This window comes from Rutilus rutilus, assembly GCF_951802725.1.
Source record: "Rutilus rutilus genome assembly, chromosome: 11".
Taxonomy (NCBI): Eukaryota; Metazoa; Chordata; class Actinopteri; order Cypriniformes; family Leuciscidae; genus Rutilus; species Rutilus rutilus.
In genome coordinates this window covers 27,958,218-28,102,396 of record NC_140216.1, presented here as the reverse complement: position 1 = coordinate 28,102,396, position 144,179 = coordinate 27,958,218, and the positions used below count along the sequence as shown (strand labels likewise).

At 37.6% G+C, this 144,179-nt stretch overlaps 7 protein-coding genes across 8 annotated transcripts; 1 reads left to right on the top strand and 6 right to left on the bottom strand.

Moving 5' to 3' along the window:
• Positions 1–50,103: 50,103 nt before the first annotated feature.
• On the bottom strand, positions 50,104–59,368 carry cndp2 (carnosine dipeptidase 2). The gene is made up of 12 exons (XM_084423214.1): positions 59,284–59,368; positions 58,783–58,884; positions 58,388–58,531; positions 56,217–56,379; positions 55,199–55,287; positions 54,232–54,432; positions 52,526–52,610; positions 52,086–52,246; positions 51,380–51,544; positions 51,123–51,264; positions 50,447–50,594; positions 50,104–50,260 (listed from the first exon to the last, which is right to left on the bottom strand). The coding sequence occupies exons 2-12, from the start codon at positions 58,840–58,842 to the stop codon at positions 50,194–50,196; spliced, it is 1,425 nt and encodes a 474-aa protein (XP_084279340.1). The 5' UTR covers positions 58,843–58,884; positions 59,284–59,368; the 3' UTR covers positions 50,104–50,193.
• A 1,453-nt stretch (positions 59,369–60,821) lies between these two features.
• On the bottom strand, positions 60,822–65,082 carry txnl4a (thioredoxin-like 4A). Its single transcript, XM_084422824.1, has 4 exons — positions 64,914–65,082; positions 64,504–64,679; positions 64,274–64,377; positions 60,822–61,216 (listed from the first exon to the last, which is right to left on the bottom strand). The coding sequence occupies exons 2-4, from the start codon at positions 64,654–64,656 to the stop codon at positions 61,045–61,047; spliced, it is 429 nt and encodes a 142-aa protein (XP_084278950.1). The 5' UTR covers positions 64,657–64,679; positions 64,914–65,082; the 3' UTR covers positions 60,822–61,044.
• An 898-nt stretch (positions 65,083–65,980) lies between these two features.
• Positions 65,981–73,220, bottom strand: adnp2b (ADNP homeobox 2b). The gene is made up of 4 exons (XM_084422651.1): positions 72,949–73,220; positions 70,823–70,940; positions 70,581–70,673; positions 65,981–69,439 (listed from the first exon to the last, which is right to left on the bottom strand). Exons 2-4 carry the CDS (start codon positions 70,928–70,930, stop codon positions 66,788–66,790), a joined length of 2,853 nt encoding a protein of 950 aa, XP_084278777.1. The 5' UTR covers positions 70,931–70,940; positions 72,949–73,220; the 3' UTR covers positions 65,981–66,787.
• Positions 73,221–74,808: 1,588 nt separating this feature from the next.
• Positions 74,809–77,895, bottom strand: nutf2l (nuclear transport factor 2, like). The gene is made up of 5 exons (XM_084422534.1): positions 77,791–77,895; positions 77,507–77,668; positions 77,250–77,321; positions 77,077–77,175; positions 74,809–75,160 (listed from the first exon to the last, which is right to left on the bottom strand). The coding sequence occupies exons 2-5, from the start codon at positions 77,603–77,605 to the stop codon at positions 75,044–75,046; spliced, it is 387 nt and encodes a 128-aa protein (XP_084278660.1). The 5' UTR covers positions 77,606–77,668; positions 77,791–77,895; the 3' UTR covers positions 74,809–75,043.
• A 1,295-nt stretch (positions 77,896–79,190) lies between these two features.
• Positions 79,191–86,134, top strand: ngly1 (N-glycanase 1). Its single transcript, XM_084424744.1, has 11 exons — positions 79,191–79,383; positions 79,636–79,750; positions 79,838–80,080; positions 81,005–81,167; positions 81,579–81,798; positions 82,717–82,838; positions 83,347–83,603; positions 83,707–83,883; positions 84,027–84,215; positions 85,026–85,203; positions 85,345–86,134. Exons 1-11 carry the CDS (start codon positions 79,283–79,285, stop codon positions 85,518–85,520), a joined length of 1,941 nt encoding a protein of 646 aa, XP_084280870.1. The 5' UTR covers positions 79,191–79,282; the 3' UTR covers positions 85,521–86,134.
• Positions 86,135–86,903: 769 nt separating this feature from the next.
• On the bottom strand, positions 86,904–103,280 carry kat2b (K(lysine) acetyltransferase 2B). 2 transcript variants are annotated; one of them, XM_084424742.1, is made up of 18 exons: positions 102,948–103,280; positions 98,223–98,361; positions 97,820–97,965; positions 97,056–97,142; positions 95,917–96,098; positions 95,265–95,456; positions 94,582–94,679; positions 94,368–94,493; positions 93,189–93,352; positions 92,886–93,094; positions 91,061–91,187; positions 90,845–90,955; positions 90,377–90,520; positions 90,136–90,250; positions 89,615–89,645; positions 89,454–89,517; positions 89,278–89,362; positions 86,904–88,402 (listed from the first exon to the last, which is right to left on the bottom strand). In XM_084424742.1, the coding sequence occupies exons 1-18, from the start codon at positions 103,146–103,148 to the stop codon at positions 88,200–88,202; spliced, it is 2,424 nt and encodes an 807-aa protein (XP_084280868.1). In that variant the 5' UTR covers positions 103,149–103,280; the 3' UTR covers positions 86,904–88,199. The 2 variants fall into 2 exon arrangements, with proteins under 2 accessions (XP_084280868.1, XP_084280869.1); XM_084424743.1 differs by having other exon boundaries at positions 93,189–93,328.
• A 1,266-nt stretch (positions 103,281–104,546) lies between these two features.
• rab5aa (RAB5A, member RAS oncogene family, a) lies at positions 104,547–112,321 on the bottom strand. Its single transcript, XM_084424382.1, has 6 exons — positions 112,032–112,321; positions 109,512–109,744; positions 109,284–109,435; positions 107,169–107,291; positions 106,984–107,077; positions 104,547–105,956 (listed from the first exon to the last, which is right to left on the bottom strand). Exons 2-6 carry the CDS (start codon positions 109,675–109,677, stop codon positions 105,841–105,843), a joined length of 651 nt encoding a protein of 216 aa, XP_084280508.1. The 5' UTR covers positions 109,678–109,744; positions 112,032–112,321; the 3' UTR covers positions 104,547–105,840.
• Between the last annotated feature and the right edge of the window lie 31,858 nt (positions 112,322–144,179).

The window sequence follows — 144,179 nt, the reverse complement described above, 5'->3', positions numbered from 1 at the left end:
GAAAGAAAGGGTCAGCATCTACTCCCCCCCCCCCCCCCCCCCCCACCCCCACAGCTCCTCTCTTTTCAGCAATTTATTGCCATCTCACTTTTCCTGAAATCATGCACAAATCTAAAAGCTTTCATATAGAAATGCCTTATACTGTATTGGCAGAGATGTACAATAATTAGAGAAATGTATTTATTAGGATTAACCCCTTGAGATGAACCATCTCATTTTCAAGGGGGTCCCATTGTCAGTTATTTATGTGTGTGTGCCTACCCATGAGAAGGAGGAACTCCCAGAGCTGAGGACAAGAAGCCCAATGCTGAGAAGCCCAGAGCTTAGGACAAGAAACAACAAGCTGAGGACAAGAAATCCAGAGCTGAGGACAAGAAGCCCAGAGCTGAGGACAAAAAACCCAGAGCTGAAGACAAGAAGCCCAGAGCTGAGGACAAAAAACCCAGAGCTGAAGACAAGAAGCCCAGAGCTGAGGACAAAAAGCCCAGAGCTGAAGACAAGAAGCCCAGAGCTGAGGACAAGAAGCCCAGAGCTGAGGACAAGAAGCCCAGAGCTGAGGACAAGAAGCCCAGAGCTGAAGACAAGAAGCCCAGAGCTGAGGACAAGAAGCCCAGAGCTGAGGACAAGAAGGCCAGAGCTGAAGACAAGAAGCCCAGAGCTGAGGACAAGAAGCCCAGAGCTGAGGACAAGAAACACAACAATGTACACAACGCAATATATATATAAAACGTATATAATCAAAATTAAAATATAAAATATATATAAAACGTGACAAAAAAATGTATTTCATGAGCACCAAATCAGCATAATAGAATGATTTCTGAAGGATCATGTGACACTGAAGACTGGAGTAACGATGTTAAAAATTCAGCTTTGCCATCACAGGAATAAAAAAAAAAAAAAACAGATAGGACAGCGGAGATTGACAGGAAAGCACTGGGTGGAGAGAGGGGAACAGGGTCGGCAAAGGACCTTGAATCGGATTCGAACCCAGGTTGGCTGGAGGCACAGTTGCTCCATATGTCAGTGCACTAACCACTAGGCTATCAGCACCTACAATAAATTACTTTTTTAAAATATATTCAAATTTAACAATATTTCTGATTTTAAACAGTGTGTATACAAATATCCAGAAAAGTCAAATTTATGACATTTCAAAAAAATTATATTTACATTTACGTAGGCTCATTTAGAACCATTGTACACCACAAGTGTGATTTCATAACAAAGCATCAATATGATGGCAGATGTAGTGCTGAAAGCACAAATCCTCCCTCAAACCTTCTATATGAACTGCGTACGTTTAAAGTTAATTTTTGTAAATTCCCAACAACTCCTATTAGGCGTCCTTTTATTCAAGCTTTACAGTTTGAACGTAAATACGTTGGTATCAGCTCACACCAAATGAACGCAGATGAAAGCCTGAACTGAGAGTCTGAACTTTCATGTCTCCGCTGAGGCTCAGAGGCTCTATTTGCAGGCATTCTCAGATGGGGTTTACTGTGGTTTGTTTATAGGGGTTGAAGGGTAGCCATGGCAGGCAGTGACTGGAAGCCCTCACTCGGGACAGGAGAAAAGTCAAATCCACTCAGACCCGCACTGATTCGATTAAACAACCACTGAGGTCCGCTGCTCAGGTTCGCTATCCACATCCAGGGCCGCAGAGGGCCACAGAGACCAAGGCCCCAGCAGGGGCCGTCTGTCCATTCAAAAGAGAGAGAGAGGAGAAAAAACATAATTTATTTAGAGTGTTTACTGTTTACTGTTTCTACCGGGCCTTAGAGAGGAAATTAATTTTTTACAATTTTCCCCCAAGTATAAAAGAGCAGGCGAACTCTGGGGTATTCAGCTTCCAAAATGATGAACAGAATGAGTCTCTTTGATTCTCATCACCTTTATCAATGACAGATATGATTTTCCTCTCCTCTCCCAGTGTTTTGAATATTTCACCATGAAGGGCCTGTCCATTTAGCCTACTGTAGGGTGACAGAAGCTAAATGTAGATAGAAGGGTCAGTCAATTCTCTCTGTCTGTTTAATAAGATCACACATATCAAAGACTAGCTGATAAAAAAAGGTTTGTCAAAATACACATATGTTTTTAAAAGGTAACAATGCCTGATTTTTTTTGTAGAAAATGGGGGGGGGGGGGCTACGTATTCATAGGGCGTATACGTTTGTGTAGCCTAAAGAATGGTCTTGGACTTTTCAATGCAGTACAACGTATATTAAAGAATAAAGCTACTATTTATATATATATTTTTAGATATTTATAGATATTGTAGGGTCTGTTCAATAATAATAATTTTTTTTTTTTTTTTTTTTTATGTTTTAGTCACATTCAGTGTGCTTACAATTTGGTTAATATTTCATTGTGCCATTGTCATTAATTTTAGACCATTTTACTCTGCCTGAAGTGGCATTTAGTTTTAGTAAATTAAATTGCCATTTGATTTGATGCTAATGTGCAAAGTATGAAAATGAGTGTCAGACCAATATTTAACCAAATTTGCAAAGCTGTATTAAGATATTTAAAAACAAAGACATATCTACATTACAAAAAGTTCTGCTGCTTATTAAACTGTACATATTATCATGTGTAATGATTATACTTTATACATAAGTATGTACTGTATGTACTGTATTCATTTTAGATCTACAAGTATGATCTAAATTTTAGAAGTTGCTGTCGTGTCACTTAATCAGAAATCATTCTAAAATTGTATGCTGATTTGCTGCTCAAGAAACATTTCTTTTTAGAACAGTTGAAAACAGCTGCTTAATATATATATTTTTATTTTTTATTTTTTTGTGGAAACCATGATACAGATAAGATTCTTTGATAAAATAGTTTAAAATAACAGAATTTGAAATAGAAATCTTTTGTAGCATTATACATGGCTTTACTGTCACTTTTGATCAATTTAATGTGTCTGAATAAAATAATAAATTTCTTGTGAGCTAATAAGCCTGCCGGCAAAGCAATTCGGTATTGCTGGTTTTCACAGATCAATCTTCCATATGCTTTCCCTAAAGTTTGTTTATTTACTTTATATTTTTTACTTTTCTTCAACAAAGAAAAACTGTGTATAGTTAATATTTTATCCTACCAAACATCAACTCTTATAAGATAAAAAATGATGAACTAGCAAACATTTATTTTCTAATCCAAAGATTCCTATCACAAACAATCAGTTTTGACCACGTTACATTTAAAAAGTAGTGATCAACTCAATACTTTGACCATCTCATATGAACCAAAGATAGGGTCTAAAATGAGCCAGATACATCCAATCAAGGGTGCTTAAACTCAGCCTAATTTACCGCAGAGACCCCAAAGCGTTGTTTGATTTAAAATCGAACTCTTTGAGAGTCGTAAGAGGCCGTGAGAGCGCCGGCGCTTCTAAATGACAAGCTGACTATTACACCATAAAGCACCATCAATTTAAATTGCAAAACAGGTTGCCAGGTCTCTTCAGAAGCAATCTCTGTGAGCATTTCGCAAATGTACAAAATGAATATAAAAGGGAGGGATATGTAAATGAGGGTGACGGAGCACTACTTTGAGGCGAGTAGGTAATGCTGCAGCTATTCATCACGGTGGAGAAAGAAAGCACCCGCGTCCGTCCTTAGCATATTCTAATGAAGGCCATCATGCAAATGAGTGTGACCTTTTCTGGGCTTTTTTTTATTCAAGTTCACATTCAATGGAGAAATGTGTACATACGCTAGGCAAGCAAGCGGACGCAGACGCGCGCACGCCCGGAATTATATCGAGGCATAACAAATACTCTCCCCTTCTTCAGCCGGAACACCATAGTGACTAATTACAGCAATCAATGGGAGTACAAACAGAGCAAGCTACAGCTGTGAGAGAGGCAGGCCTGTCTGCTAGGACCGGGCCGAGTGTTTCAGTTCGTCAGAATTTCGGGAAGTATGTCGACAAGTCAGATATGACAGGGCTGTCTTTCTCAGGCCTTCTTTCCTCGGAAAACCCTTGGAAAGACTGTCAAACAAATAAATAAATAAACACACACACCCAACTGCCAGTAGACTGTAATTGACAGTGAGCGAACCGGCCAAGTTACATACCCTTACAATGACTTTGAACTTTTCTGCTTGTAAAGATTAGGCATAAATATTGAAATATTGAAATGAAAGATGCCCCGCTTACATAGATGAAGCAGCAAGATGGAGGAAGAGGTGGTGAGGGGGGGCGTGTTGGTTCGGTATCTCCTGTGCATCAGTAAGCAGACTGGGCCTCTTCTCTGCACAGACAGTTATGGATAGGAAACATTATCAGCCATGGTAATTAAAGGCAAAACTTATACATGCTGGGAGGGTGGAGGGGGGCGTCACACACACCCACCATTTATCACACACTCTGGCTCTGGCAGAGAGCAGATGAGGTGGACCGTTCCACCTCTACAAGCATTTACACGCTTGCGCTGGTCGAATGCTTAGGTTTTTGCCCCGTGATGTGATCCTGAGAAACAGAACTCAAGTTAGCATGAAAAACTAGCTGTAAATACAATTAAATGGCAATAGAGAGGAGAGAAAGCTTTTGGCTTTTGAAGAATTGCATAGCCTAGGAACAGGAAGGAAAAAGCACACATGAGATCTATTTAATAACTCAACTGTTTCTCCTAAGTAGCAAGGAGATTAAATTGAGAGGAAATGGAGATTTTTGCTTAAGTGCTTCGCAGATTTGTCTCCTAAGAAGAAAAAAAAATGGTAATCTCACATGTTTATCCTCTAGAGTTTATGAAGAGATCTTAATAATGTTGCAAACATTGAAAATATTTACCAAAATAGCAAAACCTAAAATCCAAAGTTATAGATTTGAATCAGGCATGGTTATAATTATCTTACAACCCACCCTAATTGTATATATGCAAAAGCCCACTTATCCACTGTATAGCTTTACTACATCACCTGCGAAACCTGCACGTTTATACTTTAAGCTGGGACTCTTATGCTACTCTATTCCCACATCTCCTGATCCTGCATGCATGAATACTTAACATTCTGTATTACAGAGCTTAGGCATGGTTTAATTCTGAAATATAATTCGTGTTTTACATCATATCTATTGTACTTTGCTTTAAAAACCCAGCCCGAACACATAAATTGAGCCTGGACCCACAATCTACAGTCATGGGAGCAGAGTAAAGCGTATCTGAGTATGACAAGGAAAAAAGGGCAACCAAGGATCATGATGCCCTGTGTGTATGTGTGTCAGCCTTGAGATGAAGCACCACTCTGGCACACTTCACGTCATGGAGAGCGACATCTCCAGCCTGCCAGGACCAGTCAGCACCAGCACTGTCACAAACACACACACTCACACATGCTCTCTGGGTTTCTCACTCGCTCGCTCACACACACGTCTACAGGCGTCCTGCAGATACCGACACTGTGCTGGAACAGCAGGAATCCAGCACATCACATTACCATCAAAACCTGCACTGCAGAGACAGGTCAGTGTCACATACACTTTGACATACACACAGGAAGAAAGGTAGGAAGAAGAAAGAAAGAAAGAAAGAAAGAAAGAAAGAAAGAAAGAAAGAAAGAAAGAAAGAAAGAAAGAAAGAAAGAAAGAAAGAAAGAAAGAAAGAAAGAAAGAAAGAAAGAAAGAAAGAAAGAAAAAGAAAGAAAGGTAGAAACAGGCAGACAGGATGAAAGGAAGGAAGAAACCCAGAAGGAACACAGATAGACAAACAGTAAGAAATAACTAGAAAAGGAAAGAAGGAATACAAGCAGACAGAAAGGAAGGAACACAGATATGATAGAAGACAGACAAAGAGAAAAGGGAGGGAGAAAGGAAGGAATATTAGATAGGAAGGAAAACAGAGAGGCAGAAAACGAAGGTAGGGACACAGACATACAGGATAAAAGGAAGGAAGAAAGAAAGATAAAAGGAAGAAAGGAAAGACGAAAGAACACAAAGGCAAAGAGCACAAATTGGGACAAATGAAAGGTAAAACAGAAAAACATCAGATTGAAAGAAAGAGAAGGAGACAGAAAAGGAACACAGACAGACAGGAAGAAAGAGCAAGAAATGAATGGACAAGCACACAGGAAGAAAGAATGGAACACAGACAGACAAGAAGGAAAGAAAACGGAAGGAAGGAAGGAAGGAAGGAAGGTAGGAAGGAAGGAAGGAAGGAAGGAAGGAAGGAAGGAAGGAAGGAAGGAAGGAAGGAAGGAAGGAAGGAAGGAAGGAAGGAAGGAAGGAAGGAAGGAAGGAAGGAAGGAAGGAAAGAAAATGGGAAGAAAGGCAGGAACAAAGACAGACAGACAGACAGACAGACAGAAAAGGAAAGATCACAGACCGATTTGAAGAAAGGAACACAGACAGGAAGGAAGACAGAAAGACAGGCAAGTAAGGAACACAAACAGACAGAAAGGAAGAATGCAAAAAGAATAGAAGGAAGACAGACAGAAAGGAAAGAATGACGCAATAAATTGCCAAACTGCCCATTTTTCTTTCCTATAATATTGTATTTTCATATTAAAACAGGAAGTTGGAGCGGAACTTTTTTTTTGGTATAGATCCATTAGAAAGTTCTGAATGTGCTAAACATAATTTTGTCCACTAGCATATTAATGACCTAAAAGCTTGGTTTGGTCTCTGATAATAGTCAACGAAAAGACAGGAAAACAGGAAGTGACAAGAACACTTTCCAGGCATTAAGGCCTTACAAGGACAGAAGCTGGCATGCAGAACGACATGCTGTTGATTGAAGACATCAATGATACCCTGCACATGATCTCACTACATAAAACTTTTACAAGTGAAGGGGCATTTGGGACCCATCACACACACATATGGAAAGTGAGATGGCCAGTACGGAGCGGTAGAAAGCAAACTGAAGCGAGAGAACGCGAGAGGAAGAGATGGAGAGACTGATAGGCGCTGATCTTCATGATAAGCACTCCTGACAACTTGTGAGCGGTTTGCTGGTAGGACACTAATTGCCAGTGAAAGGTGACCGGGAGAGAGGCAAAGCAGCTCAGTTGAGATAGGCCTCTCGCCTCGGTCCGACATGATACCCTACGACAGCACACATCCTCGTATCAAAAACCGAACACACACACTTGACACCAACCCATCACTCTCCGCAAAAACGGCGCACTGATACTCCCCTGGCACCCAGAGAAAAAAAGGGAGGGAGGGCGAGAGGCAAGGATACAAGGATGAGAGAGATGAATCGTATTGACAGGTAGCCCACGGTGGTGAGGTTGAAGTTGAAACTGCCTGGAAAGAAAAAGGAAGGTGAGACCCATGAACTGAGTGCCATTTAACTGGCCAAGACTGAACCTTTTCCACTCATCTACCCAATGACGTGCGGAAGACGAAGGCACACACTGCCTTCATGTGAGTTGTGAAAAAACTATGAGTAATAATGTGAAGAAAGACTCATTGTTAATTAGGGGTGCTTGCTAAGGCACTCTTGCACTGTAAGTCCTATAGTACAAAAGTATTTGAGACAGTAAAAAAAATACAGAAAACTGAGAATAAAGTCGTAATGTTTTGAGATTCACTTTATAATAAGCCTTTTCAGAGAATAATGTCAAAATTGCAAGAGTAGCTAATATCAATAAGTAACATTTTGAAAATAAAATCAGATTAACGAGATTAATATAGAAATATTTTGAGATTTAAGTCAAATTATGAGAATAAATTTAATTCTGACAGTTACTCTGACAACAAATTCAAAATTAGAATAAGAATAACGTTATAAATATTCTGAGAATGAAGTCAAAGCATTCTGAAATAACAGAAATATTACTACAGTACTACAGTAGAGTACTATATAGTCGGAAGGTCTCTTATTTGATCAGAAATACAGTCATTTTACGTTTTCTATTTTAATATATTTTCAAATGAAATTTATTTCTGTGTAGGCAAAGCTAAATTTTCAATCACATGACCTCTCAGAAACCATTCTAATATGTTGATTTGGTGCTCAAGAAACATTTCTTATTATCATTATGAAGAAAAATACACACTTATTATTTTAAATATATTTTTTGTAACAATGTAAAAGTCTTTACAGTCTTGAACTTTTTATTCTCAAAACAATACAACTGTAATGTGTAAATCTTAAAATAAACAAAATTAAATGTTGCCTTTTTTAACATGTTACTAAAACGTTGTTGTACTATAGATACTGGTGGCAGCAAGTATCTTAAGCAAACAGTACGCAACTTAAGCAAGTCAAGTCACCTTCATTTATTTAACGCCTTTTACAATACAGATTGTTCAAAGCAGCTTTACAGTGATAATAGGAAATTAATTCAACAAAGATTGTTTTGGCTATACAGCAGCTCTAGAATAAAGCCTGAGAAAGCAAACTTTGAAATAGGTTTCAAAGTGCAAGTTTTTGAAAACGAGTTTTGAAAACGATACCGTTGTCATCTCCATGCAAACTTCAAAAATGTGAATCTGTGAAAACAGTGACTTTTTTTTCATTCTGTCACCTGATGGAGTTTTGGTACCTTGCCACTGTCTCCTTTGTTCTTCTTTGGATTTTGGCTTGCTTAGTTGGGAACACTTAATATTCAACAATATTATTGATCTGCCTGCACTGACACCATTATGAGAACTGAACTGAGCTGGACAATGACATCACTGTTTTCTCCAGAGCGGCTATATATATATAAATGAACTAAATTAATAACTTTTTTACAACAAAAATTAACCATCACTGAACTGGACTATGACGTTATTTTCTTCTAGATTTGCTGTACAGCAAAAACAAAGCTGCTTTGAAACAATCTGTATTGTAAAAAGCGCTATATAAATAAAGGTGACACTTGACATGCATATTACATGTTTATTCTATAGGCATGCGCGTTTAAATGCATATGTGCGCGGGTGCGTATTCTTTCTTTACAAAATGCAAATTACATGTCTGGCATGCATAATACAGCATTTTTTGTCATTTCCGAGTACACGTGTGATCGGGAATCATTTTGATAACGTTTTTATTTGTACAGAAGAAAAAAGCAAACAATACACAAGCACCTAGAAATGCCCTTAGAAACACCTTAGAAACTGCATGGGAACACTTTGGCAACCACCTATATTCTTATTCTCTTCTGAAGATGTACATATCCGCTTGTGTTACACTTACAGCGGGCATATTAGTTTCGTGAAATTCATTAGGAATATTTGCAGTTTTGACTGGGTCTATTAACGTCTGAACGTGAATGAAACATTACGTCTGGCTGCGTTTTCCGATTCATCTCCCTGGGCTTGTGAAACAATGCTGTTGAACTGTACCACATATACTGAGCGACAGAGTGAGAGAACTGGCTGTAAAAATATTCCTGGCACCATACATCACCAGCGCAAATTCCATAAGGACAATTTGCAGCTTATGTGGAAAAATAGGTTAGTTATGGAGGTAAGAGAGGTGAAGACAGCAGAAAAGAGAGAGAGAGAGAGAAAGAGGGATGGAAGAGGTGAATTTATAACGACCGAAGAGTTTGGCAATAACTCCTGCCGAGAGGCAGCTGTCTGGATGGCGACAGGACTGCTAGTGGACAGTGGCCACAGGAGGATAGCGACGCGTGAAAACCAAAGTAATGGTTAGCCCGTGCTAGCGTGTGTCATAGGTAATCAATGCGGGAGGGAAGTACAGGGTTACAGGGAAAATAAAATGGCCTGGTAGAGTTGCATCAGAGCTGACAGCTCTCCAATAAGAAGATGCTTGCTCCTCCCCTCCAACTCATAATCACGGTCCGATCCCATCCAGACCTCCTGGCGCACAGAAAGTGTTAGGCCTTCACTTTCTGACCTTTTGACCTTCATTCATCATCTTTCCTTCTATTCCTTCCTTTTTCCTGACTTGTTTTCCTCTTCATTTTCTAGTCTAAATGGACTCTTTTCATATATGGTTCTCTGAAGCAGAAGTCTATAGTTGAACGGAAAATACAACAAATATATAACTTTTGCATTCACACTTGCGCCAACAGTATTGGTCAGAATATAGAGAAAAATATCACATTTGCCATCACTCTCTCAGCTGTTGTAATAGAAAGACTAGTTTTTTAGACTATTCTGTTATATAATGCCAAGGTAATATAACACAAAACATACACTGCAAAAGAAAAAAGAAAAATTGGTAGCACCTTATTTTACAGCCCTGTTCCCCCTGTACATACTATGTACTTATTAAAGTAATTTCAATAACTGGGTAATAACTAGGTACAATCCCTGAACCTAACTTTAACCCATGTATGTTATATTAACCAGTACTTTCTTAGGTGAGTACACTGTAAGTAAAAGTGCACGTACTGTAAAATAAAGTGCATCCAAAAAATGTTAATTACTTTAACGGATATAATGTAATATATACCTTACTGAAGTAGTAAGTAGCTCTTTTGTATACTTTTGTACCAAAAAGTCCAGGTGGTAATGAGAAAGCCACATGTAGAATTACAAGCAGCTTTTCCACAAGCTGAGGTAAATTTAAAAGAAAAACCATCAAATGTGTAGTGTCACACAGGGAATTCTGGGAATGTCAATTGACATTTTTTCATTGTAAATTATAAGATGACTTGGCGCGAGGGCGTGACAACCTGTCACTCACACGAGTTCAAACAATAGCAAACCACAACAATCCAATCAATTACCAATGGACAAAATCTTCTCATTCAAAAAGCCTTTTCACTCTGAAATACATCACAATAACTTCTGTTTCATGCTTACTTTATTCAATTTAACAGGTTTTTACTGTATCCTTTTTTGCAGTCTTTTACCGTTAAAATTATGATCATTTCTTACAGTGAAATGTACATAAAAAATCTGTAAAAAAGGTCAATTAACATGCTATTCTAATCTGTCCTGACAAGACATCATACTTCCCTATACTCCTAATGCACTGCAGGCCCTCAGGGCCATCCTTTGTGGCCTAATCCACCTGGCGCATATGCAACAAAGAATCTTACAGAAGTCTCTAGCTCTCTTCCCTCTCTCTCTATTGATCTGGCTGGTGTGTAGAAGCTGGATCTCTTTACAGTGTGGTGCCAGACTGTTGGAGCCAGAGCTCTGGACGTCTGCTCTCACTAGGACTGATGACGACACCCTGAGGATCCTCTCCACATGGACCTGAAATAATAAAACCCTGCTCGCGCCCTCCATCACACTCTCAGCTGTCGATACATGTGCTGCACACGCTGAAATATGCGAGGACATCATGCCCGCACATGAGGAGACTGTGATGGTATTTATGTCATGTGGCTGGAATACAAAAAGCCTGTTTGTGAATGTCAGTTGCAAAATTGCTTTTTTGATGCTTCAATTTATAAATGAAAACACGTAAGAAGGCCTGAGATCAGTCAGAGGTTGCTCTAACCGATCATGTTATTCATCCCAGAGGGCTAAAATAAATCTGACTGAACAGATGAGACAGCTAATGACTGCAAAAGGGTTTGCCTTTTTTTTTTTTTTTTATGTAAGAGTTTGCCATAATAATAAGATAATCAGTGTTGGGGAGTTAATAAAATACACTACTAATAACTATATTTTTTATAGTAGCTCAGAAGCAATTACATTTTATTTTAACAAGTTTTGTTCAGACAGTTCATTTCAGTGAATTGTCACAAAAAAGATCCATTTGAAGATCATTTCTCTGTTGTGTCTAATTTGTGAATATATATACAATTTATATACACACTCACAGGCCACTTTATTAGGTGCACCTTGCTAGTACCGGGTTTGACCCTCTTTTGCCTTCATAACTGCCTTAATTATTCGTGGCATACAGTAGATTCAACAAGGTGCTAGAATCATTCCTCCGAGACTTTGGTCCATATTGACATGATAGCATCACGCAGTTGCTGCAGATTTGTCAGCTGCACATTCATGATGCGAATCTCCCGTTCCATCACATCCCAAAGGTGCTCTATTAGATTGAGATCTGGTGACTGTGGAGGCTGGTTGAGTATAGTGAACTCATTGTCATGTTCAAGAAACCAGTTTGAGATGATTTGAGCTCTGTGACATGGTGTGTTATCCTGCTGGAAGTAGCCATCAGAAGATGCAGGGTACACAGTGGTCATAAAGGGATGGACATGGTCAGCTATAATACTCAGGTAAACTTTGGCATTTAAACAATGCTCAATTGGTACTAAGGGGCTCAAAGTGTGTCAAGAATACATCCCCCCTGAACCATTGATACAAGGCAGGATGGATAAAAGCGTTCATGTTGTTTACGCCAAAATCTTACCCGACCATCTGAATGTTGCAGCAGAAATCGAGACTCATCAGACCAGGCAACATTTTTACAATCTTCTATTGTCCAATTTTGGTGACGCCATGCGAGTTATAGCCTCAGTTTCCTGTTCTTAGCTGAAAGGAGTGGCTTCTAGTGTGGACTTCTGCTGCTGTAGTCCATCTGCTTCAAGGTTTGACGTATTCAGAGATGCTCTTCTGCAGACCACAGTTGTAACAAGTGGTTATTTGAGTTACAGTTGCCTTTCTATCAGCTAGAACCAGTCTTTGTGCTTGCTGTTTAATAATTATTTGAAACTTAGTAAACTGGCAGCTCCAGTAGTAAGATGAAAAGATTTATCTTGAACTCTGTCTTGGAAACTATGTATAAACCTTAATTAAACAATTTAATAATCAATTAAAAATGAATTCATACCTGTATGATATTACGCTGTAGCCACATTGGACCAACAGTTTGGAAAATGGATGGTTGGATCATTCAGCTGCGGGTGCCATCTTCTGGTCAGACGAGGGAATTAATTTTGCGCGCAATTCTCACAGTGCACAATGGGATTTCTAACCGCAAACACAAGTGTACAACCTATGTACATCGGTTGAACACTTGTTATTGCGGTGCATTGTGGGATTGAATGAGTGCACTAGATAACGTACACTATGGTTTCACACACCACTACAAATGGCTGTCCCCTCAAATAGTGCCCTGTTTAAGGGTATAGGGGGCAATATCAGACACAGCCCATGTCTACGTGCCTAAATGCATTGAGTTACTGCCATGTGATTTGCTGATCAGATATTTCCGTTAACGAGTTGAACAGGTCTACCTAATAAAGTGGCCAGTGAGTGTAAATAAAGGTTCTTTATTGGTATCTATGGTTCCATGAATATCAACATCCATGGAATCTTTCCATTGCACAACAGGTTCTTTATAGTGGAAAAAAGTTCTTTAGATTTTTTTTAAATGGTTATTTTAAGAACTGTACACTGAAAGGTTCTTTGGGGAACCAAAAATGGTTCTACTATGGCATCACTGCGCAAACCGCCTATTGGAACCTTTATTTTTAAGATTGCAAGCAACAACTTATATAGAAATCCTCACTTTACAGTGCCTAAAACTTTTCACAGTACTGTAGCTTTGCAGGAAGGTTTCTTCAAGCGTCTTGGAGACGTTGCATCAGTTCTTCTGCATTTAGTCTGTCTCAGTTTTTTCAGTTTCTTAATGTAATCCCAGACGGACCTCAATCCTTGTGCATGCAAAAATCTCATTGGATTATTATAATTAATGGCAAAAGGAATGTTTGTAAATGTAAACTGATATATCCTACTGACACGCTACAGTAAAGAATACGAATAACTGGCGTTTTGGGTGAAAATACTAGTGCCTCAGACTTTTGCACAGTACTGTTAAAATGCTTGAAGTATTGTTTTATAAAATACCTTACGTGATGTTTAGCTTCTAACTCGGCAAGCTACAACTTCAAAGTAGTTTTCCTAACACTGGAGATGTTTCATACTGCAAATTTTATCATGTCTAATTTTCATTCATCTGTGAAATGATGGATGAAAAGCCCAGCCATGTTCATATTTAGAGAAAAACTGAACTGCTATTTTCAAAAAAAATTCTGCTCGACCTTGTGAATAAAGCGCCACAGCTGATCAGTGGTAAACTGAAGCGCTTCCTTTCAGAAGTCCTCTCATGACCATATGTGTGCAGTCCCTTCAACAAACAAACAAAGAAACAAATGAAAGATCTGCACAGGGAACATTGCCATCTCTCTCCTCTTACGATGATGTAAAAGATCCTAAGGGATACTAGACCGTTGTCCGTTAACTACCTCTAGGCAATTCATTTCTAAGAGGAGCTAAATGGATTGTTTTTGAGCAAATAAATAAAACAGCTCCAAAACCTCACATTAAAATCAATTTCAAGGTACTTTATAAATTAATGCGCATTTCCTCGCTGACTTACAAAACTAAGAAAAAGAAAGAAAGAATATTTGATTCTTCAGTTTATGCAGAAAAACAGTTCAGAAGTGTCAAGTGTCAGAGTAATTAAAAAGAGAACTCTGGACCTCTCCTCGGGTGAGAATCGCTGAAGACATTAAGTTAACAAAAGCACGGGGCAAATAAGAGCCAAGGGAGAAGTGACAGTTATCTGCTAAATTCATAAATGTGGCTTTTTGTATAACGGTAATCATCATCCCTCATGCTGTCATTTTCCATTTTAATTGCTCGCCTCAGTGCTTTGGCTCAGGGAAGCCATTGGAACCCCACAGAGTGCAGTACAGAGCTAGAGAAAAGGAGAAAGAAAAAGAGAGAAAACATACAGGGCCCTGCAATCTGACTGCTCCAGTTTAGGTTACTGCCATGTGAGCGTCTGACAGGTTAATTTTTTGCAATTAGACTCTTCTGAGAGCAAGTGAAACAGGTGAGGTCTTCATCTATGCTTTTTTTTTTCCGAGCATTAAAACCAACGGCAAATTACACTAATGACAAATATTCTGAACGCAGGCTATAAAGTTTGCCCAACAGGCGAGCGGCAATATCCGACATATAAGCTTGCATCTTGGACCGCTTTTCTAAACTCATAGCTTTCCTGCCACAGAACATGGACTCCTGATTATAGAGAAAAATGGGTGGGAGGAAGAAGAGCGTAGCGAAATGTAAAAGCATAACAGGATAAAAATCAAGTCACGAGGCTAAGCTAACATCGTGAGCAGCCCTTCTCATAGTCGCCATGTCGTATATTTTATAAGACATCAAAAAGAAGCCAGCGAGACTTCTTTAGATTTCATCCTAATCTCATGCTGTTATCTCTTTCCTCTTCGTCCAAAACCAGCTCATATTTCACCCACGGTATCTTGTTATTTCTATAATCTTGTTCCTGCCCATGATAGATTTCTTAGAGCAAAGCATTTATCATGAGGTTTCAGAAATGAACTTAAGTTTTGCTGTGTCTTAAGTGCGAGTTTGTGGGCTGAATTTAAGGGACAGTAATGTCATTGAAAAGTATTGGTGAGTTTTAGAGGTTTCTGCACTGTTGTGTTTGGAGGAGATGGGCTGTTAAAAAAGAGGGAGAGAGTGGAGCTTCAAACTAGGATAAGAAAAACAACATTTCAACCGCTTGGTTCTTTGTGCCCAGTCTATCAATATTACACCATGTTTGAGGAGGCTATTTCCATTAAAGTGCCCCTATTGTGGTTTTTTGAATATTCCCTTTCATGCAGTGTTCAATATAGTTGTTTGTGAAAGTCGAAAGTGCACAATAAATAAAGTTATTGTTTCAAAACCGCCTAAACGGACCGTCTGTAATTCTAACCCCACTGCATTACGGTCACACGTCACTAGATAACACATTTGCATAATGTTCAACGTTGTGCGCTCGCGAACCATTTGACCCGACCCTCAATTCGCAAAATGCTTGCTCTTGAAAGATGGGCCAGTACCCAGTTTATTTGGACCAGCTTGCTCCTCAGAATCACAACCTCTAAGTATGATTAATTATTGATGTATATATTTTGTACTGGGTGTTCAAAATACGTAGTTTTGTGTTTTATATTGTGTAGGTCTCAGGCTAACCAGCTAGCTCACGTTATTATTAATCAGCTGTGGGCCCACTGTTACCTAAAACTGTCTATTAATGCAGATTGTCTGTCGTGCTTACTGCTTTGAGTAATGATGAAGGATTGAGCAAGATTTGTTTTACAAACTTTAACGTTACATTAATAAAGTTAATGTACATAGCATACACGTATCCGCCATTATTGATACAGATCCCGCATGTGCAACCACAATAAATTAGAAATATACACAACAATATACACTTGTTAATGCTGATGGTGAGGAATTACAGTTGCAACATCTCATAATGTATGTCAAGCTGAGTAGCGAATCACTGAGAAACATCCTGCTCAAGTCGTCCTTGCGATAGAGGTTTGGATCGAATAACTGTTCTTCCAGTGTTCGTCGGACTCGCGCTCGGATTGACATGGTAAAATCTACGCCGTCTTTACAGTGTGTACAATCGCTGAGCTTTAGGAAACCTCCGGAGCTGAAGTTCACTTATGGTGATGGGCATTTCGTTTCCGACACGCTCCGTAAATGGTAGACCAATCAGAACAGACTGGGTCATCTGGCCAATCAGAGAAGAGTAGGCTCGTGGAAAGGAGAGATTTAGAGAGACTGAATCATCTGACGAGTCATTCGTGTGTGCAATGTATATTATGAGAAAATGAAAGTGTTTTTTTACCTTTGATGCATGTAAACCTGTTGTAAGAACCTTTAAAATAGCATAAAATAGGGCACTTTAAAAAACCTTTTCCATATTAAATGTCCATGGACTTTTTTATCAACATCATGATGAATTTAAAAAAAGCATAGTGATTAAAACAGTGAAAATTCTCTGTGAAAAGTGAAAATAATTGGCTTTGGTAACTGAAAACTTTCATAACATAACAGTTATAAAAGAATGAGCAAATCGCTGTTTCAAACAGTTCGGTGTGAAGAAAAAATCATAAATATTCATTAGCCAAAGTAACATTTGCTCATTCGGTTAGATGAAAAGCTGCTAAACGGGGGCTAACCATATCAGGATTCTTTTGTACAGCATTTATTAATCTAGGTTAATTTATAAACATGCTATTGTTTATTGTTATTGTTATTATTAGTTAATGTTAATAATATATATATAAAACATTTATAAACACTACACACACATATATTTGTGTGTGTGTGTGTTTGTGTGCATGCGTGTGTGTGTTTACTTTTAACAAGAACACAGCGTGAGCTTAGAATTTTAAGGTTCTATCTCCACTTTTGGTCGAAATTGAGTTTTTGACAATCTGATCCATTAGGTGTTTATTAATGCCTGTGCGGTGTTATTTTTGTAAAAAAAATATTTTGTTAGTAGTTATTAATAAAATAAAAAGGTTCCATCTCTCCATTGCCAGCTGGGACGTAAAAACTTTGATGCTCAATATCTCAGAACTACCCTAAACGGAGATAGAACCTTATAATTCTAAGCTCACGACATTAAACTGATCAAATGTGAAAGTAAACATTTTTAATCTTACAAAAGATTTATTTCAAATAAATTAAGTTCTTCTGAACTTTCAATTTATCAAAGAATTGCAGTTTCCACAAAATAAATATTAAGCAGCACAAATGTTTTCAACATTGATAATAATAATAATAATCTTGAGCTCCAAATCAGCATATAAGAGGCATGTAAGAATGATTTCTGAAAGAGCATGTGACACTGAAGACTGGAGAAGGCTGATGCTGAAAATTCAGCTTTGCATCACAGGAATATTTTATTTTTATTTAGATAAATTTCACAATTTTACTGTTTTTACTGTATTTTTTATCAAACAAGTACAATTAATCATTGATAAATAATCAAAAAGGTGGCGTAGCCATTTACTTCCATAGTAGGAAAAAAATATGGAAGTCAATGGCTACCTTCACCTGTCTGGTTACCAAACATTCTTTAAAATATTTTCTTTTGTGTTTAACAGGAGAAAGAAAATCGTACAGGTTTGGAACAACTTTAGGGTTAGTGATGACAAAATTTTCGTTTCTATGTAAACTAACCCTATGTTAAAGTGTTTCCAACAAAGCCTAAAATATAATTATTATTGGCCAAAAAAATGCAATCTGTGCCTAAGTGTAGCATGTCACAACGCAGGACATCAACTTCCCAAAAGTATTTCAAAACTAAACTAATCTATCCAGCTTTATAACAGCAATCCCTGAATCTATACTTCATAAGTCAATGTGGGGCCAGTCTCTCTCTCTCTCTCTCTCTCTCTCTCTCTCTCTCTCTCTGCTGGAGTGTTTTTATCAGAGGGTCTGTTTTAAATGTTGCTGACAGCTTCTGCCTCCTTCTCAGTGTAATTATAGGCAGAGGAAGGCTGGGGCTGAGGCAGGGCTGGATGTAGCCAGGCCTGTGTAATGGGGATAATTAACTTACCCTCATCACCCCACTTCAAAGGCCTGCTACAGAGAGAGAGAGAGAGAGAGAGAGAGAGACAGAGACAGTTAGAGGTGGATTGTATCAGATGCTGCGAGTAGGGCTGGGGGTCTCCTGGCCCCCTGAAGCCCCCTGGTGTCTAGGAAAAACCGATATATTAGACAAATGAAGGTGCCGCCCATGAGCATACACAAAGTTGACACGGCAGTCAGCATATCCAAAGACACACAATAGCATGAAGGAACAAGTCCCTTCCCTTTTCTTCCTCCTAAGAGGCAGGTAATTGCTGTTGTTAACACCGTCTTTGCTTTTCCTACAGCTGTGTTTCTAGAGAGAAAAGACCTCTGACAGTGCCGACTTTAAATGCAAATACTTTCCTCGCACTTTCACCCTTACTTCATACATTTTTATATTGCTCAATCTATTACGAGCACAGATTAACATAAGGCTTTAGGTACCTCATGATTGATTCAATCTGATTTCGATTTAAGGAGTCAAGATTCGATTCCACAACGATTCTCGTTGCATCTCAGTTTCTCAGCACAAATCACTGGTGAGTTCAGGTTGCTCGTAGGATTGTGCATAAAAGCCAGAATTTAAAATGCCTTCAGTGACCCGCCAAATTAAATATAATAAGCAGGTATGATAATATCAGATATATAATATCCAGTGTTGTAATGTAACGGAGTACAAATACTTCGTTACTGTACTTAAGTAGAAATTTCACGTATCTGTACTTTACTTCGTTATTTAAATTTATGTCAACTTTCACTTTTACTCCACTACATTTCCTAGATAAAATGTATTCTTTTACTCCGCTATATTTCCACTAAGCATCTTCGTTACTCGTTACTACAAAATAAAATCAGAAGAAATGTGTGCGACAATAAGGGAGGTTTGGCGAATCACTGCTCCTAGATTGCAGTACGCACGCTCCGCACGGCGCGCGCTCTATTTCAGCGTAATGCTTGTTTGTTGCCATGCCAAAGGAGGAGGAAGCACAACTGAAACCGCCATGGAAGCATGAGCACCTGCTGGAGGACCTGGAGCACGTTTAACCAGAGCTGCCAACTCTCACGCATTCACCGTGAGACACACATTTACCTCAGGAAAGGCATTTAATAAACATAGGCAAGAAAAAAAAATAGCTATAGAGAGTATTTTGCTAAATATGTGTTCTATATTACATATTTATTATATTTTTACTTATATCATTAAAGTTTTTTTATTATAATAATAAAAAACGCATTATATTTAATTATTTTTAACCTTAAATAATAGCCTACTACCAGCTGATAGGGCTCTCTGTATGTTTACAGCATTAGGTTAGTTTTTTTTTTTTTTGAGAAAAATTAACGCCTATCTTGTGTAGCCTACCTAATATTTATACAAATGAGTCAAAATTAAATAAAATCACAATTGAATTGAAATAATAAAAAAGCGTAGCTTACCAGAAATTGTACCATGTAAACATTGTAACATGTCACTAAACCTAATAAAATTCAGTTTAATTACAAAAATGTTAGTGACAATCACAATACACTTATTGTGATGCAATTTTTTTTACAGCTAAAGGTACATGCAGTGGGAAATAAACGATAACACAAGTAGCCTACAGTACAGGCTACACAGTCCCTCCAGTTTTTCGCGTTTCCGTGATCACTGAATTCAACGCATAATCCCAAAAAAAATAAAAAAAAACTTTTACTTTTACTTCAATTACTTAAGTACATTAAATATCAGAAAATTACTTTTGATACTTAAGTACAGTATATATCAGATACTTTAAGACTTTTACTTAAGTAATATTCTAAAAGGTAACTTTCACTTCTACCAAAGTCTTTTTCTAGTACGATACTTGTACTTTTACTCAAGTATTGCTTTCTAGTACTTTATACAACACTGATAATATCTGTGCTGCATTGCAGCTTTTGTTCTGTGTAAGTGAAAAATCGCATTTGAGTGACCTGATGTCTTTGTGAATCCACTACCGTTCAAAAGTTTTGGGTCAGTATTTTTTTTTTTTTTAAATTGAAAGAAATTAATGCTTTTATTCAGCAAAGACACGTTAAATTGACAGTAAAGACTTTCACTTTTTAATAATCATTTCTATCTAAAATAAATGATGTTGTTGAACTAAGAATCTGAGAATCCTGCGTAAAATGTATCACGGTTTCTACTAAACAGCACAACTGTTTTCAACATTGATAGTAAGGAAGGAATGACTAAAAGTTTAGCTTTGCCATCACAGCAATAAATTACATTTTTAAATATATTACAATATAAAAACAGGTATTTAAAACTGAAAACTGGAACAATGGCTGTTGTTTCAACTTTACATTACAGGAATATTTTTTTACTGTTTTATTGTATTTTTATAATATAAATGTTTTCTTCTGAATGAAAGTGTACATTTATGTCCATCAAATATGCACATTGCATGGTATCTATTTTGTATTCATCGCATGCTTTTTTCCTCTGTGTGCTTTTTAATGCAATCATGTGCAAATAAAATGTTTGATTATGAATATTTGTCGATCTATTCAGAATCATTAGAGAAAGAATCGTAATGCATCGGAGAAACAATTCCCCCACCCCTAGTAAACATGCACCTGGTTTCTTCTAATATTAAATCAGCTGACATGCTTAAAAATAAATCACACCAACAATTTCTTTTTGTTGGAATATTCTATCATACAGTTCATGCACAGACCCGTAAATAAAAGCACCTATTTTCTGACACTAACTTAACACCTCTCTCTGAACATGCATGTTTGTGTGTGTAGTTACAAAACCCTGGGGGAATCAGAGGTGAAATGTAGACGCTTTGGGCATGAGTGCAATTCTGTACTCTTCGCCACATCTACTGCTCAGTGTAAGGAGAGAAGCAAATGTTCAGTGGAAAAAGAAATAAGAAACAAGGGGAAAAGCCCTCCACCAGGCTGGACTGAAAAATCAAAAGAGGCATCAGACACAAAACCGGAGCCTTGTGAAGGCCTTAATTGCCAGAGGAATAACACTGGCTGAAATGTTATTACAAGCCTGGTGTTGATTTAAGACCCCGGTTATTATGGGCCAGCCTGGGTGGAGGTCTGTGTCTCTGACCCCCCCGGTGCTTTCATATAATGTCACCATGCATTTAAACTGAAAGAACCATGAGACCTTGGTCCTTCCTTATTCTTCTGCACTAAATGAGAGGGGACCATCAATTTGCCACCCCTGTCATGCGACTAACCACCGTGCCACCATCGCCATGCCAACAGATGCTGATTATGACATCACACAAATAGCAGTGACACCAATGGGACTAGTGTCCCAATAGGTAAAACAAGCCAGATAGAGGCTACTTTGTCCAAACACATCTATTTTTTCACGAGTTCATCATGTCATTTGGCCGTAAAACACTTTTAAAGGTGCAGAGCCTTTTTCAAAGTTAAAAACATGACCAGCTGAATACTACTTTATTTTATTAACCCTGCTTAAGAAATGAAGAATGGCTGGCTGCAAATAACACAATCAACAGCAATGATAAAAGAAAACTGCATGCATGATATTAATAAATGAATGTCGTTTCAAATAGTTATAGAGAGATGCATAAGAACGAGAAGCACCTTATCAGTCTGGCTCATGAATATTAAGAACCTCATGTAAAATTCGTCACGCAATAGCCATTTTAGGATTATGGCTATTTTGTCGGGAGTTCTTCATGTCAATAGGGGCTTTCGCACCGGAGGAACCTTTTCATAGTTCCTATATTTATTGCCGAAAGTACCCGGATGTCGGCGCGTTTGCACCGCAGGAACTAGGAACGATTTTAGTTCTAGGAACTCTTGGAGGAACTAATTTAGCTCTTACTTCAGAGCAGGGTCTAAACCAGCACTATAGGAACTCTCCGTGACGTTAGTGTACGCGGATTGGCCGAAAGCACGCAAAACACCAGCACCCGCCACTTTTAAAAAAGCTATGTAAACACAAAGATTATAGCCTATATATTTACTCCAGAAACTAACTATATGAACATGGAAAACTGTGATAGATGGACCGCTTAACCTTAACGCTGAGGAGAAAATGCAACACTGCAGCAACACTGGACATCAACCACACGCCATACGCTAATAGCTTTTCATATACTGTCTAGTTTCTATGTTCAACAGTTTTATCTAATAACGTATTAGACAGCACTGTTAGACAGATCGTAAACTAATGAACACAGAGAATGCGAGCACTGTTTGTTTGCTCAGGCTCTTGCGTTCTCAGCGTCGTTAAAATAAAAGTCACAACAACGAGCGCAGCTTACGTCACTTCAGAGTTCCTACTGGCGGTGCGAACGCAACAGGAAAACATTCCTATGGGAACCATTAGTTCCTAGAACTAAGTTCCTAGAACTATCTGGTGCGAAAGCCCCTAATGCAGTTTGTTTGGTCATAAAACTGAAGTCTTTAAAGGTGCAGTCCATAATTTTTCAATTGTAAAACAAACAATAAGTAAGTGTATTCCACAAGAAAAGTGCACAAACTGACATAATATTGATTTACCCAATGGACCCTTTTCACATTTCCAAGGTTCTCAGAAGCGGAAGTTGTCATAGTTGGGTAAACTGGGTAAAAAGTAAATGGAAACTAGCACAAATATCATTTTGTGATCACTACAGTCTGTGAATTAGTGTGAGTTGGGGGCGGGGTTATCTGGCTTTCTGACCAATAGCAGACAGGGAAACTTGTTTAAAAACAATCATTAATTTTGAAAACTCGTTTGATGCCACTAGTGGCACAAAATAACATATTTTATTAATTAGATATTAAATATGTCTACAATTTTTGTATCCTTCTCTTAAGCCCCTTATATTTCCACTCAACTTAATCCCCGAAGAAGCACACAGAGCGGGAAAAGGGGTAGTTTGGCTTACAGAACGGAAATAGTTGAACAGAGAAGAGGGGTAGACGGAGAAAATAAGGATCAGAGGAAGGGGTAAAAGAGAATAGAGGGAGGGGTATTGCGGTACAGGAGCGGTGTGACGGTAGTGACACTCTGCAAATCGTGTTAGACAGGGCAGGGCTCGGCTGAGCTGCAGCAGTGTGACGTGGGCTGATGCACCATGCCTGCCTGCGTTACTCTCGCCAGTGTGCCTGCATCTGTGCACTCTTTACCACAATGCATCCAGCAGCCAATCACTTCTTCCACTCTAATTAACAGCCATGTAAATCCACACCCCGGCCGTCCGAGTGCACACCGACAGCCCGCTCAGGAGGGGTGCGGGAGAGGTCGAGGCATGGGGGCAGGGTGCCGTCCCAACCAAAACGCCATCTAATCCGAACCTGTGTTTGTATCGGGGCGAGACCTCGACCCTACGGCCCCCCGCCTCTTCCCGTTCTCCTCCCTCCAAAGAGTCTCTCACATTCAGTGTGCCACCAGCTCCAGCCTTCAGCTCCCATCATGCTCATTGCTCCGGAGAAGGTCAGTGGGGTGGCGTCTGATTGGCCGAGATTCAGATATCCATGGCATATGGGAAGCGTGACACACCTGAAGTGACAGGGCACGTCCTCTCGGCAGACACTGGGGCAGGAGGGATAAACAGATGAATGCATAAAAAGAGAGAAGAACAGAACACACCCATCAGCCCGATTGCACGTCAACCACTGTTGGGCGGAAACACAGCTGGCCAAGTCATGGTAAGTTGAAGAAACGTTGTCTCAACGCATCTTACCACACCTTCACTCCTCACACAGAACTTATGTGCCACATGTCAACTCTCTGGAGGCTTAAGCCCCTCTGAATGCTTCGGTGTGTGTGTGTGTGTGTGTGTGTGTGTGCACACCAGAGGAGGGGTAAAGGAGAAGAGCGGAAAACACTTTTGAACAGATGCTTGAGATTTGTTTTTATATTTAAAGTAATGTTAGTACCATTCAAAAGTTTGGGGTCAGTAAGATTTTAATAATAAAAAATAATAAAAAAAGACATTTGTATTTTATTCAGCAAGAACACAAACTAAATAAAAGCGACTTTTTAAATTGTTAAAAAAATAAATTTTAAATAAATGCTGTTCTTCTGAAACTTTCTATTCATCAAAGAATCCCGAAAAAAAGTATCAAATTTTCCACAAAATAATTAAGTTTAGCTCTTAATTAAACTCTTTTCAACATTGATAATAACAAAAAATGATTCTTGAGCACCAAATCATCATGTGACACTGAAGACTGAGTAATAGCTGCTGAAAATTCAGCTTTGCCACAGGAAAATCACAGGGGGGAAAATACATTTTAAAATATATGTTAAAAAATTACTTTTAATCAAATAAAAGCACATTTGGAGACCATATGAAACTTCTTTCAAATTTTTTATTTTATTTCATATTTCTTATAGACCCCAAACTTTTTAATGGTAGTGAATAGGGGTGTAACGATACCCTCATGTCACGATTCGATATATATCAAATATTGGACTCCCAATACGATATTATTGCGATTCTTCAAGACATATGGTAAAAGGTTAACAAAAAGTTTACTGTTGATTAAAATGCTAAATTTGGTATTACATTGAATAGGCTTGGACTTGGTGCTGGTAACCCAATGCACAGGACAATAGTGACACTAGAATAAAAACATTCATGATTCCGAAGCTGAAAATACTGAATTATTTAAGACAAATATGCTTGCACTCTGTCACTGACTAGATATATTTAAAATAATGCCACTTATTACTGGTAACATAAGATATTTGGCATTATCAGGACCCACAAATATTCCCCCAGTGTATTATTATACATTAAACTACTACATGTAAAGTTGAATATAATGTAAAGTAGTACTGACACTAAAACTCTGTGAACTTGAATTTTTACAGAGTTCACCAATACAGATCGTCACTATCCAGGATACATATTGTTGCATTTTGTATTGCGATATAGTGTGACATGATATATTGTTACACCCCTATTAGTATATATAAAGGGATGTCTACTATGATTTGTGAATCAGAATAGAAATACACTACCATTCAAATGTTTGGACACCACTGACTGAATTTATGCTTATCTTCAAAATTTCAGGCTTATGCAAAAAAAAGTCTCATTTCATAATTTTTCATAACAAATTCTATTATCAGCACAATAATTAGAATGAAATTTTGAACTGAAGAATTGACATGAATTTCCAAAAATCTTAGTATATTGTTTTGCAGCAGAACTCAAATGCTGAGTATCACAAATGTGCTTACATTTAATTAGTATACTACATATGTTTTATCATTTAAATAATTTGTCATTTGAAATATTTGTTAAATATATATATATATATATATATATATATATATTAAAAAATATGAAATATCTTAATGTTACATACATTTTGTTTAAAATGTTTAAAAATCCTACAACTTTTTCAAAGTTTATTTCCAGATTTAAGTGGAATTTTACAAAGAAAAAGGAAAAGAAAGTAGCCTTAATTAATTACATTTGCTAAATGACTAAATGTAAATTATTTGGCTGTTGTTGTTTTTTTTCATTAACAGCTGCAAACAATGCTAATCACTGGTAGCATACAAACTCTGTAGCTAATGTGAAATTTATTGTGAGACTTCTGGGATACAGCACATAGCATAAACAGTGTTTTCAATAACCATAAACAATGTAACAAATGCCCCAAATGTGCCGAATTGCTTTGACACGTTCAGTCTTTGGTCATTCAGTCCATGAAGCTGATGTCTTGTTTGTTGTGATGAGGTCTTAAATCGCATGGCAACTAATTTGTACACACTGTTGTTATTTCGGTCATAATGAATCAGAACTTGCACTTGTACAGTTCCCTGTGCTACAAACCATGAACTGCTTTCTTTCATTCCCTCTCATGGACAGATTCGAAACTAAGGGATAGTATTACTAATAAAATCAGTTATTTTAGACCTCTTACTGGTTTATGGGCTTATCATTGTGCCAGAATTAACAACAGTTTTTGAATGTGTGCTAAAATCAACCTCAAGCATATTACAAGCCTGACATGCCAGTCCATCAAACCAACTGCATATCGATCTAAACTTATACGAGAGTGGGGTAAGTTGGGTCAATTCATATATTCGGAATATTAAACTAATTCATGAAAATGCAAGTAATGTGGATCAAAATAAGACTTTAGAACAGAACTGTGCAGGAATAAATAGTTTTCAATGTACAAAGTAAATTGTTCACATAATGACCCAATTTACCCTCTTGACATGACACAGCTTACCCTTAAAGTGGGGATCTTTTGATCACATTTCCACACCCCCTTGTTTCAGACTCTTTTTTTTATAATTTCCAGACAACTTCAACGAAAGAGGCATAGTATACGAACAAAAAAAAGACAGCATCCAGGCAGCAAGTGTGAAGTTAAATGCGAAGAGGAAGCCACAGTCACACAGAATGACAGCACCAGCCCTTGAGTTGGAAAACCTGTTCCTGCGCTTTAGATCAAACCAAATCCATCATTTTTCCACAAGAGGAGCGCACAGCATCCGCTCACCCCCCTGCTATGACACACCAGCCACCAGGCAGCTCTATCAGTCCCTGATGTGGACAGACAGCCACAGAAAAAGGCCCTGAAAACACCCCTAGCACACTGTCACTTCTCCCAGCCTCATGTGTTCAACTAGAGCGATATGACGCCTTCTGTCCCTCTGTCTGCTCTTCTTCTCTACTCGTTGTTTTCTCTTTTTCCTTTTCCCTTCACTCAGGCTTCTGGGGTCAACTAGTTCTGCTTTTGCTTCAGGTTTTATTGTATTGATCGAGCCACCAGTGAACAATGACTGAAGTAAGAGGAGTGTAACTATGTTGGTCTAAAAGATGTTGCTTTAATGTTTAAAGTGTTGTCATTCAAAGACATTTGGGTCATTCTACAAAACGGATGCCATTTGAGACCCTCATTTGCATATGCAAATTGAACAAAGAATAGATTGTGTCAGCTACTACTGTGTGTGAATATAGACATTTAAATATAAAAAACACATAAAAAAAATAAAAAAGATATTTTATTGTTTTTTATTCTTGCTATATTAGCAAATGTGCCACATTTTCATACATAAAACACTGAAAACATATACAGTATATGTATAACTAATTATTTAAGTGATTATATATATATAATGCTAAATTGCAACAATTATTACAAAATAAATTAAAACAGTAATTTATCAAATATTATATAAATATTCATTCATTCATTCATTAAATAGGCTATTTAGCTTTATATTTCTATAATAATTATAATAAACAATAAAATCCTAGCTGGCGTGATTATTATGTAATATTTAAATATTAAAACCTTAATCTAAAAAAATAAACTACCTTGCAATGTCAAATTAAACTGCAAAACTGTTAACTCTGTTACTTTTCTAAAGCCCTAATTATATCCAAAATATTTTCAAATGAATTAATTTAGCCTCATGTGGCACAATGAATTTATTAACACTTTAGCAAAATCAGTCTGAAATAATACACAGAAATGTACTTTACAAACAATTTATCAATCGAGACAAGGCAGTTTCCCATAATGCACTATTTGTGAGTGTGCTCTTTTGTGTTGTTATTTCATTTATTCTTTGACACAAGGGTTCAAGCACCAAATCATGTAAAACAACACAAAACAAAACATTTGGTTTCAACACACTGATGCTAGTTTTAAAACCCCACACAGAGCAAAGAACAGGTGAATGCAGAACAAAAAGAAGCAAATTGTCACATTATTTTAAGTGAGTGTAAAAATGTTGTGCAGCCTGCAACCAATACAGATTCATCACTGACGGCGTGAAAAAATACTCTCTTCAGCACATTTTAGGGCACGTGGCATAAAGTGTGTTAAAACAGAAAACTACGCTTGGAAATGCTTGAAAGCGTATTGGATCACTGGCTTCCATTATTACCGTGACTTGCAGAAGTGGCACAAGCAGCTGAAATAAGCTACTTCAATTCTTTCACAAACTCTCTCTCTCTCTTTCTTTAGCTTCAGAGATAATAACATTGTTGGAGACAGAAGGAGAAAACTAGGCTACAAAACTCTAAACGAAAGTGTAACAGCATTATCAAAGCACAATCCCATAAAAAAAATCTAAGCGAAAGGAGAGAAAAAAAACTGTCACGCGTCACGTGTAATCATTTTCAAACAGAACACAAAATTGTTCTCATCTTTTTCCCGAAGCGCTGAATGAACGTCACCTAAAACGCAGCAAAAATCACGAAGTGCAAAATATAAAGACCAATTATGAATAATTACGTCTTTTCATTTCCAGCGTGATGAAATAAGTTGATTGCTTTTCAGACAGGGCTGGTCTAGCTCAAAAGAGACAGCACGTCTGCGGCCAGTTAGCACGGCGTACGACAGCGCCGCATCCCTCACAGTGACGGAATCGGAGCTGTTGGCCATAAATCACGTTACCGTCATATTGGGAGGAAATGACAATATGGCGGGGAAAACAACCATTCGGTGTGACCCACATTAGAGAGATAAAATAAAATCATGACTACCACTCTCGGCACAAGCATGTTACATACTGTCTGGCGTAAGACTGATTAAAATGGATAGAGTGGCCAGTCACGCGAAAAGCTTTGCAAAAAAAATATCTTGCAATTGCAATACAAAGGTATAATATGATAACTTCAACCAACCTGGACTGTTTTCTGGAGAAACATAGGACCCTGACAATCAAAATTGACTCTACAGTTTGGCATTCGCCACATTCTCATCCACCTGACAAAAGAAACCACAGTTTTTTTCTGCTGTCAGGTCAGCCATTATAGGGTATGACAAGGGCAACTGGTCCAGATTGGGCCGATTGGACCTCTGAGAATGTGTGTGGGTGTCTGGTTAAAGTCACAGCCATCTGGGAATAATCTCAGGTATGTGACACACTATGTTTGTGACACACAGTGAACCATTTTAATCACATGATAATGATAATGGATTTGATTAACAGAAGCCATTAGAAAATGTATAACATGTTCATTTATTTGCATAATCTGGTTATTATCCTGCATATTATGTTATTAAATATGGGAATGTATTTCATAATAATGGCAGCAACAGGGACATAAAAATTCAAAAAAGTACATTTGCATTTAAGTGCAATTGCATTGAGGTATTAGTCTCACGCAGTCAGATTTTAGACTACGGAAAAAGCCTGATACATTTTTGACCAACAATTCCTCATTTAGACAGAAAAACAAAGTGCTCATTATGTCTCATACCTTGTAAACACAAATTTATTTCCAGAACTGATTATAAAAAAAATTGCACCTGTGTGCAATATCAAGGGTTGGGGTCAGTAAGAGGGTGCCAGAGGTAAAAAAAAAAGTTATTCAATTTTTTTATATAAGTAATAATAAATCACGTGTCACATGATCCTTCAGAAATCCCTCTAATGTGTTGATTTGGTGCTCAAGAAACATGTCTTCTTATTATCAATGTTGAAAACAGTTGTGCTGCCTAATTTTATAGAAACCAAGATATATATATTTGATGATCCTTTGATGAATAGAAAGTTTAAACATAACAGTTATAAAACAATTAGCAAAACACTGTTTCAAACAGTTCGGTGTGAAGAAAAAATCATGAATATTCATTAGCTAAAGTAACATTTGCTCATTCGGTTAGATGAAAAGCAGCTAAACGGGGGCTAACCACATTAGGATTATCGAACAATATTTTTTACAGCATTTATTAATCTAGGTTTATTGTTATTATTAATTCATGTAAGAAATATATATATATATTACTGACCTCAAACTTCATAAACAACATGCCTTCATAATATCACACTTACTATTTGTAAATCAGCATTTAAAAAGTCTTAAAATATATGCTGACTTTATATTTCAAGATCGTCATATTTGGGGGACATACAGTAGGTATCAAAACGCTGTCAAAAAGTCAGTGGACTGTGAGCAGCTATCCCGGAATAAATGTAGTGTGTAATATTTGTAATGTCCCGAATTCAATGACTATGACTTTACTATAGAGGCACTACAGCTCTTGAATATGGCCATACTACTGCTGTTATAAAGTAAACACAACAGACAAACCAGATTTGGATCTGTGAGTTGAGATCATCCCTACAATTAATCAGCAGCACCGCAGCGTCGCTCAGTTCTCTGTGTTCTGTCTGTAAACACACTCACTTACGTTCTCACTTGAGGCATGTAGTGTGATGACATAAACACACACGGTAGTCGGCCCGCACCATCAAACAGCGGGGGAAAGAGCCACAGGACGCAGAGCAAAAAAAAACAGAAAAACAGGTCAGGCACCCCTCTCACACTGGCAATCATAACAAGAGGCCCTCCACGGTCTCTCAGCATCTGTCTGTCTCCGGCCGCCTCCCCGCAAATGTAGACGTTACAACTAAACTACAGTTCCAATTCACCTGCCTGTTTGATGCTCCGCTCTCACACATGACAACACATTGATTTTACTTCTGCCGCCGCGCCGACGTCCGCCTGAAGAAATCCATTAGGCCGACACTTCTCGTTTCCCGTGACTGACAGGGTGACAGGCCAATGCTTTCCACCCGTGTACATTTGACGGACAGCTCGACACTTAAACAAGCCCTCAAGTTGCTATAATAGTTTAAAACACTTTCAATTACCTGAGTCAAACAAATTCAGCCGGCCATGCGCTTGGCTGCATCTCTGCAGGCTCACCGGTCCCGGAGCCATTCAGAACCTGAGTGAAGAGATATAAAGGGTTGAGCGGGGCCGTACCCACCGGCAGCAGCTATATTTACCGCATGAAAATACATATCATACACTGGGAAATGTTGTTTTACATTTTTATAAACTTTACAGTGCCGCACATTCGTCCTGCACTGGTTATTGTGGGGAGTTTATTGATTCAGGATTGTTGTTGTAACTGTATTATACTTTAAAACAATCAAACCATCATACTTTAATGCAAAAGAGGCTGCTTTTGCAGTCTAGGCCGGAGCGAGAGAGAGAGAGAATTGCTTACATTACACCAAAGCAGTGCGAAAATTAAGGTCAGAGACATAAACAGCTCATAATAGTAATGCCACCAAATAATGATGTGCTGCATAATTTAGCCAACAACAAACGATTCCTCTCAAGGAGGCACTTCATATTTTTCTGTTTTCTGTCATTTCATTTCTAAACAAAACTGTGAATGTCCTTAATGACCAAGGTCATCTCCCTGTAGGAATACCGGAGACAGGTTTTTAAGCTGGGTTGCTGGGCTTTCCTGTGTATTTTTATCCTGGCAGAAACTGGTGAAAACGCAGCCTTGTCATAATCATTTAGCCAACAGCTAGCATACTAATAAAACCCTGCGAGGAAATGAATTAAAATAAGTACTTGATTAAGGGGACGTGCGTAGCTGAGGGTTTTTATATTTGGATGCGCAAATATTCATGGATGTGATGGCCGTCCTCTATTTCTTTGACAAAAAGGGTCACCGTCGACTGTCTTGAAGTTGCGTATTTGTACTTTTTTAGACGTACTCTCAGAAATAGATTTAAATAGAAAAAAAAAAAGGTAAAGGAAACCAACTAGCGACGTAATGGAATGTGAATCATTTCTTCAAAAACTTTTTGAGGAACTGCACTCGCAGTCTAATACAAAACAAAACAAACCCAGTTTTTCTTGAACAAAACCATTAGTTCATGCCGTCTACACAATTATACGGGAAATATATTTGCGCTGGACGTAAACAAACTGAATTACGTATTTTCCAAAAAAGATCAAACTAAACTGAAAATGTTCCCTGTGCGACTTGCAGACTCTCTCTCTCTGAACATCTACATCCCTTCATTTAAAAAGAAAAAAGAAAAAAAAAAGAGCGATAGCTTGAGGGAAATGAAGCAGTGAATGTTATAGTGTGCTATGGGCCCTGATGGCCTCAGTAAATGACATGGGCTGCTCAGTGGTGTGTGTTCTCCTCTCCCATCCCTGATGTAATGACCCGTCCACACTAATGCCTCCACAGGGCACTATGAGTACCTCCATCCCCCACCTGCACCTCTATAACTACCCCCCACCTACTGTGTGCAGGAGCGGCTCCCACCGTCTCTACCGCTGGATGATTTCATTATGAGCAACTTTGAAATTCAGTGCTGAGTGTTTCTCCATAAATTCAAATTATCCCCATTGAAATTATTTGGGGAAAGTTACACTTCTGAATGCAAATATTCCGTTTTATGTTCTCCTTGTCCTCAGGTAAGTGGCATACTGATTTATATACTGTTTCCCGCAAAAAAAAAAAACACAAGTAACAAGAATGTACAAGTTAGATTGGTGACAAAAAGTGTACTGCTGCTGTATTTGATTTCATTTTGGTCTGTTAATGTAATATATGCGAATGTTGATGTACGATAAGAACAACATGAACTTTTAAAAACGCAGCCGTCTTGTTTTTCTGGCCTCTTATTAATATTCATTAACTTTTATTTATACTTCGTAGCCTAACTGTTTACAACCTAAGCACGCAAAATAGGTATGGGGATCAAAAACCAAATCAGAATCAGATGCCAGTGTAACATTGGCACATATTTTCCCTCACTTTTAAGAGGTCGTCCACCAATAGCTGTCAGCCTGTTCGCCCAGAAATATTAGACGCCAATTATCAAAACAGTGATGTCACACTCTCTTTCATCCTTGACGTTTTCAAGCCGAGGAAAAAGGAATATATGAGTGCAGGGGATGTGAAAGAGGGCCAAGGGCTGTAAAAACCAGGGGAAAACATCTTCCAGAGTCCATGTTTCTCACACTCTTTCCCTTCAACTTGCGTGGTACCGTGGCGTAACACTGCACAGATATACAATTATCATTACATTTCATTATATCATTGTGAACATTTTGAAATTTGAGGAGGAAGAGCAATGGCAGGTATAGAGATATATACCAGATCCACTTTCACACATAAGCTGCTTCTTCCCTCATACACACAAACACACACTTTGGCTAAAAGACAACCAATAAGATATGTTACAAAACTCTTTTACTATATATGTGCCTATATATATAATATCACTGAAAAAAAAAATGTCCTGCTTAGTGAGTCAGTCAATAACTGTGTGGTGGATTCAGAAAAGTATTCTTAAGACTGATTCAAACCATTAACTTGTCTTTTTGAATGATTTGTTAAAAGAACCGGCTCATACAAGTCATTTGTTAGGGAATCAGACCTCAGTGGTTGTGCTGTATGTCATTTGCTAAAAAAAGCTAAAAAGCATTTTTAAAAATCGTACCAACCCCAAACTTTTGAATGTTAATATAAATATAGAATATTTTTGTGTAATATATATATATATATATATATATATATATATATATATATATATATATATATATATATATATATATATATATATATATATATATATATATATATATATATACACACACACACTCACAAACACACACAACAAGGGAACTGAAGTTGGTGATATTTTGTTGTGGTGGACGGATTTAATTTGTTTTCTTAATTCTGAATTAAATCAAGGTTTGCTTGTAATATTGTCGGGGAAAAAATAGTCAAAATGAGACTAATGCACAAAGCACTTTTAATAATTACAACTCCAGTGATAAACAGAGAAGTACTTTAACAAGATTCATTGGTCTCTGTGAAACACCAATTGTGATCAGTATGCACAGTGATAGTGTCATTCTCTTCTCGGCTTGGTCAATATTGCGGGCGCCACACACACACACACTCGGAGCAAGGTAGAGTAATGTGACTCGCTCACTCCAGGACCGTGTGGGTCACATCCTACAACAACATTGATTTTCCTGATGAGGATCTCGTCTCTGTTTAACCCGACCATGTCAACTTGCCCCTGAACATATCCACACCACCACTGCCATTGATTCTTGCTCTCTGGCTCCTCAGCATTTAGGAGTTACATTTTGTTTGGGTGGGCCTTTTACATTTGGACGTCTCTCGTGTGCTGGCTTCAAGCGCGTCACCGCTGGCCAAATCACTCGTCTGGGACTGTCGGATGAATTTCCAAATTCATCTGTCGAGAGATTTTAATACATTTCCCTGCTTGTTAAATCACACTTATTATTTATGCTTTGAGCCTAGTGTGTGTTTGGAAAATGAAAATCAAATTAACTAATGTAAATTCTCATATCACACATCAATCAATGAGCATTTGCTCTCGAGAGGATTTATTATTCGACAAAATTAAATACGTTTTATGTGGTGTGATGACATGGAAAAATGTAAAATGTACAAAACTGAAAGACTGCATTAAGAAAACTATCCCTGCAGAATCACAGCCGGCCGTCCCCTCGAGTCCAGATTTGTGACAGAATCCAGATAAAAACTGCACCCTCTGCTGTTGTGTACATTGCAACTTCACTCTATTCTCCAACAATAAATATGAAGATTAAAGATGTAATAACAGACACGGTTTTAGATCATCTCTATATCACAGGTTGTTTTTTATTAGTACTGTTATTTATTTATTTAATTTTTTATTCTGCCAATAATGGACTGTTTTATGAAACATTGTAAGGTCGGTCGTGTGGTTCAATGTGACCTTGCTTTATTCTACCGTGACAACACAGGACACCAGATGAAAAATAAAAGGAACAATTATAAATTCCTTCCCCTAAATCTGTCTCTGGATTAAGAGATGAATGAGGAGGAATAATTATGCTTTAATTATTCACATTTCTCCAAGGCATTTTTCAGACATCCTAAAGCACAAGCTCTTCCATACAAAAGCATATCGATGCTGATAACATTCTTCTTTAGAATCTTAAAAATCACATCAGGCTGACCAAGTTTGATTTAAAAAATAAATAAATAAATAGTGTCCGCACAATCCTTCTCCCTTTCCCTCTCTTCAGTTCTCGTTCACTGTACCTCGGCCATTTCTTACAGCCCCAGACATTCCCCTTAAATACTACCATATGCAAATCGTGCGCATGCAATTTGCATATTTAAGTATTTAACTCCGCATATTTATTGGATTTGGAAGCCTGGCTGATCATTGATTTATCCGCCGCTGGCAATCATATTTCCATATTTGTACGATTTTAATGACGGTGATAATTCAAGGATGCACAGAGTATATGTTTTGAACGATATGTTTAATTATGTCCTCAAAGCATCATCACTTTGGCTGGCTGATGACGGAGAAGGGAGAACTGAAGCAAAGAGGGAGAAGTTATCAGAAATATGAATCCCTGAAAAACAGCCATTCCCGTCGCCCGCCTCAACTCCATCCAGAGGAAAGACAGCAGATAGAAAAGGCGAGATGGCTGTAATTGCTCTGCGGCCACAAGCTCCTAATCACGAAAAATTAAGGTCAAAAACGGAAATAATTTATAGCAATAAAGCTTTGAGATGAAAGAACGTAGGGAGAGATGGAGAGAGAAGCGGAGATAGAAAGCCTGCTAACCTTTGTACATAAGCATGTGATTAAGTGTGACACTCCTTCACGACAAATTCAATCACGCTTTGAGAGAGAGGCAGAACCTGGCCCTCTCCTCTCCAACGGGGAAACTTTCTCTGCCACATCCCTTTATACAAGGTGTCACTATTTATAGGTTCCCCAACGGGAGGAGACGTTCGAAAACACACGGACACGCACACACGCACACACACCCACAATGACATTGACTAGCATTCGGCCAGTTGGCTGCATCAAGCGACGGAGAAATGTGCCATATTGAATAGACTCTCTGAAGAGATCACCGTGTCATTTTGTCATTAACCATACAAGAAGCTAATTCATTCGATTATTTAATCACGCACAAATTTTGTTACAGCCACAGAACAAAAGAATAAATCATGCGATATTTACTCTTCATCAAAGTTTTCAATCACTTTGTCAAAATATGTTTCACATTTCGCAATTCCCTGGTTGTAATATTAAACAATATTTGGCAATTTAATGTATCTGATACATGTAATAAAATGCAATTAGATGTATGCTAATTTCAGAAACGTATGCATAATTAATGTTATCTACACAAAATGTCATTCATTGGCTAGGTGTTCGCTCATTACACTAATTCATTTTAATAGATCCGCACAGTGGGTGGGGCAAGAATCAGTCATAGTCCTTATAATGTCACTGTGGCCAATTCACACCACAGATTTTACATTTCATTAAAACTCACACCCCAATCAAAACAGAATATTTTTGAATATTTTGTCTAATAAAAGGGAATAATCAGACGGAACAAAACTGACAAGAATATGAACAAATAATGATGTATTCCTTAAAAACATAGCATTAATTTACTAGTACTAATATAGACTATTAATAAAGTCTATATTATAAAATGTAAAAACAGAAGTTTTTTTTTTTTTTTAACTAATTTGACAACAATAGTCCCAGAATTTTTTTTCTCTCCTTTTTAAAAAGAATCCAATTTTAAGTATGTTTTCCAGCGCAGTTTATTCGCTGCCCCTGCCATCTGTAGAGTTATCAGACCTGATGTTTACTTGCTTCTATTCTTCCCCAATACATAATGATTTGAATAGGCCCTTGTGTGTTTCTTATCAGATCTGTCTATGTCTATGTCTCTGTGTGTGTGTGTGTGTGTGTGTGTGTGTGTGTGTGTGTGTGTGTGTGTGTGTGTGTGTGTGTGTGTGTGTGTGTGTGTGTGTGTGTGTGTGTGTGTGTGTGTGTGTGTGTGTGCGTGTGTGTGTGTTGTGGGATGCTATCAAATGCCTCCTCGGGGTAAAATAATAGCAGATCTTTGATAATGAAAAACAGATATAGTATTAAAAAAATCTAGAAATTGAGATCGATCAAAATTAATTTTCACAATTATTTAACAAGCTCAAAAAAAGTTTTTTTTTTAACGAAGTATGGAAAAGTAAAAAAAAAAAAAAAAAAGATTTACAAGATTAAAATGTATTTAAAGCTATTTTAACTCTTTCGTGCCTTTTTATAATACACAAAAATCACTGTTTTAATCCATAATCTCATCCAGTTAATTTGACTATTTATTTCTATTTTAACTATTTTAGAATCTGTAATAAACAACAGCTTGTGTCTCCACTCTTTGACCTGTTTCCACACCCTTTCGCAGTGCTTTCCACAACAAACACACAAACATGAACACAAGTGCACTGCAGAGAAACAGATGTTACAACGCCAGATAGCGACCAAATGTCAGTCTATTCCAAGATCACCTGAACAGTATTTACGAAAGAAAACGAACACCTGGCAAAAAGTGGCCAAGATTCAAACTTCACACATCACACACAGACACACCTCACAGATCTTACACCCTCATTATCATCAGTGCTTGTTAATTGCAGCGGTGCTGCTCTCACAGTGTAAGTCTTCTTTTAATTAAGGTGCTCTATAAGGGGAGTTCCTATTACATGTGCTTTGTCCTTGCCGTAATTGCCCTCCCGACACCCCATTCTCCACTGCCTTTCTTTTTTTCTCTCACTTTAGCGTACAAACTCCCTGGACATAGTGCCACGGGGCCCCCCCCAGGGACATCACCATCGTCTAGCCTCCGTGTGGCCCAAAGGATCCAACGCGAAAACACCCCTGTGTGACTCTATAGTGTGTGTAAATGATTTCTCCCGAGCTCTGCACCATAAACACTTCAATTAATATGCTCAATGAGGAAAAAAAATAAATGAAGTTGGTCAAACATCCTTTTTTAATTTTTTCGGAACCGTCCAGGAGAAATTCTTGCTCTGACATTCAAATCAAATTAGTGTACTTTGACGATGACGCCATACACTGTTAAATCCATTCAAAGATCCAGCTCTTCCTTTTGCATGGAAAAGAAAGCTAACGCCATCTACTGCCCAAAAGCATCCAAACAACCCCACAGCAGCAACATCTCTATCCAAGCCGGCCTTAATTGGGAAATAATTGCAAATTTTAAAGGGGACAATTTCATCTCCTTGCCTTATCATTTATTTCAGTTTCTTGTTCTGCCCTGACACACAGAAAGAAAGGGGGAAAACTTCAATTAGCTGCATTCTTGAAAGATGTTCTTCGCCTTAATGTTTCGAGCAAAGAACTTAAATTCATGTAAATAACGAGTCTCAATTAAAAAAAGGGAAGACAAGCCTTGGCCAATTATCCCGGCCCGCGGAGTCTCTTGGGTTGAGAGAGCAGTGGAACTCTACTGGCTGAGTGCTACACATTAGCTCATTGGCTTTTGAACACACAATAAGCAGAAAGCCCTCAAGTCATTAGTAGGGAGCTCTCCATTTCCCTCTAAAGCCTTCTTCGCTGTTACTCTAAATGTGGCGGGCAGCATTTGAAACCGAACACACAGAGGATTGTGGCAATTAAATGTTTCTTTTAAAAAAAAAATTATGAATAAAAGACTTTAGAATTTCTTTTCAGTACTGGGTGGCCTAATGAGGAATAGAAAATATGTAGCATAGTTAAATCAATCATTGTATTAACAAGTTGATTGATAATTGAAAATATAGGCTACATAAAAATGAATGTAAACACATTATTAGTAGTAGTAATAATAATAATGTATTTAATCATTTAAACATTTTATTTAATAAATACACTTTGAAAATTGTTCTATATAGAAGGTTCTTTATGCCTTGCATAAATGTCTGCACAAATGCACAATACTCTCATGTTTAACAGGTTATTTAAAAAAAATGTATTGAATGTATTTTTTTTTATAATTAATTAAAACTAAATCCATAAAATGATCCCATGATATGAAAACCTAAAAATATGAAGCACATGACAGAAGCCTTTAAGGTTCTGAATAGAACTTTTCCTTCTAAGACTATATGTGGAATATGTCCTGGAACAAAAACAACACACAAAAGAGGCAGAATTTCTGGCTACATATTCAATGTGTGTGTTTAACAAAAGTCCATAGAAATAAATGCATAAAGCTGAAAGTATATTTATAAATGCAGTCTATTTATTCCATTGTAGTGGTGCGCCTGCTACTTTTGTAAATGCAATGAGAGATATCGTCATGTATTAGAAGTCAAGTATGTGTGTAAATGGTTAAAATAACGGGGATACGTCAGCTTCAGCTGCTAACATGCCATGTTCTTATTGTTTGTAATCAAATCAAAGTCTTGCACGGTTACCAGAAGAAGAGCAGAGTTAACGTTGTGGCGGTGTTATAAAATCTGCATGCGATACCTACTCTTTCCATTTTTCTTTTTCCATTCTCCTCTGCCATACCCATTTTTTCTGCGTTTTATCTTTTACGCTGTTTATCTTGTGAAATCCCTCACATATTTCCTCCTCACCTCCTTGCATCTTTCTATCTCTATTCCCCGGTAGCCTCTGAAGTGAATGCACAAATTACATCCCTCTACCTTTTTACTCTGCACTAAATCTTTCCTTTTTTCCACTTTGCTGAGCTTGAATATTTCATTCCCCCCATCAAATATGCATCCCATTAATTAAGTGAAATTACTCCCGACTGCCAAATATTCGCTGCCGATGACTGTCAACACAAGATGCACGGCTTTGAACTTCTAATGACACGGCCTCACTTTCAGCTGAGTTACAGCCTTCAGAAAAGCGTCTGCGGGCACGCGATCAACGCCCTTCCTTGATGCCAAAGCCTGGAATTAAGTGCCGGTTTCTTTTTCCTCCGGCTTTTCAACAAGCCTCACAATGGATGACACGCGTGCACTTGACAAGCAAGAACTTCCATTTTAATTATATACCTTTTCCTCATCTTTTAATTGCTGTTGTTAATCAGTCATTAACTTCTCCCGCCCCCCTCCCGAGCCTGAATCCTAAATCTCCCGCGCAACATCTCAATAAATTCCCGCGCGCCCCTCCCTGCGCCGGCTCTAACGTGTAATTTCATTTATTTTTAAAACTGTCATTTTTCCAAACAGAGGTATTTGTTATTTGTTCCAAAGGGCTTGACAGTAAGGGGATTTTAATCATAACTTGCATTAAATTATCAGTCTCCGGATCTGTCAAGAGGATAAATTCAAGACGACGTTAAAGACGCCGCTATTGAGTAATTGTGTTCTGGGCAACACTAATATTACCACTGACTGATTCCAAACAATGGTGATTGAGCTATAGGGCTATTTGCCTTTCACCCTCCCTCGATAATTCCAACCTGTCCGAAAAGCCAAAGGACTCGATATGAGTACAGATACAGGGGTGACAATGGGCCTATTTGTCTCTCCTCCCTCTGAAAAGAAACAGATGTTTCTGGAGGAACTGACTTCTGGATTAACATGAGCCAAAGCGGTACTTTAAATGGGGTGGGAGTGGCGCGCTGATATGATATGACAGACAGGGCCGAGATGGCTTGACAACAGCAGGAAGGGCTCCGAAAAAGATCTTAGTACGCCACGCTGGGGCGATTGAAGACCTCTGCGACAAAGCAACAAATGAACTTTTAATGACTGTGGCAACTTGAAAAATCATAATAGAAACATATCAGAAACCCTGTGGCATATTTACACAGACACCGACCTGTAAAATTGATATATTTTACAAAATCACAGCGCTTCTTAATATTGTTATTCAACCCATACGCATCACAGAATAGTGCTAACCAATAATTACAATCTATGAGCTGGCGGCATGGCCATGACAACAGTATTTAAGTCTTGTTAATATAGGGTGTCTGTTCTGGCCCTTGTGGCAGATTGTGTGAAGTAACTTCCTCCTATGTTGTGAAAGAATATGAATAATGAGCTACTAATAATTAGCGTCGTCAGGAAACCTAAACTAAAACTGATTATTAGTTTAGGCATCATATATGGATTATCTGTGCTGAGGTTGCGAATGATCAAGTATTTCCTTTTTAAAAGTCATCGCAAACTTCGGTGTAATTTAAATCATTTAAGTTACGCAATTTTTGACGTTTTGTCACCGGCTGCTTCCCAACTGAAGAATCGATTTGTCGGGTCCAGGGTGTGAGCGGGGAGGGCTGAGAAAGCCCTGAGAAACAGATACGTGGCGTCTAGACAAATTATAACCTCATCTGTTTTGCCTAATGAATTATGCAAAAAGGGGACCTGGCTTGGGCTTGGCTAAAAGTAAATATTTAATATTCATCCTCGCAGTCTGAAATTACAAAACACTTTGCATGGCTAAATGTTTCTCCACCCCGGCGAAATTGCCCATTTTGGCCAATTTAGTTCATGCGTCTAAAGACGTTGATTTGAATATATCGAGCTTTTAAAGCCGACCCGCTTTGGTGAGACTCTTTTTGTTGTACAGTAACCACAAATAAATGGCTTTCACAATTAGAGGTTTAAATAATGCAATGGCTCATGTTCAGTCCTAAGCAGGATTCCAATGAGCTTTCTAATGCATGTAATGATTAAGTGTAATTCAAATACCAACTGTGTTGTTCAAAATCTGACAGGCAATAATTTGCTCTATTATATTGTGCCATTTAATTGCCTGCTACCGACAACCTCTGACGTGCCATGAAGCAATGATTTACAATTACTCCAGCAGTAAAGATCAGGGGATGACAATATAATCATCTACACAGAGATCCCTTCTCATCTGCCACAACTAGTGAGGCAAGTAAAAATAGTTTGGAGCTTGTAGTTTTAACTCCACTCTATTTGAGGATTAGAAGATATTACAGCTGCGGAGGACGTTTAACAATAGCAGTTGTGTTAAGAGCTGGCTGCGGCGGGATGAGGCGAGTCAAGATGTCGGTTTGCTGTCAGGGACAGGCCTCACACGCTAACGGAGGGACATTATTGTTGGGGGTAAAGCGTTACTGATGTCGGAGTTTAATCTAAATGAGGAAACGCCAAGTGGAAGATCAAGCAACAGACTCTGTTTCCCCATCCATCCTCTTATGAACTCCGTAAGACTTTATTACCATATAAATGATAAAGGATAACGTACGAGAAAAAGTATGCAATAATTGCGCTTCCCTATGTTGCAGTCTGATGTAAATGTTTCTAAAAGACAAAATAAGCAAATCGACGGCCTCCAACAAAGTTAAGTATCCTGCCCTAATTTGAGTGTGGAATTATGGAAAACAAGTTTACTCCATATTAAACCAATGTTTCACAGCATTTAAGGAGCTGATACATAATTTAACGCTTACAAAAACGAGCACAGCATGTTTGGGTGGGGGGGTGGGGGGGTCCTTAGAGGGAAGGCAAGGCTGCTGAGTGCACTGCCTGTTTAAAAATGATGGAGGAGAACAGGGGATTCTCATTAAGTGGCTTCACTCCACCCCGAGCAGCAGACACTAGAGAGAATGCAGACAAAATCACAGGCTCGTGTTTCCCCATTAAATATGAAGGATTGTGCAATATGTGCAGGCAGGCAGTTTGCCGGGGTCAGTCGTCGCACTCTTTCTGCTGTTTCTGCAGGTCATGTCATGATGACCGACTTTACCCCGTGTTCAATCAGTTCCTTGTGTTTTAGAAGATGGGGCAGGAAAATAATAACACGAGGCAGGGGGACTTTTAATGAGGACAAATTAGACTCGGGCAGCAAAGAGCTGCGAGGGACGAGAAGTTTCATTACATGACCTACATGGAGAGAACGTTTTTCAAACTCATTGACAGGAAGATCGGCCTTGATTTCAACTTCACTTCCTGTCGAAACTGAGAGAAAGTACTAATGAAAAGTGTTTCAGCCACTTGACGATGTCATTCAGTGGGCACAAAACTTTTGGACACTTAAAATGTGTTCATTTCATTCCATCACACATTTACTTCTCAACAAGTGTCCATCACATTTACTATGGACATGTTCCACAAAAACAACCAGAGAAATTATTAAATGTTTTGTTTGGAAAGTGTTTTTGTGTTATCTTTCACTGAAATAAATACCTCTTGGTTTTATACCTTCTTATATAATGCCAAGACAATTTGTTCAAAGTTTTTTAATGGTAACTTTCTCTTTAACTTTAGTTTTTTCCGCACAACATAAAAACATATTTTGAAAACTGTCTCAGTATCTTTATGTCCATTCAATAAAAGTCAATGGGGTCCAAAACAACACTGGACCCTCATTGTGTGGACACTGAGACATTTTTCAAATACAATCTTTTCGTGTTTTACAGAAGAAAGTAAGTCATGCTTCTGGTCAAAGCTAAGGCTAAACATACACATACAACATCATCCGTGCTTTGACAAATCACAGATCCGAAATCAGTCGCCCACCTCATAACCGCAGTGAACCGAAAGCTGAAACCGATCCCAAAGCGGGTCGTCGAAGTGCAGCTCCGCGATCGCTCACCGGCACTACTTGACATGGCTTTTACTTTGATCTCCCCTGTCTCCGATTCATTGGCTGCCGACTTCACTGACTCCAATCTGACCCAGATAAAGACTCTGACCTTTCCGACCAACTCCATTACATGCAGCTGTACTGGGTACAAGCTCTTAAACGACTGCGGTTTAAATGTGGCCATTACTGGAGCCGGTGTCTGCAAAGATTTCATTGTCACAGCCCGGCAAAGGGAAGATGGCCACACAAAATGACTCTTGACCTTCATTTACATTCGTTAATCAAATGTCACACAGAGTCTGCGTTTTATCAGCGAGTCCGTGTCTATCTCCAGAGATGATTTGTGTTTTCAAACAGGTAAATAGAAGGGTCTGCTACCACGACGTGTGCGAGGAAATGGCTAAAGGATAATTGTGGGGAATATTCAGCGGCGTTTGCTGCTTTGGGCTGATCCTGAGCACAAGATGCAGGTGAGATGAGATTTATACAGATCATTAAGAGAAAAGGAAGATTGAATCTAATTATAGTCCACACAGCTGAAATGAGAATCTGCAAAACAAGTCTCGGATAAAGTGACCAGTGCCATTTTGTCATATATAAATAACACAGAAGCTCACCAACGGATTCGTTCCAATAGAATAAGCATGTCGTGAACAGCACAGCTAATGACCTGAGTGGTACATTTTGCATTCTAATTCATTCAGCACCTAATTGTGAGTGGACACCACAGATAGCCGCCCTCTCTCTCCTCATCTCTCCCCAGACTGCAGAGAAGCCCTGCTCAGAAAGGTCAAAATGGCCGACATTAATCAGATCGCCATATCCACAACCCCTCCCCGCCATCGTTACTGTGCTAATCACTCTGGGTTTGGTTGCAGAGAGGTTTACTCCTAATTATTGTCATTAATAAATCAGACGAGTCAGGCTGTCGGGATGAAAGAGAGGCCGTCCCTGCTTGCCATCCATCAGAGAGGCAGAGTGCAGGAGAGTCCAGTCATTAAGAAGCCTTTGAGACACACGGCCGCATTGGGGACTCGGCAGCTCAGACAATAATACGCCTAACTTTTTCATCAACCTGTGGCTTCCGCAACCAACCAGGAGACGAGGATCCCGGAAAATCATCAGTCACGTACAAAGGAGCGAGTTAAAAAATAAAAGAATGAATGTTGCAGAAAGCAGGGAGGGCGCTGTGGGATTTTGCAGAAGCAACTGTCTATGTACATTACATAGAGACATCCAAAAGTCTGAGAACACATTGGGGAAAAAAAAATCTTAGGAAAGAAGTAAAGTTCCGCTATTTTGAAACTGTTTAAACGCACAATAAGTAAATGGAAGCATAAATTAGCCTACATTTTTTCAATTTCAATTCAACAAAAAATCATGCTGGATAGCATGGGAAATTTCAAATCAAAATGGAATATATATATATACATAAAAAAAAATTGTATTTAAAAAAGAATGCACAATAAAAGCATTTTCACTAATGGCCTCAGACATTTGGACCTCATTGAACTGATACCAAATTTGTGATCTATTTACGTTTTTATCAATGTCAAGAATGTCAAAATGTATTATTAAATGTTCAAACAATGTTATTTACTCTATATATCATTTGTAAACTTCACAGTGGATACCAATTAATAAAAAAAATGTTTTTACCAAACACACATTACCGTGCAAAAGTAAGCAGGTTTTTAAAGAAATACTTTTATTCAGCAAGAACGCATCAAATTAATCGGTAAATTGATTGGCAGTAAATACATTTATTTATATTGTGACAAAACATATATTTCAAATAAATGCTGTGTTTTTGTTTTGTTTGTTTTTTCAGAGAATCCTGAAACATTTACCGGCTTCCACAAAAATAGTCAAATCGGCATATTAGAATGATTTCTGAAGGATCACGTGACTGAAGAAGACTGGAGTAGCTGTTTTGTTGTTTCTTTAAATAAGGATCGGGATGATCACTGCAAATTATGATGATGTAGATTTTATTCACAGATGCCATCTAAATTCATCACATTCTAGTGCCTCAACCTCTGAACAGAAATATTCACTCAACAACCAGCAACCATCAGAGTGCTTGTTTCCAAAACACATGCAGACACACACGCTCACTCGGTTACCATGCGTGTTGAGGACACCAGCTAAAAAGTGCCGTATATCTGTGTATGTGTGTGTGTGTGTGTGCTTCCCATGCCGCAGGGAGAGAGAGATGGAGAGAGACGTGGCATCGCGCTGCCATCACATCTCATCAAATTAAGGAAGTCCATTCCACTTAAACGAGTTCTGTGAATCTAAAATCGACCATTAATGCAGTGTCATGTTAAATTAATACTGTCATCTAAATTACTGGTATGAATCTTTCACATTTGAAATGAGACCAAGAATGACTTATTCATTCTCTGCTATCTCCTCTGATGTCATCCCCATTAAACATAACCAGGCGAGCTGTCTTGGCCTAATTGTATTAGAGTGTTAAGGGAGTGTTAGGCTGTTCAGAAATCATCATTTAGTATGCTGATCAACGGCTTTAGAGAACTGAATAATATCTGAAATGAGTCGCGCAATGAGGCACGCTGCAACTGACAACGCATGAGAGAGAGACATCAAGGAGATGTGAGTGCCGGACAGTTATGTCCACAAACATTTTAAACAGTGAAAAGAAGTAGCTCAAGAGTGAGGTGATTGACTTAAGTGCCTACCATGTGTTGTGCCAATCTGACATCAACATGAAAGGAGGTGCGACCCAGACACATGCCCTGGCATCTCTCCAGCAGCAAGACAAGTCCTTATAAGCTGGAAATGTTTGACTTCCCTGAAAGGAAAAGGGCAAACTTTTAAAAATTCAGATTTTTTTTAATTAATGTGTAAGAGAGACAAGCTAATGTAATCTGGTAATGAGCCAGACCTCATAAAACTAGTGGAGCTCAACTTCCTCCTTCAGTTTTATGGAGGCTGGCTGCAGGTGAGACTGATCCTGATTTACTGTCTATTCTGTACAGCACATCTCATGTTAGACGGACAAAAACACGGTGAAGCGTGTGTCTATACGTTTGAGGTTTGAAATGAGCAATGTAATCATAATGACAAACATGAACAATAATGTAATATATAAACATGTGCATAGATTGTGCAAAATTCACAATTAAGGAACTGGCTCCCTTTCAACTCATAACAGGAAGTTGAACTAATATCTGATCTAGAATATCAGGAAGAGGAAATTACTGAATTGCATTTTAAAGAAATTCGAGATAGTAAAGCATTCTGGGAAATGAAGTGTTTATAGCCACCCTGGTCCGAAAAGCTTAATTTATTAGGTAAGTTAACACTTTATTTTAAGGTGATCTAGTTACATTGTACTAACTCAAATAAGTACTGAGTAAAATGAATTACCTACATATAGGCTACTTACTAACGTTATAGAGTTCCGGTTAGGGTTTGGTTTAGGGTTAGTTAGGCTAATGTTACTTGTAATCATGCATAACGTTAGGCTAATTTACTGTTAAATGCGTGTAGTAATGTGTAACCATATATTATATTTAACAATATTATCATCATTTCTATAGGTGGCATTTCAAACATATTTATCTCTAACGTTATCTATCTATCTAATCTAACGTTAGTTATCTATCGCCTCAAAACCTTAAGGTCTATTTAAACTTTTTTGCGAACCTAAATTCAGTGTTTGTCTTGGCAATAAATATATAAATACACAGTTATATGTAATTCTTTGATTTTCACTTAATTTTAATTCGACTTCCGTACACAGAGTCAAATCCTAGCTGTTTCTGCATCCTTTTTGTTTTACCTCAATTCAAATTTAAAAATTGAATTGTAATTTAAAAGGCATTGACAGTTCAATTCTGAATAGACTACAATTAAATTCATAGAATATTTGTCATGTTTAAATGTCATATCGTGAAGAGCAATATTTCTTCTTACCTCAATGTGTTCTAGCGTAGGCTAACGTTACCTACCTAACGGCTCTGACCTGGAGCAGTTACCGTGACGTCAGCAGAAATCATCGCTCAAAAGTTTGGAACAACCTCAAAGCCAAAGATTTTCCCTTAACCATACTTTAATCCATAATACTATAGTCCCTACAGTTATTGGGAAAAAAAAAGCTACTATAAACGGTTATAGTCCTGCTAAAATGCAAGTGTGATATCTTGATATTCACAACTGTCATAAAAAGATTTAAAAAATTACTTGGAAAAGCTTCTTGCCCGCTTTGATATAATTTCGATATTCATTCATTGCAGTTTTGCAGTATTAAAAACGTGTTATTTTGGAAGAACTGTTACCATACCATTTCATTAAAAACAGAATACGGTTTAAGAAGTGCTTCAAAAATTAAATGCAACGAAATCACGTGTCCTCCTGGTTGCAATCTGACAATAACAAGCATTTGTCGCCATCTAGTGGCAAAAATGAGAAAAAGCTACTCCTCGCATAAAGTAAATATGTATTGTAACAACCCCGCCAAATAATATTAGTGCTGCTTTAAGGCCTTCTAAAAACGTTTCCATTGTCCCGGCCCCTTAGACTAGAAGGACCCATAGGGACCTCCACATAGCCTACCCAATGAGCCCAGGGGAGTGAATTTAAACAATGACCACGTTACAACTGTTAACTTACTTTTTTCTGCTAAAACGTGGCAGAAAAGATTATATTTGCTGATACAGAAGAACAGTAGTTATACAGGTAAACAAAAAGGCTCAAATATTGCATTGATACAAGCTTGCAATGACTGTTGCTCAACAATCCATTCCAACCTTTTTTCTTATCACGTGAAACCAGCAACTCCATTTCAAGGCCAATTTTAAATAACAGACAGGACAACCTGTGTTTGCTGTGAGGTCTGACATTCTTGAACTAGTCAGACCTGATGAAATGTGGCTCTGCTCCTTACAGCAAGGCCTAGTAAACAGTTTTGTATTCAAATTATTCTGCTTTGTAACTCTTCCTACTGACAGCCATTGCCATGGGCCAAGATATCTCACAAAGCCAATGTGCATTTCAACATGGTTTGTTCAACAAAAAAAAAATGTCAGATGGACTGAAACTGTTCTGAACACTAGCAAAAGAGGGAGAGACGTAAAAAAAAAAAAAAATTCTTAAGGGCAGAGATAGGCTGTCTGGTCACATTTAGAGACTGGGTGTCATGGGAAAATAGCGCCACCAGACAAGTTTGTCCATTTGGATTCATCTACCTCGCCTGGCTGTGGTTGCACCGTTCCTGGGGCTATAAAGAAGGAGGTACAGGATAGATGTGACCTACAGCTCATAGAGGGCAGAACTACCAGTGTGCTGTCAGTCCACCTGTGAGCATCAGACATCAGAATGCACATAAACAAGCAGGTTCACTGCATCAAACCCTATGCATGCTAATTTAAATGCACCATTGTGAAAAAGATGTCAACTTTAAAAAAGTGTGTAGATATGTTTTCTTTAACGTGTATGAGCTTATTTATATACTCAAACTTAAGTGAGGTGATGTTTTCCATTATATATATATATATATATATATATATATATATATATATATATATATCATTCAAAGATTTTTATTTTCATAAATCATTCTAATATGCTGATTTAAAACATTTCTTATTATCAATGTTGAAAAATTAACAGCAAATCTTTTGTAACATTATAAATGTCTTTACTGTTGCTTTTGATCAATTTAATGCATACTTGCTTAATAAAAGTATTGATTAAAAAAATAATTTTACACCCCCAACTTTTGAACACACACACACACACACACACACACACACATACATATATATAATACAGTGCTGCTTGAAAGTTTGTGAACCCCTTGCAGAATCTGTGAAAATGGGTGAAAACTTTTGAACAGAATGAAGATGTCCAAATTTTTCTTATTTTGCTTAAATATACAAAATTAATTTAGTACTGCCCTTCGGAAGCAACAGGAGATACTTGCGTGTATCCCGGAAGACAAATTTAGTACAATTTACCTTGATCTTCAAATTCAAAAAGTATAAATAATAGTATGTATAAATAAATAAATAAATGTGTATATGTGTGTATGTAATGTATGTGTATATAGATAATAGATAATACATTAAAAATGTAAGAGAGCTACACATGGCAGTTTATCTGTTCAATAAATGACCTTATTCGCCTGTTGAGTAATAAAAAAGCCACCTCCACATCGCATTTACAACTCCCATTTCAAATCCTTCAGTAATCGCCATTTCCGAAAAGCCAAGCCAGTGTTTATTTTTGTTTTATTACGAGCTCTGGCGCGGTAATCAGGGAAAGACAAAAACACGTTCTGGAGGAAGGACTGATGATGTTTTAAGTTTAGTTAATTTTGAACAAAAAAAAAGTTACACAGTGTACCTTTAAGGATAAACTATTAACACTTGAGCACTTGGAATACTTAAAATGTTCTCAAAATAGTCCACATTCAGTGAATGACAGTACAAAAAAGTAATTAAAATTGTATCAATTTTAATTTGCATGTTATTCAGTAGGTGTGCATATGCCATTATGTAAACAGATTACACCAGATAATAGATTGTCATATAATTAAAGGATACACCCAATATACCCAAAAATGAAAAGTCTGTTATTACAAGGGTTAAGAATTTCAGGCAGACACCCAAATATTGCAGCTACTAGGGATATACGAGACTGAAACAACAATGTATACTGATTTGGTCTCACCGTTTTTTTCAAAACACTTGCTTGATGGTTTATTTTAGAGAGAACTGGATTAAAGAAAGAGCTGGCTGGAAATACATCTGATGTTCTGAAAATGACTATATACTGATAAACTGAATCAGAAGTTTCAGTTAGCTAAGCTGAGATACTTCATAGAAGTAAGCTCCCAACATCTTGGTGCCCTGAATATAGTTGGATCTGTAAAGAAAAAAAAAGGAAAATTATTGGAAAAAAACATTTTCAAGCATCCCAAGATCAGATAAGTTTTGCATGAATAAAGCTGGCCTATGAGAGCAATCAGATGATTACAGAGGTGACAGTTACTATCATACACAGACAGATCTCCATGACAAGATGTTTGCCATTGCTATGCGTAAACCTCACCTGTTGAGTTTCTCGTTCTGTGAGTGAGCTCCATCGTCAGAGGAACCGACAGGCAGCAGCATGACATTCTGGCCGGTTGCTTCTTGGAAGGTTAGAGTCACCGGGATACTTCCTCCCTCACGGGTCAGGTCAGGCTCCACGCCAAACACTAACAGCAGAGAAAGATACCGAATTACGTTAGACCACAAATAAATTGTGTTCGGAGTAAAAAAAAAGGTTTGACATAACAGAATCAAGGCAAAAATCAACCAACATTTTGTAAATATCATGCATGGGTTGATGATGCATGTAAATATCCATGGTCTTTTTAAATCAATATAAAAATAAGTTTAAAATGTATATGTATATGTATATGTATATGTATATATGAGATAAAGTGTTTTAGGTGCTGCAATTGGACGTCATTGTCCATTCTTTTAAGGTTTTTCACTATTTTAATCACATTTTTCCCCTTCATTAATTTGATTTGTTTTTAAAAAGTAAAAATATTACAAGTTTTCAAAAATTACATTAGTAGATCAATTAATAGGAGCTCATTAAAGCAACATACATAAATATGAATTAAATTAAAATAAAATAATTAAAATAGATAAATAGATTATAACTTTATGTAAATGTAGACTGGAATAAGATCAGCAGTCTTGTTTCTACAGTTATACCATATATTGTGTCTTACCAGTCTTCATGGCCTTTCTGCCAGCCATGTAGTGAGGGTGGTTAAAGTCAGACACCCAGGCTTTGGCTCCATGTCCCATGTACACTTTCAGTTTGTTGGGACTTTTCAATTCCGCAAACTTGCTTTCCAGATGAGTAATTACCTGTAAGGAAAGCAGAACATTTCAGCACAAGCACAAGCATGTCTGTAAATTATGCAGAAGACTCTATGTGAGTGGTAGAGCATTAAACAAGATTTAAAAAAAAAAACCTTCAAACCTGTTTCTCCACTACTTTGGGATCCATGTCAGGGACAAGGCGGATGGAGAACTTGCCAATGACCTTGCGGGGGATGACAGTTTTGGCACCTGCCTCGGAGAACGCTCCCTCTATCCCGTGCAGAGACAGGGACGGGTATCTCCAACGATGCATCAGAATTTGCTCCTGTACAGACAAACCAATATATTATTCGGTTTATTATACACGTCACTGAACATAAAACATGAATTTACAGAGAGGTCAGGAAGCCTGATTAAATGAGGCAATTTTTTAAACGTGCTATCATATCATATTCAAAATATATTCCAATAAATAAATAAAATTTGAATAAGTGTTATTTTAGCATCATTGATATTATAGTTTTTGGTAATAATTTGAATTCGATTTTATTTTTTTACATTTTCTGTTTTATTTTTAGCTCAAGTTTTAGTAAATTTGTTGTGTTTTTAAATGTCTATATAGTTTTAGTTTGTTTAGTTTTAGTTATTTTAGTACTTCAATTTAAAAGAAACAAAGAAAATGAGAAATGCTGCCTTGGCAACTAGCTAAAATAAAATAAGCTTACTTTTTTCTTTTTTTCCCCCAAGTAAGACCATATTTAAAAGTTATAGTTTTTTTAGTGAATGATAATAACCCTGATTTAAATGAACAGAAACAAATATTACATCATCGGACACTGAAATGTGGAAAGAGAGGGGTGATTTACTTTGGTGTCATGCAGGAGTTTGTCTGTTCCAACATCTTTGGCGTATTCTACCATGTCAAACTCAATCTTTTCATAGAGCTTCTTCTCCTCATCAGTCAATTTGGCCACATGGTCGTACATCCCTGGTACTATAATTTTCCCCTTGTTATCCACCAAAGTGCCTAAAAATATAACATACTTAATACAAATTCAGCATTGCAAAAATAATACATCAACAAACAACAATAAAAAATTAAGGTTCCTTAAATTGTGAGGTGAGCTGATTAAGAGGAAATCATTGCCAACTGCTCTAAGCTGACAGGTAACATTAGCAGGTCAACAAGAAATATATCTCAGTGTAATCAAAATGCAATCTAGGAAATCCCTGTCATCCTGAATAGTTTTATGACCAACCTACTGATCCTATTTCCACCAAAGGAATATGTAGGTATCAGTCTCACCCATCAGAGCAATGAGGTCAGTCATGGCCTCATGAACGGATCCTCCAAACACACCAGAGTGAAGATCTTTATCACAGCATTCCATCTGAAAATGTAAAAGATGTTTCTCAGCCATGAGAAAACTCCAATCTATACCTTTGCGCTTTTCTTTAAGTACAATTATGAAAAGTGATAAACTGGAATGTCAGACATGTAAAAAGGCAGTAATCTGCAATTTTGTGATTATCAACATTAACTGTGCCTACCAAAAACTGTAAAAACTGTATACATATTTTCATACACACGCACACACACATATACATATATATACATATATATATACATATATATATATATATATATATATATATATATATATATATATATATATATATATATATATATATATATATATATATATATATATACATATATATATATATATATATATACACATATATATATATATATATATATATATATACACACATATACACACATATATATATATATATACACATATATATATATATATATATATACACACATATACATATATATATATATATATATATATATATATATATATATATATATATATATATATATATATATATATACACACACACATATATATATATATATATATATATATATATATATATACACATGCGTAACGCAATGCATAAGTTAATACACCCATGCTAAAGTTGACTAAAAAGAGGAATAAAAAATCATATTTTGGAAATTGAACTTAATGCCTTAATTAAAAAAATTAGGAAAAATCCAACCTTTAAGGACACCAATTTTCTTTGTGAATGAATAATGTATCGTAAATAAATAAATGTTCTTCCTTAAAATACATGGTGCATAAGTTAGTACACCCCTATATTAGACCCCTTTGGAATTAAAATAGCCCCACATCATCACATAGCATTCACCATACCTAGAGATTGGCATGGTTTTATTTCAGTTAGCCTAAAAGCTAGTTTGATTTGCATTGCTCTCAATGCAAATCAAACTAGCTTTTAGGCTAACTGAAATAAAACCATGCCAATCTCTAGGTATGGTGAATGCTATGTGATGATGTGGGGCTATTTTAATTCCAAAGGCCAAGGGAACTTTATCAGGATGCATAGTATCCTGGATCCATGAAGTAACTGGCCTTTAAAAATAAAAATCTGCCTGCCTCTATGGGAATTTAACATAGGGGTGTACTAACTTATGCACCATGTATTTTAAGGAATAACATTTATTTATTTACGATACATTATTCATTCACAAAGAAAATTGGTGTCCTTAAAGGTTGGATTTTTCCTAATTTTTTTAATTAAGGCATTAAGTTCAATTTCCAAAATATGATTTTTTTATTCCTCTTTTTAGTCAACTTTAGCATGGGTGTATTAACTTATGCATTGCACTGTATGTGTGTGTATGTATATATATATATATGTATATGTGTGTATGTATGTATATATGTATATATATATGTATGTATATATGTATGTATGTGTATGTATATGTATGCATATGTATATACATATATATACACATACAGACATACATACACATGCACAAATATACATATACATATACATATACATATACATATATATATATATATTTTTTTTTTTTTTTTTTTTGGTGAACTGATTCACTCAACCTCAAGAACTTTAAGCACCACTGCTTGGAATTTTTTTATCTTAAAGTAACCCATTAACTCCTACCTCAATATAGAAGTAGCAGATTCCTCTCAGGCCGTAGGTAATGCATGGCTTGGTCTTTCCCAGCCAGTAGTTATCAGAAATGCAGACATAGTCCACATCCTTAAAAAAAGTATCTTTGCGAGAGAAAACCAGCTCGTCTAATCCCTCTGATCCAGACTCCTCCATTCCCTCAAAGCAGAACTTTATATTGATGGGCAGTTCCTGTGATAAAGTAAATGTAGGTTTTAGTGCAAAAATCCATTAATGTGAGGTTTCAAATATTTTACATGGTGCTTTCTGCAGTCAATATAAATCTATAGATATAATATAAAGTGTGAAAATAATTCTTCACAAACCAAACATTTTATTATACTAAAACGTGAACAATAGGAACAAAAAGGATACGTTTTACTCTTAGTCTATCACATATAATAGAAACAGTGCATAACATTACAATTCCCCTTACAGTTAATTAAATTAGATCTAATTAAATTAGCTTGACACAATACTTTAAAATGATCAAAGATCACAAAACAACCTTTAAACTGTTCTGCTCTTAATTTGCGTGTGTAAACGAGGAACTTTGAAAGCAGTGACAGTTCCCTCAGGTGATAATGATTGAGAAACTGAGGTAATCTATGGATAAGCAAAAGACTGTATGCAATGTGAACTGATTTTTAACACAATGATATGCAGTGTTCTGTTGTTCATCACAGTTTCAGTCAAACTAGGTGCACATGCAACTGCAATTTAATTTACATTCTGTCTTGTTGGGAAAAAAAAGACCAGATTTTTTTCTTGTTAAAAACATTAACAAGATTCAGTAATGCAGGCAATGCTCAACTTCTAGCAACTGACACCTTTATCCACTGATACTGTCATATGATACTGCTTGCAATACATGAGGACTTTGCACAGCTGTTACAGGCTTAATAAGTAAGCAGACAGTATCATTAAAAAAAAAAAAAAAAAAAGACAGTGTAAGCACCTGTCCAATCTTCTGATAGGCCTCAATGATGTTGAACCAGGCCAATACAGGGCCTTTATCATCGGTAGATCCACGTCCGTACATTTTACCTGCAAAACAATTAAATGAAGCATGAGCCACAGTCAAATAAAATGTCGTAAAGTGTAATGATTACAATGCATTTCAATCTATAATCTCAATTCAGCAAGTCTTTTACAATATATATCAAAGTGCATTTAAAGACCTCACAGATGAATGGCCTTGTTATTAATTTACAAAAACTATAACTTTATACTAATTGTAAAAGATTACTAGACAATTGCCAGACAAAAGCATGATGTTTTGGCTGATCCTGTATGAGATACTCTTCTTTTAGAGCATCTTAAAATAAGAACCTAGTTGTGAAATTTCAAAATATAAATAGAATAAATAGAAAAAATATATAGATTAAGAAGCTAAATTTTAAAAACAGAAAATATTTGATTGCAGTGCACTATATAAAACAACCAACTAATTAACTTTTTTTGAATGATATGCAAAAAAAAATATATATTTATTTTTGTTTAAGATTAATATTAATTAGTCCCAGTTTGGAAAACAAAATCTACAGGAATCAGCTGACAAGTCACAAGGCTAAGCTCAAGCGTCAGATCTATCTCAGCAAAAAGAGACAATAGGATTTGTCTTGAAATCTCTTTGGGCTGGAGGGACACAAATGTAACATGCTGAGTCGGTGAGATTTCTTCCTTTTTTGTGTCAACAGCCACATGCAAGCACAACTTTTTTTTTAATGCTAGTGGTGACTAATTTTAGCCCAATTGAATGTGAAATATTACCTGGAGGGAGAACTGCTTGCAGAGTATTGCACAAAAAGCAAATCAATTGAAGAACCTCATTTGGTCTAAACAGGTTTCTTCAATACACTCAAAGGCTTCATTAATAAATTATGTTAGCATCTGGATCTTCAACACCAAGAGACTGCTACTGTACACTTGAAAAATAAAAAGACTTAAAGAGCCACTTGTGCAAGCATACTCACCATCTTTCTCCACCAAAGTGAAGGGCGGTGAGTCCCAGCCATCCTCAATGTTGGCTGGCTGCACATCCAAGTGTCCGTAAATACACACAGTCTTCTTGCCTGGGTCTGAGCCGAGTCTGCCCAGAACTATTGGAGGAAGAGGGATCTGCTCACCACTTGGCAACTAAATTAAAACCAGAAAAAAGCAATGCATGAGGAGCGCCACCTTAGTATTCTTAGTATTAACTTTCTTATTTATTTTCAAAATATTTATTAAATGTATTTTATATACAGTAGGGAATTGGTTTGGAGATTTGTTTTTAATGACCCTACAAGTTTGATTAAAGGATTAGTTGACTTCAAAATGAAAATTATGTCATCATTTACTCACCCTCAAGTTGTTTCAAACCTATATGAATTTCTTTCTTCTGCTGAACACTAAGGAAGATATTTTGAAGAATATCAGTAACCAGACAGTTTATGGACCCCATTGACTTCCATAGTTTATTTCTTTTTTTTTCTTACTATGGAAGTCAATGGGGTCCAGAAACTGTCTGGTTACTGATATTCTTCAAAATATCTTCCTTAGTGTTCAGCAGAAGAAAGAAATTCAAACAGGTTTGAAACAACTTGAGGGTGAGTAAATGATGACAGAATTTTCATTTTGAAGTGAACTATTCCTTTAAACATAAAAATATGAGGAAAATATTGTATATTTTTAAATATTTTAAATACGAGGGAAGAACAAAACACTCAGCTCGGTTAAGGTATTTATCTGACAAATTATTTTGGCAAAAAAAAAGGTAAACTAAAGCTACAGGTTTTATTTTCCTATGCAAAAAAATGCATAGAAAAACAAAAAGCTCACAGGAAAAAAACATACAATGACTAATCCTAATTAGTTAATATTTTGTTGGTTCTTTCTTGTTTTTGCATGTGTTCATAATTTCTTTGTATGACAGCCTGGCTAAAACTTGTGGCACAATTTATAATGTTTCATTGCATTGTCAATTTTTTTAATAATTTGAATATATATGTATGTATGCATCATTTATTTATTTATTTAAATACCTTTAAGATAAATATATACAACAGGGTTCCCACATCTCGGTTAACTTCAAACTCAAGGACCTTTCAAGGACTTTCCAGGTCCAATACCCTCAAATTCAAGGACTTAATGTGGGGACACATTTCAAGTGAGAGCAAGGTTACATCGTGTTACCAAGATACATCGTTACAGTTTGCATGTGTCAAACTATGCAAAATATCTTTTTTTGCATTTATTTTTGGCCATATGACAGAGATCTGATATTCTATTTGTGGTATTTCTGTTTTGCATAAAAGTGAAGAATATTCGGTACATCCTCCTAAACTATTTTCAAATGATCTGATATGAACTTTTGCATGGCTTTTATTTAAAAGAGCTTAGGCTCATGTAACCAGACTATTTTTGCACTGTTTCAGCGGTGTGTCTGTGAAACGTTGAGGTTCCATCGTAGTTGTTTTGTGTGCGCGTGAATGTCACGGCAACATACAACACAAAGTACCTCACGCGGGGAACACTTAATGTAACTTGCAAATGCGTGTAACTAACGTAAATCAAGCAAGCTGGTGTGCATAGGCCACGAAGTGCTGCCGAAATAACACATTAGCGGACCGGAGGGAATAATACGGAAATTTTTTCAGAAAACTTATTGCACAAAATAAATTCAAGCACTTTCAAGGACATGTGTCTGTGTGTGTTTATTTTCAAGAACTTTCCAGGGCCTTGAAATCTTTTTTCCAGATTCACAAACTTTCAAGGATTTCAAGGACCCGTGGGAACCCTGATACAACTTTTATTGTGCTTTTATGGCCTTCTTCGAAATGAATTTTGTTTTGGAACAACATGAGAGTGAATAAATAACGACCAAATAAACCACTCATTAACAAATAAATGTCACTTTCACTTGAACCATGTGATCTGAGTTTAGGACAAATATCAAAACATAACTACACTGCAGTCTTGTGATGCATGTGACACATGCAGTCAGATGGTCAACCACAAAAATGTAAAAACAGGAAGCAGCTTGTAATGTTTGAGCTAAAGGCTAAAATCAGTAAGAATTCTAAAACCAGGCATTAAAATAAAAACTCCAAAGCCGACTCCAAGGCAAGAGATTTATAGTAACTGTGAATTTTAGAAAACACACCTCCTGCATGCCGACGTCAGCCATCTCCACTGTTCCCCCAAGTCTCTCGATGTCTTTGGCTGCCATCTCCATCATCTTCTTGATTTCTCCTCGTTTCTCTGGCCAGGCCGACACACTCTGTACAGCAACCCATTCTGCCAGGCGCTTCAAAAAAGTGTTTACATTTCCATTAGAAAATGTACATCATACCTTGCTTCATGTCCAAACAGTACAGTCATCAAAAATTCTGAACAACACATGAAGGGATAGGAATTATACAAAAAACTATAAAGAATAAATAATTATAATTATTAAATAATAAATAAAAACTAAATCTAAACTATTTTAGCTTAAAGTAGACACATTTCACAGTTTTGGATATATAATAATATACAATATAATATACCTCTCATTACCTCAACATATTGGTCCTGGTGCTCATCGACGTATCTGAAGAGAGTTGGAAGGTAAGACATTGCTGCACAGTGATCCAATCCTTCAGTGACAGAACAACTGACCTAAAGGAAAGGAAGATAGACGTGTAATATAGATTTTTGTCATCCAGAGAGTAAAAGAAACTCCTCCCAACTCTGTAACTGCTGACGAAATCATTCCCAATCCCACTATCAGTGCAGAGGACTGAGAGATGCTGCGCTACAACTATAAAACAGGACAAAAAAATGTTTAAAAAGTATGTAGAACAAAAACGTCTTTTTGATATCAATATCAACTAGGCTTAAGTAATAGGCTTTAACTTAAATAATAATGATAATAAGAATTATTTCGCTTAAAACTATTTCCAGTGGTAACGTTAACTAATAAGTCGTTCTCCGAAATTCATAAAATATACCTTGCACCGGCTATATATAGAAATATATAGAAATATATAGGGGGGAGGAAAGAAACTGTATACTTACTGGATAAAACACGTCTAAAGTCTTGAAGTTAACTGAAATTAAGCTGCAGTCCACCCCAGGTCTTTTTTCATCAGTGGAGTGAAGAACGCCATGAGAAGCAACGTGGGGTTTCCGACCAGATCAATGGCTTTCAAAATAAAGGTCTGAGTGATGCGGAGGCTTTCACACAGTGTACAGTTGCCTCAAAAAATTACTACACATTTAAGTCACACTTTGTGAATGAATGTCATTACATTAGATAATAAAATATGAATTCAATTGGCATTCATCACTTTTCAATAAAACATTTCACTAAAGTTTGTTATATTTTAAATTAGCCTATAATATTAAGATACAAAAATGTATGCTGTTGTCGATGTTTAAATCATTTCAACTTAAATTACATTAAACTTGTAATTTGTTAAACTTGAATCTTGTATAACTTATTAAAAGTTTAAAATTGCTTAACTTATTTTGATGAGTTAAATCAATGTAAAAACTTATTGAACATAGAATGTTTTACAGTTAACAAAACCCCAGTGTTTTTCTATTGGGATCTTGGACACTTGAGAGCATGTGCATTCAACAAGTACCCTTAACGCACACTACATGCACACTTCATCATTCATCATATTCAGGAATTCACGTGCCCTGAAATGTCGAGGAAAACTTTCCAGTTTTCCAGTTTAAGTTCAATAATTACAATTTGGTAGTAAAACAAAGTGTTGCACATTTTATTGATGCGTAGATGACTATATGTATTTTGTAAAATGTTTGCAACACAAAACGTTACTTGCATTTTTTTAACAGGTAATCAAAAGATTGTGAAAGTGTAAGATGACCACTTACTCCATTTACCTCAGGGCACCAGCTAAATAATTCCACCTTAACAGTAAAATAACAATCAAAGACAATTGCTGAGTAAATAAATAGAAATAGAAATAATAAATCAGCTCCACATCTAATTCTAATTCCAAGTGATCAAGGGCTTAGGGTGTTTCATTTAAACACATTGCAAGGGTTACGCCAGTGGGCACTCGTGCAACGTAAGCAATGACGTACATCCGAGTGAACGAGACGGACAGAAGTTAGCGAGGGAAGGGCATACAACAAAATAGGACTTAAATGCAGCCTTTGTAACCTGCAGCAACGGGGGCCCTAAGAGTCAGTGAAAGAACCTTTCTGGTGATCAGACTAAAGATTCACTGGGATAGATAAAATCCTAATGACAACAAAACAGCTATGATTGTACTGTAAAATATGAAAAAGCAATTCAAACAGCCCTGATCTACTTAGTCTAAATGTTAGCATTAAAAAATATTTACAATTACCACTTTAAATAGGTCAAGTAGAGTAAATATATATAAACATTGTCTTACCTACATGTCTTCAAAGCTTACATGTACCCGGTTTGTCTCCATACTAGTATGGGGTATCCCTGAGCTTAATTAAGGTAGTTCATGTTGATTCAGCTATACATATTTAATTCTGACATGGTTTTATGACTAAACCTAATAATTAGCACTGCGATGATAAATAAGAGCTTAGAAATACAAAGATCAGAAACATACCATTCAATATTTATTCAATATACAGTGAAATTTTCAGATGGATAAAATTATAAAAAACTGGTGACCGTAACAGCAACAGAGAAACGCGTTTAAATATGAAGTTGAAAATCCTAAACAAGGCCATTAAACAGTCCAAATGACCAAACTGCTGAATGCTCAGATCTTGTCCAATGTTGATGAAAAACAAAAATTGCATAAAAGTGCGCAGACATCAGTATCTGTATTTGGTTGAGTAGTCTTTTGGGGAAACCACAAGACCCCGTCCTTTCCTTGCCCCCCTGTAGACAGTCTCAACAATGTCTATCATCTCCTGCTTATCTTCCATGGTCCAGTTTATCTTGTTGTTATTACCAGTGCCAAGATCAATCATGATGTGCTTGTTCCTGAGATAGACAAGCAAATATACATTAGGATAAATATGCACTGCAAGACTATTATTGGGTAGATACTGTACATAAATATTGCATATAACTTTGATAAGGTCAGAGAGTAATTCTATTGTGACAACAGTTAAAGTGCCCCTATTATGCTTTTTTCAGATATTATCTTTAATGTAGTGTGGTACAGCTGTTCATGAATGTGTCAGCAGAGTTTTTTAGTCAAAATAAAGGGCTAGAAGGAGTCGATGTAATTAGTCGTTTTATTTAATTATTTGTAAATTAATGAAATGATCAATACAAGTCACCAAGCAACGGCGCATCAGATGCGTGCTAGTCAGAATGTGTAACTCCTGTTGAGGACGCGCTCTTCCTGGAGCAACACAGCAACTAAACCCAATTAATTCACAACAATTTATTACAGTAGTGTTCTCATAATGTTATGTAACATGAGAGTTCCAATCGTAGTTAATGTTAGAGCTGCACGTTCTGAAGCTGCGCACGCTGAATGAACACCGGCAAACTGAAGCCCTTTGCTAGCCGGTTATTTAACTCAACGAAACGCATCCAGATATATACAAAATAAACATAATATTACAAATTGTATATGCACAAAATTACACGAATGCACAAGTGACCTTGAGCTAAGTTACGTGCTGGTCAGAATGTCTAATGGATGTGCTCTTCCTGAAACATGGCAACTAAACCCAAAGAATTAACAACATTTTATTACAATATTGTTCTCTTTATAATGTTATGTAAAAATGACAGTCCCAATCATAGCTATTAGTCATGATAAAGCCGATAAAGGCTTAAAATGTAAACATCGACCAGATATGAAAAGTTATGCAGATATATCTTATATAATGAGACATGTTGATTATGAACCTGCAGTAATTCTCATAAAAATTGTACCTGAATGGTGATTAGATTTACTTTAATGAAATCACGAATCTGATTTATAGCTCAGAAGCTATAGTTTTTACATGATGAATAAAAACAAACATAACATTTGTAAATTAAATTATTTTACACGCATAGTTTTATTCATTAATGTGTAATATATTTTTTCAAACGGATTATGAGAATTCGGATTTAGAATTTGTACAGCTCTTTTGCTGTTGAACATCCACATATAAAATGTTAAGGTTACAACTGCATCGGTCTAAAAAAAACAGCAGTGATTGATTTTATTATTGTGAGTTTAAAAGCTTTATAAAAAGAACTTTAATAATGTTTTAGTTCAAAAAAGTAAGTTTTTGAAATGAAAAATACTTTGCTTAAAATCCTTGCAGAGGACAGACTTGGTGTTGTTTCCAATCAAAAGGAAAATATATCGGTAATATGCCAAAATATCAGCATATCTGATATCGGCAAATATCGCTCATCCCTAGTTTACTTTTCACTATGTCATTCATTGCGACTGAGAGTGAATCCCGCATTTAATCTATAAGTGGATGTCCCTACCGAAGCTTTGCAGCACGTACAGTGCAATGCATAAGTGAATACACCCATGCTAAAGTTGACTAAAAAGTTTGACTAACTATTTTGGAAATTGAACTTAATGCCTTAATTAAAAAATTAGGAAAAATTCAACCTTTAAGGACACCAATTTTCTTTGTGAATGAATAATGTATCATAAATAAATAAATGTTCTTCCTTAAAATACATGGTGCATAAGTGAGTACACCCCTATGTTAAATTCCCATAGAGGCAGGCAGATTTTTATTTTTAAGTATTTAAAAAAAAAAAATTTATGATACTATGCATCCTGATAAAGTTCCCTTGGCCTTTGGAATTAAAATAGCCCCACATCATCACATAGCCTTCACCATACCTAGAGATTGGCATGGGGTACTTTCCATAAGATCATCTCTCAATGCAAATCAAACTAGCTTTTAGGCTAACTGAAATAAAACCATGCCAATCTCTAGGTATGGTGAAGGCTATGTGATGATGTGGGGCTATTTTAATTCCAAAGGCCAAGGGAACTTTATCAGGATGCATAGTATCCTAAAAATTAAAAAAAAAATATATATACTTAAAAATAAAAATCTGCCTGCCTCTATGGGAATTTAACATAGGGGTGTACTCACTTATGCACCATGTATTTTAAGGAAGAACATTTATTTATTTACGATACATTATTCATTCACAAAGAAAATTGGTGTCTTTAAAGGTTGGATTTTTCCTAATTTTTTAAATTAAGGCATTAAGTTCAATTTCCAAAATATGATTTTTTATTCCTCTTTTTAGTCAACTTTAGCATGGGTGTATACACTTATGCATAGCACTGTATGTTGCAGTTGGTCCTCTAAGAAGCATGAAAACCATAACTTTTATTCAATTACTGAATAGATTATATATAGCAAAGAAAGGGGGAATAGATTTATAGTAGTTTATCTGAGTGGCTAGATATATATGTGAATACTTTTAAGTAGAATACTTTATTTTCATTTAATATTTTAAAATGTATATAATACAAGTTATATAACGGCAAGTTTTACAAGCTCTATTGACTCAATGTCCGATTCTACAAAAACTTATTTTGACTCAAAAATATAGGTTACAGTAAGGCACTTACAAAGAGTTCACAGGGCAACAATAAAAACCACACACACACACACACACACACACACAATTCCAGAACTGTTGTCACAAGGCTCATGTTATAGAATCATTACCAACCTTGTCTGTGCAAAGTTATATGCAATATTTATACGTCTATCCAATTATGAAACATCATTAGAACGTAAGGTCAATAAACCCTGTAAAATTTGCATTACAGGAGTGAAGACACACGACAAGGACATTCCTTGTCCAATTCACATTTGTTTTAAACCCAAATTCATTGCAAGTCCTTCTATGTTTTTAAAGGAAGAGCCAAAGATATTTTTTATGGTAAATATGCTATCAAATAAGCATAACCTATCTAGAACCAGGTCTTCTCACATGTTTTATTTTTCCAAAAATATATTTATTTATTTTTTTCATTTTTGGCTGGAGTATTCCTTTAAATTGCTGCTTGACTCTCTGTAGTCCTTATACAATCTGAAGACTTACCTGAAAAAGAACATGACTGTGCAAGGATCATATAACTCGTACATCTTGTTAAAATCTGGCACTTCTGTGATGTCCACAAGGTAAATTACTGCAAAATTCTTCACCTGAGGAAACACTTGATATTAGACACACTGATAGAATAATGGAATATAGATAATTATTCTCAAAGACATTATCAACAAGTCCTACACATACAGCAAATACTCTCGGTTCTAATTAGGAAAATGTACCTTCTCAGCGATGCTGTACAACACTTCATCCATTTTCATACACGTCGGGTCCCAGTCGTGGCCAAATCGTATAACAATCACACGGTCCTCCTCGGATAAAATAGCCTGGTCCACTTGCCAGCCATTGTGAAGATGAGGGAGCATGTACGACATTTTGATGGAAATTCAACACACTTCTAAAAAGGCACATGAGGTTGTTGTCATAAATGTGCTTACAAACCACACCAGGTCAATAAACCGTTCAATCGTAACAAAATAAAACGCAAAACCGATTTGTTTACATTCCACACGTTGCTTTCTCGTTAGCAATTAGCTCTGAAGATTCTAGAAAGATTACATTTAGATTTATTCAGTAAAATATTAGAGCTTTTAAACAGAAAAATAACTTTAAAGGGAAATGCAATCCTTACCTTACAGTTTAAATAACCTTGTTGTGTAGATTAAGTGAGTGTTCCGAGTTTATTAGATGTATAACACAGCTTACGGGTTTTAGGGTTTTAGCACTGCAACGACGACGGTGGCTGCCGCGGCCAGTGACAATGCTACTGAACAGATATCAATATCGCCTTCTACTGGATTGGAGAAAGCTTCTGCTCTATGGAGTGTATAACAAGAAATCTTACAATCAAGATAGCCCGGGTATTATAAATGTTAAAAAGTAGTGTTTAAATTACTAAAATGTATTCAAAGGGTCATTCAGGAATCAGACTGAAGATTAATATATGTTATTATTATTATTTGGCCTTAAACATGAACAAATATGCACAGCAATAAATTCTGTTGTCTTTAGACAAAATACCTTTTGCATGCATGTTAAATGTCCTGAATAATACAATACAATATGGCAGCATGGATAATGTGTAGGCAAGAAAAAAGAATGTAAGATATTCCTTGAATCAATTATTCTGAAAAGATACAGCATTAAAGTGAAATGTTTATTTCCCCCCCATTTTTGTACTGTAAATAATGTTAGTTAAATAATGATATAGTTAAATAATGGTAGTTAACATGGAATACTTTTGGAAAGTATGTCCTGCAGACAAAACTATCCTGAATAGTACTTTGCAATTTCATAATTATGCTCTCAGCCTTTGTGAATTTATTTTAACTGAGAGTATGAATAGAGTATGAGAGTGGAATATTAATACTTAAAAATAAATAATGTGTCACACCAATGGACCATTTAACTCAACCTGGGAAAGAACCCTTTATAGAGGGATTCTGTAAGTAATTTATCTTATGACAGAATACTTTTTCAAATTTCAAGGATTATCCCACAACTGGCAGCATGAACAATGTGTTAGCAAGCAAATATAAATATTGATTACATTTTAGATCTTCAAAGCCCCCCAACAATACTAGTTTAAATAAACTACATCATGGTTAACTAATAAATGTTGTTCTCTGATAATGACAAATACGTTTGAGTTTTTAACAATGCCCATTACAACACATGAACATACAACTGAAAAAAGTGAACTTGTATGTATATTTATATGCTCTAATTTATTTACAGTTTTCATATTGTAAGCTTAGATGTTGTCATTTACTTACTGCACAGGGGAAATAAAGTGGGAAACCAAGTCTACAAAATATCCTGATGCTTACAATCATACAAGTGAAATGAACTGCAATCAAATTTCTCTGCAAAGCTCCACACTTTAGTTGTGAGGATGTCACTTAGGTAAGCAGCATTAATTAATAAGAGAAAAGTTTTTTGGCAAAAAAATCTAATCAAAACAATAATTTGAATACCATATTTATAAAAGTATAAGGCAAGAAAAATAGAAATGAAATTTAACAATTAATGGAATTGATTAATAGAAATATACATGGTCTAAAAGAAAAGGGAAATGTAACCATTAGCATTCCAACAAATACATAAAGAAAATGTCACAAAAATTGTTTATGAGGTTTGGAAAATATAAAAAGTATAATCACACAAATGTTTTCAACCCTAAAACTATAAATGGGCTACAAACATCTATTTTTACATGAACTTTGCTTGAAGTGATGTCTCAGTGAAAAGTAATGGATGTATACTTTAAAATGATTAATATGAAACAAAACATAAGCATTCACATACATTATATAACAATAGACAAAAATCAAACACATTTTCGCTTGTTTCAACCTCTCAAGTTCTACTTGGTTAACAGTTTAACACTAGTTTTGGTGAGAATGGAACATATTTTGCATTGTCTCAAGGAACAGGTAACAGTTTACGCTCTAAGTAAAATTTGCATTGCAAGTCCTCCTTGTCTTTATTACTATTGTCTCCAAACTACTCGTTAAGGACCTCCATCTCTGTGTCTGTCACGGTGATCAGCTTCTCGGGCTCAATCTCTGGGATCAAGAGATTATGCTTCAGCTTCATCAACTCTGCCATATTGAAGCCTAAAAGTACCACAGCCTTGGTTTTCTGTATGTTCTTCAGACATCTGGTACGCTTTGTGCCAATCTGGCAAGCAACGTCAGTTTTGTTAAGCAGCAAACGGTTACTCAGGGCAATGATCTCCTTCTTCAGTGGGTAAGGCTGTGTATTAAAGTACTTATTGACAAACTCACGTCGTTCTTCAAAGGGGCGCAACTCCATTCCAGCAGGATCCAATGCTAATTGTATGGAAGGATCGATTACTACTTCAGGTGAGGGGACCGTCAGACCAGCCAACCTATCTCGCTCCAGTTTTCTCTTCCTTGCCAACCGTTCCTCCCGCTCTCTTCTATTGGCCTCCATAGCTTCTCTGAAGGCTACTTCCAGGCGCAACTTGCTCTGCATCTCCGCTTCAGTTTCCAGTGGCTTTGTGGCAGGAACAGAGGCTTGAACTGAGGTCGGTGTTGGACCAGTGATCTGTTTTGGATGAGCAGGGTATGACACAAGTGCTCGGTTTGCTCTGGGAGTAATAGCTAATCCTGAAGTCAGTTTATCACTATCCTTGAGACTCTTCGGTGCACTGCGGCATTTAGACAAGTGGACAATGATGGCCTTGGTAGTGGTCTTGCCAGTGTACACACCACCACAGTAGAGGCATCTGTACGATGGTGTTTTGAGTATAGCATGCAGAGTGGGCACGATGAAATGCTTCTCTTTGAGGTGCATTTGATAGCATTCCTTGTTCAGAAGTTTCTCCGAGCAGAAGGGGCACTCTGTGCTGTTAGGATTGGGTGTGGGCATCTTGCAGGGTGCGGACAGCTTTCCAACACCCTGAGGATTGTTGGGCAACATCTTCACAAAGATCAGATCGAGGGAGCTTGTGACCAATGCAAGATTGAGCTCTTTTTCACCCATTATTAGTTTAGGAGCCGTGGTTCGGATGTCGAAGTAAGGGAAAAGCAGATTCCCTGAATCATCAGTATACAGTCTGTATTCACGCCTCATGAAGTCACAGTTGCTCTTTCGGTTCACATTATGCTCCACCTGGATATGGTCGACAAGCTCCTTGATGGAGTAGAAGAGCCCAGAACAAAATAAGCAGTTCATGCCATGAAGCAGGTGTTCAAAAACTCCCTTTTCCGAAATCAAGATCTTGCATGTCAGGCATTTCACCGTCTTATCCGGCATCTTTCTCAAAAATGGAGCACGAGCAGCTAGACCAATCTTGGGCAATTTAGCTACCTCTTTGTGAACCTCTGGATGGGACTCGTAGATATCAGATGGGAAGAGTTCATTACAAATAGGACATGTGATCCACTTCTTGGTTTGTTTGGGGGGCGGCAAAGAGCTGTTTTGTTTGTTTTGCTGAGCAGGAGGGTTGTTCTGGGATGCAGGCAGCGGTGGTTTGTTGACTCCTTGGGAGTTATTTCCCTGGACCGATAGGACCTGCAAAGGTGCAAGAGTGTAGGTAGGCAAACCATCAACTTTGTTGCCAGTGGGTATCAAATGACTCAGAAGGGATTGAGAGGTTAGCATGGTGCCTCCAGATGTGGGTTGATTTAAGGGCAATCTTGGATTAGCTACGAGGGACTGAGGTGGCGGTGGCCTAACAGCGGGTACATTAAGACGTACACCTGGTGGTAGGACAATTTGGCGGGAAACGGGTTGCAGTTGTGCCTGACTAGGTAGGCCTACTCTGACGGACATCTGGTTTTGAGAAATGCCGCTAGGAGCAGGAGGCAGAGCAGGTCTGGTGATTTGGGTGTTCTGAAAAGCCATTGGGACTCCAGGCCTCAGTAAACCCTTCGCCTCAGCGCTTGCAAGCTGAACCAGAGCAGAAGCTTGAGTTGGGAGAAACACCTGGCTTGTTCCTGGGGCAGCAATGACTGCAGAACCACCACTTTCTGTCCCTTTAATTACACCAGTAGCCATCGTAGCGGTCACCGCTGGCGGATCTTTCATCATCAAGACAGCAGGAGGGCCTTGGGTTTTCGGTGCTAAAGCAGGGTACTGTTTCTTACTGTCTGTTTCAAAAATTAGAGCTCTGATATGCACATCTAGCTCCTTGTGCTTTTCTGAGGTTAGAAGATGATACAGCAAGTGTTCGGATGTCTCAGCTGATACGTAACACTTTTTGCAGTAGAATTTCTGAGACCTGTCTCCTAGAGTCAGAAGTTCCCGCTCCGATCTCTGCCCGGCATATTTATTCAACGTGGAAGTGTAGTGATAAAGAAGAACATGCTTTTTCACACTGTACAAAAGAGTATCTTGAATATGGCATCTTCGGCACTGAAATGTGGTGCCGTTTACAGCCCTTGGAGGCAGCTGCGGGACAGCAGGGACAGCAGGGATTTCTAACTTTGCGTCCTCAATGTGGAACAATTTGAGGTGCCTGGAGACCAATCTTGGGTGGGCTATAAACGGGCAGGAAGTACAGGCAGAAAGCTTGCACAGACGCTCTTCTTCATCATGGTAGCGTTGAACATGGGTTTTGTAGGCATGCCAGGATCTTGTAGAGAACTCGCACAAGGTGCAGCACAAACCTTGTGTACGATATTCCCACTGAGAATGGAGAACAGTTGGTAAGAATTTCAGCCAGTTGTCACACAATATTCAGAAATGCTTTAAATAGTTTTTGCTCAAGAAAAGCTAAGCTCTAGGACCGTCACTAATGATTATTTTGGTAATTGAGTAATCGGTCGATTGTTTTGACGATTAATCTGCTGTTTATTTGTGGCAATAAATATAGACCTAAGCAAAGACCTAAGCCTTTAAAATTACTTAATGGGTTAGCACAAATTAAGATATTTTTGATGAAATCCGAGAGGTTTCTGAACCAGCCATAGGCAGCAACGTCATTGCAAACTTCAAGGCCAAGAAAGGTAGCAAAGGCATTGGTAAAATAGTCTATGTGACTACAGTGGTTCAATCTTAATGTTATGAAGTGACAAGAACACTTTTTGTGCGCAATAAACAAACGGAAATAACAACTTTATTCAACAATTTCTTCTCTTCTGTGTCAGTCTCCTACGCTGATCACGTTGTAAACACAATGCAGCGATTCTGGGTTCTACGTCAGAACGGCGGCCAGCTCCTGTGTCAGCATCACACGCATGCGTTATGGTGCTCACGTGAACAGCGTCGGCCAATACTGAGTGCCATTCTGATGTATAAGCGCTCCACTGTGTTTACTACGTGATCAGCATAGGAGAATGACACGGAAGAGAAGAAATTGTTGAATAAAGTCGTTATTTCTGTTAGTTTTTTTGCGCACAAAAAGTATTCTCGTCGTCTCGTAACAGTTCATGTGGTGCAGCATATACTGTGAACGGTGCTGCTCTGAGACGCACGTGACATACACGCATGGGTTAGTAATGGGTACAGTAATGAAAATAAAGCGCATATACATATTAAACCCACAGGGCTTTTTTAAAAAAAATTATTGAAGCCTTTGAAAATTCACAATAGCACTATGCTATAGTATAGTTTTTAAATGTTTTTTTTGATACATTGTGCATCCTTAGAAAACGGTCTAATAATGCGGTTCATGGATTCTCGTCCTTGGAATGCACCACTTTCAGTATTTTACTGGTTACTCGACACGGGTAAATTGCAATCGAGGATTTTTTTTAAATCGAATACTCGAATTTATTCGAGGAATCGTGACAGCCCTTCTAAGCACATTTATTAAAGTGACATTCACCTTCTTTCTCCACCGGCCATCATAGCCATCAGATAAACTGCACCAGTCTGTGGCATCAAAAACATTGTCTCCTGGGTAAAATTCCTGGAGTTCCTGATAAACAAAAAGGAGAGATAACATTTCAAATGTAAATAAATGTTTTAAAATAAAAGGTTATTTTGATACACATGGACATGAGATTTCAGTCGTCGTGTTTCATTTTTATTGAAATGTAGCCTATGTGGATTACAAAATAAACATACCTGGCCCAAATTAAGACATTCTTCGAGTCCAAATTCTCCAAGAATGTTTTTCACTTTCCGTCTTGTTCTGCGGATCTTCTCCAACCCTCTGACTGGAAACTGGTACATGGTCTTACACCTGAAAGAGAATCACTTTGGTTTCTATTCGAATGATGTCATTATTTTGTGATTTTATTTTCATTTCTTGACCAGTCTTGAAAACCTTTAGCCTAATTATGCAAGACTACAATAAATGCTCAGCGACAGATTTAGGGGTATTTCACGAAACACTTCTTAACCAATCACTTTTTGCCCAGACAGGCAGAAATAAAAAATGTTTGCATCGCTGACTCACATCACTTTAGTTTTCAGTCACACACACACAATCCAATTTTTACAACACCATTTAGAACACCACAAAATAATTTTTTGAAAAAACATCTCAACCTGGACTCTGTCTATAACAAAAAGACACAGAAAGACAATTATATATACTTATGTTTTAATTGTTTGATCAAAATTGGTCAATTTGTTGGTTGTTGGTAGGGACATGTCCCTAGCTAGCATTCTTTCTAAATTCCAAGCCCTTGTAGCTTGCTACTCTCAGCTTTTTTAGGAACCCTTCTGGCACCATGCGGACACCTACATCATAACTATGCAAATCGACAGAGATATACCACATAATGACTACAGTGTCCGATCCAAATTCATCCCTTGCATAATAACAGTATGGACATTCAGTTCAGATTTGAGTACACAAATCAAAAGAGCGGGAAAAAAAGCCTAAAACACTTTGCTGTTGAACCCTTAATAACAGTGAATCAAAATGATTAAATACTTGCATAATACTTTAGAAAGTATCCCAAAATATGAAATCCCAATTTAAGTATAACTTAACTAGTAACATGAAAACAGCATATAGATTTCATATACTTCAAATTATATCATAGATGTAACATTGGTGATAAATACTTCCACTTGCATAATTCAGGAGCAATTTAATAAAAATGAGAATTTCACGACAACATGTCATATTTCAACCCCCAAAAGAACATTATGATTTATAGTGATTTTTTCCCCATGACAATTACATATAGTCTCCCTCCCATATTCATTACTGTAATGCCAATATGGATTTAATTTTGAAGTTTTCTTCTATAATTGCCGTCATTCTCCCAGTTTATTTTTAAAATGTGATTTTATATATTTCCCACCTGGAACTGTATTTCAGGCATTTTAACTTAATTACTGAATTAGTCAGTGTGAACAAATAGGTGTGTTGCCTGTGCAAATTTGAAATATCTTGGAAATATCTTGGAAGGTTATAACATTCCAGAAATTAATCCATTATATAATATCATCATCATTACTCACTTAAGAATTTGGGGGAGAATCGTGCTTAATTGTAATGAAAAGAAGTGCATTGACTCTCTTTCATTTTCTTTGGGTGAAAAAAAAAAAGATTTATTTTGTGGTCAAAAGTCGTATGTTCTTAATAGGTCATAAAGTGCTTCACATCTCAGCCTGTTGAACATGCAGTGATAACACAATCTGATGATTTCAGTTCCACAGCAAATTATACAACACCTCTATATCTCAAACTTAGTAACTTAGTATTTAAGAATGTTAGAAATCAACACGCTATTACCCAACTATATTTAGTGCTATGGCAGATATTGTGTACGAATGCAAGACACAATATCACATCTCAGCCATGTATCACTCAAATGCCACACTTTATGACAGCATTGTCACAATGCTAAGTGCCAAAGCGAATATCAAATTCAAGCTGTAATTATTTATTTATTGTAAGCATCAACTGCGACCGGTGACCAAACATATCCGCGCCCGCCAAAGCACACAAAATCTTGGGAACAATAGAGTCAAATGTAACTCTAAACTAGCCAAATGTAATTTACCAAGCGCCCCGCATCAATAAGAATTCGACAGGAATGACTCCACATCGCAGAACAACTGATTCCCTTCTAGAACGCGCGATTCTAAATAACGCAGTGATGTCATAAAGTAACCTCTTCACAGCTCTCGGCTAATGGGCTTCGTCGTTCTACTTCCTGATCATACCGAACCCGCAACAACTAAAGGCAAAAGCTAATGTTCCCGCTGCTATCTAATTGTGAGGACATTACCTTTTTTCACCGCCACACAGACGCAGGGAGGGGATTTAGCTACTTTCACCAGTCCGCGTGCTTGCCAAAACCGATGATAGAAGACGTGGAAGCGGTGTAGGATGTTGAAATAATAATTCTGCGCTCTCAACTATGGAAACCAGCAATGAAGAGAATTTATTATTTTTTTGCAAGTAGGACTCATTTATTGTGCTTGCCGTTTAGAGTCGAGAAAATGGCGCATTGAACAACTGGGAAGTGACGTCAGGGCATAATTATCATACTGTGTGCCTGGCCAATCGAATTTTAGGATGCTTCAAATGGAAAAACTTTCTTCTATATCACTCCTGCTGGTTTTCATGGGTAATCACTTGGAGTAGTACATACAACTTTTAAGTTGGGACCTAGTCTGGTTGTGGTTATTTTCAGTCTTTCAAATATTCATCATGATAAGGCACTTACTTAGAAGTGGTCTGGTCATGAGGGGGCGCAGTTACTTGTAATTCACAGGCATAGCCGCTAGATGGCACCTTGAACAGACAGCTCGTTGCTAGGCAACAGCACAAGATGGGAGGGGTTTTGTTGCTGAAGTCATATCACACCACTAGTCTTCATCCAATGGGTAATAAGTAACAGATACTAGCAAAGACATTAAAAAAACGGCTTATAGCTACTTGCAATGACGGGGCATGCATTTTTTAACAGTTCACTTCTGTTTTTTATTTCATGACAAAAAGTTACTTTAGACAACTCATGAGCAGCCATTTTTGAAAGATTTGATCATACATTCCGTTCGCATTTTTTAAAATTTAAAATTGTGTTCCGATCAAATGTTTAAAAAAAATTGCGTGTTTGCAAATTTCAGCAATCCTGTTTTTTTTAATTCAATGACCTGATAACATTTCAAACAATGATTAATATGCGTCGTACATTAATTAAATTAGTTAATATTGTTTTTTATATCGCCGATCAAATTTTTTTTAAAAGATCTTCTAAAATCAGTGCTAATTTTGGAAAATTCTGCAATTCTATATTGTAACATGAAATAAATTTCATTTTTAATGTTTTGTAAAATTATTTAATGTTGTATAAAAAAATTCTAATTATTCTTATATAATTATGGACAGATTTTCATTAAAATTTTAGGCACATTCAAGTGTCACCATTCCACTACAAAAACATAGTCCATAAATAAAACGGCATAGTCACACTAGGCTTGTGCTTCATTCTCTTCTTTTAATATGTATGAGAGCAGGAACGCGAGCGTGCGAAGAAGTTGCGTAATTTGCTGTGGACCGAAGCAGTCTTGCTAATTCACATTGAAAAACATTTGACCAACAATTTAACTAAATGTCACTAACTGACCTCTTAACACAATATAATATGCAATATACAGTGCAAAAGATACAAATGGCCTTTATGGATGCTGCGCAGCAGCTACTTTGCTGTGTATTTGTCTTGTTTCTATTTGTATCTATAGTATTTTTTATTATTGCCTGTGTATTCTGGTCACATATGGAAATGTTAGCCTTGTAATGACTTATATGTACAATATTTCAAGACACTGTATTTTGTTTCTTCCTCTGACAGAAATGACAATAAACCACTTCACTTGACTACACAGTATTGACCAAGCAATCAGCATCTATTTGTTTTACACAACGCATTGGTGGATAGACAATCTTTAATCTTCAGACAAAAACATTCTTGTTCTGTAATGGCAGAAATGTTTTCTTATGACCTTACATGCCAATGTTTTTCTACTAGTTTTAATACTTTTGTCATGGCTTTGATTGTTTGATGTAAAATGTGTCATTTAGATGATCATAAATCAAGATCCAAGATGTCTTACCAAAATATAGAAGCATACATATTCAAAGATGGATTGTATGAATGGGAAATTTATTATCAAATCGAACTTAATTTCACACAGTGCATTCCACAACATACAAATTACGATTATTATAATCAGTTGTTTTTAACATGTCTTTTTCTTATCTGGAGATGATCATGGACCTTCAAGATCTTTGGCAAAGTAAGATGAAACCAGTTCAGAATGTGAAATGTGTAACCATTCTCCGGATACAAAAGTTGCATGGACTGTAAATACTAAATACTATGCTCCAAAGTTATGAAGAGCTAATCGGAACATGTCGTTGGTGCAGACCCATTTGTTATCTACATTCTTCAGCAAGAAGACCTGCTGAAAGCCCATAACTTGGTCCTGATCAGCCTGTAAAAATAGACAAAAACAATATAAATGTTCATGATTTTTTTACAGCCTACACTGTAAGACATTACTGTGTACAATAATAATACTAAACACAATAATAAATAACTATTTATAATGATGGTAGCTTGTTTCTGCCACTAAAAAAAGGAAAAAAGTAATTGCAACTCATTTAAATTGAATCATTGTAACATAATAGACTTTTATTATGTAATGTTGAAGAGCTGATCGAGTTCACTTAACAAAACATTAACATTTTGTTAACATTTAACAAAACCGAGGCACCTACAAAGTGATCAGTCACACCACATTAAAGAGCGTCAAAACGGCATTTATTGTTTGAATTTCGTGATAAAATTTACAATTTGAAAAATGACGGCGCTTCTTGCGATTATTGGTGGTTAAGCTACAGCGCTGATTTCTTCTTGTACACAAAACACACAAACAATTTGCGGGACGAATACATGTACCATTACACTAGTACTATTTAATCAAATGTCAAGGAAAAAAAAAATTGTTTTGTGAGGTCAACCTCAACAATGGGCCAGGGCTGGGCATTCGATACGCCATGAGAGTACGTGAAAGTGAAAAACAGGAGCGGGAGCGATTGTGGCCAATCACAGACATATCGGATGAGCGTGTGAGTACAATAGGCAATCAGGTGTTTACGATTCCGCTCAACAGTGCTCAAAGCGTCACATTTTTTACATTTCAGTACCGACTTGATACCAAAGTCAGTACTTTTTAACAACTAATGTGTGATATGTGTGATATATATATATATATAGACAGACACACACACACATGTGTGAATCCATAATGTGTGATATATAAATATATATATACACAATATATATATTTTTTCTCACAATTTTGACTTTTTGAGGTATTTTCAGAATTGAGATATGAACTCACAATTGTGTTATAAAGTCTATATTGAGAGAAATAAACAAACTTTTTTCAGAATTTTCAGATAAAAAGTCAGCAATAACGTTTTTTATTTTTTTTATTAAAATCCCCACGAACCGGAAGTTGCAACCGACTGTACTTCAGTGTTGTGACGTATTTCCAAGTGAAAGCGAAGGGTCTTGCTGCAGCCTGCGGTGGACATCCAACCCGGCCCACATCCAAGTGTGATGTCAGAAGCCACGCCCAAGTCCAAATACGGAACATTCTCATTGGCCTGATTTTTCCCAAGTCAGTTCAGCGGAAAAACTCCGCCCTGCAGCCGATCCTTAAGATTTTATAGGTCATGTCAATCACAGTACTGATTGCCTACACCAAACACTGATCCCTAAACCTACCCGTCACTGTAACCTTACGACTAAAAAAAACTTTTAATCTAGAACCTACATTCTGAAACTCACCTAAAACCTACCCTACCTATTGGACATGAGTGAAGCTTCTGATATCACACTTGGATGTGGGCGGGGTTGGATGTCCAACGCAGGATGCAGCGAGCCCTACTTGGAGAGAAACAGAATATTGAATAGAGGGCGGGGTTTAACTTTAGCGCACCTCCTCTCCATCCTTCACTCATTGCAGACTAACGGTTGGAGGGGAGTGGTTAAGGAGTGGTCAGTTGTCATCAGAGAAGGAACGCCATTCCAGAGCGGAAGCAAATATTCCGATTTTGATTAAAGATTACCACAACAAACAAGTGTATTAACTTGCACGGATTAATTGTTCACCACAAGACTAGTGATGTGCACTACCGCTTACAAAGTAAATAGTAAATCAAATGTGTGTTTTTTTTTATGACAACTTTAAACAAGCTCCCATGTATAATATCACTGGTTTTGAAAGGTATTAAAATGTGCCATTTTCTTTGAACAAAAACACATAAATCTTCCAATTAATAAAAAAATTTTACAAACAAACATGTGTTTTAATAAATGCAATCTCTGATCACATCTTACTTTGAGCTGGCCCATGACCATACTCATGACACAGCTGTCTGGAGTCGGGTGATGGTCCTGAGCTGTGATAATGTGCTGAATGCTCTGAAAGGGAAGGCTCTGCAGATAGGCACATTCTGTTAAACTTAGAAAGACAACTGTGCATAAGACTGGAGTAAAATAATGTAACTTACAGTTAGTTTGGTCATGATTGCGGCCTTCCCTTGAAATCCCTCCCCCTCCCATGTCAAACAGGAAGCATCAGTCTAAAGGAGAAAAAAAATGTATATCATAATCAGGCATACAAGCACAGAATGGCGTACTAATAAGAGCTAAAGCACAAAGCAGATGGATTAAAACAAAATTCTGGTTTACGAAACTTACACTCATTAGAAAACGAGATAATGAGGTTCAATGACAGTCATTTACTTGCATACAATAATTCACTTACATACAGGTCGGCGAGCTTCACGCGGTCTGAATCAAACTGCTGATAATAGTGTTGCACGAATCCGCTGCCGATTTGCTCCCACATCGGTTTCTCTGCCATTGTTTTTAACCGTATAAAGGCTCCCGCCTAAGTTTGAACAGAATATTCCACGTGTAGCTGAAGCTGCGAAAAAAAACACTGAAGATTAGGTGTTTGGTAAAGTTAAACGAACGTATATTAATTCGTGATTTTAAATAACATCGTGTGTAAAACATTATTGCTGTAGATATTATTTTTAAACTTACATGACCACCTCAGTGTGATGGCACGCTACCTGGGCTGAAAAGCTTCGCGCCTTATTGGCCGGAACAAGAAGTTACCGGCAGATCTGAGATCAGCTTTTAGCCATAGACTGTAAAAAAAAAAGAGAGAGAGAGAGAGAAGCTTTTAGCAGAGTACATGAATCAAAGGGATTCAGAAGTTGGGAAATTGGATTATTTTTTCAGTCTTATAAAATAAATGCAGAACTGATACTTGCTGAGAATTTTAATTACGATTATATACAAATAAACATAAAAAAATAGACATTTGTTTATTCACAGTTAAAAGTGAACTAGGAATTATGTGAATTATGGTTAACAAAAGTACACTAAGAATTAAAAACAGGGAAAATACTTCACTTATCTATCAATATTAATAAGTAAATTAATAATATTATGACATAAAGCAAAAAAAAAAATAGGAAACAAATACATTAAATATGTAGACAGAAATATATAAATAGAGAAATAATATATTCAGCTGTGCAGCGTGAAAAAGTGATCGCTCAAAAATAATAATAATTAAACAGGTATCTTGTACATGAGCCAAAAATGAATGGATTGGATAGACAATAAATAAAAATATATGTATATGCGTGAACTACTGAATAGACATGAATGTTTCTTTATTGTCCTCGAAAGGAAATTTGTTGCGGACTACATGTTGCTGCATAGACATATAATAGACAGACGACAAATAGACAAATACTAATAACAATTGTAAAAAAAAATAAACTATTATCAAGATAAACGCTTATTCAACATTCGCACAGATACATGGATATGTACAAGAATGAATAGAACAAGAAAATGATTGGAGCCTGACCATTACATTCTATGTGTAAAGAACTCCCCAAATAATATTAGCTATATATATATATATATATATATATATCATTATTATAATAATTGGATACTATATTACTATAATGTTTAAATAAATGTTAAATATATATATATATATATATATATATATATATATATATTTATTTAACATTTATTTAAACATTATAGTAATATAGTATCCAATTATTATAATAATGATATAATATATTATATTTAAATCCTGTTAATGTGCTTATCATGTGTTTTGGTGTAAAATGATCATTTCAAGCACAATGTACAAAGAGGAAATTATCATTATAATAAAAATAGCTGACAGGACTTTTAAAAGACTTTTATCATTTCTGAAGTCGTTCTGAGATCTCCTGTCCATCGATGATTGCATACAGACGATTCAGTTGTGCCAAAACGTGCACTTAAAAATATAGGTAAAGACATTTTTGTTTATTTTATAGTTATATCAAAAATTAAACCACAAGTCAATATATCAGACGATTTTTTTCTCGAGAATATCTACCAGGCGCATACTGGACAGCTATAAATTCGCAACTGAGTTGAACGCGGTTACGTGTTATCTCACGGATGTACATGTCATGTACTACTTACTGTAATTGTAGAAGTTAAATGTATAACCATGTCTGGGTCTCAAGGAGTCACTGCTTTGTGCGAAAATCCTAACGAGTTGTTTTTGGATGTTTCTAAATTGCTTATTACATACGCGGACAACATTCTTAGGTAAGTGAAGTGTTCCGGAGACATTTGCAGAGAGAGTCCCGGGTGGAATGTTGTTATGCCTGATTACTGGAAATGACAGTCTCTTCTTTATGTATGTTGTCCATAGGAGTCTGTCCAACTATCTTGTTTTTTAATTCCCTATCCTACATTCATCATATTGTATGCGACCTCTAAGCTACACATTATTTCTGTCGCTGGATTTCTTTTTTCTTCTTTCAGTTTTTAGTTTGCTCTTGTGCATGTGTTTTGTAGGAACCCAAATGAGGATAAATACAGATCAATCCGCATTGGAAACCCGACATTCTCCACCAAGCTTCTGCCTGTCAAAGGAGCAGTTGAATGTCTCTTTGAGATGGGATTTGAGGAGGTTGGTGATGTATAAGCAAATATAGTTACCTTTATGGTTTCAAAGCATCATCACATGTTTTATGTGCTATTTGTATGTCGTCATTAGGCTGAAACCCACTTGGTGTTTCCGAAGTCAGCATCTGTGGAGAGGCTGAGGCAGGTGCGGGAGACTATTGCCGCTGAAAGAGACCAGAGGCTTGGTACGAGCAAAGCTGCATCCAACCCACAAAGTGCCAGAGTTCCTCCAAATCCTGCCCCACCACCAGTACCCGTACCCTCCTCTCCTTCTGCAGGCCCTGCGTCTGCCACCGCAGTCCCTACGCCTGCACCAGCTGCTTTACCTTTCACTGTGAGTTTCTTTTTTCTTCCTACTTCTTATTTTTCATTGTATAGGGTTAGCTATTTGTTTTATTTTAAAGAGATAGCTCACCCAAAAATTACAATTCTGTCATTAATTACTCGCCCTCGTGTCGTTGCAAACCTGTAAGACTTTCGTTCATCTTTGGAACACAAATGAAGATCTTTTTGATGAAATCTGAGAGCTTTCTGTCCCTCAATAGACCGCTACACAACTGGCGCTTCAAAAAGTTAATAAAGAGATTGTAAAACTTATTCATATGAATTGAGCGGTTTAGTCCAAATTTTCTGAAGAGACAAGATAGGCTTTTATTCACATATAAACATTGATCAGCTAACATTAACAGAAGTTCAACCGAACCTGCTTGATGCGTGAGAACAAACCTTATTGGTTCTTGCGGAAGCTCAAACGTGCTGCGTAACACGAGAATGAACCTCATTGGTTCTTGTACATCAAGTGAACATGCTTGAGCTTCCGTTTACCACAACTGATGTGTGAGTTGATGAATGCTGTGCGAATAAAAGCCTAAATTCAATCTGTTCATCATATAAAGCAGTCGTGTCTCTTTAGAAAACCACTCAATTCAAATGGATTAGTTTTACAATCTCTTTATGAAGCGTCAAAGTGGTAGTTGCGTAGCTGTCAATGGAGGACCAGAAATCTCTCAGATTTCATAAAAAAGATCTTCATTTGTGTTCTGAAGATGAATGAAAGTCTTACAGGTTTGGAACAACATGAGGGTAAGTAATTTATAACTGAATTTTCATTTTTGGGTGAACTATTCCTTTAAGGATGATATCATAAACTTTCTGCACCACCAAATAAAACAGCGACATGAATAATGGGGAAAACCATATCGAAAATAAATGGTTGGAAGACTGGCCTTGTTTCTCTTTTTGTTTTCTGATGTATTAGTCGAGCAGCGTGACATTCTTAAAGACTGTACAGTCAAACTTCCAACATGTGATGATATACGAGAGCCCTGAACTGCAGCGGAAGGCACTGAACTGCATACCTCATGAAGAGCTCAGGTCCAGGGCTAAAGAACGCCTGAAACAAGCCGAGGACGCAGATCCAGGTTAGCAAGACATGATATCACAACCCCGAATTAACACGTATACTTGTAAACGAAATCAGATTTATTTACATTTAATTCACTTTTCATGACGTTGGATCAACTTCCCTTTTTAAACCGAAAGAACAAAATGGTTCCAAAAAAACCAAACATTTTACCCTTAATAATAATAATAAACATGAGTGCTATTGTTGTTTTCATTGATGTGCAACCTGTCTGTTAACATCTCCAAAAAAAATTTGGGGTTTCATGACCCTTTAAAACTGATTAATATATTTTCCCCATTTAAAAGTTTAATGCAAAGAAGACATTTTGAACAATATGTTTAAACCGATTTATACTTGCATGAAATAAAGACTCCAGTCCAGATTATCAGAAGCTGACTCGTGTTTATGTGTTGTGTTCCACTTACAGCATGCAGTTTAGGTGAGGAGGACATGTTTGTTCTGGACCTGTTGCAGTGGTTTAAAAGGGACTTCTTTTCCTGGGTGGACAGTCTGCCATGTAGCCGGTGTGGAGGTAAAACCCAGCCTTCTGGATCCCTTCCCCCCTCAAGTGATGACCAACGCTGGGATGCAGGCCGTGTAGAGAACCACTTTTGTCACACCTGCCAACTCTCCAATAGATTCCCGAGGTACATCTGCTTTTTCATTCTCATCAAGAAGTTGCACTGTTAATGATGTTGAATGTCTAGTATCTTGTTATTGCAAACCTGTATGACTTTCTTTGCTCTGTGGAACACAAAATCATATATTTTTTTATATATATGTGTATGTATATGTTTATGCTGCAGACATAATTATATAGTGACCAGGGGCTGTTAGTTGGGTTAGTTCACCCAAAAATGTCAAATCTGTCATTAATTACTCACCCTCATGTCATTCCAAAACCGCAAGACTTTCGTTCACCCTCCGAACACAAATGAAGATCTTTTTGATGAATAGACATAGGCAGCTACGCTCAAAATACAAAATCTAAATCTCCAACGCACATTCACAAGAGCACCACAGTTCAGTGTTGCCTGAACACGTGTTGGAGATGAATATTTTGTAAATAAAGTGGTAAATTCAGTTTTTTTGCGCAAACAAAGCAATTCGCGTCACTTCACATAATTGAGGTTAAGCCACTGGAGTCACATGGATTTACTACCTTTCTGGGGCTTCAAAGTGGTAGTTGTGTAGGCTGTCAATGTGGGGACAGAAAGCTCTCAGATTTCATTAAAAAGATCTTAATTTGTGTGCCGAAGATGAACGAAAGACTTGCGGGTTTGGATTGACCTGAGGGCAAGTAATTAATGAAAGAATTACACATTTTTGCCAAACTAATCCTTTAAGCTCCAAAAAAAAGCACTATAAAACTACCACAAAACTAGTCTATGAATCTGTATGTTGTGTTATAAAATCATAAAATAGGTTTGTGTGAGGAACCTATCAGAATTCTCTAAAAATCTTCCTCTCCACGACATTGACAACTTTTATGGTGCTTTGGTATGGAAAAGAGCAATGTTATTCATGTCATTACTGCAAATTCACATTACTTTTCCTTTCTGCAGGTACAATAACCCAGAGAAGCTTCTAGAGACCAGGAGAGGACGCTGTGGGGAATGGGCCAATTGTTTCACGCTGTTCTGCCGAGCCTTAGGCCTTGAGGCCAGATATATCTGGGACAGCACAGGTAGAAATCTTACAGCTTTAAGGCCCCAAAATACTCCAAGCAAAGTTCTTTTTTTTTTCTTTTTTTTCTCTTATGGGTAAAAAGAAGTAGCATCCTGTGCTGGGAGCCTCATTTATATAAATGTGTAAATATATGCTGCACGCTTTCCTCTCAATAACAAAATAAACGCATAACAAAAAGTGACAATGACAAAACAGAAAACCGCAGTTAAAAAAGCATCTGATCACCAACTCTGCAGTTCACGTTTATTTGAATAGCACGTTATACAAAAGCTTTAAAGGAAACCGCTTACAGTATTAAATATGAAAAAACAATGTCAACTGTCAAATGTTACAACTTTTATAGTACAACAGTTTGTACCTACCTATTACATAATCGCCACGGATAAATGGTAGTTCGAAGGGGTTTACCAGCCAGAGCTAACTTTTCCAGGAAGTTTGCTTTGGCAAGCTATCGAAATCCCGAAACGAACTCCAAATTAACTTGTATGATAATGTCCTGCTTTCAGATCACGTGTGGACGGAGGTGTATTCTCAGTCACAGCATCGCTGGCTACACTGTGACCCTTGTGAGAACGCATGTGACAAACCCCTCCTGTATGAAGTCGGCTGGGGGAAGAAACTCTCCTACGTCCTGGGCTTCTCTAAGGACCAGGTTGTGGATGTGACGTGGAGGTACTCCTGTAAACACCCAGAGGTCCTTTCCAGACGGACACAGGTTCAGGAGACATGGCTGCTTCATACGATTAACAAGCTCAACACTACGGTCGGTTTCTCATTTTCATGCCCTCATCTAAATACAGCTCCTTTCATCATTGCCTTGAAAAAAATGTGTTTGACTGTCACTGTGTACAACTCCATACCTGTAGAGGCAGCAGTCTCTAGGAGAAGAGAGGAAGAAGCAGTTGTTGCAAAGACTGTTGGTGGAGCTGGTAGAGTTTATTTCTCCCAAGACCTCTACATCTGGAGAGCTGGGCGGTCGGGTCTCAGGATCTCAGGCTTGGAGAGCAGCTCGAGGGGAGACTGGTACAAGCGACTCTAAAGGGGTGAGGTGCTCAACTGGAACACAAGGTTTCATTACTGGTTATGCCATTGGAGTGATTTCAATAAACAGACACAGACAGACAGACAGACAGACAGACACACAGTAAACTAACTTACCTTAGTTTTTATGTATGTTTCCTCCCAGAATGCACAAGAATGTGTCTTCATTCCTTCCGAATCTGAGAAGCAAAACAAGTTTTTTCACATTTGCTACAACATGACCAAAAACTGTTACTTCAGACTGAGCAATGACCAAGAGACTATCCCAGGATGGCAGAAAGGTGCTTGGAGGACAGAAAATATTTTCCGGAAAGAGGAGCATGACTGGCAGATGGTTTGTTTCTTTTAGTCGTTTATTTTTTTGAAGATGAAGGCAAATTCCTTTCTTTATTTAACCAATATTAGTGATATATCTATTTTCAATCAAATTTTACTGATTTTAATGATATCAATTAATTTTACAGTTTATTACTTCATTGTATATCATGATTTTTATTTATTTATTTTTAATATTGTTGAATATTAACCTGGTAGTATAATTTGTTTAATTGTATACTCTTATTTTCTATAAATTCAAAGTATTATAGATTTATTATACAGTGCCATTCAAATGTTAGATTTTTGTAATGTTTTTGACAGAAGTCTCTTAAGCTTGCTCACCTAGACTGCATTTATCTTATCAAAAATACAGTAAAACTGTAATATTGTGAAATATTATTACCATTTAAAAGATCTGTTTGGTGCTCAACTAATATTACAGTTGAAAATGTTTTTTCTGCTTAATATTTTTATAGGTACCATGATACATTTTCAGGATTCTTTGATGAATAGAAAGTTAAAACCGTAGAAATCTTTTATAACAATATATATGTCTTTACTGTCACTTTTGATCAATTTAATACCATCATTGCTTAATAAAAGTATTCATTTCTTTCAAGAAAAAAACTGGTCTGACCCCAGACTTTTGAACGGTAGTTTATAGGCCACAACATAAAAAAAAATGCTCGACTAATCATACTGACCAGAATTACAGTATTTGTGCGTTCTTACTTGTAGGCCTTTCTATCATATTAGCCATTGTCCTAAAGAACACATTTACTTGGGTTTAAATGCAGTACTTACTGTGCTGACTCTGTGATTGTAGGTGTATTTGGCACGAACAGAGGGCTCTCCCTTTGGAAGGATAAGCTGGAAATTTAACTGTGCTCCAGTAGGGATGAAGATCAAGTCCACTTCAGTCCGAGCCTTAAGCCAGACCTTCCATTCAGGCAGCGTGCGTTGGACTTTACGTTCTGCCGAGACCACCATAGAGTTCCCTGGAGGTATCAGTCTCGCTGCTTGATGTGTATTAGGTTAAATCACGGCTCTCTTCTTCAAGAGCTGAAACGTTTTTTTTTAAATGTAACGTGATTGCCACCAATTAAGCTTGATTATAATATTAGTAATGGGTTTTATTTTCACAGATGGTGAACTGCACTCCTCTTCAAGGCTGTCTGGAGGCGAAGAGCTGATTGTGGAGGCGGAGCTCACAGGAGGAGAGGGTGAAGTGTCGTGGCAACACACTCAGCTCTTCAGACAGAGTTTAAAAGACACAGAGAAAGTTTTATTTGAAATTGTGGTTGAAATGGAAGAGCCTTGATGAGAGATAAGCATGTACATATCTCTTGCAAGTACGCATTTGAAGTAAGAAAAGTTGTTAGGTTTAATTTAAATGCAACCTACTAATCAAGGCAATAACGTGTTTTCTTTTAACGCCCTGAAATAAGTTTTATCTGCATATCTTCTTACTGCGCGCCATGGATGTTTTCTTTTTATTTGTCGTCTACTTGCCAGAAATATATCTGCCTAGTAGATAACTCTAGATAACCCTGGCTAGCTGGTCGGTTCTGCAAATTGAACTACTTATGTCAAATAAATGTGATTGTAGATGTGACCAGATTTGGAAATGTATAATTCGGCATTGTTCTTGCACTATAATTTATTTTTGACAAATTTCAGGCATTGTTGTTGTACAATTTTAAAACAAACTGTACATCATCCTGTTCATAAGTGTAATGATATGAGCATTAAATTATTTCATTCTTCAGTTGAATGTAAACCCTTTACAACACTATAATTAGACTGCTTTATAGTAGACGTTGCTTTTGTGTTTTTTCTTCTCAATCTCTAGTTAAAAAAAAAAAAAAGGGATTTTTTAAAATTATTTTTTTTTATTCATTTTTATTAAAATTCAGTTTGAATTGGAAATCTAGTAGCTCAGTGTGTGACATTCAGTAAATCCACTATAATATTATTAAAATCTAGTTTGGCAAACAATTATAAATAATGCAATAATAATAATAATATGGAGAAAATAATTTAATAGCAGGACAAACTGTCACTTATTGACTAGCAGCGCACAAAGTGACAGCTGGTGTGGATGTTATACTTAATATAATTCTCCCCATATAGGTTCTATCTGTGTGAATATATATATATATATATATATATATAGTTCCCCAAAACAGTTCAGCGGAAACTCCGCCCCGCAGACGATTCTAAAGATTTCATTGGTCATGTCAATCACAAGTCTCGCCCAACTCATTGCAGAATTATTCCTTTCCATTTCCAGTCTCCGGTGTTTCTGGTCAAATTAATGTATTTTTATGAGCTAATAATGTAATGTTAAACCTATGGACATGGTTTAAAAAACACATGGCTCCATAGTAAACTTAATTTCTGCAAGCCATGCTCGTTTTGTCTTTTCAGTCTTTGGCATAAAATGCAAGGCAAATGGTGCCGTATACGGACATTCTTTGCCTGTGCTCAAATAACGTACTTTCCAGAAACTTCTTCAGTTTATCGCTGTTGTTGGCTGCCACAACAAATTCAGGCAAATTTTTTGTAATTTTCAAAAAGTTTCTGTTTAATTCATTTAGTCATTCTTTTTACCCAGAGTCCATCATGGCGGCGCTCATCGTTTGATAACGTATGGTGGATAACGTACAGTCCATTAGTGCAAAATAAACAAATGCTGGCATTACTGATTTGAAATTATTTTATTATTTATTGTCTTGTAGAGATCGTGGAGAGACAAAACACAAGCACGGCTATGTAGGAAACAGGTTTCCAGGATGAGTAATAAACTTCCTTTGCTTGGCTTTATAGTATTGGAAACACTGTAAAGCTACATGGTGATATGCTAGACTAGACCAGCAAATTCTGCACAAATCAAGAAATTCCAGTCTGTTGACTCATTTTCAATAAAAATATATACAGACAACTGCATTTTCTGCTTAATAACATACCTAAATTGGTTAGCCAACAAAAATGTCACCCGATTACTAATAAAATGATCATTAACAGGTGTAATAACACAAGTAGATGATTGTGTATTTTCTTTTCTTTGATTGAACAATTTCTATGTAAAAAAAAAAAAGTGCAAGAACAAAACAAAAAAGATGTGCAGTTTGTGCAACATTACTCTCTACTGAAACAGTCCAACACAAAAGTTGACATTTCTTTCACATTAGTTGCTCTAAAAATGTAATCATTCTATAAAATATGCTTTAAAAGCAAAAAAAAAAGTATTTAAAAGACATACAAAATATGTCTTTCAAAGCAAAGGTACAAAGACCTTAAAATAGCTTTATCCCCCCATTCCCCCAAATGTAGTACAAAGCCCATCTCTTCTTAAGTATTTAAAAGTACAAATGTTTTAGAAAACAACAATAGTACGAGTCATTGCACGTGTCATCTTTACATACAGATGCTGTACGTTCTCATTAGCATATTAAGACTGTATTTGTCACTGCACAGGGAATGCTGCTCCTCTTACGCCAATCACGTACACGCTCTGGTAAAGACCGCAAATGTGCGGGTTTCTGATTAGGAATATTCATCGTATGAATACTAGTATTTATCACCATTTCTTTAAGTTTAATAATAAATAAGTGCTGTTTGAAGGTACAACATTAGGTAATTAGAGTAATTTTTCTTGGTTGGTACTATATAAAATATACAGTTTTTCATAAAATCGATCTATATAAACAGATGTTCACTATTATATACACACACACTAGCATGACCACATGCACACCAAATGCGTCCATACCGTAAAATTGTTCCTCAATTTTGGCAGAAGGAATTTTTAAGACAAGAAAGAGACTTTTTTCCACACATGGTGGTCATGTGGATATTCACACACATCAAACACCTGCATTTCAGACAACCCTCCTTTTGACGCGAACCAATGAGGGAGTTATATAATATGATAAATGTTGAGAAAAAGAGGTAGAGAAAAGGGAGGGGCAAGAGGGAAACAGACTACTTGCGCCCCCTAGCTGGATGGCTTTTCGATGAGGCCCGTCTCTTTGATCTTGGTGTAGAAGAATTTCTCTAGTAGGTTGGCACATTTGTAGTATTCGCTTTCGGGAGGGTTGTACTCTCGACAGTTAGTGAAGATCCTCTGCATGTCGGCCATGAACAGCTTCCGAGTGGTATAATAACGACTCTTCAGGCGCTCGCTCATCGTCTTCAAGTCTACAATGCACAATAACGTTCATTCATTTAGGGCTGGGCGATACGTCCAAAATCGTATACCCCGATATGAGTATTTTTAATGCACGATGACAATATATAGTTCTTTTTGCTTTAAATAAGGTTTTTATGATATTAGCATTTTTAATACCATTTGATATTCGTAGAATTTCATAAATCTCATCACCAATATCGCAAAAAACGAATACTAGCCTAACAAGTCAAAAAACAAGCTTACTGCAAACAAGTAAACAGTGATAAAAAAGTAATTACAAGCAATAGGACAAAAACTACAATAAAACCAAAGACAAGCACCTGAAAAACCTCAAGCACAAGAAATAAGAAATACTACATACTGTATAAAGTAATCAAATGTATGATGTAATAATATGTACGTATATACATTTATTTTTATTGTAAGTTACAAAAGTGATTCAGTCAAGTACGTTCTTTAGTTGTTTGATTATCATTAATGACAGACGGCAGCAGGTAAATTAGGCTGCTGTCACTTTAAGACCTCATGCACTGATCTAATAAACTGTTACACATGCAGTTTCTTTCTTAAATGTTTGCTTTCATTTAAGACATAAACGACTGTGTTTACGAGGATACTTGCAAAGACTTTCAGGTGTGTGCGACTGTGCGTCTCTCAGACAGCCCATGCATATACCGAAATGAGTGTCTTTCGCTGCCTATTGCACTTGAATGGTTTAAAATCACTTGTTTTTTAACCACAAAGATTAAAAACGCACTCAAATGATATGCTTTTATGACGGCAAAATTTCTGCTGGTTTATACCCCATCCCTACTCTCATTCATTAGTAAGTGCGCTCAAAAGTAAGTGTAAGGTCCAGTGTGTATAAGAGATATTTGCGTACCCATAGGGAAGCGGATGACTTGGTAATAACCAGGTGCCTCGTTCTTCTTTACAGGCTCCATGAAGGGCCATGCATTCTGGTGTGACTGAGGGGTACAATACATATTCCTCATTAGCCATTTATGTTCTTTCGTAATTTTTTTGTTTGAAACGTAAAGCCAAGCAGATATACATTACCTTGACCTGCTGTAAGATGTTCTTTATGGTGGTGTACAACTGGTCAGGATCCTTCAGCTCTTTGCTGTGAAAAAGGACACAAAAAAGAAACATACTTTCAAAACGTCAACAAACTAGTTACATAAGATTTCTTTAGATGTGACTAATAGATACACACTCACCTCTTCACTAAAGGCTTCCACCCGGTCTCACCTGTCCAAAGATAGAAGTAAATGAAAGTTTAAATAAAATTTTATATATGTTCTTTTGAAATTTCTATCCAAAGAATCCTGAAAAAAATATATCACTGTTTCCACACAAATGTTAAGCAGCACAACTGTTTTCGACATTGATAATCAGCAAATTAGAATGATTTCTGAAGGATCATGTGACACTGAAGACTGGAGTACTGATGCTGAAAATTCAGCTTTGCATCACAGGGAATGCATTACATTTTAAAATATATTCAAATGAAAAACATTACAAATTTTAAATCGTGATAATACAGTATTTCTGATCAAATAAGCAGCCTTGGTAAGCATAAGAGAACATAAAAAAATACATATATATTGTTAAAATAATAAAATATTTTTAGAATACAATGATTAACATGTATATAATAAAACTAAATATTGTATTATCATTATAAATTTATTTATACATTTTTTTTAAATCTAAAAATATATATCAAAGTGAGACATACGGATTCCTGGAATGCTCTCAATTGCAATCTGGCGAACTCCCTCCTTAAAACAGGACAGGCCAGGGTAGACTTTACGAATCTGCGCCTGCTTGCGCTCTATAAGCTTCTTAATGATCTGAGAGAGAGGGTGAGAAAGAAATAGAAAAGCCTTTAAGCGATAACAGAATCATGAATTTTACCATACTGAGTAACCTCTTTGACACACATCAGATCTAATCCTCACACACACACACACACACACCTCTTTCTGTTTCTTGATGATGACGGAGAACTCAGTGTAAGGAATGCAGGGGTTCAGTTCACAGCCCATGAGCGTGGCCCCCTCATAGTCCTTAATGTAGCCCACATACTTAGACTTCGGCACTTTAATATCCTTAGAGAATCCCTGACATGAAACAAGATTAACAAAATAAGGATATAGACATACTTAAAGCGACAGTACCCAAAAATGAAATTTGTTGTTCCAACCCATCATTGTTTTCCTATTATTATTATTATAATAAAAATAAAATAAAATAAAACACAAAAGGAGATGTTAGGCAGAACCTCCCCATTTCTTGTCATTTTTGGAGCTTGTTAGTATAATTCACCATCCACTATAGTAGCAATTTGTGCCATGGAAGGAGAAAAAATACCACTGTGCTTTTTGTATGGACAAACTTTTATCAACAATTGATCAGCTCTCTAAAACAACTAATAGAGCACTAACCTGCTTCTTGAAGTAGCCAATGGCGTATTCATCAGCGTAGGTGAGAAAGTTGAGAATTTCATGCTTGATGTGATACTCCTTCAGATGGTTCATGAGGTGAGTCCCATATCCCTTAAAAAGCAATTAAATAAATACAGATCAAGCTAGGAATGAGTGAGTAAGGAGGAATGACAAATAACAATGGAAAAGCGGCACCGTAATTATAAGACAACACACCTTGACTTGTTCATTGGAGGTGACGGCACAGAACACAATCTCAGTGAAGCCCTGAGTTGGAAACATTCGGAAGCAGATTCCCCCAATAACACGGCCATCTTTAATTAGAGAAAGAGTCTTGTGCTTCCTGTTTAAAGAGGAAATAGATTGACTCATAACAATGTTATGCCATCAATTCACAGGAAGCAATAGATTAACATTAAACCAAATGCAATTTAACCCTAAACCAAAACAAAGTTACCTGTTAAAATGTCAGAAAATCACCAGTTTAAAGGTACCCCTAATAATGTAGTGTCGTATAGCTGTTTGTGAATGTAAAAGGTCTGCAAAGTTCTCTCTAAGTGCATGATAAATGTAAAAAAAAATAAAAAAAACTATTTTGAACTGCCTTAAACAGTCAGTATTCCAGTATTCCAATTCCAGTCCTTACTTCCTGAACAAACCTATGTTGGTTTGTAACAGATTTGCATAATGGCAGCCTATGGTCTTCATTGACATTGTTGTCGACATGTCAAGAAGACGCTGTTTTCTGCACTGCAAAAGCAAATCCACTTTGCATGCACTTCCAAAGGATGAGGACTCAGCTATTGGGAACGCGGAAACGCGGCTATTGAGCCCCATCATACACCCGGTGCACTGCGGCACCAGGTGCGACGCAAGTGTTTTTTGCTAGTTTCAGCCCAACGCATTTATCATTTTCACGTCCTACGTCACGTTGTTTAAATGGCAAATGCATTTGCGCCCATCTGTTCGCCCATGGCCTTGCTGGTCTGAAAACAAGGTGTGTTCGGCTCATTGTTGCCGCGTTGCTATTTTGAGACAACTGAAATAGACTGCGCCATTGACCAACAAAATCCTGGTCTAAAGTCAATGGTGCAGTATTTTTTTTGTTATTGAAAGGGCACATTAGTAATGTGCGCCTATAGGTGGGTGCACAGTGCACGAACACTCTGCTTATTACACACACATGGATGTGCAGCAGCACACAAACATGCCAAATATTAAAAATAAAAGGATTACAATGTAAAAAAATTATATTGTGTACATAAACATATGGTGGAATCCGGCTTGTCCCATAGATGGTCTGCTTGCGCGCTTTAACCTCGCGCACGAGCAGATCCGTTTCCTCTCAGCGTTCAGTCTTATTCCGCCATGTAAATAGCAATCCACCGTGGCGCGAGCGCAACTGGCTTTTAAAGGGAATGAGAGAGGAGACTCTAATTGGTTTATTCACGTTACGCCCAAAACACACCCATTACTCATTAAGAGAATAGGGACAACCCTTCTAGACCATGCGCCGACCATTTTTCCTGTTTTTAAACTAGCAAAAGTGGATTCGGACAAGCCCTAAGTGCACTTGCGCCGTGCGCTTTAGACCATGCGCTTAGCTCGTTAAAATAGGGCCCATTGAATTGATACAGTAAAACTGATGTCATATTACTGTTCGTATCACTGTGTATCAAGTGCTGAAGAAGCCTCTGGATCTGAAATTCAGATATTGTATTGCGCGTTTAGTTTCTGGCTCGTGCTGCAAGTGGTAGACCAATCACAACAGACTGGGCCATCTGACCAATCAGAGCAAAGCTCTCAGAAAGCAGGGTTTTAGAGAGACCAATTCCTTTATCAAACTGTTTTTAGAAACTAAGCAAAGAGGTGATGCTGCAGTGTATATTATGAGAAAATTCAAGTGTTTTTGACCTTGTAAACCTATTGTAGAAGACCTCCAAAACTAAAATACTTAAATACTTCACAACAGTCTTGTTATTATAAGCATCAGACAAAGGTCTTTAGTACATTAAAATAGGGATAATGGTAACCAACATACGGGTCAAATACGAGGCGTGTGATGTATTCTTTAGGCATGCGGGGCAGCTGATGTGAGAAGACGTTCTGCAGGCCAACAAGCCACATGAGGATCTTCTTATTGGGCTTTTGGTTGAGGGAGTTTCCGATGACATGGAACTCAATGACGCCGCGCCTCTCCTCTAATCGAGCAGCTTCATCACGCGCAGAATGAGCTGAGAGAAGACTCGTCTGAGAGAAAGAAAGAGATACAGTTAAACACTTTGAGAATGAGCACTGCCATATGTCAGATAGAAAATACATCAGACACACTCTCTGTGTTTACCTCTGGTCCCAGCATGGCAGTAGGGTCCGTAATGGTGGACATGACTTCATTAATTAATTCCACAGAAATGTCACCAACCACACGAGGTCGTTTGCAGTCCTCATGAGATAACGGCTCAGAAGGCTTTCGCTTTTCTCCACCTACATATGTGCATAAAGTCAAATCTAATAAGATATTAAGATCTTGGCCAAGAAACTCTCTTCACATACCCTCTAATGTGATTCAAGAGGATTTAGCAACTTTATTACATCAAATATCTGCAGTACATATATATTTGGAACATGATGAAGTATGATATATGATATTCTATATTATCATATGAAATATGATGTAATGATCTTTAAATTAATAGATTAAATAGGTAAAAACAAATCATAAAGTAATGATACAATCATACAAAGTGTTATTATTATAAATTATTACAAGAAAGTGCCACACTCATTCAAGATCCTATTAACTTGAGGAACGGCAAGGGGGCTGTGAGTTAATGAACAGCTTATATTTATTGAAAGCATAAAAAAATGAATAGATCATTTTAAGTAATTATTTAAACCATTTAAAAATATGTAATATTTAATTTGTTTCCCTGCATGTCACCATCATCAGAGAACCGTAAACATGCAAATGAGTTGTTAAATTATTGTAATATTAACTTAAAATCTCAGGAGGTACTTCAAGTTAAAAAAAATTAAATACAGTAAAAACTGTAATATTGGGAACAAGAATTACAATTTAAAATAATTGTTTTCTATTTGAAAATATTTTTGAAGAGTAATTATTTCAGCAGTCTTCAGTGTCACATGATCCTTCAGAAATCATTCTAATATGCTGATTTGGTGCTCAAGAAACATTTCTTATGATCATCAACGTTGAAAACAGTTGTGCAGCTTAATATCTTTTAGGAAACCGTGATACGTTTTTCTGGATTCTTTGATGAATTGAAGGTTCAAAAGAAAAGCATTTATTTTAAATAGAAATATTTTGTACCAAAGCAAAAGTCTTTACTGTCACTTGTCACCTGATCAATTTAATGCATCCTTGCTAAATAAAAATATACTTTTATTAAGCAAACTTTTGAACAGTAGTGTAGATTTATCATCAAGACTACATAAATGGCAAAGTGATTTTCTATAATTTATAATCAGACACTGAATAAAATACTATGAAATAATTTGATACCTGGATTGGGCTCCAGGACGGATGCTACTTTCCGGGCTGGGCTTAAGCTGCCTCCTCCAGCCAGCTCCACTGGGGCAGGACTACTGCTATAGTACAGGGGGCGGGTCACGGGTGGAGCACTGATCACTGCACCAATCAGAGAAGAGAAACGTTTGTTTACATAACCATGCCACATATATGACTGAATAAAGTTAACTCTAACATTGCTAATCACCTGTGGGAATCTGTCCACCTGATAAACCAACCATGAAGTTTTCACTCCAAATGGGCGAATTATGACTATAAACCTCCTCCTCCAGCATGGACAAAAACCTAGGCACAACACACACACACAAGTTCTGAAGTTCTGTGAACAAATGGCATGTAGGGGAGGTGAAATGACCATCTGGCAAGACGTTGAAGTCAGAAGTTGGAACCTAGAAACTGGTGACTCAGTTGGTCACTTTGTTTCTAAACTGGGATTTGACTGACGTCCTGATAATCAGTGGAGATATTCTTCTGGTGAACATATGTGGAAGTTGATCTGTGCTTTAACCAATCAGAATAATTTAACCTGACAAGATGATATATATTAGTGACTTGTGTAAGAGTATAATTGCTGCTGTAATGAGTGTGTACGCAGAGCGGCCTACGACCGCATTGCTGAGTGTTGAAGCTGACTTCTGCTGATGAAACTGGAAACTATTCTTCAGTAACATTTTCTTCAATTGATTGCATCTTTGACTCCTGGTCTTCATTCATCCTATCTGGTCCTTGGGTCTTAACTGTAAATTGCCCTACAAAAGTAAGCGCGTACTATTCTGGTGACGAAATTTGCTTCAAGCGCACTGTGCGTGAACCCTCGCGTACGAGTAAAAACCAAAGGCTTTATTTCTGTCAGTGTTGTTGTGTGCTTACTTGGGGAAATGTGTGAGAATGAGTGTGCGTTTCTCAGGCGGTAGTTTGTCTTTCTCCTGTCGGGCCTGTTCCAGCAGCTGTTTCCTCATTACAGTGAACACAGAGCGCAGAAAAGTGCGTCCGAAAATCTGTGTGGCCTCATACCGAGGAAGACTGTCACAGAACTGTGGCACATTGCAATAACACAGCCACCTGCAACACAAACACACAAGACGACCGGCAATGTGAATTAAAGTCACCATGAAATCAAAATTGACAAATCTTTTTTTTATGGAATATTACAGTATTAATTGTAAATGAATTATCCGTGCATATCTTAGAGGGTGGGCAACCTGTCACTCACATGAGATCACAGCAATAGTGAATTACAACCATCCAACGATCAAATCAATTCCAGATGGACAAAATCAAGTTCCTGCATTTTTTCTAGCCGTTTCACTCGGATATACGTCACAATAGGGGAAAAAAAGACTATCGCAACTTCTGTTTCATGCTGACTTTAAGAAATAGGGCCAATTGTTATTTCATGTTATCCTTAAATGACAATAAGGTGTAAAACAGAAGAGAAAAATAACATTTTCTTTTCCCCCATGGAAAATTAGACCCTCCTCTCTGCGGTTCGATGACTCTAAACTAAAAAACTATTAGTCACCTGGTGTAATTGACTTTGTAACCAGCTACGTCATCATCGGGTGCTCTTTGCCGTCTTTGTGAGGGCGTCTCTAGCTGCCAGTAGATGATCTGGTTGAGGAACATCTTTGCGAGCTCCACTATAGTTTGCCTCTCCTTACAGGGTAGGTGGCTAAACTTGTACTGCACAAAGTTGTTCACACCCTGCAACGATAACAACATGAAAAAACATCTGTGTGACACACAGCAAGGATGTCAGGAATGTGTCTAGGGTTGTGTTATCTCACTGACTCTTGCATCACATGCAAAGTACACTGCCTGCAAATTAACCAAGAAAACAGAGCTGTGAATGTAGTTAAAGGGGACCTATTGTGCCCTTTTTCAAAGTCTTGATCTTGTTTTTTGTGTCTACGAGAATAGGTTTTTGTGCTTGATTTTTCCAAATAACATTATTTTTGCACATATTTTACATTTCTCTTTCCAGTCTGTCAGTAACACTGTTTAGTTCATGTCTCTATGAAGCCCCTCTTTCCAAAAAGTTCAATGTGCTCTGACTGGTTGGCTGGAACAGTGTGTTGTGACTGGCAAACTGCTTCGGGTGTATTTCGGAAAAATTACGCCCTCTTACCACAACTCAACTCAACTAGGCCTCACCCCTTTATTTGCATATGCCTTGGGCGGGAATTATTTAAATGAGGAATACTTTCATGTGTTAATTCCCGGAAGAAAACCAAAGACTACAATAGAGGCGTTTCAGGGAGTTCAGGAACGTTGTTTACTTATATAGAGAATCTACACTCCATTGAGAGTGGACTTTGTACATTTTCAGACCTTGTTCATGCTCAAACAGCAACATACACACAAAAGAAAGTTGAAAATGTAAAAAAGCATAAGCGGACCCCTTTAAAACTGTCAGATGTTTCCCAAAATACCCTGTTTTTAACATTGTCTGTTTCAGAAGAAAGATACTGTTAAGCTCATAGGCGGTTTATCTATTTCTGCACCTTCACACTTCTAACTTTCTCACGCTGATATTGTTTTTGATGTTTGTTTGCATGTTTGAATATGATGGTGAAGAAAAAGTTATTACTGTTAAGTGCTATTTAGCAAAGATGTCACCAAATATTTAATACTAGATATTCAATGCTGTTCAAAGCATACCTGTTCAATGCTTGGTTTTTCAAAAGGTGGGCTTTCCAGAGCTTCCACCACTGGCCTTCCCATCTGCAGGATGCATTTCCGTAGCAACTAAGACATTTCCCCCCCCCACCCAAAAAAAAGAAGGTAGGTAAGATGGATTAATAGTAGCAAAGAAGAATGTAAATTTATATTAATATTCACTACTATTCACAAGGTTAGGGTCAGTAAGATTTTTTTTTTTAAAGAAATTAATAAGTTTATTCAGCAACTAAAAAAGGCATTCAGTTGAAAGACATTTTTAATGTGACATAAGATCATAATATTCTATTTTAAATAAATGTTGTTCTTTTGAAGTTTTATTCATCAAAGGATTCTGAAAAAAGAATATCATGGTTTCCACAAAAATATTAAGTAGGAGCTATTTTCAACATTGATAAGAAATGTATCTTGAGCACCAAATCAGTATATTGGAATGATTTCTGAAGGACCAGGTGACACTGAAGACTGCTGAAAATTCAGCTTAGCAATCACAGGAATAAATAGCATTTTAAAACATCTTAAAATAGAAAGCACTTATTTAAAATTGTATTTTGTGTTTTTACTGGATTTTTTGAACAAATAAATGCAGCCTTAGTGAGCTTAAGAGGCTTCTTTTAACTTGTGTTAATTATATTCACTGTGATACATAAACAGATAAGTGTCACCGTTTCATTCAGTGATCTCCAAAACAGGGAATCATTCATGGTTGCACCACTGCACAACATGAAACAACCCAGAAGACTCACTTTGAAGAGAGAGAAGTAAACTTGTTTAGTGTCAGGATCCTCCTCTTTATGGACACATGTGTACAAGTACTCTACATCCAGTACGATTCCAAGCAATCTGTTCACCTCCTCCTCCGACACATTCTCCAGGTGTGTCACATGGTCACCTGGCCAGAAACACAAATGAATGAAGGAAGCCTTACAGAATGATGTAGCTGAATAATAAAACTGTTGACTATAAGTAATTAACTTTAAATATAACCACTGAAAAATATTCAAATACGTAGTTTGTGTAAGCTGTAAGCGGTGTAAAAACATACTATCGCTTAACACTAAAAATCTATTTGTCTATGGATGACAGAAAAGGGATTTGATCTTCCTGAACTCTACTGTTGTGTTCTATTATTAGTCAAGCAGTGGTTACCGAGGGCATGGCTGCAGCTTCTGCACGGCTCCATTAAGTTAACAGCGATTGGCTGCTCAGCCCTGGGCGGGGTTGGAGGGGGAGGAGTTGGTGGTGGATTTTGACTCTTCCAGCCATTACATTTACAAGCTCCTTCAGCCTGTTGGAGGACAAAACAGATCAGTCAAAATATAAGACACTACAATGACTACATCAGGAATAAGTTCACACTAATAAACCGTAAAGCTGCAACAACACGTATTGAAAAACTGCACTGAAACCAATAGAATCTAGTATACCTTATTAAAGAAAATTAATTCAAACTTGATTTGATTATTTTATGCATTAATCCAAAAACCTTAAAGGGATAGTTCAATTCTGTCTTCATTTACTCAAGTTGTTCCAAAGCTGTAAAAATGTCTTTGTTCTGCTGAACACAAAGGAAGATATTTTGAAGAATGTTTGTAACCAAAAATTTGTGGGGCACCATCGACTTGCATAGTATTATTATTTTTTTCATACTGTGGAAGTCAATGGTATGGAAGCTTGTTTCCGCCACAGAATAAAAAATTAAAATACTAATTGTGACTTTTTATCTCACAATTCTGACTTGTTTTCTTGCAATTGCGAGTTTACATCTTGCAATTCTTTTTTCTCAGAATTGCGTGATATAAACTCACAATTGCGAGAAAAAAGTCAGAATTGCGTGACAAACGTATAAAGTCAGTTATAAAGTCAGAATTGCATGATATAAAGTCGCAATTGTGTTTAATAAAGTCAGAATAAAAAATTCAGTCTTTCTTAGAATTGCAAGTTTATATCTGCATTTCTAACTTTATGACACGACATAACACTCACTTTATTCTGACTTCTTTTCTCAGTATTGTGAGTTTATATCTTGCAATTCTGACTATAAGTCGCAATTGTACGTTTATATCTCGCAATTCTGAGAAAAAAAGTCAAGATGTAAACACGCAAGGGTGAGATAAAAAAGTCGCAATTATCTTTTAAAATGCTTTATTCTGTGGTTGAAACAAGCTTCAATACAATGGTGAAAAAAAATAAATAATACTATGGAAGTCGATGGTGCCCCACAAATTTTTGGTTACAAACATTCTTCAAAATATCTTCCTTTGTGTTCAGCAGAGCAAAGACATTTTTAAAGGTTTGAAACAATTTGAGGGTAAACTATCCCTTAAAAGACAATCCTTAAATGCTGGCATCTTTAAAATCCATAGAGAATTCCGGATTTACAGGTTTTAGGAGTAATCTATGTTTTTAATGCTAACGTTTCTGTGGAGGGCGTAACTAATCAAAATTAAATCATCACATAAATGTTGAAACACGCCTAAAAGGTGACGGCCACTATTGTTGAGTGACATACCGACAACCGTAACCCTGCGTACGGAAATGAAAGGACACATGCTGCTCGTGCTTAAATAAAAGTTGTGAATGTGCGTTAGTCTTTTCTCCCATATTATGACGTATATCCGAGTGAAACGGCTTTTCGAACAAGAAAAAAATGTGGGGCAGGACTTGAATTTGTCCATCAGAAATTGATTGGATCTCTAGAGTGGTGCAGGTATGACATCACTTTGTAGGCCAGAAGCGAGTTAGCATTTTAGCACATCCGGTTCCAGCGTCCCGAAGTCAATGGGTTTTTTGAATGGGGTTTTGGTTAAATGGCTGAAACAAGGTCTGGGATGAACACAAGCTCAAGACACTTTCACGTTTTATTCTATGACATAACATACATCAATATTACCCCACTCGTGATTTTTTTAAGCTGGTACATGTCTTGTAAAAGGTGGTTGCTAACAAGTGGCTAAATGGGACTACAGAGACTGTCTGGGACATTAAACATCATCATGCTGAACAGATCAACTCAGTCTGCTTTTACAGCATCGTTATGCTTATAATTGTGCTCTTATAATCTATTCTAACTCAATCTTTCTGGGAAAATGTTTTTTTTTAGATAAAAACTGAAAGTTGTCGGAAGCTTAGTGATGATGACGTTGAATTCGTGGGACCGTGGTGTAGTTCGTTTATAGCCTACCTTTAGTGGCACTGCATTTAGGCTTTAAAATTCATAAAAGTTGTGTTCATCTCTGATAATTATCTTGATGGACAAAACGTGTAAGTATCATAAACTTTTGTTGATCACAGAGCTTGTTTTTAGCGATAATCCAAAAGCCTATGGGAAAATCCTCTTGGGTTTTCTCAGTGGTACCAGTGTGTTGCTAACTGCCGATTGGCCTACAAAGTGACGTCATACCTGCACCAATATTGCTGCAATGTTATGTCTCCCACACTCCCACCGAAAACACGTCATCAGAGAACAGATGTTGCGAGAGGGAGATGAAGTTATTTAGATTAAAGATTATGAGGGCACATGAATTTAAAATATATAAATATATATAAATATATGTGTGTGTGTGTGTGTGTGTGTGTGTGTGTGTGTGTGTGTGTGTGTGTGTGTGTGTGTGTGTGTGTGTGTGTGTGTGTGTGTGTGTGTGTGTGTGTGTGTGTGTGTGTGTGTGTGTGTGTGTGTGTGAATAATAAATCAAATAAATCCATGTATAATAAATACTACAATATTCCAGAAAAAAACAAGAATTGTCCATTTTTATTCATGGTGAAATTGTAATGCAAATATAATGATGAAAATGAAAACTGAAGGCAAACTATAGGCTAGTACTAAAATGAAATACAGACATTATTGATTAGTTTGGTGATTTAATAATGAATTGAATGATTTTCATGTTTGTTGTTTTTTTTAATGTATTTAACCCTTTCACGCATAGAGGTCACTACAGTGGACAGCTATTAAAAATCAATTTTCTTGTATGCCTGGGTTTTGATGCCATAGTTGCACTTCAACCACTACATTGGACACTAGTGTAAAATCCTATACACTGCCACCAAGTGGCAAGCCTTATGTGGATTTTTTTTTCTCCAAACCAAGATGGCCGATGGCCAGTAAGAAATGCCAAGTTGCTCTTGAATATCCATCCATTCCTTCTATCCTATGAGACTCTTGCAGGTAAAATAATGTTGTAACATCAAGTAACATCTAAGGAGTCATATCATTGTTACATTTTCCAAGTACTGATTTTAGATTGGGAGGAAATTCTGATTAATCATCTGTCCACCAAATTGGACATCATGCATCACTATTGCAGCTACAATTATAGACTGTTGTTCTTGAAAATACATCATCTGCAGTAAATTTTTTGGCTGTAATTAATGAATTTGTTTGATTAGATTATAATTTGCAGTTACGTTAAAAAAGTAATCTGATTACATAATGCATTTACTTGGAATGCGTTACTTTACTTGTTTAATCAAAAAAGTAATCTGATCATGTAAAGCACATTAATTGTAATGCATTACCCCAACATTGTTCATTTCAGATGAGGTTTTCTCAGAGAGAAGAGCTGAATTTGTCCATTTTGAACATAATCAGAATTATCAGCTAATAAGGATTTGTCTGGGCAAATCAGGGGTGAGATTGGGGATGTCTCTGTGTTTGCTGGTGGTGGTGGGGTGGCTGTATCTGGAATATCTGGAATAATTGGCATTAACTCCTAAAATGGCCAGATATTGTACTTATTGTTGTCATCACCATTATTGTCGTTATTATTATTATTATTATTAAAACTATCTTAAATTTTCTTGAGATCTATTTATCACTCAGTGCTTTTATATCTATTTTTTCTCTTTCCATAACATTACCAGAAAAACATAAATAATAACAATAATTACAATTACATTACATTAATCTATTGCATAAATTATCACTGTACGTAAGCACATTACTGTATGTATCTATATGTTTTGTCATGCCATCCTTTTTTTCCCCTATCCTTTTTGTTTTGTATGTGTCATGGATTCTATCCTTTATATTCATTACCATGAATATAATGTTATATTGTTTTGTGCCAAAAAACAAAACCACTAATGTGGACATCTGAAAATTTATTTGTAAAATAGCCTATATGTAAAAAAAAAAAAAAAAAAAAAGTTCAAATCTTGTTTTTCATGCCCTACAATAAAAAAAAAAAAAATCCTGACTGTGGTTATCATAATTCATGCATGAAAGGGTTAATGATTTATTTAAATATTTAAGAATTTGAGTAACTTGGCTCTCCATATGTTTACTGTGCGTGATCTGACAACAATGAATCAGACAACGCCCCCCAGCAACAAACCCCGCCCCTGGCAACAGACCACGCCCCTCCAGCAGCTGTCATCCTGTCAAAACAAAGACGCCGCTTTCGCCTCTTGAGTAATCAACTTCAGTTTGTGTCTCCTATTCTAGCAAAACTCTCGCACCAAAGCGCCATGAGACTTCAGTTTGACTTGACAAAATACAATAAAAAACGGCATTCACTGTTAAAACAAAAAAACAAATACAAATTGACAATCCGCCAAGAGCACCCAATGTTCACGTCATCTTGCTCACTATGGGCAAAGACAGCTGTATTATCGCTGCAGATCACGGAAATGATGAGTTCATTGATATATTTTTGTTGTGCATAAATGTAAGTGGCCAGCGCACGAAAGCATACATTCGCAATTTAAAAGAATGGAGGACAAAGAGATGGCTTTTTGTGCTGTGCTTGCAAATTCAAGAGTGGGTAAAGTAAGGTAACAGCTAGTTTCACCTATCAGATAAACATATTAAAGCGGGTCTTTTACTTTGCACTGTAGACGTAAACAATGTGTTTTCCCGCTCTAACGTACCTTGCACGAGGAATAAACGCCGAGTTTCTCCAGTTTCTTCGGACGTGGGGAGGAGCGGAGCTGCGCCTTCTTAACAGCAATACGTGCAGAACCGACCGCAGCGCCCGAACACTCGGTTCCGCCGACTCCTGGAGCAGCCGGAGCCGAGCCCGCCGCGCCCACCGCCGGGGAGCCTTGAGGAATCCCGGTGCTTTCCGACATCGAGTCTGGTTCCGCGCTCAGACTCGAATCCTCGAAGTCCGCCCGCTGTATTCGCTCTCTCTACCCCTCAACAGCGGGATCAGACATGGCGTTCATCCCTGCTTTTTTATTTGACATTGTAAATCCGTCTTGTCTCCGCTAGGGGAGGCACAAAATGAATCCCGTTATGATTCGGACTCGGAGAAGGATACAAATATGTCATGATTCTGAGCGAACTGCTCAAGGTCAAATACATTAAAAGGGTTATACATGTTTTGTAGAGACATTATGGATTCTTAAAGAACCTGCTCGAAACTTACTTTTAAACAATCCCTCTAAAAACAAAATCTTTAAAAAAAATCTAAAACTAGTCTCCTCTCCTGAAAGTCACCAAAAACATAGAAAACTAGTAAAAAATATATTTTTTGGTAATTTACATAAAGCTGTTAAATGCCAGCTATTTGACATATAAATAAATACATACATATATATGAATATATATATATATATATGTACATACATACATAAAATTGTATAATTTTATAGATTTATAATTTTTATACATATGTAGATAGAACTTCGTAAAATTATATTTCTAAACATCTATATTTCTATGATGAAAAACCTAATTTAGAACAAACAAAAAATAGACATTTTGCCTTACAACAACTAATTGAAGTAAGTTTAAATACTAAAACTGAAATAAAAAAAAAGACAAAGCACATAAAATTACTCAAACAAAATTAAAATTAAGACAAAAAAATAAATAATAAATACTATAATAGAAGATAGATAAAACTAAAATGACACAGACTTAAACACCTGTCAGCAAAAATTTACGAAAACAGGTGATCATAAAACACAGGTTTCACTATAAGGAAATCGGAAAATAAACACTTTGTAAAATGAAGCTTATCTGCAATCAGTCATAGAATAAAATCAGCAATCAGTCCTTTATGAGCAAACAAATAAGTGTTGTGACTCAAGGTATACAATTTACTTATTATGTGTCATTATCACAAACAAATGCTATTACAGAAGAATCTGCACTGGGATGGGAATTCCACTCAGTGATAAGACAAGAAGTTAATTTGGCCCTCTGAACACACAATATTATCAATACCATCTATAAGAAATTTATTTGATACATTAACAGTAATATTTAAGTAACTGCATTTTTAGTCTCAAAGGGGAAATGCTTAAAAAAAAAAAAAAAGACAAAAATTTAATGTAGCAGCGAATTTATGTGGTACCAGTATCCTGAAGGATAGATATTGAGATCATGTTAAAAGTGGATGTTGTCTGATACTGGGAAGAAAAGCAGAGGAAGAACCATCATAATCTGTTCATTTGGACACTGTTAGTGACAAAACGTTGTGAACGTCTTTGCTTTCTCATGAAAATTACAAAACAGACCACTGAAGAAAAGCTTTTTTTTTTTTTTTTGTTAATAACACTACATACATTTTTTATAAGACCACCATTGATTATAATTTAACCATTTTGTGAAAAAGAAACATAATTCCAACCCCCTATCAAAGCAATTCCTGGTTACTGTACAATTGTTTTTTTGTTTTGTTTTTAATGATTATCTAACTCCCTATCAAGCATTAGTCCTGCAACAGTAAATGGAAAAGACGAATACATTGCAACACCCTATTTACAGTAAATTATTTATATATATTTATATCACTCTGGCTGTTCTTGCAAGAGATAATATCAAGACCAAAAATTAGTGCAAGGCATGGAGTAAGAAACACCTGGGTGAGTTAGAACCAGAAGAGTGCGAGTGTGTGTGAGTGGTGCATGTTTGTGAAGGGGAATTCACTTATCTTGTATGTAGACAGGTTTTTTATTTCTACTAAATGAATATCACATCCTTGTGTAAGCCTTTCATGCTGAGTGAAAGCGCAGCCAGATATTCACTCAGTTATAGGACGGTGCCAATAATGCCGAAAAAAAAAAGTGAAGGCTTGCTAACTGGTGAGAGAATAACAGGGATCTTGGCTGTGTGTGTGTGTGTGTGTGTGTGGTTAAGAAGGAGGTGGGCTTGGCGGCCCAGCCTCAGGAAGTGGGCAGTCTGCCACTGAACAGAGCCGCTGGGACATCCAGAATCAGAGCGAGAGGGAAAGAGCAGGGAAACGAGACGGGGTGGGGCAAAGGGGCCGGGTCATTTGTCACGTCCTTTCTCACCATGTGTGCCGTTGGATAAGGTTAAAACTTTGATTTACCTTTTTCAGGCTTTGTAGTGATACATGCATCCATTTTTCTGAAAGGTACATTTTTATAAAAAAAAAAGGATGAAAACAGATTTGAGAAAAAGAAACGACGAAGAAGACTGTAGAGTTCTGAATTATGACAGAGCAGGTGAACCCTTGCAGAGGCCCCACCCCTTTTTGTCCTGGTCAGGCAAATGGCATTTTTTCTTTCTTTCTGATGAATATTTGTGACTGCATAATTTACAGTTTGGAGACAAGGCATGACCTTAAGCATGAATACAGTAAGCCTGGGTCTTTACAGAAAAACAACAAAACAAAACACCGCGGATACATGGGCGGGGCAGAGCTTTTGTTACAGCGTAAGAGAGTTGTGGAAATGGGGAAAGCGGAGGCATTTCATTAGTTAGTCAAAACCAAGTTGGAGGGCGGGACCTTGCGTTAGTTGTTGCGGTAACAGAGTTTTGTGTGGGTTTGTTTTTTTTTTTTTTTTTGCGTTAGTTGCTGCAGCAGGGGGCCTTGGTGGGTTGGGCTGTCTCTGTGAGGTCCACGCCCCTACTCCGCCCACTGTTGGCTCCGGCAGCTTGGGGCTCGCTCTTAGGCAACTTTTTTGCTGAAGAGAGACAAAACAAGAAATGAACACTAGAATACTAAAATACAACAATATAATATAATCAATCATCAAATATGTCGTTTTTATTTAAAGAAATAAAAGATGAACCAATAGAATTCACAATACAATTGTGTATATTCACAATTAAGCATGGCTTTGAGAGCCTTATTAATATTAATTATACATAATAATAATAACAACAGTAATAGAAGAATAATAACTTGCATTGTACTTATTTGATCAAAAATAGTCTCACATGATCACAGAAACGATTCTAATATGCTGATTTGGTATTCATGAGACATTTATTAATATCAATGTTAAAAACATATGCTGCTTAATATTTTTGTGGAAAACTGTGATGCATTTTTTTTAAGACTCTTGATGAATAGAAAGTTCAAAAGAACATTTATTTAAAACTTACATTTATGTTATAAATGTAATGTAATTTTTTATCAATTTAATGTCACCTTATTAATTAACTATTAAAATATGTATTCAATATTAAAAGTTCTCTGCACCAAAGCATCAAAAAGAATACTGTGTTGCATTTACAAGATCTTATAAATACTCTAAATCATCACTAATTTTCAATCAATCTGAATGGATTCAATCAGATTCTGAAACTTCTGTTTATATGAACCCTAAACTTTGCAATCAGATTAATTTTTTCAATGTCATGTGCTGAAGTTCTGTTTGGAATGCAAAAATGTATGTAAACATCAGAAATCTTGTTATAAAATGGCTGTGGTAAACACGTGTCACGGCACTGCGCATGTGCGCATGGTATTTTTGAATCCGGTTGAGAAGATGCTACGTTTTTTTAGTATTGATTGGATTGTTTCAGGTCTACACCAACCCTTTCAATCTGATCAAAATTTCATTTGGATTGAGCTCGGCGGATCTATTGAGGTGTTTACAGGAAGCCTTTTCAATTCGATTGAGCCATCAATCCGATTACTAACAAATTATTTGAGTGCATGTAAATTTAGCAACTGTTAGGTTTTACTATGAGGTAAAACCTTACCAATGGCCATGAAGATCTCATTCACATTCATGGAAGTCTTTGCTGATGTCTCCATGAACAGCAAACTGTTGTCATCTGCGTAAGTTTGAGCATCCTAGAGAAATAAAACAGCTCGGGTGAGGGAGACAGCTTTGGTCAGATATAAAAACTCTCTCTGGTTGGCCTCATTGTGAAGCCCTGTATACCTGGAAATCCACAGCTCTCTTGTTGGCAAGGTCAGCTTTGTTCCCAGACAGTGCAATGACAATGTTTGGGCTGGCCTGCCTCTGAAGCTCCTTAACCCAGTTCTTTGCTCTTGCAAACGACTCCTTCATTGGCGCAAAAACAGAAACACAGAAGAGACAAAGACATATGACAAAGTTGGTAGGGTTGGGCGGTATTACGGTAATATCGGATACCGCGGGATCTTAAAATAGCACCGGTATCAGTTTCAATACCGTCATTACCGGCACTTATATAGCCTATAATATATATAATTTATTTATTGCCTAAAAAATGCTTATGTGTGGTTGCAGTTTGGCAATATTTCTGGTTCCAACCGAATATGAAGGGAGAGGCGGTAAATACTGACGAGGCAATTTGTAAATTGTGCAATAAAAAGGTGACCGGTAAACACCTCTAACGTTGCATCTCCGAAACAACCGCCCACTCACTGCTGCCAGGATACATAAAAGCATTAAGTTTCGTATTTGTTAAAATATTATAATGTTATTTTTTCCATCTTTGTTGATTATGAAAAGTGAACAGCACAAATAAGATGGGATGCATCGGGAGTCAGATGATTTGACCATTTCAATAAATTTAGTTTTGTAAAAGGCCTCTTTAAAACGAATTTCGTTTTGTATAAATTGTATCTAAATTTTTATAAAATTTTCATCATCCAATATGCCTGGATTTAATATAATCATGACATGATGGGCATGCCGCTGTCACTTGCATTGAAATCTCATAAAAAAGGCTATGCCTCACAGACATGACAAATAAATAAAGCTTGAAATTTCTTTAAACGAAAGAATTAAAAACGAAAGAAATAGGCAACTCACTGATTAGGCTAAGTAATCCATGATGTGCATTTCTCTCGTTCATACAGAGATGCGATCGTTAATTTCATTAAACGAAACAATTCAAAACGAAAAGAAATATAGTCTGATTAATCAATGGTGTGCATTTCTCTCTATAGCGTTCACTACAGAGATGGCGAGCGTCAATTTCTTTAAACGAAACAATTCAAAAAGAAAGAAATTGGCTACTCACTGATTAGGCTAAGTAATCCACGATGTGCATTTCTCTCTAGGCGCGTTCATGCGGAGATGGCGATCGTCAATTTCTTTAAACGAAACAATTCAAAACGAAAGAAATAGGCAACGAACTCACTGATTAGGCTAAGTAATCCATGATGTGCATTTCTCTCGTTCATACAGAGATGCGATCGTTAATTTCATTAAACGAAACAATTCAAAACGAAAAGAAATATAGTCTGATTAATCAATGGTGTGCATTTCTCTCTAGGCGCGTTCACTACAGAGATGGCGAGCGTCAATTTCTTTAAACGAAACAATTCAAAACGAAAGAAATTGGCTACTCACTGATTACCGGTAGGCTAAGTAATCCACGATGTGCATTTCTCTCTAGGCGCGTTCATACGGAGATGCGATCGTCAATTTCAGTAAACGAAACCATTCAAAACGAAAATAAATAGACTAGCCTACTCTCTGTAATCCATGATGTGCATTTCTCTAGCGTTCACTACGGAGCTGCCGATCGTCAATTTCTTTAAACGAAACAATTCAAAACGAAAATAAAAAGGCCACTCTCTGATTGTGTAATGATGTGCATTTCTCTCTATAGGCGCGTTCACTACAGAGATGGCGATCGTCAACTTCCATCTTTGCAGAAAAGTTTTATTAATAAAAATCAATGGACACGCGTCACCGGATTGCACTTCTTGCTTGTTGCACGCACACAGATATGTTGAATAATGGTGGGCTCGGGCTCATAATAACAGTTAATGCCGTCGGCCGGACTCAGACACAACGTGCACGGGTTGGGCTTGATTTTTTTGTTGTTGTTTTTTTGCCCGATCTGGCATTCAGTTTCTGAACGGTGTAGGCACAAGCCAACAGTTTGGTGACGCCGTCTGAGTCCATTATGTCATAATTTTTAATTAGTCACGGTAATACCGTATACCCCGGTAAAATAGGGAGGCGGTTTGACGGTTTCAAAATTCGAATACCGCCCAAGCCTAAAAGTTGGTCATAAAACAACTATTCATTCATGAAGAGAACAACAAATCGACTCACCTCATTGGTGATGTCATAAACTACAATGGCAGCTTGGGCACCTCTGTAGTACATGGGGGCCAAACTGTGGTAGCGCTCTTGTCCGGCTGTGTCCCAAATCTCAAACTTTACTGTTGTGTCATCCAAGCACACCGTCTGCGTAAGGAAGGCCGCTGGAAGCAAAAGTCAAAAGTTGGTGAGAACATGTGCAAGCAGGTACAAGCAAATTTAGACACAAAAATCCCCTACCTCCTATTGTGCTCTCCTGAAACTCGTGAAACTGCCCCTTGACAAAGCGCAGTACGAGGCTGGACTTTCCCACAGCTGACTCCCCTAGCAAGACCAGTTTAAACTGGCAGATCTTATTGCCCGCGTTGGACCCGTTGGGGCGTGTTGCTCCTCCCCGATTGGCCATGACAGTCGTCAATCAACCAGTCTCCTTTAGGCGGTCACACACACACCGAGAGTTGTCCCAGTACTGGCTGCACAGTGTAACATGTAACCAAAAAAAAAGAGAAATGAAAAAGAGCACTTTCATGTTGACTGCAGACAAAGATCTTTTCTTTCTTCTCTTTTTTTCTCTATTCAGAGCTCTCTAACGGGGAATCGCTTATCTTGGCTTTAGTGATGGCGACTTGTAACTCAAATGCTATTTTTGGTTTTGAGCATTTTTAAGCCTAAAAAACACTTCATTTTCTACCTTACAGCTGAATATATGACACTGTGACAACTAATTACAATGATTTCAAACCAATTTATGGAGTGACTAAAGATGCTATATGAGATAGATATATATATAATATATATATATATATATATATATATATATATATATATATATATAAATAGAGATAGATAGATATATACACACACACACACACACACACAAATATTCAGGAGTTCCCACACTTCTTGACCAATTTCTTCGACTTTGTCATTACTGGGTAAGGATTCTAAGAAATCATTTAGATTCAGGCTAATTTGTGAACTGAACTGAACATCACAATGCCAACAAAAAAACACTAAATATTTTAAAGCATTTATTTTTATATATCTATATGACACAATATATTAAGCTGCACAACTGTTTTCAACATTGATAATAATAAGAAATGTTTCTTGAGCATTAAATCAGCATATTAGAATGATTCTGAAGGATCATGTGACACTGAAGACTGGAGTAATGATGCTGAAAATTCAGCTTTACCATCACATGAATCAATTTCGTTTAAAAAATATATTTTGATCAAATTCAGGCAGCCTTGGCGAGCACAAGAGACTTCTTTCCAACTCCAAACACACACACAATAAATATTTCCATGACTGAGGGAAATCCAAATTTTGCTACAGATTGTAATCATGCATTAAAAACACAGAAAACAATTGTTTTATTGGCCATAACTTAACATTGCTGAAATACTTGCAGAAATAAATGTCTGTAGCCATGGTAACCCATTCTACCACAGAATGTCCTGAGTAAGCAGTCAAAACAAGCATTCCCATTTAGCCCGAAAAAACAGCCTGAAGCAACAATTCAACAGCAATTCAAACATGTCACTTCCCAATGAAGTATCTCAGCCTTCAGAATGACTACACATACCTGGGATAGATACAATACCATACAGCCACTGACTCAACTGACAGTAATAAAACTCAAGGAACAGCATAGACATTTACTGTGTCAGTGACCTCAAGGCAAGGAAAACACTTTTCCTGTCAAAATTGCACCGTTACTGCTGTTATGAAATAGGAGAACATAAAAACAGACCCCTGATGCTCCTGTGACATTGCATCATTGTAAGCTGATCTTTCTATAAGAGAAACCAAGATCTTCTTTGAGCTCACATCAAGTCAACAACAGGAACTCTATCTGCATAACAGGATATAATTCAACTCCTTGAGAAGAAAGCCTGGTGGTATGTCAAACCATGCCAAAACTGCTGTGTTCATCCATTTGGTTTGCGTAACAGCTGATATAAGAACCAAATTTATCTTTTTACACTTTCCTAGAGTGCAATGGCACGGCTTATAGCCTATACAATATTCAAAAGCGAAACAAAAAAGCACAGCTTATGAAACAAGACATGACATTGCAAAAGTCAGATCACCTGTGAGAGGTTTTAGTCAAGTGCTGCTGGTCAGATTGTGGTCCGTTTTAATGACAGGCCTAACAAAAACAAACCTGTGATTTCTGTGTTGAAAGTTGACACACAGTCATCCTGTACATGATTCATCTACCCAAAATAAAGCTGTATTTTCAACATCACACTACTTCAATATAACCCAACCTAAACAATTCCCCTATTTTACAACACACCCCTGCGCCTCAAGCCAAGGAACAAGCTGTCTTGTTACTCGCAAAGACAGCCCACATCAGGTCAGATGCCAAGTCTAATAAACCACAGTGATCGGTCATATACCTATGGGAATAAGATAATAGCAACATTATAATAAGCAGATGATAAGCAACTTCACTTTCACTCCAGCATTCCCACCCTGTGTTGCACTCTAACTGCATTCCGACATAAGACTCAGCTAAACATACCACGACAGGATGGATATATATTCACGCTTTTAAAAAACAAGATCATGTATAATGTACACATGAGACTAAAGAGATTAGATGTGATGACTTGTGTAGGCAGAATTAGGGTAAGGGGCCTGTAACATTTTTGACGATATCTAGCAAGCTAAAGAGGCTAACTAGCTTGAGGGATACGCCAAACCAGAAAACGGTACATTCAACGGAGGTATTCGGTGTCTTTTTACCTGAAAGTCAGCCGACAGGTTGCTTGAACTGATTTCCGACGACGGGGTGCTAAAATTTTTGAGAGGTTTTCCTTATTATTGGGGTCGGTTAGTGGGAATTTTACCAACCCCGATCAAGTCTCCTCCTTTCTTTTCTCTCGCAACTTCCCCTTTAGAACCAAAACACAAACAAGCGTTTCCGCCCCTCATGCCACGTCAGATGGTACTTCCGCCCTGCAATGATGTACTTCCACCGTTTAAAACGGCTGCAGACTTGCACTTGCACTAACTCTCATGCCCTGTCCAAAACCGGTCTTTGCACTTTACCACTTGCCTATTTATATGACGTATTTCCTATATTTGACCCAAGTGTTCAAGTTGGCAATGTATTTTTTTCAATAGGCCTACTTTGCTTTTTAAAATAAACTTTTAAATGTCTGTTCAGTTACAGTAGTCACTATGTAAAATTGTGGTGCTTCTAATTAAGTGATAAAAAGCAGTTGCAAATGTTGTAGCTATATTGTACATCTTTGCACCAACAAAACGTGCACCACTATGTTTTACTACCAAATTATATGTAATATCTAATTCATTTAAAGGGTTAGTTCACCCAAAAATGAAACTTCTGTTTGTAATTACTCACTCTCACGTTGTTTTCGTTCATCTTTGGAACACAAATTAAGATATTTTTGATGAAATTTGATGATCAGCTGGCTCACTCCTTCATAGGCTGCAAGATAATTTCATCTGCCAGCCCAAAAAAGTTAGTAAAGACATCGTTAACATAGTCCAAGTGGCTACAATGTCTCAACCTTAAGTTTATCAAGCGACTAGAATACTTTTTGTGTGCAAAAAACAACAAAAATAACTTTATTCAGCTATTCATTTTCTTCTGTGTGGGCCTCTGACGTGAGTTCACGAGAGCACCACGATGCATGCGTGAGAACTGCGAAGATACTACAGATACCATACTCATCTTTACATCAATACAATTTGCAACACTTTATGTTTTACTACCAAATTATATGTATCTAATTCATTTAAATTACAGTGGAATGTTTTCCTCGACATCTCGCAATTTCCGGGCACATGAGTTCCCGAACATAATGCATGATGGGATACGCTTAGCCTCGAATACTGCTCCTATGCATGCGGTGATGCGGACTCCGCAGCAGACTTCTTCCCGACAGTCAAAGCGGCATTACGTCACGAAAGTGCAGACTCGTAGGAAGACCACGAGTGCTTAGGGTGCCATTTGGGACAGGGCCGGTCTGTCCTTACAAACGTCCCTCGTCCACTTTATGAAGTAGAACGCACTTCAAAATGTATACTTCATGTACACTTCAGGCAGCTCCATATCCCACAATGCAACACGATTGTGACGTCAGCGCATATTGTGTTTAATTTACCCCACCACAAACAACTATGATATATTAATTATTTAATAAAAAAATGTAAACAACTCAAACACACCTATATACATATAATGCTGTATTAAACAATTACGTAAGGGAATTTTTTTTAATAAATAATAAATCAACCCCACAGTGGATTCTAAGTGATCAAGGGCACGTTCCAATTCAGCCTATTGCAAAAGTTCCGCCAGTAGTGGGCACTCATTAAAACGCAAGCAATGACGTAGCCTACATCCGAGTGAATGAGACGGAGGGAAGTTATAGCGAGTGAAGGGCATGACAATTTTGGACTGGAACTGGCACACTTCATGTGGACTCGCGGTCTCGTGGCCTTAAATAAGTGTACAGTCTGTAGAATGTCCCATTCATAGGTCCCATTCTGCATTTTAGCGCTCAGAAGTGTGCTCGCGAGCGCCGCCCTTGTGCCCTCGATGCGGACTTCGGCGAAATCTGCACTTTCGCACCCTCCGCACTTGTTACCTACCCAGGAATCATTGAGAAATTGCGAACGCCCAATCAGATACATGAGGGGAGGAGTGTAGTGGCTGTTTGATTAGGCTTGTTTGAGATGAGCAAAATCTGCGCAGAACCGATCACCGGTGATTAGCGCGAGATGCATGCCTGTTATGCCCATAGACTGTAAAAAATAGGGTTATGCCTCGTTTCCTCTGAGCGGTACGGTACGGTACGGTACGGTACGGTACGGAACGGTACGCATTTATTTGCGTTTCCACTATCAAAAGTTGTGAATGGTACCAAAATGCCGAACCGTACCGTACCACTTTTTAGGTACCCTTCCATTGGGGTACCTAGCACAGTGGAACGGTACTAAAAGGTGGAGCTAGACTCACTGCAGGACGTTGATTGGTTGACAGAGAATCGTCACTTGCGCGTGCTACAAGAGGAATGACAACATAAGAAGCGCCATTTTTTAATATACAGTTTAATATAATACTACTGTTACTGTTTCACGAAATGTAATTTTAAGAGTTTTTCAGGCGAGAATGTAGTTGTTTAAAGCTCAAATCTGTGGTTTATTTATAAAGATGATTTTTTTTTTTTTTCGGTTGTGAGATCCATGCGTTCAGCGAGCGCTTGGCGCTCATGTTTCCCGGCTGGATGAGCCTTTTCTCGGCGTTCGTCGCGGACTCCGACGGTAGTGGTTAAACATAAGATATAATTCGTTTTGTGTAGACCTAACGGGCGATCTTTGGTCTCGTGAATATATAATGAGTTCCCTGTCAATCGTTTTGGCTGAGGGCTAAGTTTAGTTTTATATTAACGTTATTTGTGTTTAACTACTTGTAATGTTAGAGCGCTGCATTTGGATATTTGACTGAATTGTTTGCTTTATTTCTTATTGTATTGCTTCTTGTACTTTACTTAAACTTTTATTTAGGCTATTATTGATAAAACTGAAATTTTACAAAAAGAAATATGGTTTCTTGTCATTTTTTATTACAAGATTATCACTGATGTTTATTGCAACATTTGTACAAATGCATATATTGCCTGGAATATGTTTATTTTATTTATTTTTTTAAACGAAAAGAGGTAACGTTAGGGTTGTGTTTTAAATTTCGTTTCGTTATAAATAGAATAACGTATAACGTGCAGTGAATAACGTTGCGCATGAACCACATTTGTGTCCCTATAATGTTTAATTTATTTAAATGAAAACGAAAAGAGGCAGAGTGGTGTTTTATAACATATTTCGTTTTATTGTTGCTTAAAATGTACATACAGAGTAACCGAGATAACCGGTGTATCAGCGACGCTTTTAAGAACGCGCTGTACCATTTGCATGTAGGAGTCGCACATGGCAAGTACTTTGCGTAGCCTACTTGATATTGAGAAAAGCCTAATGTCGACGCTTGTCTTCTTGTGACAAACATGTCGAGGAGCAAGAATAAGATCTGCTGCATGTCATCCATTGTAGTTTACTATGTTCTTCTTCGCGCGAAAATGACGTCGATCGAAACACCACGCAAGTAAGGGTACTGTTGGCAGTGGAAACGCTAGCCAGATCATGGTTAACAGACCCGAACCGTACCGTACTGTCCCGTACCGTACCGTACCGTACCGTACTGCTCAGTGGAAACGAGACATGAAATGTGTCCGAGTGCGGTCCGCCTTGCTCTGATGTCATGCTGACATATGTCAAAAAACTCTCGCGACCGCAAGGCGCACGTGTCGGATTCTGCAGTCGAACGCAGTTGCTCTCCACCGACTGCGCTGATGTATTGTTCTCTTTTAAAATGTTTGATTTTAAAACTCTGATATCATGTTTTATGTGTATACTTTACTGTGTGAATATTCCCAAACTCTCTGACAGTGCGATCTAATTTTTCTTAAAACACATATATCTGTATTAAAGAAAAAATGATTGATAACACGTAGGCTATTTGGAATGGAATTAAATAACAAGTAGCCTACTTTGGGTGTCTTGTTCATTATATTTATTTTAATTTAAAAGCAACAGAACTTCAATTAGGCTACATCCAGTTTATTAGCAACACTGTGCACGAGCGTGAATCCCGCGATATCCATCTTTGATCTCGCAGGTGTCAGATCCACGGCGAGAAGAGAGAACTGTCCGGCTTGCCTGTGCCTTTTTCACTCCTCCTTTGACTGCAGCTGCAGCCTCCTACTCTCGCACACATTTCAGGCGAGGCAAGGCGCATCTCAAACAAGCCTACTTTCGGTGGCATGATGTCATCAAGCCTGTCCCAAAATACACTCTCGCGTGCCCTCATGGACTCGAGGCCAGCGCCCCATAGGTCTGCACTTCCTGACGTCACCAAGTGTGAACTCTAAGGAGGTCCACAAGGCCAGAGTGTGCCATTTGGGATCCAGCCATAGTGTGGGTTTAGTGTGCATTAAGGGTAATGCATTTTGGGGGACAGTCTTGCGCATTTTCTTCCTGCGCTCTCATGTGGCCTAGGCCGCAAGTGTGGGTATTTGGACAAGGCAAAACTATGGTCTGGCTGCAGACTTGCACTTGCACTCTCTATCCTTGTCCAACACACACTTGCGGTCTTTGCACTTGGCCACTTGTCTACTTACATGACGTATTTCCTGTATTTGACCTAAGTGTTCAAGTTGGTGTTAAGACTGCAAGTGTGCGTAGAACTTTTGATTACTCGATGGGACACACTTAAATAGTGTTGCAAAAAATGTGCTTACAGAGCTTTTTTTTTTTTTCTTCAGTAGGCCTACTTTGCTTTCTGTCTTTTTTACTGTCTGTTCAGTTACAGTAGTCGCTTTGTAACTAACAGAATACACAATTTTAAAATGATATGATTAAATGACAAAAAGCCGTTGCAAATGTTGTACAAAATACACATAGCCTACTCATCTTTGCACCAATAAAATGTGGAATACTTTATGTTTTACTACCAAATTATATGCAATATCTAATTAATTGAACGTACAGTGGAATGTTTTCCTCGACATCTCATTATTTCGGGGTAGCCTACGCGAGTTGCCGAACATAATGGATGATGTTACGCTGATTTAGAGCACTTTTGCACCTGATCCACTGTCAAAGTGTAATTATATATTTTGTTGCCATGTTGTTACATGACATATTGTTCAATAATAAAAATAAAAATATTGCACACTTCCTTCCTGTCGCGTGCACGTGCTCTTAAGTGGCCAAGACCGCAGTGTGGGTATTTGGACAGGGCATCAGAATGCACACTCAGTCACTTGCGCTTCCTCTGCAGGGATTCAGTCATAGAACATGTGCTTATGAACATTGCTGACGAGAAAAAAATATGATCAAAGAATTATGGAACAGTTGGATTAATAGGGACAGGTATAAAGCATATACTGGAAAGTAGGTGTGAATGAAAAAGGCAGAAGATTGCATTTTATTTTTACAAGGACAGGTCTGGTGAGAAGAATATAAATAGAATGTACATTACAGGAAAATAAACCGTGAAGATAGAAGTAGTGCAGTAGAATTCTAGTAGGATTTCTCATACACCTACAGCTGTCAGCTTGTATTGCACTATTTGCCTTTATAGAGCTATTATAATATTGTATTTATGGTAACTTTACAACTTTACTGTCTTCACTGCTAGGCTATCTGACTTTGAGGGGGTTTGTGTTTATTTACTTATAATTTAGGCCTATAAGGTAGCTTGCCGCAGCACTTTCCAAAACATCCGCTTTTCAAGATGCACGTGGAAATTTGGCTGATCCTTGATGCGATCACAGTGCAAAGTTGATTCTGTGCTAATATGATCTAATATTTGATTATTATTATTTTTTAATTGTTGCAGATTTAAGTTTTGTTCAAAGTAATTAAAGCAACAGTTTTTCAATAACGGAATAATATTTAAAAGTATGGTATTTGGGGTAAAAAGCGCATCTGCTTGTCAGGGCAAAAGGCACAATAATAAACATGATAATAAATATCTGGCTGACTTTTCCATTTGTTGACATGACATGGTTATATTCAGAGGGTAAATATCATATATTAAATTGGGTGTCCACCTTAGAGATAATACCCATATTTATAACGAAATAATCATATTTTAAAATATGATATTAATCAAAATAAAATTTATTATATTAATTTATTAATTTAATTTATTGTTACTACTGTAAATCTATATTAAATTAGTATGGGATCTCCTTCGATGCTTTCATAATCTTTACTTTTTTAAATATATTTTTTGTCTTTTTAAAAAACATTTTATATTAACATATTTTAATGACAGTATATTTATTTGATATATATATCAAAATATAAACAGAAAATAGTACAAACTTTGTATTTATTAAAACCATATTATTTAAGCTAAATTATAGTAAATCTATCTATCTATCTATCTATCTATCTGTCTGTCTGTCTGTCTGTCTGTCTGTCTGTTTATTTTGACATGTAGTTGTAATGTCTATCAACAGATGGCGCAACGATGCTGTAAGAAGTGTATTAGATTCTGCTTTGCAGTTTTTCTCAATCGGGTTGGCTCTTTTCTCAAATGAGACTTTTTTTTCTCAAAACAATAAGTTCAGATCACTAAACAATTAGTTTCTTGTTCATAACACATTTACATTTTTCTTGATTTAAGCAAATTGCATGTGTTTACTTTTGACACATGTGTGCAAAAGAGTAGTACAATTGTCTACAATTTGCACAATGACTATTTAGTCTATTTAGACTATTTAGCACATGTTTATCAAAACGGATGAGTTGATTCTCAGTGAAATTGTCAAACGCTTCACAACTTCTAAACATTCTATCATCGCGTGAGCCATCACATGCAAAATGATCCATTCAGTGATCAAAATCTGTCAGACCTAGGCTATTATATACCATTAATATTTATGGCATGGAATGTTTGTAATGTTTGCTAAATTGGCAAATGGCCTGCCGTTGTAATGAAATAGGAATCGCAATCTTAATCAACCAATCAATTTTGGAAATATATGGAGTTGGCTGACAGCACAATCACCACCATTTGAACATGGAGGAACATCACAACTGAACAGCAGCAGCTACATCAGTACTGTATAAATATAATATATAAAAATTATACTTGTATTTTTACAGTACATTTATTTTTTGTATAAATGTGTTACATGTAAACTTAAAATGCTTGTCATGGAAGAGCAATAGGAAGATGTGTAAGAAGATATGTATGTGTTAGAGAAAGACGTGTAAAAATGAACAAGCAACTAGTAATTTTCAGTTTACATGTAACACATTTCTGCAAAAATAAATGTACTGTATACATTTTTTTTTTTTTTTTTTTTTTTTTTGTACTGACTTAGCAGTCAATTTTTACCTGTCTGGCAAGACAAATGTGCCAAAGCGATTGATTAAAACTGTAAAAGTGCCTCTGTCTGAAGAAGAACAGTTAGATTTTAACAATCAGGCGTTTTTTAGATGTTTTGACAAAAGACTTTGTTCATCGACATGATAAACCCCTATGCTTACCTCTAAAATGTGATTTATTTCATGTTCTTCTAAAAAAAAAGTGTACACAGTTAAATAACAAACAGCCGTTGTTGATGTCATGCAAAGCCTATAAAAGTGATATATAAAGATCTCTCTAGCTAATTCAAGCTAAATTATAGTTTTGAGCAGAGGCATTACCTATCAGGTATGTCTAAAGATCACTGATATGGTGCTCTAATTACTGGAGGGAATGTTTAGGTGGAGACAGACAGTTAGTGTTCATTAAAGCAGTCAGGAAATGGCTCACAGAGTAAACTTTAATTGCCCTTTAAAATGAGATGATACACACAGACACGACCCCCTGACACAGTACTGTATGTACCATAAATAATAGTCTGGTATAGTTTGGGACAAAAATGAAGATGAATCAGACGACAATTAAATTGGTTCCATGTGTCAAGCAGGGGACAGTTCCCAATGGATCACGGCCAGAAGTGTCATATAATGTAGGTGTTGAATGATCTAAAGGGTCCCGTCGCCGCAATTGAGGCGATTCATCAGACGATTAATCAATGAGCACTAAAAATGCTGGATTTGCTGGTTTCATTCTAGGATTTCATGTAACAGCTCAACTCTTCTGATTTAGACCTTGCTTCTTGTTGATTACAAATTTTGTTGTTGTTGTTTATGTGTTTAGTGATACCTGATAATGAAACATTGTATTTTGTTGTAGCATTTGTAATATTCTGGTTATATTATTTTTTTAATAAGTTGTTGTTTTATCGAATGTGTGCATGATGATTGTGCAAATCGCTTGTCAAGTGGCACCTACAGTGCATAAATGGTTATGCTGATTTTGCAATAGTTTGTCAAACACTAGCTTTTTTTTTTCTGTTACGTTTCCTGGAAGAAAAAGGTCAATGGTCAGATCTCACCAGTTGCCTTTTGTGACCCTCTGTGTCACAATTACAAGAGTCCTCTATTGTAATTGCGGACCCTGTGTGGCCCAAAGTAAGCTGAAATAATTGGTCTCAAAAGAATATAGACATTATTTGAATATAATGCAATTCTGTATTAAATGTGAGCTTACAGCAATGCCTGGGTGAAGTCCATCAACAAAGACTGAAAAAATCGTATATTTTTTCAAAATCTTTTGAATATGGATCAGACTGTCCAGTTATAATAAAAATACATTATATATCCAAGTCTTCCTCATTTTTCAGTAAGTGTCAACAATAAATCAATAATAATTAAAAAATAAATTGTTAGTGATTCTTTGAGGCGTATAATACAATTATTTGATGGGTAATTGAATTATAAAAATGTTGTTTTACATTTAATCAATATAAAAGTTATTGAACAAGGTTTTTGCTCATCAGGTTTCAAGACTTTCGCTGTAACAAACAAACAGTCTTTATTAATAATCCAAAGGCACTCATAAAGAACATGCAGGAGATCACATGGGAGAATAACGCAAACTATAACTGACAAAGAACAACTGAAACACATATGAATACAAGGTTAAAACATAGGAAACCAAACTAGACACATATGTATAAACTAATATGTAACTATAAAAACAAACAAGGACATAGTAACCAAGGAAGCGGAAACTAAACAGAGCAGGGAAACAGGAACTAATGTCAAAGAATGTCAAAATAGCTGTTATAAGTTTTAAGAACGCAAAGAACGGACTTGCGTTCTCATGGAGACCGATCTTGCCAGGCTACATTGAAAGAACGAACTCAGAAGGATGCGAGGACACAGAAAGCATCCTTGTGAGAATTGAGATGTGCTGCGATCTTGTTAGTTGTGATATAAGTATAGGGGCAAATGCACACTAAATACAACATATCACAAACAAATGTCATGATCTATTGACACATTTATTTCCTATTATTATAGGCCAGTGGTTGAAATGACAAAAAATGTATATTAAACTGTTACAGTGTATTCAATACTTAAGCTCGCATTGGCTGTGTTAAAGGGACACTCCACCCATTTGCATTAAGCTTTGCATTGTTAGAAACCCAGTCATACTATTGAATGGTCGTGCAACACTCTCTCATTTTCCCCTGAGACGGGAGAAATCCGTTATTTACCTTTTACACTTCCTCCTACAATGACGCAAAAATCGTCATTTTGCGTCATTGTAGGAGGAAGTGTAAGAGGGGGGGATTTCTGTTGACTACAAGCACTAGTTCCTCATCTTTCCCAGGGGGCGGGACCCGCTCACGCTACAGACCTATTACAGATCAGTGGGTGGGACTTTACTCTCTGAAACTGAAAGCAATATCCTCCATCTTGTTTGAAGCTAAGCTAACAGGCGCTGTGGAGACAGATGTAAAGTTATGACAATAGCGGAGGAGAGTGCTCAATATGATATAGAAGAAGAGGATTTCGGAAGTCTGATGCTTGAATCAGGTGTTTGTGGCTCCCTTTACAAGCCGCATTATAGCGAAGAGCCGCCGAGGCAGAAGACCTGCCTGCCGCGGACGAGGAGCCCGGACTGGCTCGAGTTAGGGCGGACTGGTGGCGCCGGTGATCTCACTATGCAACTCATAGACTGTAAGATGCAACTACGAACACAGAGATAGAGTCCGTCTGCGGCAAAGAATTTCAACGATGACAATTTCTCCCGGACGAAATCTCAGAATCAGACGAGGACACGGACGTTTGTGTTGAGAACTATCCTAGTTTCGCACCGCATATGTTCTGACTGAACATCCAGGTACCATGCAATAATTCACCTTTTCGAAAGAAATACAAACGAGGAGTAATGAGTTCGCCAACTAACTAGACATTTTGTGTGAATGTGAAATTAATTTCAAGCTCTGGTGGTAGCTAGCCTTGTAGACGGAAGAGTGATTTCTCTTATAGGCAGATATGCGCTTTCTGGATTAGTGGGAGTGGCTTGCGGAGCTGTGCAATGTGGTGCATTGTGGGAGTTGTTGTCTTTCATACAAATGCGTCCTGAAGTTATTTTTTGTCTTTCCTCGGTCACGAAGGCACCAAATTCAAAATTTATTTTACATTTCGACTACATATATGACCCACTTTAAATAAAAAACAATGTTCAAATGGGTGGAATGCCCCTTTAAGAATAAACCACCAATTTATCTACTTTTTTGCTGCATACAGTTACTGTAGGTTACAACAGCTTTAAACATTGATAAATGACAAATGCAGATGTTTCTTCATCTACAAGTAAAGACAAAAACTAGTGATAGTCTTCAAATGTGTGGGAGCGGAGAACAAGCAGCTACCACTCTGTGTTCCTGAAATGAAGCTTTACATTATTTAGCTTATTTTAGCTTTACACATTATACCAGAATAATCTTTACGTCAAGCCTTATCTCCATTCGCAACTTTCTTCTCTTCAGCCTGAAATACAGAGCTTATTAAATGCTAAACAACACCAACCTTTGCATTAGGTGAGTCACAAAGATTTTAGTTTATAAGGTCTAATTGTTATATGCCAGCGTCTCCTTAGGCCCGGTTCCATGGGGGTGCTAGAGGGCTAAAGCTGTAATAATAGGGTATTCATTGGTGAAACAGATTTGGCAAACGTATTTGTGTTTGCACTCTGGAGAGCATCAAATGTTTCTATTTACAACATGCTTTTACAGTGTTGAGCAGATTAGCCACCCAAAAATGTTGCTTCTAACAGCCGTCCAAACACAGCCCTGACGTCTAGGCTAAAACAAGGCAAAATTTGGGCTGTCAGTGAAAATTTAATAGACATCTAACCATAGCCCAAGAATAGATTAGTCATCTAAAATATCAACACGTGAAAGAAATTAAACCAAACACCTTGTAATCACTGTTGACATTGCTTACATGATGGAATATCACACATCTTGCAAGTTATTTTGACAAAAGCTAGAAGTGGACTATATTGGGTTGTGGCATCGTGAGAGGCAGGGTATCACCAAAGTGTGGGTTGCTTCACAAATCGAGCCCAGCACTGGTTTCTTTTTAATAATCAACTCAAAACTCCCATACTTTTTCACCAAAACACTCTTCCAGCTTCTCTTTATGCTCTCTAACAAAAAATAGCCAGTCTCTCTGTTCTCAGCTCATTAACAGCTTTTCACCTTCACTCGCAACAGCTGTGTACCCACCACTGAGGAACCTGGTAACTGTAGTCCGTGACCAGGTAGCCATCTTGGTTTGTAGTCCCCATTGCTGCAACCCTAGATGGCACATACCTTGCCTCTATGACATACCCTCTCATGATGCCACACACCCCCCTTCTCTGCTCTGTGGCTCGTGGTTGTGGGGAGAAGGTGTAGAGGGCATCTCGTCGTGAGAGGGCATCAGCATTGCCATGGCAAGGTCCGGGTCTGTGAACGACAGAGAAATGAAATGCTTGAAAGCTCAGGAACCATTGAGTTACCCTCCTATTGGTCTCTTTATTCCTTGCCATCCACTGTAATAGGGCATGGTCTGTTACCAGGACAAACTTCCGCCCTAGAAGGTAGTACCAAAGGGTCTCCAATGCCCATTTGACTCCTAAACATTCTTTTTCCAATGTGGAGTAATTTTTCTCATGCTTTGCTAACTTCCTGCTTATATACAAAACTGGATTTTCCTCTCCCTCTTGCGTTTGGGATAATACTGCCCCAAGACCCACCTCTGAGGCATCCGTGTGTACTATAAAATATTTCTTACAGTTTTTCTCAGTCGCTTTGGTGCATTTCTCACATCACTATTTACATTTGCACAACAATTAATGCAGTTCTCAAAACAATTAGTACAAACTGCAAAACCTAGTTGATAACCTGCAAAAGCGTGTCACTTGCTCAAAATGGATAGCTCATTCCTCAAAAGCAAGTATTCATGTCAATGAAAGTGTCAGTGTCATCAAGATGAAAAGTCCTGACACCATTGTTTATGAACAAGATAGTCAAATGGCTTTGTCATGTTTTCATTATGACAGTTTACTCTGTAAATGTTTTCCAATGCAAAAAAGTCAGATCTTGGTGACACTACCTGAAAATGCTCAAGACAGCACTATATACTATTTGCACAGCCATTTGAAAAATACAGTAAAGTTACACATTACTGTATTTAGTGAGGTAACTGAGTACAAGACACTGAATATGTATGTTTCACATTTTTACTGCATATGCTCTTTGCAATTCTAATTTGTTCACAGCATTGTGCAAAAGAAAAAATACACCCTTATTTACAACAAACATAAACTCCCTTTGGGTAGAGCCGTGCACAACTGTAAACAATATTGCAGTACATATTGGAACTGAACATACAACATACTGTAATCATTCATGCACATCCAGACGTTCCTCTATGTCTGGCCACATAATTTCATCTACATCACAGCGAATATCATTTCTTGCAATGCAGCGAGGAAAGTATCTCCTCGAGTGGCAAATCCACCCTCTGCAGGACTCTGCTGTGATGTAAAAAAAAAGATTTTAAAAAATGTGTAAAATTTGCTTGACAGATTTTGACAACTAGTTCAACATTTTTGTATGTAATGACTCAAGCAATAAAATGAGGACTATTAGTTTTATATGGAATGTCTATTCAGCATTCACAAGTATAGTTAATTTTGACTGACATGACATAAGCAAATGATAATGTTATAAAACAGCAGATAGTTGTATGAAAGCAATTGATGCATGTCCAAAAGCATTTGCAATTTGTTGGAAGGAATAAGAAACTGCTACTATGATGTGCACAAATGACTAAATGTTGTGGAGGTTGAACTAACTGTTGTGCAAATGTAAATAGTGATGTGAGAAATGCACCAAAGCGACTGAGAAAAACTATAAAATCAGGTGCCACCAGGACAGGATGAGACGTCAGGGCTCTCTTTAGTTGTGCAAATTCCTCGGCCTTTTGGGACCATTTCACCATCCTGGAGTGTTGTTCCGTGGTCATTTCTGTAAGGGGAGCAACCAGACTAGCAAAGTTAGGGACAAACCTTCTGTAGTAATTGGCCAGGCCCAGGAAGGACTTAACTTGGGTCTTTGTGGATGGCCTAGGCCAGTCTTGTATGGCATTGATTTTGGGCTCTTGGGGTTTGACTAGGCCTCGTCCTATGGTGTATCCCAGGTAGTTTGTTTCACAGAAGGCTAGTTTGCACTTTTTAGGGTTAGCAGTGAGGCCAGCCTCTCTTACTGAATCCAACACTTTCTGTACTTGTAGTGGGTTTCCCAATCCCGGCTAGTTCCCAATCCCGGTCCATCAGCCTGTTGCCCCATGCAGGCCGAAAGGTAGATGAACATAGTGGTATAGCCCCTCTGGGGTAGCGAAGACTGTCTTTTCTTTGGATGCTGGAGAAAGAGGAACATGCCCAATATCCTTTGGTTAAATCAAAGGTGGTAATAAATCTGGCCTTGCCCAGCTGACCAATCAACTCAACTACATGTGGCATTGAATCAGATTTAAACTGTGACACTTCATTTAGTTCATTCACTAGTCCTGAAATCATTACAGAATCATCTTGTTCCATCTGGCTAGGGAACCAGCACAATAGGGTTTGACCAGGCACTCTGAGATTCTTCAATGACCCCTAGTTTTAGCATTTTTCTTACCTGCTCTTTGATAGCTTCTTGCAGGGCTACAGGGACTCTGTATGGACATTGGTGTATGACTTTGCCAGGTATCGTGCAGATTTCATGTTGGATCACGTGGGTGTGACCAGGTTCAGAAGAAAAAACAGAGTATTCCACTCTACTAACTCCAATGTCTCCTGCAGCTGCTGTGGTGTCACAGACTTCTTCTCTTGGACCATTAACCTTCTCTGTGTTTAGGCCACCACCAAACAATGCATCTCTTGCATGCCACTTTTTCAGAAGGTTAACATGGTAAATTTGTTGTAACTTCCTCTTACCTGGCTTGTTGTTCCCTCTGGGCCTTTTCCATGTGATCTCTGACAATGAGGAACACTGATGCCATCCTCTCTCTCATAGTTTCCACATGTTCGATTAGACTCCTATGTGGACAGGGCTGTTCTTCCCTATAATCTTAGGCAATGTCTAAGAGCCATCTTGGCTTGTGTGGGTAGACCAATTCAAAAGGGGAGAATCCCGAGAGGCCTGGGGTACCTCTCTCATTGAAAACAGAAGGTAGGTTAGAAGCTGGTCCCAGTTTTGTCCATCTTTATCAATTACTTTGCGCAGCATATGCTTGAGTGTTCCATTGAAGCACTCTACAAGTCCATCTGTTTAGGGATGGTACTGAGGAGGAAGAGCTCTTTGGCCACCTGTTTGGCTGTGGCTTTTCGCAGGGGAACAGCTTCAGGATATCGGGTAGCATAATCCAGCATCACTAAAATGTATTTATGTCCCCTAGAACTCTTGGGAAGGGGTCTCACAATATCCATTCCAATTCTTTCAAACGGGGTCTCAATTATTGGCAGGGGAACTAGGGGGTCCCGCTCTGTGGGTTTTGGTGCTACTTGTTGACATTCTGGACAGCTGCTGCAGAAGTTTTCTACCTTTTTGTGAATGCCGGGCCAAAAGAAACGCTGAAAAATCCTCTCTTTAGTTTTATCGACCCTTAAGTGGGCTCCAAGTTGGTGGGTGTGAGATAGATACAACACTGTTGATCTATGAGACTTAGGTACTAGAGGCTGTTCCTGGATGTCCTCTCCACTTTTGTTTACCCGATAAAGCAGACCGTTTTTTACTGCAAAGTAAGGATATGTAAGGTGTCCCTGTTCCTTATCTACCCCTTCCACCACTCTGACATTCCTCAGCGCATTAGTCAATGTTTGGTCATTTAACTGTGACGTACCATATTGTCCTCTTAATGGCACAGCCTCTGCTTTGATTCCGGTTTCACCCATTCTCTCCTGTGATGACTTCTTCTCAGAAGCTGTCTCAGTCTCCTCTGGAATATCCCTTGGTTAGAAAACAACTGGAAAACATTTGGTTGCATTTTTGCACATTTACATCCTGATGTACGTTTACGTGTCTTGTAAATGTATACTAAGGGGCTGTTTACACGACACAGTTTTCAACTAAAAACGTAAAACTTTTTTTGCGTTTTGGCCATTCTTTTACACAACAACGTCGTTTTGGGTGGCTGAAAACGCAAACTTTTGAAACCGGGTTTCAAAGTGCAAGTTTTTGAAAACAGTCTCCGTGTAAACAATAAAAAGTGAATCTGTGAAACCGATGACGTCACGCACAAATGCGTATTACATGTTCAGTCTATAGTGTTTCATCGCCATCTAATGGCCTGGCAGTGGGATACAGGGTTTTTAGTCTTTTTCGCGGATCCGTGTGAATGGGGATCATTTTAACAATGACTTCTCCGCTTAAAGCATATTGTTGTCGTGTAAACGTACCCTAAGTCTTCATTAACCAAAGCGACACAAATAGTTGGCTCTGGCCGTTAAAATTCTTACAGTGGGCTGCGGAAACTTATGTGTTTGGTTGTGTGGGCTGCGAGTTGGAAAAGGTTTTGGAACCACCGTTATATTATTTTATATAATTTTACCGTGAGTATTTGTGAAAATGAGTTGGCTTATATGTTTAATGTTACCTTTGCAAGCCTTACGTATTTGCGAGCTTGCAGCAGTAATTTTTTAAGTGAGAACGATAAGTTTAAAGCTTACAGGTACATCGTCTGCCAGCAGCATCTTCTGGTATTTCTAACGGTTCGATTCTCTCAAGTTTCGATATCAATAACACATACAGGTACTTTCATGCGTCCTCTACACTTGCGTTTTCGAGTATTGGGCTGTGTCCGAAATTGTATACTCTCTTGAGTAGCTACTTATTTTGGTCACTAAAAAAAAGTATGTTCTATATAGTATGAATGTGTGTAGTATGAATGTAATCTGGACGTACATTTGCCACGTTGCCCTTATCAAGTGACCTACCGTCAGTTGCGTCACATCATCTCCCGTGGCCTCATGGGGTAGTAAGGTGTCCATCATATGCACACTTCAGTCTCTCGCTGGAAGAAGTAGGTCATCTAGGTACTTTTGGCCTACTCTTTTAAGATGTACTATTAATTCAGACTTCTTTTGAATGAATACTTTTTTTGTGACATACTGTTTTTCACCTACTATACAGTAAGGAAGTATACGATTTTGGATGCAGCTCTGGAATTGAACTTTGACGGTTGATGATGATGTAGTACGAGAACACAAGGACGCAAGATTGCTTAAAAACACATATTGAGAAACGGCCATGGTCAACAGAATGGAACATAAACCCATCAAGTATGCTATGTATTGTCCTGTACTAGTCAGTTCCGATTAGATAATAAAATAAGTGTGAAATGAGGAGGTCATCCTTGAGGATTTGCAGAGATTATGTTTTTCATCATGCTTCATGGTGTAATATATTCATGTATTCCTCTGACAGGTAGTCCATAAGGCCTGTAAGTGTGGCACTGTGTGAAACATGAAGTACATTATCCTATTAAAATTCAGCATGAAGGAATTACATGCTCAAGACCACCGAACAAATGAGACACAGGTCATTTCATTCTCTCTCTTCCACTTTTTTCACTTTCATTCACACATAAAGCGATTCAGATTCAGACCTTGGCTGATTTTTCTGTTCCTCTGCGGCACGTACAGTAAGTCAGTGCTCAAACAAAAAGCTCTGCCAACTTGAAAACATTTTAAATTAGTTACATAACAGTTTTGAAAGTGACTTAATAAATAAATAAAATTGGAGCCACTGTGACTTAAGTTTTCACCTTAGCTAGTTTCTTTTCATTTCTCTCTTCCTCGTCAGAAGCATCACATCAGTGTACTGCTCTCTAAACAGCTCTGATGGCTGCACCAGAAAGCTCTTGTTGATTCTTTACTGCTGGTTTTCTATTATGTGTACATACATACATACATAATTACAATAATCTGGATAAAATTCTGTTAAATATCTGAATGATAAAAAGAAAATTCTGGGTCCAGCACACACTTAAAAATAAAGATTCCTAATTGGCATATATGAAACCAACATCAATGGGACTTTTCCATTTCACAAAAGGTTATTTTATAGATTTTAGAATTCTAGATTTTTTAAATGTTCTTCATCCTACAAAAAAAAAAAAAAAAAACGGTTCTATTAAGAACTGTTCACTGAAAGGTTCTTCTTGCTGCAAAAAAACACTTTTTGGTACAAGTTAAGCTCAATTGACAGGATATATGAGGATTTAAACTGATTATCACAAAACATTTTTTCACTAAATGTATTTTTTTTAAATTGTGCTTTAAAAATTCTTCTGTATTATTTGACATTTAAATCTGCTTAAATAATCATTCAGGGTTCACATTTTATCAACAAAAACTGTTTTTTAATACCACTATGAACTGCATTGCAAAGCAGTAAACAGACCTTTTGACCTGGGATTGGTTTGACGGTTTAACCTTGAGGATATAAAAAATGAAAAGCGGCCAACAAACAGCTCTCCCTAAGGTCCATTAAGCTATTTGAGGCCAACTACACACTAGTCACAAACAATTTTTCATACATCCAGAGTTCATGCAGTACTTGTAAATCTTCCGGCCTCAGCAACTCAAGACGTAACCTATACAGGTGTTTGGTTGATGTGCTTGTTATGCAATACTTCTGTCTACTGACGCAGACCATTTTCTTCGTTTAACCTTTCTGTACACTTCCCAGAGACGTTTGTGATTCTCGATATCTCCCCCAACCAGGAGAGAACGCCTCTTTGTACACAACTTCCCCCATTTTAATGTGCTTTTAAAAGGCTTTTCATATCATTCACACAGCGAGTGGCTCCCTTCTGCCCCCAGGAATTTGAAAAGGAAAAGAATGACAGAAGACAGATTTGCTTTTCTGCACCACGAGCAAAAAAAAAAAAAAAATTCTCACCCAAAAAAGCTCTTCAGTGAAGACGGCGACAGCGGCGGTGATGATGCTAGAGCCAATTTAGCTCTCCCGCTGAAGCCCTTGAGCCCAAAGGAGGGGTGCTGATGTGATTGACGACCTAAGCACAGAGCGCGGGCAGTTTTAACAATCGCACGAGACGCTCACGAAGCAATTTCTGCACTGCCAGAGTCCATACGAGCTGAGTTTATCAAAACGTCTTGGATTGATGTAGAAGGTCTGCATGGAGATGGAGACTGAGCATCACGACATGTTGACTATTATCAAAAGAAATAAGTTACTGTTCGCTTGCCTACATGAGAGATTACCTTACAAATGCTATCAAAATAATACTTTTTAAAGCTTTTGAAATATTAATTCAAGAGTGCTATTATTGTTTAAAGTCACCATGAAATCCAAACTGACAAATATGATTTTTTATTGAATATTGCAGTGGTTATTATAAGTGATTTATCGTGCACAATTATTATTAATCTTTAACTAAGATTACAAAGTTTACCAATATTACATGTGACCAGATGGCGCTGCTCTACAGGTGACCTGGGGGAGGGTTCTTGCTGCAAATTACCTGTTTGTTTCTGTCGAACCTGTCGTATTTGTTTACCCTTAGTTTTCTGATCGTACAATGGGCATTTAAACTACTACGTGCGAGCGCTGGCTGGAACAGCCAATTAACCAATATATTTGTCTGTGCAGTGTATATCCCACCTAGTGGGAATGTTCATAGGGCAGCAAATCAAATTGCAGATTGTGTTCATAAGCACTTACAAATTAAGCCTGATGCACCTTTATTGATTGTTGGTGATTTTAATCAGTGTGGATTGGAGAGATCCATACCAGGGTTTTTTCAATATGTGAAGTGTGGAACGAGGAAAATTAATACCCTTGACAAGTGTTATGGCAATATTAAGGATGCTTATGTAGCTAAAGCCAGACCCCCCCCCCCCCCCCTCGGTAATTCTGACCATAATATTATTCATTTGCTCCCCACCAATCGTTCTGTGTTTAAGACAAGTAAACCAGTTACTAATGTTGTTAAGGCGTGGTCAAGTGATAGTATATAAAGGGACTGAAAGGATGCTTCCTCCGCACGGACTGGGACATTTTTTATCAGGATGCAAACATAGATATATGTATATGTATGTGTGTCACCAAACATAGTATGGTGACACAAAATAAAACGTGGCACTTTTCTAAGCGGGTAAAAAGGATAACTATAATGTATGGCGGAATAGCACTTGGGACCCGGGAGCACTTCGACTCGGCGCAGTAAAAAGTCACGCCTGAAAAATCCTCTCCCTCTCACTTCTGTCATTAGAACCAACGTGACTTTTTACTGTGCCGAGTCGAAGTGCTCCCGAGTCCCAAGTGCTATTCCGCCATACATTATAGTTATCCTTTTTACCCGCTTAGAAAAGCGCCACGTTTTATTTTGTGTCACCATACTTGGTCGTGTAACTACTCGTGTAACTGTATTTAAATAGGGAAAACGTGGAGGTGTTTGGTCGCTTCTAACTTCATCTCTGTTTGGTCCCTAATAAATGAACTGGGCTAAGCTAAGTGCTATCAAAGTGTCGCCGCGCGCCAGAGCGATTGAGTGCACGCACTGAGACGAGAGAGGTATGTATCAACTCGTCTTAGTTAAGGGAATAACATAGTTTAATATGGAAAAACGGTGGAGTGTTCCTTTAAGGCAGCACAAAAGGACCTTAATCAGCAATTGAGGATAGCACAGATACACCATAAGGAACGGGCTGAACAACAGTTGGCAAAATGTGATACAAAAGAACTGTGGAATTCAATCCGAGGAATGACCAACATGACCTCGAGTCAAGGAAGCCATTGTTCGCCGGTAATGAAACTGATAAGGTAAATTAACTAAATTATTTTATATGAGATTTGAGACAGACACTTTTAAGGAATGTTATGTTATCGATGTCAAAAAAACTGAAGAGGTCATCATAGACCCCAGATCAGTGGGGGATAGGAGCTCTGTTGTGGTTCATGGTGAAGCTATTAAACAGGTTGCTTCTTATAAATATTTCGGGGTACACATTGATAGTGAGCTTAAATGGCACACACATGTGTCATGGGTGTGCACAAGGGTCCATCAGCGCTTACATTTTCTAGTGTAAGTGAGCAGTAATATAATGTTAATTTTTTATAAAGCAATGATAGAGTCTGTTTTAAGATATGGAATTATTGTAAGTTTAACAGTAAAACTGAGAGCTCAAATAAATAACTTGGTGAGAGTGGCAGGAAAAATCATAGGGACACAGACAATAGCTCTTTACAGGATATCTTTGAGCTTTGCATCATCCAGCAGGCCAACAAGATTTTATTAGACTCTTCCCATGTGTTGTATCCTGAGTATGCTATGATGAACTCTGGTCGGAGATACAGGGTCCATTATGCAAGTATAACCAAAACAAATATTCATTTGAACCACTTTCTGTTAAATTAATTAATGAGCAACTGCAGCAGGAAGTTAAATAACTGCAATAGCTGGTACAACAGGCAGAAACTGTGGGTTGTGTTATGATATGTACTGTTTTTATGATGCAGGATTTTAGGATTTGGAATGTTCGTTAATGTTGTATGTTATATGTGTTATGTGTTGATGTTGCAGCAGTTTCCCTAATCTAAAACAAATTTCTCCTAAGGCAGACAATAAATGCTACCTTGGCCTTGACCTTGACCTAAAATTAAATCCTCTCCCACTTGCAGTATTATTCCTTCTCTTCTCTGAATGACGTGTTTACTGCCATGAGGGCGGGACAACCTGTCACTCACATGAGATCACAGAAATAGCAAACCACAACCATCCAGTCATCCAATCTATTCCCTATGGACATAATCAAGTCCCGCCTAACATTTTGTACATATAAACATGTACACATTCTGTATGTGTGTGTAGTGTATAAAATAACACTTTTAAAAGGTTAGGTCTACATGTACGCTTAAACATTTTTTTGTAACAAATTGTTGTATTGTTATGTTAAGTATACTGCTGCAATTGTTTTAAAACCATTACTAGTTTTAAAACTGTTATACTGTTTATATTAAATAAAACATTATTTATTTGTATATAGCAGTGTTTAACCTTATTTATAGATAATTTAATTGTTTCATACAAGTAAATATGATCCTTCATTAAACATTAAAAAGCTAAAGAAAAAACAAGATTTTATGTAAAATTACTGTTATATTTTATGGTTTTTATCTGGCACCCCAGCTGCCAGAAAATTAGGTTTTTTTTTTACAGTGCAGTAGGTATATTTATGCTTGTATGTTAATGTAAATACATGAATAACATGCATGTGCCTCTATTGGCTAGGCCTATATGAACCATAGCAATTCATCTCTCCTGATAGGATTGGATCAGGTCGACCATCGATGGATTCACTCGGTGTCATCTCTGAACAATGAGACCTCGCGCTCCATCTGACAGCTCTGTGGAAACACGAGCGGTTTAAGCAGCCGGCGAGCCGCGAGAGAATTACTTCAGCTGCTGAAGGCCATTGATCTTCTCCTGTTCCTCTCCCTCCTGATGAGAGCGTGAGGAGCTCTCTGGAGAAACTCATTTTCACAGTCATTCATCACCACCTGCAACGTTAATGCTACACGTGAACACGCACACGTGAAAGATTGTACATTTGCGCGCACATAAATGCAGTAATTTTAGAAAATATGGGACAGCGCATATTTAAAAGCTGCAGTAAGCATCTCCGCAATTCCATGCAAAAATTGCCCTCCTACCTGACATATTTCATTTAAATAAGTGTCCTGAGAAAAATGAGAAATTGGTTCTGTGACAGCTGACTCAGTGCTATGTAATGATCTAAAACCAGATTGGAACATGTGTGAACAATATGTGTACCCGGGTTGTGGTGTTGCATGAGACATTTATTATCCATGTACAGGAAGCACGCGGGGTGTGTTGTGTGAGATTTGGGAAGGAATGAGCAAGTAAAGTTGAGAGTTCGGAATCACATGCAAGCCTGTTTCATTAATGAATATCACACACAGAATATTGAAACATGGTGGCAGCGGTACATGACGGTAAAGACTGAAAACAAACCATTGGGGAATCCAATGATCGTCATTCCATCGAGGAACCTAGTTGAGAGACATGCAAATGTGGATAACTGCTGCTCAAATCAGAGAGCGCACCTGAGTGTTCGCTTCGGTGGGGCCCATTAGGTGGGGCTTACACGGACGGACAGGATTATACGAAATCCATGTGAGTAAATGATTGACCGCTCAAACCTGCAAAAATAGCCAGTGTAAAATAATAGCGTGTATATTTGCCCGGCATCAATGGACAGTAGAAAACATTTATGGAACAATGTAGCATTTGCTCTGCATGGGGGATGAAACAACAGAAAGAGACCTTGAGGCCCCATGAAGAACTAACTCGTCCCTAGGAAAAATTGGAACAGTCTTGTTTCAGTTCAATGACAGGGACTACATGGTCACAGTGGACTATCTGTCCAACTTTTGGGAGGAGGAGCACTTGGAAAACACTCAGTCAAAAACAGTCATAAGCAAATTAAAAACACATTTCGCAAGATATGGAATTCCAGACATAGTGTTTTCGGCCCCCAGTATTCATCCGATGAATTCAAGAAATTCAGCAAAGCCTGGGATTTTACACACAAAACGTCCTCATCGGGATATCCACAAAGTAATGGAAAAGTGGAGTCAGCTGTAAAAAGTGTACAAAGGCTTATGGCTAAAGCCAAAAGAGCTGGGGCGGATCCTTACCTAGCAATGTTGATCACTGGAATACACCAACTCAGGGTACCCAAATATTAATTATTAATTATTAATATTTCCCCTTTGAGCTAACTCGTTACAGCACTGATGGGTCGACGAACGAAAATGCTACTTCCGATGTGTGAGAGTTTACTTCACCCAGGACTGATATCCAACAAATCAGGCAACTACAAGAACAGACAGTTGAGACAGGCTCAATACTACAACAGGGCAGCCAAAGATCTCAAAGCACAAAATGAGAGTACAGCCGCTGACAGGACAGACACAATGGTGGCCAAAAGCATTGGTGATAAGACCAGTGGAACAAAGATCGTATGAAATTAAAATGGAAAGTTGACAAATCCTGAGAAGGATCAGAAAACATCTGAGAATGAGCAAAGAACCTGGTGATGACGTTCCGGAAGTGGACGAGTTCGGAAAAGATGAAGCAAAGACAGATACCGTTGAATAAACTGACCCAGGACAGTCTGAGACGGACTGTGATACAGGGCCAGTCGAAACGAAATTGGAACAACCTGCCGCACCCGCGAACAACAATCCCTGTTCTAGAAGTGGCAGGCCTATTAGGAGACCTATATATCTTAAAGACTTTGAATGCTCAATAGATTAGCAGATGCTAAATTAACAGTGTTTGTTGAGGCTATATAAATATATATATTAAAATGTATATACTGTATATATAGCCTCAAGACTGTTGTTGGTTGTTGATACAGTTTAGAGTATTGTTTAAAAAAAAAAAAGATAGAAGTAACAGTATGTGCATTGTGAAGTCGTTGCATGAGACTTTTATTATGCATGTACGGGAAGCACGCAAGGTGTGTTGTGTGAGATTGGGGAAGGAATGAGCAAGTAAAGTTGAGAGTTCGGAATCACATGCGAGCCTGTTTCATTCATGAATATCACACACGGAATATTGAAACAACAGTCATCCTCTATAACAGAAAAAAAGAACATGTAATTTGCATACTTCATAATATTCTATAAGTATTGTTCACACACAAAAAAATACAGGCGTACACTCTAAAAAGTGCTGGGTTGTTTTGGGGTCAAATATTTGACCCAAACATGGTTTGAAACAAGCCAGCTTTTTTTTTTTTGTGTAGTGCACTACAAGTACCCAATTGGACCCTTTAAAATCACAATGAAATAAAAATGGACAATTCTTATTTTTTATGGAATGATTTATCAGTGCACTCAATTTAAAAAAAAAAGTGCACTTGTAATCGACATCTCTTGTAAGCGACATCTCTTCTCTGATGATGTGTTGATTGGTGCGAGGGTGGGGCAACCTGTCACTCACATGAGATCACAGTAATGGCAAACCACAACGATCCAATCAATTCCGAAGGACAAAATCAAGTCCCGCCCCACATTTATTCTTGTTTGAGAAGCTGTTTCACTCAGATATGTCACAAGAGGGAAGAAAATACTATATAGCAACTTCCATTTCATGTCACCTTTAAAGTCCACATAAAATCTAAATTGACCCTATTTACTTTGTTAGCACACACTATTAATCTTGTGGTGAACAATTAATTCAGTTTTGTCTTATGATTTTTATTTTTATTTTAAATGTCCTCCCCTCTGGAATGCTGTTCTTTCCCTGAACATCTGTAACCACTCCTTTCCAGCGGTCAGTCTGCTAGAGCTGGCAAAGAGGAGCCCTAAAATCAAGCCCAGCCCTCTAATCAGTATTCCATCTCACTCAATGTCACAACAATACAGGTTTCGTCATTAGCATAGTATGCATGCAGCCCTATTTTTATTACATACTATGTACACTCATGGGCATGTATCATATACTAATCTCACACATGCGCTTCAAATTTTTTTTGCACTTATTAATCTGTCCACAAGGACTAATTGTTTCACAGAAGAAACAACAAATGTTGTTGTGACCTACAGCGTCAATTCACTGCCATTCACAACTCCTCATGGAGTTAGATTGTCCAATGGATGCACACTTAAGAATCTCGACGGAAGTAGTAGGTCATTCGGGTACTTTTCGTGTACTGTTTTACTTTTGTGTACTTGCACACTGCTGCCATTGCCAAGTCCACAAGACCAACATGAAGTGTGCCATGTAGGACAGGGCCTAAGCATGGCCGTAGCCAGCTATGAGGTCACCGCATTTGTTCGAGATGACCAATCAAATCAATGTATAGCCGGGATTTATGTTCACAGAAGCTGCTTAGTTCCAGTACAACTCAATGCTTCATTTGAAGGTCATAAAGTGTGAGATAAAATGTAAGTAGCTAAACTAAACATTTCATATTTTAAAGGATAGAAATGTTAAAGGCAAAATAATAAACTTTTTACATTTTTTATTGAAAATAGGCCTATATAATTTACGTGCTTCATGTAATGTAATAGTTAGTAACTGTTAAGGGGACAAGAAACATTAACAAAGCTGTTTTCATCATATTAGGCATAAGATAATGAATATGTACATATTGTGAATGAATTTAATAAACTTATTTACCTAGTCTTCATAGCCTTCAGTAAATTAACTTGCCTAAGAAAATGGTTAATAAAACATTTAGGCTAAATATCAGTTGACCGTGTTTACTTTCTTCACTGACACAGACAAAAATGAAAAGACTATCAGCTCAGCTTTATGAGGGGAAGAGACAGGGCAGACTGAGGAGACTGAGAGAAAAAAAAAGAGTGATGGAGATGAGGAGAGAGCTGTTATTGAACAATAATAATGCCCACTGACATGGTTCTAAAACTATTGTTATCCAAATTTTCTGGCTCACATTTGGGACCATAAAATAAACCAAGTCCGGTTTTCCGGTAGCTTCCTCTGTTTCTCTGACTGAAAAAAATATCTGTACTGGGACTGTTACTGAGAGAGTACTAAAGCTCCTCATGAAAAATTTTTGGTGGTAAAAATTGTAGAAATTAGCGTTCTTTCTAAATGTGATGTAAACAGACTGTGACTACAAATAAACAGAAACAGACACGACTGAATAAGTGCGCGTGTCCTCTCTCTTTTGTGAAATAACAGTAAATACCACTTTATTTCTGTGTGATTAATGTGTAATCTTGACACAAATTAATTCATTATGATCAATGCATCACTTATTATTGTAAAACTGTGGTAAAACATCAATGCTTGGTTTAAATCTTTAAGTAAACAACGAAAATGCCAACAAACGACTGTTTTTATCATGTTCGTTCTGCTATCATGCTAGTTTCCAGTGATTTCTTTCTGATTAGTTTTCTGATAAAACTTCCATTTGTTGGTGAAATAATGGGTTTCTGTGATGTTGTTCCAGAGAGGCATGTTACGTGTGGGTTTTAGTGAAGCACTGTGGAGCTTCTGGCTTGACGGTGGAAACACAGTGTGGTTTTGGGCTCTGTGCTACAGGTCCGAGGCTATTAGCCCAGCCCGGCCCGTTGAAAGCCCTGGCTCGTACTGGCCAGACAGTGGAAAAGCGGCTAATGTCATTCCCTGCATAGTGGAAGGGGAGGTGTTTGAAATGTCCTTAAAATGGAAAACTTCAAATGCTACGGATTTGGAACAGATTTGGAACAACATATGGGTAAATGGTCTGTAAATAGAATTGTAAATCCCTTTTGAATGTAAACTCGCACTACGTCCTCTGTAGAACACTTTGGGAAGCGCCTTCAGCGCGATCGTCGACAGTCCGTGACATCACTACTGGTGCGACCGTGAGTATACAAGGGCACCTGTATTAGACGTCATCAATTTCTTTTGTCTTCAGGATCTGTTTGTTTGCGTATGTGTGAACGTGAATATCATGAAGAAACACTCAACCAAGCGTTTTTCAGGAAGCATGTGCATCTGGTGCGCTTTGTAAATGAGTAAAGAGTGTTTAGTTCTCAAGGGTGCTGAATGCATATATTATGAGGATTTCTAAATGAAAGCTCGGTTCACGTCGTCCTTATTCTTTCCGTCCTTCGGATGAGACGTTAAACCGAGGTCCTGACTCTCTGTGGTCATTAAAAATCCCATTTTGTCCATCATGGCCTCCTAATCATCCCCTACTGATTGGCTTCATCACTGTCTCCTCTCCACCAGTAAGCTGGTGTGTGGTGGGCGTTCTGGCGCAATATGGCTGCCGTCGCATCATCCAGGTGGATGCTGCACATTGGTGGTTGAGGAGATTCCCCCTTCTATGTAAAGCGCTTTGAGTACCTAGAAAAGCGCTATATAAATGTAACAAATTATTATAATTATTCTCTACGGATGTGGGACGTGCATTTGGGTGGAATGCCTTCGCCTCGTTAAAGAGGCTGAATGTGTTGGGTAGGATGTATTTGCAAAACTATCTACAGAGACTGGTCAGGAGCTTTGTTTTCTACTGAGGCATAGTAGTTAGCATTTGCACAAGCATGTTCGGCTCTCGAGGGAGTTGTGTCACGGTTTATGAATTCGCTGTCTCTTTTTTTCCGTTTTGTGTGTATGTGTGCATGTGGGCGGGGTCGCTGATCACTGCCGCTGATCAGCACACCAGTCGCGTCTGATCAGCGCGCCAGCTGCAGATGATTAGCGATCTCTATTTAGTCTCTCTGTTGTCACCTTGTCTTTGTCAGAGCGTTTTGGATGTTCCTGTGTGTTCCTGCCTGTCTCCAGTTCCCGTGTGTTCCTGCCTGGTTCCAGTTCCTGTGTGTCGTTCGTTTCCTGCACTCTTGTTATTCACGCCGTCTACTTCCTGGTCTCCATTCTCCGACTCATCTCCGTTTTTCCCGGACTACCATCATCATCATCTTCATCATCATCGTCACCAGAGAGATCGAGTTCATCCTCAGCGTCCATGTGCTGCCAAGTGCCTTCATTCTGGAATACTACTCATCTTCGCTCTACCTGCATCTGACCATCTTGTTAATAAACATCTATTTTACTTGCACTTGAATCCTCTGGTTATTTTCCTAACAAGTTGAAGGCACTCATAGCGACGCATTCGTGGCTGTTCTCGCATGATTCTTTCAGAGTGACAGAATCTGGCGTTTGAACTTAGCATGCTTAACTTCCAAGGGAGTTAAATGCACGTTGTGTGATGTGGTCGTTGTGATTTCTTCCACCCAGGCTTGACTTTTACATGAGAAGCACCTACTCTCTGCGACTCGGGTCCCACAGCCACCATTGCGGTGAGGCGGGATTGAGTGTGGGGGTTGTAGGCTGAGCGCAGGAGAAGGCGCCTCTAGCTAGCTCTAGTTCGGATTAATTTGCTGAATCTAATTTTGAGGAATTAGACACAGATTTAAGGCTGAAGCTATCTCGAGTATGGGTCCTTTAAGTAGGCAGCTCCCTTATGTTCTCTGAGGTTGGAGCCGCCTCCCCAGAGAAAAAAACAAACAAACTAGGGTTTAAGCTGGTGGCTCCTTTATGAGCCTTTAAATTATAGCGTTTTGCTGAGGCATCCACTCTCCTGAGCTCCATCTAGACAGTGACATCAAGCGTGTCGGCTCTCTGTGGGCCAGTGTGATAAGCTGTCTTTAAGGTTGAGTGTAGTTTGGCCTTCTCTCACTATAGAGAGTAATTTTGCTGAGGTCTCCACTCTCTGAGGACTACAGAGTGTTGCCAACCGTGCCCCCCTCCTTAACAGGGGAGCAGTGCTCAGAAAAGGCATACTCATAGGAAGGCGAAGAAGGATCTGAGGGAGGTTATTGAGAGTAACCGTGCAAGCAACCAGTCACGCTTACGATAGGAAGTTCCTTCATGGGTATTTAATGGAGTATTCTCACCCCTGAAAGGGTTCATTTTAACTAGGAAGCTCCTTAATACCAACAGGGGATAGCCTCCTCCCACTAGTGTCGGGTTTAGTAAGTAGGTATTGCCAAGGTGTGGGCTTCCCAAAATTTGCAAAAGCTTCAGGAAGCCCACCTTGAGTCTCATAGAACAAGAACACCTTCCCCATTATGAGTTCTAAACAAGGTCCTTGTCACAGCTTCTGAGCACTCACAAGGTAAGGGGAGCTCATGTATGAGCAAGTAATCCCTTCATGATTATCATGAGCAGCTGCCTCCAAGTTTTTAGCCGGTGGCTAATCAAGGTTGTAGCTGCCTCTCCCAATCGGAGTCATATATGTAGGCAGCTCCCTTGTGGCAATGAAGTTGTAGCTGCCTCCCCCAGAGATGGGGTCCCTGAAGCAGCAGGCTCTTTTATTTATCCAGCGGAAACTGTTACCCTTTTGGGGTTTTTATGGGCCTAGGATACAAACTTTAGCATACTAAAAGGGTCGTAGCTGCCTCCCTATTTGGGTTACTAAGTAGGCAGTTTCCTCCTGTGCACCAGAAATTGTTAATTTGGTTGAGCTTGGGCCTCCCCCTTAGGTTCTGTAAGTAGGTGCGCCCACAAGAAAGCTCGAGATGATCCCCAGACTACAGGGGCACTTGTTGAAGGTACCTTCCCCATTATTGGGATACCTTTCTTTCCTGGACCTCCACACTCTGTTCCAGCTCAAGTAGACCTTGGAGACTATAGCACGGCTTTTTATTGTAGCCATTTCTAGTTACTCTAATGGGCATAGTTACTCTTCCTTATAGGTGTCATAGGTCTATGGTCCCTGGTCCTAGCTTAGTCTAATCTAGGGATCACTGTCTTGGGTGAGCATTGGACTCCTCTTGATCAGAGGATCTTTTCTGCGAGTCCTCGGCTCCCCAGAAAGCCCATATCTGGCCCTGGTGAGAAGCAGCTTTTTGCCTGAGCGTTGCATCCCTTTTTACTGGTTAAACACTCTTAATTCAGGAATGTTGGCCTTGCAAGAGGTTGACCTTAGGTCAGGCAAGGTGGATAATTTCACTAGCAAATGCTCCCCTGTGGCATTTAGGGGTTGAACCAGATCCCCCTGTGGCTGTCTCCCCACAGGCTGGGTTTTCCCTTCATAAGTTTATACCAAGGTTGAAGCTGTCTCCGTCTGATTGCGGGTCCCTTAAGTAGACAGCTCCCTCAGGTTATGAGTGACAGGCAAGGAAACCATTGTTTTCCTGTGCCAGTATTCCCTTAAAGATAATGTCTAGCGTAGAGGCTAGCATTACCAGACCTTTGAACTCCGCTTGTCTAAATTAAGAAGCTAAATTAATTGGAGCTTGGGTGGTGGCCATAGGGAATAAATGTCACTGACAGTTCAGTGGACTAAGGGAATCTGTGGAGTAAGGGAATCTGACTCCGGCATCTAAGTCTGTTGAGCTTTGTTTTGTGCTTGTCACAGCCATTTAGGCAGTCATTCCTTTTGTTCCCCAAAGTGTCCTCTTGAGGACACAGAGCAAGTTCCCATTCGAAAGGGAATGTCTCAGGTTACACAGGTTCCATGAGAAGGGAAAAGAGACGCCTCTCTGCCAATGCATCGGGCCTGCCTGTCTACGTCTCCTTCCAACAAAGAAGTTGATGATGTCTAATATAGGTGCCCTTATATACTCACGGTCGCACCAATAATGACGTCAAGGACATTGTCATGTTTTTACACGTGCTTCAGACACCGGTCACGCTGAAGGCATTCCCCAAAGTGTCCACTAGAGTAGAGACCTGCACTACTGCGGGGCCCAACGCAACAGAGTGTGGCGCAGGACTAGATTTGATGGCTGAGTGCGGGTGCGGGTGGTAAGGCACTCGTGTGTGTGCGGGTTGCGGGAGAATAAAACGATTTGCGGGACTCTCGCAAAGTAGAAATATCTAAAAATAAAACTTCTAAAAACAAATAAATTGTTATTCATCTGTTGCACAAAAGCAACAAGAACAACTAAAACAAAATAAAAAATTATTTACAGGCAGAGTTTCTAATCATAACATGTTTTTGCAGCGTTGTGCAATGTAGCCAATCACAGACATATTTGTTGATTTGGCATAGAAAAAAAAAGTCAGTTGAGGTCATGGGTCGGTAGGGATTTTTTTATTTTTTTTCAGTGGCAGCAAGGGATAGGTAGGAAGGGGTGTGCCGGTTTCAGAATTGGTGATGACGGTTATGATGTGAGTCAAATGTCACGGTTGCGTTGCGACGTTCGTCTGTTATACGACAACTTAGTTTGAATAAACGAGCAGACACTGATTAGCTAGGCCTACTTGATCGCCTAAATAAAAAAAATATATATATATTTGTGTAGTGTTCAATGTTGTTATCGATAGAGATACGCGGATGGGGTATTATTTCATCCGCAACCACATCACAAAACTCATCATCCGCACCAACGTTTTTTGACCAAATTTCAAAGCCGCACCCGCCCGCCATCCGCTGATTGTTTTGCGGACTATGGACGATGCAATGCTCTGCTGATGCGAGCCGCAAGAAAGCCCTTGTCTGTTCTAGAAAGGGTGAAGCAAAGATATTTAATGCTAATGTATGAGGCATAGGCCTACGCTGAGTTTCATTCATTTACGATGAAATGCGCTCTGGTCAAATGCAATGCAAGTGAACACGGCGCACCGGCGCCTCCATGTCATGGTTATTGTATTGTCTGCTATTTGCTTTTTATTTATTAAATACATGCAATTGGTTGATGAAACATTTATTAAAATGAAGATACAATTTGTACAAAACGAAATTCACTTTAAAGAAAGGCTTTTAACAATGCAATGCAAGTGAACGCGGCGCGCCGGCGCCTCCATGTCACGGTTATTATATTGTCTGCTATATTTGCTTTTTATTGATTAAATACATGCAATTGGTTGATGAAACATTTATTAAAATTGAGATACAATTTGTACAAAACGAAATTCGCTTTAAAGAAAGGCTTTCTACAAAGCAAAACTTAATGAAATGGTAAAAATCATGTCTGACGATTTTCAAAACAAAACTTCATTAAGTGGTAAAAACCATGTCTCCCGATATATTGCGCATCTTATGATCCTATCTTTTATTACAATTGTTTTTGAGCTAAAATGTAATACACATCATATAGGCTATATACACACTGTATATGTTTCTTTTATCAAACATGTTTGGGGCCAGTCAAGGGGTAATTAAACTGCACGATCAGTTATCGGTTTATTATTGCAAATGTTTATTGCTAATGTTTATTATTGCAAATGTTTTTCATTTGTTTAATAAATCTCATAGTCATAGCTTTTATTTCTATCTCAAATGATTGGCGGTCGGTCAGGGGCTACTTGGCAAAGAATCAAATAGTTGGAAACGACGTAGACCATTAATAACACAGACTGTTAACAATTGTTTTTAATTAGTATTTAAACATTCTCTATGATACAATTTTTTTGTAAAAAATATTTTAATTACACGGTTTTGGCGGT

Excerpts from the sequence above, each read along its gene's own strand:
- kat2b (XM_084424742.1), bottom strand. The coding sequence starts at position 103,148 with ATGTCGGAAAGCACCGGGATTCCTCAAGGCTCCCCGGCGGTGGGCGCG. Across the intron at positions 93,353-94,367 it reads CGTCCTGGAGCCCAATCCAG|ATTTGACTTTATGCACATAT; the intron begins GTATCAAATTAT and ends ATATCTTATTAG. Across the intron at positions 90,956-91,060 it reads CCTCCAATGAACAAGTCAAG|GGATATGGGACTCACCTCAT; the intron begins GTGTGTTGTCTT and ends TTGCTTTTTAAG.
- ngly1 (XM_084424744.1), top strand. The coding sequence starts at position 79,283 with ATGTCTGGGTCTCAAGGAGTCACTGCTTTGTGCGAAAATCCTAACGAG. Across the intron at positions 79,384-79,635 it reads TACGCGGACAACATTCTTAG|GAACCCAAATGAGGATAAAT; the intron begins GTAAGTGAAGTG and ends TGTGTTTTGTAG. Across the intron at positions 81,799-82,716 it reads CTCTCCAATAGATTCCCGAG|GTACAATAACCCAGAGAAGC; the intron begins GTACATCTGCTT and ends TCCTTTCTGCAG.
- cndp2 (XM_084423214.1), bottom strand. The coding sequence starts at position 58,842 with ATGTCTTACCTTCCAACTCTCTTCAGATACGTCGATGAGCACCAGGAC. Across the intron at positions 55,288-56,216 it reads CACTTTGGTGGAGAAAGATG|GTAAAATGTACGGACGTGGA; the intron begins GTGAGTATGCTT and ends ATTGTTTTGCAG. Across the intron at positions 51,545-52,085 it reads AACTCCTGCATGACACCAAA|GAGCAAATTCTGATGCATCG; the intron begins GTAAATCACCCC and ends TTGTCTGTACAG.
- txnl4a (XM_084422824.1), bottom strand. The coding sequence starts at position 64,656 with ATGTCGTACATGCTCCCTCATCTTCACAATGGCTGGCAAGTGGACCAG. Across the intron at positions 64,378-64,503 it reads TGTACAGCATCGCTGAGAAG|GTGAAGAATTTTGCAGTAAT; the intron begins GTACATTTTCCT and ends GTGTTTCCTCAG. Across the intron at positions 61,217-64,273 it reads ACAGTCATGTTCTTTTTCAG|GAACAAGCACATCATGATTG; the intron begins GTAAGTCTTCAG and ends TGTCTATCTCAG.
- nutf2l (XM_084422534.1), bottom strand. The coding sequence starts at position 77,605 with ATGGCAGAGAAACCGATGTGGGAGCAAATCGGCAGCGGATTCGTGCAA. Across the intron at positions 77,176-77,249 it reads CAATCATGACCAAACTAACT|AGCCTTCCCTTTCAGAGCAT; the intron begins GTAAGTTACATT and ends GCCTATCTGCAG. Across the intron at positions 75,161-77,076 it reads TGGTCATGGGCCAGCTCAAA|GCTGATCAGGACCAAGTTAT; the intron begins GTAAGATGTGAT and ends CTATTTTTACAG.
- adnp2b (XM_084422651.1), bottom strand. The coding sequence starts at position 70,930 with ATGTACCAGTTTCCAGTCAGAGGGTTGGAGAAGATCCGCAGAACAAGA. Across the intron at positions 70,674-70,822 it reads AATGTCTTAATTTGGGCCAG|GAACTCCAGGAATTTTACCC; the intron begins GTATGTTTATTT and ends TTTGTTTATCAG. Across the intron at positions 69,440-70,580 it reads ATGGCCGGTGGAGAAAGAAG|TGGGAATATCGTACACAAGG; the intron begins GTGAATGTCACT and ends CTCCATTCTCAG.
- rab5aa (XM_084424382.1), bottom strand. The coding sequence starts at position 109,677 with ATGGCCAATCGGGGAGGAGCAACACGCCCCAACGGGTCCAACGCGGGC. Across the intron at positions 107,292-109,283 it reads TTTATGACATCACCAATGAG|GAGTCGTTTGCAAGAGCAAA; the intron begins GTGAGTCGATTT and ends GCGCCAATGAAG. Across the intron at positions 107,078-107,168 it reads AGAGAGCTGTGGATTTCCAG|GATGCTCAAACTTACGCAGA; the intron begins GTATACAGGGCT and ends TTATTTCTCTAG.